At 44.2% G+C, this 144,179-nt stretch overlaps 1 protein-coding gene and 1 pseudogene across 1 annotated transcript; both read left to right on the forward strand.

The window, feature by feature from the left end:
* Positions 1-871: 871 nt before the first annotated feature.
* On the forward strand, positions 872-2,255 carry LOC138663955 (uncharacterized). The gene is made up of 2 exons (XM_069750342.1): positions 872-1,066; positions 1,219-2,255. The coding sequence occupies exons 1-2, from the start codon at positions 951-953 to the stop codon at positions 2,102-2,104; spliced, it is 1,002 nt and encodes a 333-aa protein (XP_069606443.1). The 5' UTR covers positions 872-950; the 3' UTR covers positions 2,105-2,255.
* A 19,800-nt stretch (positions 2,256-22,055) lies between these two features.
* Positions 22,056-97,536, forward strand: LOC138666599 (zinc finger protein 850-like; annotated as a pseudogene).
* Positions 97,537-144,179: the final 46,643 nt, after the last annotated feature.

Raw genomic sequence — 144,179 nt, forward strand, 5'->3', positions numbered from 1 at the left:
TTAGTTCGTTCTCTCACTTTACAGCAATGCTGTGTAGAAATTTTCTCACACAGCGTTGCCGGTGAGAGAATGAACTTAAATGAGCTCTCTCCTGGCAGTGGAGGAGGGATATACATTGCGGAGGATTACCCCCACTGTCAGTTCATTGCGGGGCCCCTGTAGAGTGCTGATATCGCCCGATGTCACTGTTCTACATGGGAGATCATCGCGGGACACTCGTTCCTAACTGGACTACGGCAGAAAGGTAAGTATAGGTTGGTTTATTATGTTGTTTTTATTACAGGAGAATCGAGGGCGTCGGAGACTAGGTGATTGGTAAGTATGTTATGTGTTGTATGTAAGGCTACGTTCACATTAGCGTCATGCGACGCAGCGTCGCCGACGCAACGCACGACGCATCGGAAACGCATGCAAAAACGCACCTTTTTTGACGCAAGCGTCGGACGGATGCGTCGTAAAACGCAGCGTTTTTTGTGCGTTTTTGTTGCGTTTTTACAAAAAACGCAGCATTTTACGACGCATGCGTTGTCAAACACTGATTAGATCTTTACACACAATTTAGTGTCTAGACACTAGATAACACCACCAATGAATAAAAGAGGGTGGGTCTAGTGTCTAGACAATCGATAATGCCACCAATGGGTAGATGGGGGTGGGTATTAATGTAATAGTGGTATATATACCCTGGCATAGATTATTTCCAACCATAGAGCATCAAGATGGATCGTCGCATGGAGAGTATCTACCTAAATTTTCAGCTGGAATTAGCCCTTGCTATTGCTTATGCTATTGCCTGTCATGAACAGAGGAAAAGAGACAAACTACGGAGAAGGAGTTGTCGGCGCTTTTGGCTACACCCTATAGTGGAAGTCCGAGAGAGTCGTGGAGCCTACCATTGTCTGTTTGGCGAATTAAATGAGAACCAGGACAAATACTTTGAATACACCAGGATGTCAAAAGACAGCTTCCGATATCTGCTGCGTCTGGTGGAAGGAACCATTTCCAGGCAGGACACGCAGCTCCGTAAATCGATTTCCCCTGAGGAACGTCTGCTGGTGACTCTACGGTACGTAATGGAATGTGAAGGATTTATATGTTTTTGCCATTTTTTAAAGTAACGTGTTTTTGTTTTGTGGGGTGGGGGGATTGTTATTAAAAATGAAAAATTCTTTCATAACAATTTTATTAATTATATTTATTTATTTTTCTTCTTGTCAGTTTCCTGGCTACCGGAGAGACATTGAGATCACTGCATTTCCAGTTTCGGATTGGAGTCTCAACACTGTCGGGTATTATTGCCGACACATGCCGCGCATTGTGGGACAACCTCCGGGAGGAATTTTTACCCATCCCTACAAGAGAAATATGGCTTGCCAACGCCCAAAAATTTGAACAAGTGTGTTCTTTCCCTAACTGTATTGGAGCCGTGGATGGGAAGCACATTAGGATTACCAAGCCTTCAAGAAGTGGATCTCTTTTTTTTAATTATAAAAAATACTTTTCCACCGTGCTGATGGCAATTGCAGGTGCGGACTGCAGGTTTCTCGCTGTGGACATTGGAGCGTTTGGTCGTGCTAATGATTCACGGACATTTAAGGAGTCTGATATGGGCCGAAGATTGTACAATAACAATTTTAATTTCCCCCATCCACGACCTCTTCCCAACACCGACGGCCCGGCCCTGCCATTTGTTGTGGTTGGGGATGAGGCTTTTCAAATGAGTGGCAACCTACTTAAACCGTACTCAAGTCGTGGGTTGGACCGCACCAAAACTATATTTAATTATAGACTGTCCAGGGCCAGAAGAACTGTGGAGTGCGCCTTTGGCATCCTGGTCTCCAAATGGCGTATCTTAGGATCCGCCATAAATTTGAAAATTGAGACAGTGGATGAGGTGGTGAAGGCGTGTGTGGTTCTCCACAATTTTGTTATTGATAAAGAGAGAGTCAACGTGGAACTCGATGAACCCATACCAAATCCATTGCCTGATTATCAAGCTCATCCTCTGCGGACAACTTTGGAGATTGCTCATATGAGGGACCAATTTGCTGCATACTTTGTTTCTGATGTTGGCCGTGTTTCATGGCAAGATCAAATGGTTTAATTCTTCGTGTTATTATGATGTCATGTAAACACTGTGGAGTCCATGTCATTTAACCATACTATGTATGGTTATTGTTAAAATGTCCCCTGATTGTATAATACGTTGTGTTTTGAAATAAAGTTCTTGTGCCTTTCTGTTTTCACCAAACAAATCTCCCATACGTTTTTCCATAGTAATAGAATTGTAAAATCCAATTTTATTGAAAGTAATGTGTGTCACACAAAATTTGTGTGTTCCATAGTTTTTGACGTATAACATAATCGGCTCCCACCTTGTCAACCATTTTTAATCCTGCAGACTATTTGCATATGGAACCAGGCTTGACAAGGAGGGAGACGATCATGTTTGCAAAACTCTACAGAGTTAACACTATTGTACTCAGGATGCTAGAATTCGTCCAGAGTCAAATAGTGGCGACACTGTGAACATTGCTTCCACCTCACCTGACCAATAATCTTAAGGTACATTAATAAAACTATTATCCAACGATACCGACCAGTGATACGACTGGACCGAGATCGTTGTTTTGTTGTCGCGTGGTTGCTGGAGAGCTGTCACACAGACAGCTCTCCAGCGACCAAAAAATAGCAAGTCCCGTGTAATCTGGGTAATGTTATGAAGCGCTTTGCCACACTCACGATGTTTACCATTGTAAATTTAATTTTAAAAAATACAAAAAACCCTTACACTCCGGTGTGTGAAACGTCCATCGCCGTCAACTTCCCGTACTGTGCCAGCCCTAAAGCACAGCACAGTGTTTATTATTAAGTCAACGGTGTGCTCAGCTTTACGGGCGGGAATCACAGTGTCAGTGCGGAAAGATGACGGCGAGGGACGTGGTAGACACCTTTTTATATTTGTGGGGTATTGTTCACTTTTTATTTGAGTGTTTAAAACAGTGCGCTAGTCACCCAATATTCCCTTGTTTAAAACAAAGACATCGCTGGATCGGTCTAAACTCGCCGATCCAACAATGACAGCGTCTGATCAGTTACCCAAAAAAAATTCCAAATCATTCGCTGACACCAAAAAACTCACAGCAGGGGCTCAATCGTTTTACGATTTCAGAAAAGATAACGTTGGTTACACACAAAAACCAACTTTATCTATACTGAAATTGTTGTGTGATGGTACATTGTAAACTTGACATATTGAGCAATGCTGTTTGTGTTTGTAACATCTGAGTACAATGAGCGACAGCCCTATAAAACAATGAAAAAAACAAATTGATAAATATTGTCAGACATTGCACATCAGGTGTTACAAAGACAAGATTTGTGTATACGGCGCAAGGAGTGATTTGGTGCAAACTTTATTTGAGACAATAAAAACAAATTTTAAAAAAAAAAAACACATTTATTTAGGGTACAAAAAAAAAAATTGGGAAATGTTATTAGGGGGTACCAACATCCGCAATTAAAGGGGATTGATATCCCACACTTTTTGGGGGTGTTGAGGAGACCGAGGAGGAGGACGAGGGGGAGGAAGCAGCATACTCTATGACACTAGACGGGATGCCGACATCAATCCAGCCAGTGGATGGTGGCGTGACTAGCAAAGCAGGAGGTGAGGGAGGAGGAGGGACGACCAGTGTCCTTGGCTGGCTACTCCGGCTCCGGGTAGACCCAGGCTGTGATGGTGTACTCCTTGTAGACCCAGGCTGGGTACTGGGTGTACTCCGTGTAGACCCAGCCTGGGTACTTGGTGTGCTCCGGGTCGACCCGGGGTGTCTTCTGGTGGTACTTTTGGGAGCAGCCATAGCCAAGGTCGTAGTACTTGTCGTCGTCTTCTTCTTCTTTTTCCTCCTCTCTCCCTCTGGGTGTGGGTCGGCTTCCCGTCTGTGTCCCCTTGAAGGCCTGTCAGGCTCTGAACTTTGGGGCTCTGTTCTGTGGTGGCGGTGGCGGTGGCCCTCGGCACGCGGAGCTCTGTGGTGGTACTCTGCAGCAGGAGTCGGAGTCATGGCAGCCAGCGATGGTACTGCGGGCATATTTGTCGCTGACTGCAAGACCCGAGCCTGCTGCAGAGCACTGACATATACATTGTTGCAGCCCTGCATGACCGAAATCTGGAGTTCCGGCATAAGATGTTCAACCATGCCGTTGTGAATGGCAGTAAAAAAATGTTTGGCCGGCCTCGAGAGATCCGTTTCGATGTTTTCAAGACGCCGTTGGATATTGCACATTTTATCGCACAGCGCCTTGAAACCATTCTGAAATACGGTGCTCAGATGTAAAAATTCGGGCATGGGCGCCCTGTCCGAGGCCCGCTGACGCTGTCGGGAAGACCCAAAGGAAGGAGCAACAGAGGCCTCGGCCAGGGGAACATCTGATGGACCGGCTGCCGGTTCGCCAGATTGTGGTGGTGCAGACCTGCTCTCGCTGTTCAGATGGCGCTTCACAAAGGACCGCTCCAGAGGGTCGGACAGTCTCGCGGGTGCTGCTGTGTGTTCTGTGAAAACATAAGGAAACCATTAGTATACTAAATATCACTTTTCACATGCGTCATTAATTAACTTTACCGCCAGGTATCCATTGCCGCCATTAATATTAACCTATTTTTAATATTGACACTGCATATGCACCATCAATATTAAAAAAAAAGGTATTTATTTAATTCACAATAGTCACCCATGGTTGTGGTTTGCAACGCCAGACAATTATGCTTACGTTGGAACTGCCATGACGTCACGGTCATGTGACCGAGACGTCATCACAGGTCCTGCGAGCTGAGCAACCATGGGAACATAACCTGCTTTGCAGTGGAATGTATGCCGTATCTATTATATTTTACTTTTTTGTGTATAAAAAAATCGGGGATACACCTGGATAGCCACTATACTACTCCACTATGAAATATTGGCTGGGCATGGCCAATCTACTATTTTTCTGTGTTCTGTATACTTCAGATTTCAGTGAAATTGCTAGTAAGTCAAGCTCAACATTGTAGTAATCCCAGAAGGCTCGGAGCACGGAGCCGCTGTGTCAAGTGTGAGAAGACCAGAAATGAATAAAAAATTCTAGGTCAACGAGGTGTGAAAAGTAAAAACAAAATACTTTATTCACTTCAATCAGAAGCAGAGGATGAAACATCTGCACAATACAATAAAAACACTATCTACGCGTTTCAGGTCTGATGTTCCCTGTCTCCTGAAACGCGTAGATAGTGTCTATTGTATTGTGCTGATGTTTCATCCTCTGCTTATGATTGAAGAGGATAAAAGTATGTATTTTTTCCTTTTCACACCTCGGTGAACTTGCCTTTTTTTTCTTCCTTTCTATACTTGGTACTTGCCAAAATAAATGGCTGGGCAATAAGCTACATGGCTGGAATGTTGTATGTGAATATGCATGTTGTAAAAACTAGGTGTGTGCATAGGTACTATACTTACTCTCTGCTTTCAAGGACCAGTCGCAAGAACTGCAGTATACGGTTGTACTTGTACACCGAGGTCCTTGAAGCGGCAGCACCACTACGAGTCTGTCCCTCCTTTTTCAGGCCCCTCCTGAAGCGGTCCTTCATGGAGCGCCATCTGGTCTTCAATTGTTTAACTGTGTATAAATTGAAAAAATAAAAAAGGTTTTAGATAATATATTGAAAACGATTACGCAACCGTGTGCAATCCCAATAGAAGACATCACAGACAGTTGTGTAATCCTGGCATGATGGGTCACAGCAGCATTTTGTAAATACTTACGGAAACTAGCTTTGGCCTTGGGTGAAGCGCTGTCGAAGCCATCCCACAGCGATTGTGCCACCTCTTTCCACAGACGCCGCAATATGCCCTGGTCCGCGTGCCGGGGGTCACGGCTGTCCCACAACGGGCCCCGTGCTTCAATGGATGCCACCATCATGTCAATATCGAGTGGTTCATCCAGGGCCCGTTGTGAAACCTAGAAAAAATGGAAAATATTAATGTTTGAAAGATAAAAAAAATTGTCCCTACCTCCTCCACCGCCACCTGCTACACACAACACCACAACCTCCCACCACCCCCCATAACCGCAAAAACAAAAAAATTAAACAAAAAAAATGAATAGGTTTGAAATAAATACTTACTCTCCGTCCTGCAACCACAGCTTGGCCCCGTGGTCCCTGCTGCTGCTCCCTCTGTTCCTCCTGGTTCTCCTCCTCACTTGAAGAATCCTGCAAAATAGTTTACCAAAAAGTTGAGTGAACCAACTACAAATGACAGCGATATAGTAAGCAATAGTAGATCATGTACTCACCGGACTCCTCAGCGGTGGGGTGTGGCTGGAATCGCTGCCTCTGGCCATGACTAATGCAATTCTGAAATAAAGAACAAAATAACATTGATCCTATGCTCCTATGCACAATCCAGCAATATAAAAAAAAAAAACTCATTTAAACCACAAAGAACATTGCACTCCAACTGAACTAACGCTGAGCAAACAACACTGCCACATTGATTAAATTAAAGAAACAATGGCAGAGACAACCCAATGGCAGAGTACAAAAGCCTAAAGATAAGAAAACTAATCTACAACAGACCCTATGTAGTAATCCCAAAAGGTTTTTTTTTTTAAAAAAAAGTACAGTATGCACGGAGCAACACAAAAAACACAAAAAACACAATATTTTTTTGAAAGTAAAAAATTAACAACCCCCAAAAATTAAGGGCAGAAACATTAATAACACACCATACTTTACAATAAAACCGACAGGGACGGAGACAATAAAAGGGCCATACAACGCCATACATCACAACCATAAACATACAACGATGTCTTTACACAACCACAGTGCTGAACATAATACACAACTTGCAATATAAATTATTACATTTAATAAAAGGGCGCAGAATCATTCTATACTACCATACTTAACAATAAAACCGACAGGGCCGGAGACAATAAAAGGGCCATACAACGCCATACATCACAACCAGAAACATACAACAATGTCTTTACACAACCACAGTGCTGAACATAATACACAACTTGCAATATAAATTATTACATTTAATAAAAGGGCGCAGAATCATTCTATACTACCATACTTAACAATAAAACCGACAGGGCCGGAGACTATTAAACGCCATCAGATAACGCAAGAATAAAACATCACAACTGAATACAAAAAACACCACCAAACCAAAAAATGGAAACGAAAAATCTATCCTGGAAAGAACAATAATCAAGGCCGCAGACAATGAAACGCCATCCTATACAACGCCATACATCACTACCAGACTAAAAATACCACAATATCTTTAACCACAGTGCAGAATATAATACACAACTTGCAAAAATAATTTAAAAAAACATGGAGAAAATGCACAGAATCATTCTATACTTACATCTCTGGACAGCGGATGAATAGTAGAAGTCGTCTGGTGTTCTGGTGTGATGCCTCTAGATATTCTGGAGATGTGCCTCTGGTGTCTTGCCTCAAGATGCTGCAGCAGAAGTGACAAACAATGCAACATTTTCTTTATATATGGGGGATGTTTTTCTCACTGTTTGCACTGTCTAGACAATGTCTAGACACTTTTTTGTTTCATTTTATCTAACGACGCATGCGTCGTACAACGCACGCACGACGCACACCCGCGACGCAAGTGCGTTGTCAATACGTTTCAATGGGAAATTGTAACGCATTGACGACTCAAGTGCGACGCAAGTGCGACGCGCGCGTTTTTTGGACGCTACAAAAATGCAACATGGTAGCGTCTCCGACGCCACCCATGTGCGGTGAAACGACGCATGCGTTGTGCGTTTTACCGAAAACGCACGACAACGCAACGCATGCGTCCCCAATGATAAAGATAGGGGCGCATGACGCATGCGTTGTCGTGCGTCGGCGACGCTGCGTCGCATGACGCTAATGTGAACGTAGCCTTATGTGTATGTACTGTATGTTATATGTTGCATGTTCTGTATGGTTTTTTTTTACTACTGAACACAGCCATTATCTGATGGGACTACTTTCCCATCAGCAATGCTGTCACTGTGAGCATTCATTGCCAGATGGGAGCAGCAGTGCTATCAGACAATGGATGCCTACACAGACACGCATGGACACACGCACACACACATACACGCAGACCCCCGCACACACTATACACGCACATAGCTCCACCCACACACTCCCTCCTCCTGATCTGCAGCATTTCATCCGCAGCAAAACCGCAGATATTTTTTACATCTGCGGGTTTGCTGCAGATGTGCCTGACTAAATGGAAGTCAATGGGTGCAGACAGTGGTAGATTATAATGAGGTCAATCTGGGCGGTAGCCCAGGAGCCAGTGGTGTGGGGGGCCTGGTGGGCAGTGGGAGCCCACATTGGGCCTGGTTTCATCTGCTCACCGGGCCCCTACCGGCAGGCTAAACCAGGTCCTTAGTGGAGCTGCAGCAGTTTAACTCCCGCACGACAATAGTTAACAGCCACCAGGAAATTGGAGGCTGGCAGCTGACGTCAGCCGCAGCGCCCACGTCGCCGGCGTCTGACATCATTGTCAGTCGCCGGCAAGTGCATGCTTCAGCTTCGTGGAGGGAGCTTCGCCGCAGGAGCACGGCCAAGTAAGAAGAACTTGTTTTTATTATTGAGAGTGGTGATCCGGGGGGGCCCGGGGCAGACTGTGAGACACGAGGGCAAAATGCTGGACATGGGGACAGAATGGAGATACGGGGTATGATTCGAGACACAGGGGGCCTGACTGGAGACACAGTGGCATGATTGGAGACACAGGGGGCATAATGGAGATACGGGCATGCTTGGAGACATGGGGCAGGATGAAAAACATGGGGGCACGATTGAAGACACTGGGGGCAGGATTGGAAACATATGGGGCAGGGTTGAAGACAGATCGTGCGGGATCATGGGGCAGGATGGATACGATGGAGACAGATGGGGCAGGATGGGGAGATCATATGGGGCAGAATGGATACTCATGAGGGCAGGATGTGAGAACATATGGCTGAAGCCAGGAATGAGGCACACGGGGGCTAGGATGGGGAATATTATTACCATAGGGGCTAATTAAGTATATTATTACTGCAGTGATGTATTTATTTTCTTATTTTGAGTATACTAGTTTAAATGGGGCGGTCCTGTTACTGCATAGAGTGATACTATGTCGCCTTTTTTTCTTCATGTGGTGTAATGTAGAAGTTGGGAAAAATTAAATAATGTGTTTTGCAAGCGGAGCTCGAGATAACTGTGTTATTTCCTGCAGAGATGAGCCCTGGCTGGAAGAAGTGATGGCGATCTGTGCTGGATGAAAGATGGAAAACAAAGATGAAGGACTTCACCTAGAGACATCACTGGTAAGTCAATGTGTTACAAATATACACTGACACCATACACTGCATACTATATACAGAGGTCCTGTGTATAATCTCACCAGTGATCACTGCATTACCTATACATAATATACAGAGCTCCTGTGTATAATATCACCAGTGATCACTGTATTACCTGTACACTGACACTGCATACTAAGTACAGATCTCCTGTGTTTAATGGCACTTATGGTGATAGTATTGTGTTTTTTTAATTTTTTTATTACTGATCAGTATTGTAGTATTGAGTCACTATGTGGTGGTAATATGTGGTCTGGACATGGTCTTGCGGTATTTGTCCCTTTTATGTGCTATTTGGTCACTTTGTGGTGGTAATGTGTGGTCATGTCAAGGTGCGGTGGTATTTGTACCTTGTATGTGATATTATTCGGTCACTGGTGGTAATATATAGTCTGGACATGGTGTAGCGGTATTTGTTCCTTGCATGTGATATTATTGGTCATTTTAAAAATTGAAAAATAAATAAAAATATACCTAAATTGTATTGCATATTTTAACAAATATATAATAGATTACAGTAGAGTAGGGCCCGGCCAAAAGTGTCTACCGTGTTATGGTGGCAGCTTAAAAAATCTTTTGCCCAAAACAAAAGCTGCCGGTTATATGTATGATCTGGTGATGGGAACTGTTAATGTGTGATAGGTGAGAAGTGGAAGTTTTCCAAGAGAGAGCGGTGGGACTGTGGACAGTTCAAGGGGTGGAAGCGGGGCTGGGGTGGAGCCTGGGCAGAGTCTCAAGGGGGCCCAAAAATTTTTGCCTCTGTGGGGAGGTCCACAGAGTCTGAACAGCCCGGGGCCCTGGCTACCCTTAGTCCACCCCTGGGTGCACAAATGCTGCAGATCGGCCAAAAGAATTGACATGCTGCAGAAAAAAAGTTGCGATTCCGCGTGTTTTTTGTCGCAGCATGTGCACAATAAATGTGAATTTCATATTGACTAACATTGACTGTGCACTACACTGCAGATTTGATGAATTTCCTCGAGTCGCCGCAGAAACGCATCAAAATCCACATGTGTGCACATAGCTTAATATTCCGGGTAGATAACCAAACCTTATCCCCTACCTGGAATACAAGCCCGACAGCCCGTCTTTTGTCAGTAAAAAAATTTATATTTGCCCTGAGTCTCTCCAATATTCTTCTGGTCCTCATTACATACCTCTCCCAACCGCCGGATAGCCAAATCTGCCCTGGGAAACCCTGAATCTAATTGAGAAAATTCCCCAAAATGAGGGTGAAAACCATAGTTGCAGAAAAAAGGGGAGGTGCCTGTGGACTGATTAATGCGGTTGTTAAAAGCAAATTCCACCAAAAAGGTAAAGAAGAGAACCAATCATCCCGCCTTGCAGTGGTCAGACATCGCAAAATGTGTTCCAGAGACTGATTGGTCCTATCAGTTTGACCATTAGTTTCCGGATGGTAAGCGGACGAAAAAGTCAAACATATACCCAACCTTTTACAAAACGCCCTCCAAGACTTGGACATAAACTGACCCCCTATCCCAGACCACACTCAAAGGCACACCATGCAACCGCACCACATGTTCCACAAACAGTCGAGATAAAGTTTCACCCATTGGGCAAGGATGTTAAAGGCACAAAATGCGCTGGCTTGCTAAATCTGTCCACAACCACCCAAATGACAGTATTACTATTAGAAGGAGGAAGATCGGTGATAAAATCCATGGACAAATGAGTCCATGGTCTATCTGAAATCAGCAAAGTCACCAATTTCCCGGCCGGCCGGTTATGAGAGTTTTTGGCACAAGCACACACTTCACAGGCAGACACAGACCTCACAACACCTGAAGACAAAGATGACCACCAAAACAACCTAGAGATGGCTTTATGGGTGGCCGAGATCCCACGATGCCCACTCAGGGCCGAGTTGTCGAACTCCCAGAGCACCCTGAGACGAAACTGAACAGGCACAAAAAGCTTATTACCAGGCCTGGAGGGAGGAGCCAGAGACTGAGCTTCACGAATCTCCTGCTCCAACACAGCGGAAATCCCAGCCACAACCACCCCATGTTGAAAAATGGAGGAAGGAGGTTCGGGAGGAGATATTGGGTCCAGACTACGAGATAAGGCAACCGCCTTGACATTTTTAGAACCCAGCCGTAAGGTGATAAGAGAATTGGAATTGTGAAAAAAAAGTGACTACGGTTCGCGTAGGCTTTATCAAAAGGGAATTCACATTCCCTTTTGATAATGCCTACGCGAAATGCGCATCAGGGGGTGGATCCGGTCCTCTGGCATCATACCACATCACCATGGGTAAGCTACTTGGCTACTAGATACACTGCAGATCGCCCTTGTATGGGGGAAACTGGTCACTATGACATTCTGAGGGTGACGTACTGGGGATATCCAATGCTTATATTAACATTGTACATGTAGGATTACTGCATTGGATATCAGGGTGAGTCAGTATAATTTGCGGTGGTTTTCACTAGTACCATTGTGATGTTTCATGTTTACTCCTTTGCCTGGGACTAACTTGTCTCTTACTAGGGTCTCTTGTTTGTTCAATTGTAATTTATTTTGTAATAATATTTGTAATAAATATAATAAATATATTATGTTATTTATGTGTATGGAACTCCACTTTTTATTTTTTGATGTGTATTGGGAGTATACACAGACCATCCGATTACTTGTTTTGGGTCAATATATGAAGCCACTTGGAGGTTATTTATTATTATATGGGACCCATGCTTCTTCTGTGAATTTGAATATATCAATAATCAGGTTGTGTAGTTGCAGCCAGGGAAACCCCAACACTAGCCCTGCAACAAGATTGTCCAAAATAAAACATGAAATGCACTCCTGGAGTACAGCCCCCACCTTGAGAATAAATTCTTCTGAGACAAAACGGATACCGTCCTTAGTGAGGGGTGTAGAATCAGTGGCCACAATGTTCATGGCAGTTTCCAACCTAACTGTCCCTAACTTACAATTGGCCACCAATTTAGAGTCAATCAAGTTCACCGATGACCCACAGTCCACAAAAGCCAATGTGGGAGTAAAACAGTTCCTAAAACCAAGTTCCATTTTAAGCAGTACTTTAAGAAATGAGGAAAAATGTACATGAGAGTCTGGGTAACCTCCTCAACAGTTACCCAGACTTAGGCATTTCCCGACACCTTGGAAGGTCAAAGGACAAAATGGGCAGTCCTTCTTCCAATGTCCTGGAGCAACACAGTAATGCAGAGTTTGCCTGCCTGTCGCAGTCTCCTCTCCTTGAAGGTGGTGGTCCCCAACTCCGTGGGTTCAGCTTGAGGCACCAACTTTGGCTTGACCGGAAGCAACAGGGCTTCCCATTGCATGACTCTTCTCTCCAGTAATCTCCAATCCATACGGACAGCCTGCATCATTGCCTCCTCTAGGGAACTGGGTGGTGGATGAAGGGCCAGAGCATCCTTTAGATGATCAGATAGTCCTCTCTGAAATTGGCACCTGAGTGCTGAGTCATTCCAGGACACCTTCGCCAATCTGACCCCGTCAGGTTCATCATAAATTAGTCCTAGGGCATAAAAAACCTATCCACAGACACTCTCTCCGAAGCAGACGGGGGTAAAGAAAAGGCCCAAGACTGCAGACCTTCCCTGAGTAACATAGTAACATAGTAACATAGTTAGTAAGGCCGAAAAAAGACATTTGTCCATCCAGTTCAGCCTATATTCCATCATAATAAATACCCAGATCTACGTCCTTCTACAGAACCTAATAATTGTATATAGTAACATAGTTAGTAAGGCCGAAAAAAGACATTTGTCCATCCAGTTCAGCCTAAAGAGTAAAGATATGATAATTCCCACCCGCTGACTCTCATCCCCCTGAAGATCGGGGTCTAAAGGTACCGTCACACTAGACGATATCGCTAGCGATCCATGACGTTGCAGCGTCCTGGCTAGCGATATCGTCCAGTGTGACAGGCAGCAGCGATCAGGCCCCTGCTGTGATATCGCTGGTCGTGGAAGAAAGTCCAGAACTTTGTTTCGTCGCTGGATCACCCGCTGACATCGCTGAATCGGCGTGTGTGACGCCGATTCAGCGATGTCTTCGCTGGTAACCAGGGTAAACATCGGGTTACTAAGCGCAGGGCCGCGCTTAGTAACCCGATGTTTACCCTGGTTACCATCGTTAAAGTAAAAAAAACAACCACTACATACTTACCTACCGCTGTCTGTCCCCGGCGCTGGGCTTCTCTGCTCTGGCTGTGAGCACAGCGGCCGGAAAGCAGAGCGGTGACTTTAACGATGGTAACCAGGGTAAACATCGGGTTACTAAGCGCGGCCCTGCGCTTAGTAACCCGATGTTTACCCTGGTTACCGGCATCGTTGGTCGCTGGAGAGCTGTCTGTGTGACAGCTCTCCAGCGACCAAACAGCGACGCTGCAGCGATCCGGATCGTTGTCGGTATCGCTGCAGCGTCGCTTAGTGTGACGGTACCTTAAGGGAAATCAACAACTTTCAATTTTCCCTGAACACACGGAACTTTTCCTTCTCACCAGAAAAGGTGTCAGGGAGTTTAACAGAAGGTTCAGGGGAATGCAAGGCAACGTCAGTAACATCACCATCCATCGAGGCAGCATCTCGGGCAGTCTTAACTGTCTCAGCCAGCTCTCTCTGTACTTGCTGGTGAGGCGTAATCAAGGCCCTATGCTCTACAGACAAATTCTGCATTATTTGTGTAAGACTGGCTACTTGATCCGTCAAAGTGCAGAGCGGATCCATGCCACAGTGGAGGTCTTTTTTCTCTCAATATTGGTCAGTGATAATGTGCAATACAGGGACAACCACCAGAGGGCGAGGAAAGGAGGTAACAGGAGCTCACATCAAGCAAGTACCCGCAGAGCTGAGCAAAAACCACTAGGGGGCAGTAGAGAGAGGTCGTACAAGCCAAGTCAGCAACAGCCAGGTATGCAGTGTCAGAGGGGCAGGCAGAGAAGATTAACCCCTGTCTGACAAGGTTGGAAAGCCGAAAGCAAACCCCAACCTGGATCATGACAGGGCCCTTCTGACTGAATTTGAGAAAGACCATGTGTGTGTTGTGAGTCTTGTCTGCGTCCACAGTTGAATCTACCAGGAAATTTGCTGCCGTCACAATAGTTGGGAAGCTTGCTAGTAATTGGTCAGTCATGGGTGTGTCAGGTGTGACAGTCATCCTGGATCCGGCTGTAGAAGGTCATTGCAATTAGCTCAACAAGCACCTTCTTGATTTTTGCATCTCTGTTATGGAGTGATATTCTTCTCCCTCTAGGACCGAACAGTTACCTCCACCTTCTGCTGCTAATTAACATACCCTTGATGAAGGTTTAAATACCTTCAGTCTCTTCAGCAAGGTGATGGTGTTAGCTCAAATTCCCTCTGTCTGTTTGGGAGTACTAGTAGTCGGCTAGTGTCTTCTTGGAGTACTCTTGGAGGATTGCTGGCGAGATATCTCGGTGGTCTTGTCAAGATAACGGTTTCACCTTGTTTGTCCACCCTCTGTCTTTAGTTGGAGTGGGAGCTGACTAGCGTTTACCCCCATTCCCTCCCTATTCAGGGCCTATCGCTAGGGTCAGGCAGAGATTAGGTTCCTGCTTGGCAATAGGTGCAGAAGCAACGTCTATATTTGGTACCTTGTCTGTTGTGAATTCTGTGGCTGAATTCACTTCTGTGGTCACAAGTGGTATTGCAGTCTCTGGGCTTCCTCCCTCAGGTGTTTTGGTGAGCTCGTTGGCTGCCTTGCTATTTAGCTCCACCTGAGTCTGTCTTCCTTGCTCCTTGTCAATGTTCCAGTGTTGGATCTGAGCTACTGCATCTTTCCTTGGGCCTGCTGCTCTGCTAGATAAGTGCTTCTAGTTTGTTTTCTGTTTTTTCTGTCCAGCTTGCTATTAACTTTTGCTGGAAGCTCTGAGAGGCAAAGGGGTGCACCGCCGTGCTGTTAGTTCGGCACGGTGGGTCTTTTTGCCCCTTTGCGTGGTTTTCGTTTTAGGGTTTTTTGTAGACTGCATAGTTCTCTTTGCTATCCTCGCTCTGTCTAGAATATCGGGCCTCACTTTGCTGAATCTATTTCATTCCTACGTTTGTCTTTTCATCTTGCTAACAGTCATTATATGTGGGGGGCTGCCTATTCCTTTGGGGTATTTCTCTGAGGTAAGTCAGGCTTGTATTTCTATCTTCAGGCTAGTCAGCTCCTCAGGCAGTGCCGAGTTGCATAGGTAGTGATAGGCGCAATCCACTGCTGCTTATAGTTGTGTGAGGATAGATCAGGTACTGCAGTCTACAGAGATTCCACGTCTCAGAGCTTGTTCTATTGTTTTTGGTTATTGCCAGGTCTCTGTATGTGCGCTGATTACTGCACGCTGTGTTGCCTGATTGCCAGCCATAACAGTACAAGGAGCCAACCAATGATTCCCAATAGAGGGAAAAAAGAAATCCTGACATCATTTTTTTTTCTTAGCTCTGTCTTCAGTCTTTTTTTCCCCTAGACATTAGAGTGCTTCAGGACACAGCTGTGGACATGGATATTCAGGCTCTGTGCTCCTCAATGGATAATCTCGTTGTAAATGTACAAAAGATTCAAGATACTATTGATCAGAAATCGATGCTAGAACCAAGAATTCCGATTCCTGATTTGTTTTTTGGTGACAGAACTAAGTTCCTGAGCTTCAGAAATAATTGTAAGCTATTTTTGGCCTTGAAACCTCATTCTTCTGGTAATCCTATTCAACAGGTTTTGATTATTATTTCTTTTTTGCGCGGCGACCCACAGGACTGGGCGTTTTCTCTTGCACCAGGAGATTCTGCATTGAGTAATGTTGATGCATTTTTCCAGGCGCTGGGATTGCTTTACGATGAGCCTAATTCAGTGGATCAGGCTGAGAAAAATCTGCTGGCTTTATGCCAGGGTCAGGATGATGTAGAAGTATATTGTCAGAAATTTAGGAAGTGGTCAGTACTCACTCTGTGGAATGAATCTGCACTAGCGGCTTTGTTCAGAAAGGGTCTCTCTGAAGCTCTTAAGGATGTAATGGTGGGATTTCCTATGCCTGCTGGTTTGAATGAGTCTATGTCCTTGGCCATTCAGATCGGTCGTCGCTTGCGCGAGCGTAAATCTGTGCACCATCTGGCGGTATTGTCTGAGAGTAAACCTGAGCCTATGCAGTGCGACAGGACTATGACTAAAGTAGAACGGCAAGAACACAGACGTCTGAACAGACTGTGTTTCTATTGTGGTGATTCTACTCATGCTATTTCTAATTGTCCTAAACGCACTAGGCGGTTCGATAGCTCTGCCGTTATTGGTACTGTACAGTCCAAATTCCTTTTGTCCATTACCTTAATGTGCTCTTTGTCATCGTATTCTGTCATGGCGTTTGTGGATTCAGGCGCTGCCCTGAATCTGATGGATTTGGATTATGCTAAACGTTGTGGATTTTTCTTGGAGCCTTTGCGGTGTCCTATTCCGTTGAGAGGAATTGATGCTACACCTTTGGCCAAGAATAAGCCTCAGTACTGGGCCCAGCTGACCATGTGCATTGCTCCTGCACATCAGGAAGTTATTCGCTTTCTGGTACTACATAATTTGCATGATGTGGTCGTGTTGGGGTTGCCATGGCTACAAACCCATAATCCAGTATTGGATTGAAACTCTATGTCGGTAACCAGCTGGGGTTGTCAGGGAGTACATGGTGATGTTCCATTTTTGTCTATTTCGTCATCCATTCCTTCTGACATCCCAGAGTTCTTGTCGGACTTTCAGGATGTATTTGAAGAGTCCAAGTCTGATGCCCTACCTCCGCATAGGAATTGTGATTGTGCTATCGATTTGATTCCTGGTAGTAAATTCCCTAAGGGTCGTTTATTTAATTTGTCTGTACCTGAACACACCGCTATGCGCAGTTATGTGAAGGAGTCCCTGGAGAAGGGACATATTCGCCCATCGTCGTCACCATTGGGAGCAGGGTTCTTTTTTGTAGCCAAGAAGGATGGTTCGCTAAGACCGTGTATTGATTACCGCCTTCTTAATAAGATCACTGTTAAGTTTCAGTATCCCTTGCCATTGATTTCTGACTTGTTTGCTCGGATTAAGGGGGCTAGTTGGTTTACTAAGATTGATCTTCGTGGTGCGTATAATCTGGTGAGAATCAGGCAGGGAGATGAATGGAAAACGGCATTTAATACGCCCGAGGGTCATTTTGAGTATCTGGTGATGCCGTTCGGACTTGCCAATGCTCCATCTGTTTTTCAGTCTTTTATGCATGACATTTTCCGTGAGTATCTGGATAAATTCTTGATTGTTTACTTGGATGACATTTTGATCTTCTCAGATGATTGGGAGTCTCATGTGAAGCAAGTCAGAATGGTTTTCCAGATACTGCGTGCTAATTCCTTGTTCGTGAAGGGATCAAAGTGTCTCTTCGGTGTGCAGAAATTTCAGGCTAATAAACCTGATCGTTGTCCGGCCGAGAAACTGTTCGTCCCTGATAGGTGGACTAGTAAAGTTATCTCTGAACTTCATTGTTCGGTGCTGGCCGGTCATCCTGGAATCTTTGGTACCAGGGAGTTGGTTGCTAGATCCTTCTGGTGGCCATCTCTGTCGCGGGATGTGCGTGCTTTTGTGCAGTCCTGTGGAATTTGTGCTAGGGCTAAGCCCTGCTGTTCACGTGCCAGTGGGTTGCTTTTGCCCTTGCCGGTCCCGAAGAGGCCTTGGACACATATTTCGATGGATTTCATTTCTGACCTTCCCGTTTCTCAAAAAATGTCGGTCATTTGGGTGGTCTGTGATCGCTTTTCTAAAATGGTCCATCTGGTGCCCTTGGTTAAATTGCCTTCCTCCTCTGATTTGGTGCCTTTGTTCTTCCAGCATGTGGTTCGTTTACATGGCATTCCTGAGAATATTGTTTCTGACAGAGGTTCCCAGTTTGTCTCGAGGTTCTGGCGAGCCTTTTGTGGTAGGATGGGCATTGACCTATCTTTCTCCTCGGCCTTCCATCCTCAGACTAATGGCCAGACCGAACGAACCAATCAGACCTTGGAAACATATCTGAGATGTTTTGTTTCCGCTGACCAGGATGATTGGGTGTCATTTTTGCCGTTGGCTGAGTTCGCCCTTAATAATCGGGCCAGCTCGGCTACCTTGGTCTCTCCATTTTTCTGCAATTCTGGGTTCCATCCTCGTTTCTCTTCAGGACAGGTTGAGTCTTCGGACTGTCCTGGTGTGGATTCTGTGGTGGACAGGTTGCAGCAGATCTGGACTCCGGTAGTGGACAATTTGACCTTGTCCCAGGAGAAGGCTCAGCTTTTCGCTAATCGCAGACGCCGTGTGGGACCCCGACTTCGTGTTGGGGATCTGGTTTGGTTATCCTCTCGTCATATTCCTATGAAGGTTTCCTCTCCTAAATTTAAACCTCGTTTTATTGGTCCGTATAGGATTTCTGAGATTCTCAATCCGGTGTCTTTTCGTCTGATCCTCCCAGACTCCTTTTCCATACATAATGTATTCCATAGGTCGTTGTTGAGGAGATACGTGGCACCTATGGTTCCATCTGTGGAGCCTCCTGCCCCTGTTTTGGTGGAGGGGGAATTGGAGTATATTGTGGAGAAGATTTTGGATTCTCGTGTCTCTAGACGGAAACTCCAGTATCTGGTCAAATGGAAGGGTTATGCTCAGGAAGATAATTCCTGGGTTTTTGCCTCTGATGTCCATGCCCCAGATCTTGTTCGTGCCTTTCATGTGGCTCATCCTGGTCGGCCTGGGGGTTCTGGTGAGGGTTCGGTGACCCCTCCTCAAGGGGGGGGGTACTGTTGTGAATTCTGTGGCTGAATTCACTTCTGTGGTCACAAGTGGTATTGCAGTCTCTGGGCTTCCTCCCTCAGGTGTTTTGGTGAGCTCGTTGGCTGCCTTGCTATTTAGCTCCACCTGAGTCTGTCTTCCTTGCTCCTTGTCAATGTTCCAGTGTTGGATCTGAGCTACTGCATCTTTCCTTGGGCCTGCTGCTCTGCTAGATAAGTGCTTCTAGTTTGTTTTCTGTTTTTTTCTGTCCAGCTTGCTATTAACTTTTGCTGGAAGCTCTGAGAGGCAAAGGGGTGCACCGCCGTGCTGTTAGTTCGGCACGGTGGGTCTTTTTGCCCCTTTGCGTGGTTTTCGTTTTAGGGTTTTTTGTAGACTGCATAGTTCTCTTTGCTATCCTCGCTCTGTCTAGAATATCGGGCCTCACTTTGCTGAATCTATTTCATTCCTACGTTTGTCTTTTCATCTTGCTAACAGTCATTATATGTGGGGGGCTGCCTATTCCTTTGGGGTATTTCTCTGAGGTAAGTCAGGCTTGTATTTCTATCTTCAGGCTAGTCAGCTCCTCAGGCAGTGCCGAGTTGCATAGGTAGTGATAGGCGCAATCCACTGCTGCTTATAGTTGTGTGAGGATAGATCAGGTACTGCAGTCTACAGAGATTCCACGTCTCAGAGCTTGTTCTATTGTTTTTGGTTATTGCCAGGTCTCTGTATGTGCGCTGATTACTGCACGCTGTGTTGCCTGATTGCCAGCCATAACACTTGTCCCAGATCTCTTAAACCTCAGCCTCAAAAGCATATATTTTTTAAATTTCTCTTGGGATAAAAGCTTTTTTATCTGACTTTTCCATTCTTTCTTAGAGAGAGACTTTGCTCTTGTCGACAGGAAACATTTATGCTTTCAGACTTATCTCTGCTACACTCATTGCTGCTCTGACTACTTTCACCAGTTTTCCTATGTTTTTGATGGGAAAGCATGGCAGACCCACGCAATCATCCGAGGAGGAGTATGATGACTTATCTGAGTAGAACCCCCCACTAGTTATCCTCCTATCTTCTGGGCTAGAATCTAACATGTTTTTTGCCTTCCTGATGATGGTAGGGTTGCCTGAACTTCTTCAATGATTTTTTAATTTCAGCCTTGATCATGGACTACATACTTTACGTAAGAAAATGCGATTCTTTGATTAGGGTTCTAACAATACAGGATGAACATAATTTTTTTCTGTATGCAGACTCTATAATTTATTTTTGCATAATGCACATTGTTTATGTTTTGTTTAGGCCTGTGCTTTCCGAGGCCTGTCCTCCAATAAATACAAGTAAAAATATAGGCATTAAAATAGTTTGTGCAGGGGTTTCCCCAGGACTCACACCACCTGGAGAGGAAACTAAAAAAAGCTGGTGGTGCTGTTACCCCCATAGGCTCTCCTGTTTGGTTACTGTCATACATTTTGGAATGTTCCTTCAGCTAGGATGATCCTGCTATGAGGAGTTGATTTTATACCCTTTCCAGTCTGCCGTAAATTATGTCCCAGAGTCCTGGAAGTGATCCCTCCACTTACGGTTCCGGATTTTCATTGTAACCTGCGGGGAGCACTGCGCCCCAGACTACTTGGGGCCATCATACTGTGTGGGGGAGACTACCCCCGTAAATCGCACAGTGGAGACTACTGGTGGCCAATCTTATAGTGTGGGGAAGACTATTGGGGGCATCAGAGAGTGTAGGGGAGACTACTGGGGGCCATTGTACAGTGTAGTGAAGGCTACTTGGGGCCATCACACAGATTGGGGAAGACTACTGGGGCACATGATACAGTGTTGGAGATACTACTGGGGGCCATCATACAGTGTGAAGTAGACTACTGGGGGCTATCGTACAGTGTGGTTGAGACTACTGGAGGCCATAGTAGTGTGGGGAAGACTCCTGGGGGACATCATACAGTGTGTGAAGCCTACTGGGGGCCATTTTATAGTGTGGGGCAGACTATTGGGGGCTATCATAGAGTGTCGTTGAGACAACTAGTCACCATCATACAGTGTGGGGAATACTACTGGGGCCCATGATAAAGTATTGGGCAGACTAGTGGGGGCCATCATAAAGTGTGAGGGAGATTACTAGGTGCCATGATGCAATATGTGTGTGGGGAAAAACTAAGGACCATTATACAGTGTGTTTGCGTGACTCACACAACTTCACTTTGTGCACCTCATACACACACGGCTCCGCTCCGTACACCTCGTACACACACGGCTCCGCTCCGTACACCTCGTACACACACGGCTCTGCTCCGTACACCTCATACACACACGGCTCCGCTCCGTACACCTCGTACACACACGGCTCTGCTCCGTACACCTCATACACACACGGCTCTGCTCCGTACACCTCGTACACACACGGCTCCGCTCCGTACACCTCGTACACACACGGCTCTGCTCCGTACACCTCGTACACACACGGCTCTGCTCCGTACACCTCATACACACACGGCTCCGCTCCGTACACCTCGTACACACACGGCTCTGCTCCGTACACCTCGTACACACACGGCTCTGCTCCGTACACCTCGTACACCCTTGGCTCCGCTCCGTACACCTCGTACACACACGGCTCCACTCCGTACACCTCGTACACACACGGCTCTGCTCCGTACACCTCGTACACCCTTGGCTCCGCTCCGTACACCTCGTACACACACGGCTCTGCTACATCCACCCTGTAAACCCCTCCTGACCCCACACATAATCTTCCCCCTCATCCAGCACCATGACAACCAGCACAGTCCTGCATACACTGAGGCCCCTGATCATGTGACCCCTGACTCCTCCCCTCCTGTGACCTCATCACAGGTCCTGTGCGCACAGAGCAGCCATATATGTGGTGTGCGGCTCTGCAGGTGGAGGTAGGTGCTGGAGATTCCCCATTACTGAGCGGAGACACTAACCCTTCCATTACTGAGGTGATTTCGGGGGGTTTGTGCTCCAGGAGACATATTTTCCCTCCGTTCCCTTTGCTGTAGACTCAGACCTGGTGGTTTGGATAGTACTGTAACAATTATGTGGGTACTAAGGAATCTGCTAACGTGGGATAAAACCAGTCTGAGAGCAAAGCTGCAGTAAAAGATGTATTTTAACAAAATAGAAATGCTAACAAAACTAACACAGATATTCCTGCAATTGTAACGAAGTGCTCAGCACAATATAGTAAATCACAGCACAGTGAATAGCGGGACGCGACCGCTAATATAAACCAGTCCAGCAAGGATATGATGCCGGAGCAAACAAGACACTTAAATGAGGAAGTCCAGTAGCTTATTAGTGTGAATGCACACAGTACTTAAACGTGGGAATCCAGAAGAAGCGTAGTGGGAATGCACACAGTATTTAAACAAGGAAGTCCAGTAAAGGTACCATCACACTTAACAACGATATCGCTAGCGATCCGTGACGTTGCAGCGTCCTGGCTAGCGATATCGTTGTGTTTGACACGCAGCAGCGATCTGGATCCTGCTGTGACATCGTTGGTCGGAGCAGAAAGGCCAGAACTTTATTTCGTCGCTGGATCTCCCGCAGACATCGCTGAATCGGCATGTGTGACGCCGATTCAGCGATGTCTTCACTGGTAACCAGGGTAAACATCGGGTTACTAAGTGCAGGGCCGCGCTTAGTAACCCGATGTTTACCCTGGTTACCATTGTAAATGTAAAAAAAAAAAAAAGTACATACTTACATTCCGGTGTCTGTCCCCGGCGCTCTGCTTCCTGCACTGACTGTGAGCGCCGGCCAGCCGTAAAGCACAGCGGTGACGTCACCGCTCTGCTTTATGGCTGGCCGGCGCTGACACAGTGCAGGGAAGCTGAGGCCGGGTGACAGACACCGAAATGTAAGTATGTAGTGTTTGTTTTTTTTTACATTTACAATGGTAACCAGGGTAAACATTGGGTTACTAAGACTTAAATAATCAGGACAGACAGGAAGTTCCATGACAGGGCAAGATCAAACACTCCATCTTGGATCAGGGTGAACAGGCACAAAAAAAATCCTGAATCATTACATTACTCCCACCTCAGAAGTGGCCTCAGGACAATCCAAGACCAGGCTTGTCAGGATATTTCTGATGGAACAGAGAAATTATTTGAGGAGCACAGATATTGCCCACGGGCTCCCAAGAGTTCTCAAATGGATATCCTTGCCATTTGATGAGGTACTGCAGTTGATTCCTGCGGATCCTAGAATCCAGAATCTTCTCTACATAAACTGTTCTTTTCTGTCCACTAACACAGGCTGAGGAGGAGGTGTAATACAACCCTGAAAAGTATTTGGAGACACTGGTTTTAACAGGGAGACATGAAACACAGGGTGTACCTTCAAGGTCTTTGGCAACTTCAGATGATAGGAGGGCGGAGCTTACAATCCCAGAGATCTTGAAAAGACCGATGAATTTTTGTCCCAGCTTCTGTGAAGGCACATTCAATTTTAAATTCTTCATGGATAACCACACAGAGTCTCCTACCTTAAAGATAGGTGCAGGTCTCCAGAACTTATCGGCAGATCGATTGTATCTTTCCTGTGCGGTAGATAGCGATTCTTTCAGAGTTTCAAGATCTTGTCTCATCCTTGCTAACCTCTCATGTACTGCGGGCACCAGAGCCTCAACCGGGCATCTGGGGAGAATACTAGGATGAAATCCCAGATTGGCAAAGAAGGGTGTTACCTTTCTGCAAGTTTTTATAAGAGAATTCTGCTAAAGGAAGCAACTCCAGCCAGTCATCCTGTGAGTGGTTGATATAACACCAAAAATATTGCTCCAGCGTCTGATTAGTCCACTCCGCTTGTCCAGTGGTCTGATGATGATATGCTGAGGACAGACAGACATTGATACCAAGTGCAGAACAAAATCTTTTCCAGAATCTGGAGGTAAACTGCACTCCCCGATCAGAAATAATCTCATCCGGAACTACATGCAGCCGGAACGCATTCTAAATGACCAGCTCAATCGTCTCCTTAGCTGAGGGAAGACCAGTGCAAGGGATGAAGTGAGCAACTTTAGTAAGACGATCCATCACCACTAGAATAGCATTCTTTCCACCAGAGGTGGGAAATTCCACTATAAAATCCAAAAAAATAGACCCCCAAGGGCGAGAGGGGACTGGTAGTGGTTGCAGCAATCCCATAGGTGTTACACGAGAGGTCTTAAAACGTGCACATACCTCACAAGAGAGAACGTACCTCTTCATGTCCATCAGACAGGTAGGCCACCAGAAGAAACAACTTAGGAACTCCTATGTCTTCTCTACCTCCCGATGACCAGCCAACTTAGAATCATGGACAAACTTGAGAATCTGCAGCCTTATGACCTCCGGAACGATGACCCTGAACCCACATACCGTTCCTGAGAACTAGATTCACATCATCAGTAGGGTTAGCAAGGAATGGGTCAGAGTCCTAGGCCTCCTTAATAGTCTTCCATATATCCTTATTCTGGATGACTCCGACAAAATTGGCATCAGACAAAATGGTCTTGGACGGGGTCCCAGGTATGGAATCTGTGGCATGGATTCGGGACAAAGTACCCACTTTCCCATTACGTGAACCTGGGCGGTAAGAAATTACAAAATTAAATTGGTTCAAAAACAAACTCCAACAAGCCTGACTAGGAGAAAGACTTCAAAAATTCTAGGTTACCATGATCCGTGAGCACAATAACTTGTTGCGCTGACCCCTGCAGATGGTGCCTCCATTCTTTAAATACAGCGATGATGGCTAGGAGCTCCTTGTCTCCCACATGATAGTTCTTCTCTGCAGCAGAAAGTTTATGGGAGAAAAAAGCATATGGATGTAACAGACCTTTCTCCCCTTTTCTTTGCGAGAGTATGGCCACCAATGCACAATCTGAAGCGTCCACCTCCATGATGAAAGGATGTGCTAGGTTAGGATGAATCAACAGTGGTGCAGACGTAAAAATGGACTTAAGACAGTCAAAGGCCTCCTGAGCCAGTGTAGACCATAAGAAAATCTTTTCCTTTTTGTTTAGTAGCGTAATAGGTCACACAATCTCAGAGAAATTACGGATAAATCATCTATAAAAATTAGCAAACCCGATAAAGCGTTGTACCTCCTTGACATTCTTAGGTGCAGGCGAATCAAGAATAGCCTGAATCTTACTTGCCTCAGTGCGGTGGAACTCATACTTCTCTGGCTTGATGTTGAGATTATTCTTTTTCAGGCGTCTTAAAACAGTCTTAACTAGTGTTGAGCATTCCGATACTGCAAATATTGGGTATCGGCCGATATTCGCTGTATTGGAATTCCGATACCGAGTTCCGATACTTTTGCAATATCGGATACCGGAATCAGAAGTTCCTATAGTGCAATGATGCACTATAATGGAGTGTGGGCGGTGCGTGGGCGGAGACTGCGTGTGTGTGCGGGCGGGGTCTGTGTGGGACCGTGGGGGGGTCTGTGCGGGCTGCCCGGGCTCTGTGCGGCGTGCCGGGGCTCTGTGCGGCATGCCAGGGCTCGGTGTGTGTGTGCAGGTATCGTCCAATGGGCCTGCTACAGTGACAGTGATTGACACATTAGCCAATGATAGGACAGTAGTAGTCCCATCATCTGGCTAATGTGTTGAATGTGAAAAAAAATACTACATACATACTGCATACATACTACATACATACATACTACATACATACATACATACTACATACATACTACATACATGCATAAAACATACATACTACATACAGTACATTCATACATTACATACAATACATACACACAGACATACAGTACATTAAACATAGAGTTCATACTCACCATTACTTGTCACTTTGTTCCCCGAAGCCAGTGTCATCTGTAAAAAAAATATGAAAATAACAAACAACCAATATACTCCCTGTCCGCAGAAATCCACGAGTGTCCCACGACGATCTCCCGTGGAGAATGGCAGCATCAGCTGATGCGACCGCTCTCCAGGGGCTCCAGGAACACAATGACGGGAGGAAGGTATCCTTCCGCACTGTATTCCTCCGCCGCTGTAAAAAAATAGTCCCTAGTCTCACTTTTGGCATTGCTGTGTGAGAAATTTTCCCACGCAGCAATTGCCATAAAGTGAGACTTTGAAATATAGTAACCTCAGTGATGCACTGCAGGAGGCATTGTCTCCTGCCAGTGTGTCACTGGAGGTCTATAGAGCAGTGACATCACCCGATGTCACTGTTCTATAGGGGAGATCGTCGTGGGACACTCGTCATTAATCCGACTACGGCGGTTAGGTAGTATACGGTTTATTATTTTATGGTTAAATGAAGGATATTAAAATACTTTTTTCCTAATATGTGTGTGTTTTATTAACCCTTTATTACTATTGGATTAATAATGGATAGGACCCCTTATTACCCCATATCCCACTGCTACACGGGAGTGGGAAGAGAGAGGCTAAATGCCGGAATTGGCGCATCTTACAGATGCGCCATTTCTGGGGCGGCTGCGGACTGGTATTTGTAGCCGGGGGGGAGCAATATCCATGGCCCCTCTCTAGGCTATGAATATCAGCAGGCTACAAATATTGGCCCCCGGCCGTCGGCTTTCCCCCTCTGGCGCAGAAAATTGCGCGGGAGGCCACGCCGTTTTTTTCCTTTTTTTTTTTTTAAATTCAACGCTCATTAAGGCCTCTCACACTTGCATCGGTACGGGTCCGTCGCTATGCGTCGGGCCGACGTACCGACGCACGTTGTGAAATTTGTGCACGACGTGGGCAGCGGATGCAGTTTTTCAACGCATCTGCTGCCCATTCTGAAGTGGATTTCTTAAGACAGGGAGTATATTGGTTGTTTGTTATTTTCATATTTTTTTACAGAAGACACTGGCTTCGGGGAACAAAGTGACAAGTAATGGTGAGTATGAACTCTATGTTTAACCCCTTTCTGCCATTAGACGTACTATTCCGTCCATGTGGGGTGGGCCCTACGTCCCAAGGACGGAATAGTACGTCATAGGCGATCGGCCGCGCTCACGGGGGGAGCGCGGCCGATCGCGGCCGGGTGTCAGCTGCTTATCGCAGCTGACATCCGGCACTATGTGCCAGGAGCGGTCACGGACCGCCCCCGGCACATTAACCCCCGGCACACCACGATCAAACATGATCGCGATGTGCCGACGGTGCAGGGAAGCATCGCGCAGGGAGGGGGCTCCCTGCGGGCTTCCCTGAGACCCCCGCAGCAACACGATGTGATCGCGTTGCTGCGAGGGTCTCCTACCTTCCTCCCTGCAGCAAGGCCCGGATCCAATATGGCCACGGCATCCGGGTCCTGCAGGGAGGGAGGTGGCTTACCAAGTGCCTGCTCAGAGCAGGCACTTGGTAACGCTGCAGCGCTCTTTGACAATTCGGTGATCTGACAGAGTGCTGTGCAAACTGTCAGATCACCGATCTGTATTGTCCCCCCCTGGGACAAAGTAAAAAAGTTTTTACAAGTGTGTAAAAAAAAAAATTTTTTTAAAAACCCCCTAAATAATGAAAAAAAAATATATATTATTCCCATAAATACATTTCTTTATCTAAATAAAAAAAAAACAATAAAAGTACACATATTTAGTATTGCCGCGTCCGTAACGGCCCGACCTATAAAACTGTCCCACTAGTTAACCCCTTCAGTAAACACCGTAAGAAAAAAAAAAACGAGGCAAAAAACAACTCTTTATTATCATACCGCCGAACAAAAAGTGGAATAACACGCGATCAAAAAGACGGATATAAATAACCATGATACCGCTGAAAACGTCATCTTGTCCCGCAAATAACGAGCCGCCATACAGCAACATCAGCAAAAAAATAAAAAAGTTATAGTCCTCAGAATAAAGCGATGCAAAAATAATTTTTTTCTATAAAATAGTTTTTATCGTATAAAAGCGCCAAAACATAAAAAAAAAGATATATAGATGAGGTGTCGCTGTAATCGTACTGACCTGAAGAATAAAACTGCTTTATCAATTTTACCAAACGCGGAACGGTATAAACGCCTCCCCCAAAAGAAATTCATGAATAGCTGGTTTTTGGTAATTCTGCCTCACAAAAATCGGAATAAAAAGCGATCAAACAATGTCACGTGCCCGAAAATGTTACCAATAAAAACGTCAACTCGTCCCGCAAAAAACAAGACCTCACATGACTCTGTGGACTCAAATATGGAAAAATTATAGCTCTCAAAATGTGGTAACGCAAAAAATATTTTTTGTAATAAAAAGTGTCTTTCAGGGTGTGACGGCTGCCAATCATAAAAATCCACTAAAAAACCCGCTATAAAAGTAAATCAAACCCCCCTTCATCACCCCCTTAGTTAGGGAAAAATAAAAAAATTAAAAAAAATGTATTTATTTCCATTTTCCCAGTAGGGTTTGGGTTAGGGCTAGGGCTAGGGTAAGGGCTAGGGTAAGGGCTAGGGTTAGGGTTAGGGCTAGGGCTAGGGTTAGGGCTAGGGTTTGGTTAGGGCTAGGGTTTGGTTAGGGCTAGGGTTAGGGCTAGGGTTTGGTTAGGGTTAGGGCTAGGGTTAGAGTTGGGGCTAGGGTTATGGTTAGGGCTAGGGTTAGGGTTGGGGCTAGGGTTATGGTTAGGGCTAGGGTTAAGGCTACAGTTAGGGTTAAGGCTACAGTTAGGGTTAGGATTACATTTGCGGTTGGGAATAGGGTTGGGGTTAGGGTTAGGGGTGTGTCTGGGTTAGAGGTGTGGTTAGGGTTACCATTGGAATTAGGGTTAGGGGTGTGTTTGGATTAGGGTTTCAGTTATAATTGGGGGGTTTCCACTGTTTAGACACATCAGGGGCTCTCCAAACGCGACATGGCGTCCGATCTCAATTCCAGCCAATTCTGCATTGAAAAAGTAAAACAGTGCTCCTTCCCTTCCGAGCTCTCCCGTGTGCCCAAACAGGAGTTTACCCCAACATATGGGGTATCAGCGTACTCCGGATAAATTGGACAACAACTTTTGGGGTCCAATTTATCCTGTTACCCTTGGGAAAATACAAAACTGGGGGCTAAAAAATAATTTTTGTGGGAAAAAAAAAGATTTTTTATTTTCACGGCTCTGCGTTATAAACTGTAGTGAGAACACTTGGGGGCTCAAAGTTCTCACAACACATCTAGATAAGTTCGTGGGGGGGTCTAGTTTCCAATATGGGGTCACTTGTGGGGGGTTTCTACTGTTTAGGTACATTAGGGGCTCTGCAAACGCAATGTGACGCCTGCAGACCATTCCATCTAAGTCTGCATTCCAAATTGCGCTCCTTCCCTTCCGAGCCCTCCCATGCACCCAAACGGTGGTTCCCCCCCACATATGGGGTATCAGCGCACTCAGGACAAATTGCACAACAACTTTTGGGGTCCAATTTCTCCTGTTACCCTCGGGAAAATATAAAACTGAGGGCTAAAAAATAATTTTTGTGGGAAAAAAATTTTGTTTTATTTTTACGGCTCTGCATTATAAACTTCTGTGAAGCTCTTGGTGGGTCAAAGTGTTCACCACACATCTAGATAAGTTCCTTAGGGGGTCTACTTTCCAAAATGGTGTCATTTGTTGGGGGTTTCAATGTTTAGGCACATCAGTGGCTCTCCAAACGCAACATGGCGTCCCATCTCAATTCCTGTCAATTTTGCATTGAAAAGTCAAATAGCGCTCCTTCCCTTCCGAGCTCTCCCATGCGCCCAAACAGTGGTTTACCCCACATATAGGGTATCAGCCAGCGTACTCAGGACAAATTGTACAACAACTTTTTGGTTCCAATTTCTTCTCTTACCATTGGGAAAATAAAAAATTGGGGCGAAAAAATAATTTTTGTGAAAAAAAAAATGATTTTTTATTTTTACGGTTCTGCATTATAAACTTTCTGTGAAGCACTTGGTGGGTCAAAGTGCTCACCACACCTCTAGATAAGTTCCTTAGGGGGTCTACTTTCCAGTGGCTCTTCAAACGCAACATGGCATCCCATCTCAATTCCTGTCAATTTTGCATTGAAAAAGGTCAAACGGCGCTCCTTCCCTTCCGAGCTCTCCCATGCGCCCAAACAGTGGTTTACCCCCACATATGGGGTATCAGAGTACTCAGGACAAATTGTACAACAACGTTTGGGGTCCATTTTCTCCTGTAACCCTTGGTAAAATAAAACAAATTGGAGCTGAAGTAAATTTTTTGTGAAAAAAAGTTAAATGTTAATTTTTATTTAAACATTCCAAAAATTCCTGTGAAACACCTGAAGGATTAATAAACTTCTTGAATGTGGTTTTGAGCACCTTGAGGGGTGTAGTTTTTAGAATGGTGTCACACTTGGGTATTTTCTATCATATAGACCCCTCAAAATGACTTCAAATGAGATGTGGTCCCTAAAATAAAATGGTGTTGTAAAAATGAGAAATTGCTGGTCAACTTTTAACCCTTATAACTCCCTAACAAAAAAAATTTTTGGTTCCAAAAGTGTGCTGATGTAAAGTAGACATGTGGGAAATGTTACTTATTAAGTATTTTGTGTGACATATCTCTGTGATTTAATTGCATAAAAATTCAAAGTTGGAAAATTGCGAAATTTCCGCCAAATTTCCGTTTTTTTCACAAATAAACGCAGGTAATATCATAGAAATTTTACCACTATCATGAAGTACAATATGTCACGAGAAAACAATGTCAGAATCACCGGGATCCGTTGAAGCGTTCCAGAGTTATAACCTCATAAAGGGACAGTGGTCAGAATTGTAAAAATTGGCCCGGTCCATAACGTGCAAACCACCCTTGGGGGTAAAGGGGTTAATGTACTGTATGTCTGTATTGTGTGTAATGTATGAATGTACTGTATGTAGGATGTATGTAGTATTTTTTTTTTTCACATTCAACACATTAGCCGGATGATGGGACTACTACTGTCCCATCATTGGCTAATGTGTCAATCACTGTCACTGTAGTAGGCATCGTCCGATGGGACTTGTAGTCCCATCACACGATGTCTGCACACACGCATAGAGCCCCGGCACGCCGCACAGAGCCCCGACACGCCGCACAGAGCCCCGGCAGCCCGCAGAGAGCCCCGGCAGGCACGTACAGACCCCCGGCAGGCACGCACAGACCCCCGAGAGACTCGTACAGACCCCTGGCAGGCCCGTATAAACCCCGCCCACACACAGACACGCACAGTGTCCGCCCACGCACCGCCCACACTCTTCCCCCCTCCGGAACAGGATGTAGAAGGACAGAAAGGGCTTATTTACATTCCGATATTTGTGTCCCATTGACTTGCATTGGTATCGGGTATCGGCGATATCCGATATTTTTGGGGGCGAATGAAACACTTAGCCAGATTTTCATCAATGTAATCTTTCAAATCCTGAAGTTCCGGAGCTGCTAGTGGTTAAACATTTTTAAACGGAATAGCCGTCCCTGGAAGAAGCTCAATAGGACAGCCATAGGGTCTATGTGGAAGAAACTGATCTGCCATCCTTTTATCACAGATATAAAAAAAAAATTCATTGTAAATGGGTGGTAACATAGGTACTCCACTGATACATTCTGCATTCCAAGAATTTACCTGACCCGTTACTGGTGTATCTTTTGGTGGGAAGGTGATCTCCTTGGTTTCCCTGTTGATGATTGGGTTCTGTGCCTGAAGCCAGGGAATTCCTAGAATCAAAGGAAAATGTGGCGAAGAATTTATACATAAAAGAAAGCACTTCCCGATGATTAGGCTCTGTGTAAGTCTCCAGGGGTACGGTCTCCTGATCCATCAGTCCAGAGGCTAAGGGGGAACCATCTACTGTTTCCATGGTTACTGGAGTGGCTTGCTGTTAACATTGTATGCCATGCTCCTTGGCAAAGGTGATGTCCATAAAGTTACCCCCTGCTCCAGAATCCACCATAGCTGCACATGAGATCCATTGGCCCCACAATAAGATCTTAATGGGAAGGGAACAATGTGTATCCTTATCCTTCCGTGTCTTGGGAGCGGCAGTCATTGCTAGGGAATGAAACAGCATTTACAGAAAAGCTGGACTCAGAAATGACAGATTCATCATCCTGATTCTCATGTTCTCCTACAGCGGCTAGTATCTCACAAGGCCACTTAGGACAGTTTATAGGGAAATGGTCAGACTGTCCGCTATAAAAATATAAATTCTCATGAAAGCAATACTCCCTGCGCACGTTACTCTCACACGCTGTAAAGCATCCACTTGCATAGGGACTGGTTCCGCTTCCCAAGACGATTTGCCTGCAAGTTCTTTAGAGGGAAGGGGAGAGTTAGAGACATGGTTAAAGGCTACAAATTTCTCCTGTCTACGTTCAGTGATACGTATGTCAATGCACACAGTGTTGTATGAATGCCTCTAACTCTTGAGGAGAATCTGCATGGGCTAATTCACCCTTAATCGTGCTAGAAAGTCCCCTTTAAAAATGGGTAATTGAGCATAACAGTCCCAAACCGTATCCACCACCAACCATCTAATTTCAGTGGCGTATTCAAGAACGGAACACTTACCCTGACGTAAAGACACCAATACATTTTCAGCTGTAGTGCGACGATTTGGAGCATCAAACATCATAGACATTGCAGCAAGAAAATCATCAAGGTTATTCAAGCGAGGGTCACGAGTCTCAATTAGTAGATTAATCCATGCGAGAGCTCGGGAAGTAAGTAACATAATTATACACAAAACCTTGGATCGATCTGTGTGAAAGTGGGCAGCATGTACATCAAAATACAAAATGCACTGATTTATAAACCCACGAAATTTGTAGCGTTCACCATTAAATCTAAACGACAGTAACTTGGGAGGACTAGTTGGCAGTAGCTGCCACTGAGGTGGTGCTGTTATATGATTACCTATACCTGAGGCGTTTCAGAATCACTCACATGGTGCCAGAAAGTGTACGCGCAGATAAAGGTCAACCAGGTTCAAACATAGACATTTCAGATCTGTCCTCCACACTGACCTTTATCTGCGTGTACCCTTTCCGGCACCATGGGAGTGATTCTGAAACGCTACAGGTACAGTTTGCATTCAATATGATCCTACTTTTAATGCATTTAGTAGGCCATAATGGCACAGCGAATATAAAAAAAATGTAAAGTGGGATTAATGTGGTCTTGCTTCCAACACATTTAGGAGGCTGTAATGGACAGTGAATATAAAAATCGTAGAGTAGGACTGCCCCATTATGACAATGCTTTGGCATGGCGGGGTGGCTCAAAGAATTGATCAATTGTTTGCTAAATGTCTCATTTTGATATACAGTTAGAAAATAATATGTGCATGTGCACTTTTTGTATTGCGTTCTGACCATAAGCAGCGCTGGCTTCTCCCCTTTTATTTTGAACATGGACAGCACACATACACACGGACATGGATATCACCGGTACTGTTTCTTCCAGTAACGGAAATATCAAAATATGTGAAGTAGGCCTTAGTAAGCCATTCATATCATGTTCATGTCTTTAAGAGAAAATATAATTGAAAATCTACATTATACATCTCATTACAAATTTCCCTTAGTATCTCCAATAATTGTGTTCTTACGTGAGTGCTTTATGACATTACATCATTATCTTCTTCCAATTCAGGTCCATACAATATTTGATACTCTCAGTGGAGATCTTCTATATAAGAATATTTTCCTCATTGACCCATCAAGGATGTATAGGAGCAGGGATAAGATGGCGGAGAGGATATTACACCTCACCCTAGAGATCCTCTTTCAGCTTACAGGAGTGGTGAGAAATCTATGGGAACAAATGGACAGAACTGGAGAGGTGAGGACTCTGGAAATGTCTGTAGTGAGATTTATTAATGTGTCTCTCCATAACCAGGATTACACAGTAGTGAAGACCTCTAGTGAGCGCTGTCAGGCCCCAATGTCAGAGGGACAGGGAACACCCCTGAGTGAAATCACTGGGCCTCCACCTCACCTTCTGATACATAAGGATATCAATGACCAGAAGATCCTAGAACTCACCTACAAGATGATTGAGCTGCTGACTGGAGAGGTGACACTGCTGGGAATGTTGGGACATTATACAGTAATGCTATGAAGGGATCGGGGGATGACGGTATCATTGTATGTGTCAGGTTCCTATAAGGTGTCAGGATGTCACCGTCTATTTCTCCATGGAGGAGTGGGAGTATTTAGAAGAACACAAAGATCTGTACAAGGACGTCATGATGGAGGTTCCCCAGCCCCTCACATCACCAGGTAATAGACAGGACTAAATACAGACGGCCTATAATTATCTGTATGTAAAGAATGGATTCAGTCCCTGTATGTGTTTCCTCCAGATCTATCCAGTAAGAGGACAACACCAGAGAGATGTCCCCATCCTCTTCTTCCACAGGACTGTAAACAAGAGAATCCCAATGTTCCTCAGGATCATCAGGTAGATGGAGAGAAGGTGTCATGAGATCTCCCATATGATGTGTAGACGGCTGTGAAGGTCTTGTGTTCAGTCTTGTTTTATCAACCAGTATTATATGTTTTGTACTTGTGTAATGAGGACGGTGGAGATGGCAGGATTAGAGCTGATCATAGATGTGACTTCTCCATCTGTCTGTGACTTTTACAATATTTGTTTCAGGGTAAAGATCTGATCAATATTAATACTTCAGAGATATGTGTGAGGGGTGATGAGCGGTGTAAGGAGGAGATTCCTACAGATAACCGCACAGGTGAGTGGTAACCACTAAATGCAGAGAAGTCACAGATTATCCTTCCTGCAAAATTATATGTTGCAGTGTTTTAGGGTTTGTTACTCAGAGCATTTTGATGTGCATTTTTACTAACTGAAAGATTTAGTGCTTCAACAAAAAAAGACACTTTTAACATTTTTAAAATTGACCAAAATTGAAGTAAATAGTTGCAATTTATATTTAAGTATGAGATAGCCAAGATGATTGTCTATAAAATAATGGTATTCTCTCGTTCGAAGCAGTGGTGGATGATGAGATATGGAGTCTGAAAGTTAAAAGTTGAAAACATTGTTAACCTTTTGCTTTCAGTGTAATACCGGTTTTCCATAAATAAAAATATAAGGCTTTTCTCTGTAAAATCAGCTCTGTATACTTGATCATGTTATTGAACCAGCCCAAATCCATTCATAGCAGGAATGTATTATTCTCTGCTGTGTACAGTGTTTCCTTAATCGGTCACCAGGTCAAGAAACATGGAGATTGGGGGGGCACCTAACCATCAGTGGAAGAGGATTATTAATAACTAGATGGTAGCCCAATTCTATCGCATCGGGTATTCTAGAATATGTATGTAGTTTATTTATGAAGATTTTAAAATAATACACTGAATACACAGGATTCGGCCCGGCCGTGACCAATTAGCGAAGCATGGTTGAACTCCCGCGCCAATTTGTGGCCGGACTGCGCCTGTCGCTGATTGTTCGCGGCCGGCCATGTAGTATATAGCACAGCCACGTAGTATATAACAGCCCACGTAGTATATAGCAGAGCCACGTAGTATATAGCAGAGCCACGTAGTATATAGCAGAGCCACGTAGTATATTGCACAGCCACGTAGTATATAGCACAGCCCCCGCAGTATATCACACAGCCCTCGCAGTATAACACACAGCCCCCGCAGTATATCACACAGCCCCTGCAGTATATCACACAGCCCACGCAGTATATCACACAGCCCCCGCAGTATATCACACAGCCCCCGCAGTATATCACACAGCCCCCGCAGTATATCACACAGCCCCTGCAGTATATCACACAGCCCATGTAGTATATAGCAGGCAGCCACGTGGTATATAACACTGCCCACGCAGTATTTAGCAGTGTGGGCGCCATATCCCTGTTAAAAAAAATAATTAAAATAAAAAATTGTTATATACTCACCCCCTAGGATCCAGCGAAGCTCGGCGATACGTGCGCGGCTGCCGCCATCTTCCGTTCCCAGGATGCATTGCGAAATTACCCCGATGACATCTCTGGGACCGGATGCTGGCGGCAGGCGCGAGCGTATCGCGCATCATCGGACGACAGAGAGTGAGAATAGCAGGTTTTTTGTTTTTTATTATTCTTAACATTAGATCATAGGCAGCATCAATAGTAAAAAGTTGGGGACACACAGGGTTAATAGCAGAGGTAACGGAGTGCGTTACCCACGGCATAACGCGGTCCATTACGGCCGGCATTAACCCTGTGTGAGCGGTGACTGGAGGGGAGTATGCAGGCGCCGGGCACTGACTGCGGGGGTAAGGAGCGGCCATTTTTCCGCCGGACTGTGCCCGTCGCTGATTGGTCGTGGCTGTTTTGCCGCGACCAATCAGCGACTTGGATTTCCATGACAGACAGAGGCCGCAACCAATGAATATCTGTGACAGACAGAAAGACAGACAGACGGAAGTGACCCTTAGACAATTATATAGTAGATAATATCTCATGAGGTATAAATCTTTAAGGGCCAGGGACCTCGCAACAATGTTTATAGGACACGTGCTGTGCACCAGCTCTGCCGTGGACTTGGTGTGGTGACCGCTCAGAAGAGGTAAAAAACACCCTTATATGATTGGCCTCTATGACCTCAAGATATGGATTCAGAGTATATCTAAAATCAGGATTTGTATAGCGATAATCCAGTACCACATAGAAAGGTTGAAACATTACTTTTATTTCCTGGTTAAAAACAGTCCTTATGTGCAGAAGCCACATCCCCACTGATGCGTTTCTTGCTTGTTAACAGCTTTTATTCATAACTTGGGGAACAATACCCATTATCAGAATATTAAACACTGGTGATTACATGGTACAGGAATAATTCCTTAATCCATTAATAGATCTTAAAGGGACTCTGTCACCTGAATTTGGAGGGAACAATCTTCAGCCTTAGGGGCGGGGTTTTCGGGTGTTTGATTCACCCTTTCCTTACCCGCTGGCTGCATGCTGTCTGCAATATTGGATTGAAGTTCATTCTCTGTCCTCCATAGTACACGCCTGTGCAAGGCAAGATTGCCTTGTGCAGGCATGTACTACAGAGGACAGAGAATGAACTTCAATCCAATATTGCAGCCAGCGGGTAAGGAAAGGGTGAATCAAACACCAGAAAACCCCGCCCCTATGGCTGAAGATTGTTCCCTCCAAATTCAGGTGACAGAGTCCCTTTAACAACATAGAAATGAGATACAATAAAAAAAGAGAAGGATATATGTAAGATGCTAACAGAGGTACATGGGATCCATTTTTTAAATTTATTCTTTTTGGTTTTCGAGTATAAAGTTCAAGTACTCATACTGTCTCCTGTGTTAGAAGGATTCTTTTCAACTCTCCTTCTCACGAGGGCTTATTAATACCAATGAAGTTGTCATGGTCCTGAGTTCAAACCCTTGAGACAGTGTTTTGTGGTCGGCTTCTCTGTCCCCCGAACCACAGCAAACACACCTTTTTCTCCGGGTGTTTAGGTTCTGTTATTGTGGCTGCAGTCTGTTTAGATTAACAGAGGTGATTTCATTTTTCTAATAGAAGAAAGAAAAAAGATGCAGCAACCCTTTAAAATCCAGTGGCGAGAAAACCTTAGTCCTTTATTTCAAGCGAATTGCATGGACAAGGTAAAGCAAGCAGGTACAGGGCAGATGGTACAGGCAGAGAAACAGGACGACGGCCGTTTCGCGTTATGCACACTTCCACGGGTCCAGATAGACAAAATAGTATGTCATTTCCTTTAAACCAACGCACATGTCGATATTTGCATATCATTAAACAGCACCTGTGTCGATATTTGCATAAGAGTGAAAAAGTGCTATAAAATAAGAAACAATTCAATAAAAGCTATTCATATGAAATGACAAAACATATTAAGAATAAAAACATATTACATTGACTGCAGAATTTAAACACCACAAGCCAGACTGAACCAAACAGATTCTATAGAAAGCATGAAAAGTCTAACCTTTCATTTAATCCAAGCGGACCTTGTGCATTAGTGCGAAGGATCCATTTTGCCTCCTGTCTTAGAAGGATTCTATTGTGGTCCCCTCCACTAGGTGGCAATTTAACCACCTCCAAGCCGCAAACCGTAGGCAGCGGGGGTCCGAGTCATGTCTTTCTTGGATATGCTTTATTACTCTGGGTGAGCATTTGCCTGTAGAGACCGAATGAAAATGTTCTCTAAATCTTACAAAAACAGAACGTATGGTCTTTCCTATGTAGTAAAATGAGCATGGACAAAAAATAATGTACACCACATATTGGGTTTTACAGGTGATTAAATCTCTTATTTTATGATGTATAGAACCGATCTGCAGAGAGTTCCCCGTTAAATGATACTGACAAAAGTTACAAGCCCCGCATTTATAGTTCCCTTTCGGGGTATTATTAGTTAAGCAATTGGACTTAGGTTGAGAGATACGATGTTGCACTAACATATCAGATAAATTATTAGTTATTTTGTAAGAAAAGTGAGGGGTAATTTCGCCGCGTTTATTCAGAGTGCTATCCATAGCCAAAATGTGCCAATGCTTACGAATTGACGCATGGATAACAGAATCCAAAGGAGAATGTTTAAAACACAAATTTAAAAAAAATTTCTTTGTAGGCAAATCTGAATGAGACGAAGACAAACATGATTTTTTTTCTTCCTCAATAAATCGGACTGGGTTTTCATTTTAACACGCTGTTCAGACTCATGCGATAACTGTGGGGGATAACCTCTTTTCTCAAATCGCGCTTTTAAATCATCCAATTGTTGCTGAAAACAGGTGCCATCATTATTGACTTTTCTTAATCGTAACATCTGACTGTAGGGCAAGCTTTTTTTCGTGAAATAAGGATGAGCAGAATCGAAATGTAATACCGAATTAGAAGCAGTAGATTTTCTATATACTTTTGTTATAATAGTATCATCGCAAATTTGAAGATCAATGTCCAAAAAACTAAGTCTGTCATGCCCATAACATGACGTGAAGCGCATATTTTCCTCATCGGTAAAATTTAAGTATGCTACGAATTGTTCAAAATCCGATTGATCACCGTCCCAAATAATGAAAATATCATCCACATAACGTATGTAATGTTTTATACAGGTCCTTCTCAAAAAAATTAGCATATAGTGTTAAATTTCATTATTTACCATAATGTAATGATTACAATTAAACTTTCATATATTATAGATTCATTATCCACCAACTGAAATTTGTCAGGTCTTTTATTGTTTTAATACTGATGATTTTGGCATACAACTCTTGATAACCCAAAAAACCTGTCTCAATAAATTAGCATATTTCACCCATCCAATCAAATAAAAGTGTTTTTTAATAACAAACAAAAAAAACATCAAATAATAATGTTCAGTTATGCACTCAATACTTGGTCGGGAATCCTTTGGCAGAAATGACTGCTTCAATGCGGCGTGGCATGGAGGCAATCAGCCTGTGACACTGCTGAGATGTTATGGAGGCCCAGGATGCTTCAATAGCGGCCTTAAGCTCATCCAGAGTGTTGGGTCTTGCGTCTCTCAACTTTCTCTTCACAATATCCCACAGATTCTCTATGGGGTTCAGGTCAGGAGAGTTGGCAGGCCAATTGAGCACAGTAATACCATGGTCAGTAAACCATTTACCAGTGGTTTTGGCACTGTGAGCAGGTGCCAGGTCGTGCTGAAAAATGAAATCTTCATCTCCATAAAGCATTTCAGCCGATGGAAGCATGAAGTGCTCCAAAATCTCCTGATAGCTAGCTGAATTGACCCTGCCCTTGATGAAACACAGTGGACCAACACCAGCAGCTGACATGGCACCCCACACCATCACTGACTGTGGGTACTTGACACTGGACTTCAGGCATTTTGGCATTTCCTTCTCCCCAGTCTTCCTCCAGACTCTGGCACCTTGATTTCCGAATGACATGCAGAATTTGCTTTCATCAGAAAAAAGTACTTGGGACCACTTAGCAACAGTCCAGTGCTGCTTCTCTGTAGCCCATTTCGGCACCTGTAGCCCATTTCCTGCACACGCCTGTGCACGGTGGCTCTGGATGTTTCCACACCAGACTCAGTCCACTGCTTCCTCAGGTTCCCCAAGGTCTGGAATCGGTCCTTCTCCACATTCTTCCTCAGGGTCCGGTCTCCTCTTCTCGTTGTACAGCGTTTTCTGCCACATTGTTTCCTTCCAACAGACTTACCATTGAGGTGCCTTGATACAGCACTCTGGGAACAGCCTATTTGTTGAGAAATTTCTTTCTGGGTCTTACCCTCTTGCTTGAGGGTGTCAATGATGGCCTTCTTGACATCTGTCAGGTCGCTAGTCTTACCCATGATGGGGGTTTTGAGTAATGAACCAGGCAGGGAGTTTATAAAAGCCTCAGGTATCTTTTGCATGTGTTTAGAGTTAATTAGTTGATTCAGAAGATTAGGGTAATAGGTCGTTTAGAGAACCTTTTCTTGATATGCTAATTTATTGAGACAGGTTTTTTGGGTTATCAGGAGTTGTATGCCAAAATCATCAGTATTAAAACAATAAAAGACGTGACAAATTTCAGTTGGTGGATAATGAATCTATAATATATGAAAGTTTAATTGTAATCATTACATTATGGTAAATAATGAAATTTAACACTATATGCTAATTTTTTGAGAAGGACCTGTATGTTTCAGGAAGGGATTTTTTACACCTGTGATAAATTTCTCCTCGAACGCTGCCAAAAATAAATTTGCAAAAATGCATGCTACTGGAGTACCCATAGCGGTTCCTACCACTTGTAAGAACCATTGGTCAAGAAACTTAAATGCGTTATGGGTCAAGACAAAATCAAGACCCTCCAGTATGAAGGAAATGAACAAGGGAGATTTATCTGGTATAAAGACTGTCGATGTCAATGGATGTTAAAGCAAAACTAGGTTGCCATTCTACTGATTGCAAAACTCTTAAGAAAATCTCCAGAATCACGCACAAAAGAAGGGATTTGCTGTAGCAAAGGTTTTAAACACCAATTTAAATATTGGGAAAGCGGTTCCATAATACAATTCAACCCAGACACTATGGGACGTCCAGGCGGTTGGGAAAGTGACTTATGTATTTTCGGTATTGTATAACAATGTGGAATACAAGGAAAAGCCAGCAATAATTTCTCTCCCTCCTTCACGGTTAAAACCCCATTCTCAACATTTTCAAAGAATGAACGTGAATACACAACAGTATGTAGTCAGTTGGAAAAAAGCTAAAAGTGAACTTTCTTCACGATATAATGAAAATCAAATGGAGAATTTTGAGAAAAAACTGGACAGAAAATTAATTGTTACACAAATTGATACTAAACAAAAGAAAAAAGAAAATTTTTTGAGGGACAAACAGGATTTTGATGCCGGACGAGTGTTTTCATGGAGGCATTTTTCTAATAACAAAAAACGCAATTTCAATAAAAATCATAACCGCAGAACTTTTAGAAAGAAATCCACTACAGACGGGTGGTTTACTGACTCTGATTCCAGTGCAGCCGAGAATATTGTAGAATCGGCCGGTTCTATTCCCAGTGTTTCAGCAGTCCCTTTAGGTGGAAAAAAACAAGATGAGGAGGGAAGCGTTTTAAATCCACTCAACAAAACGCAAACATGTCTCTTGGAGGAAATAAGTGATATTAACCTATTACTTGCCAAATTAAAATTTTTACAAGTACGGATTTTTCAGAAAAGGGCATCCCAATATTCAATTAAAAATGACAATGGCATGATTTCCTGTTTTCAAAACATTCATTTTACAAACACAACACAAAAAATTTACCTATTAATTATAAAAATTATAAAATCTTAGTTGCTAGAAGCTAAAGATTAGGCGTCCCCAAAAAAGGACATTGGTAGATAATGGGTTAATGAATTGCGTATCATAAACTTGACACGTAAAACCCTATCTGCTGATCATATTTTCTTATTATCCAGGCGCATGAATTTTTGTATTCCTTCTTCATTTTACCTGACTGAGTTTAGAATTGATATGTTTAAGTGTGTAAGGAAATTAAATCTGCATAAAATGTTTATTGACACCGATAAAAAGCCTGTTCTTGAGCCTTAAAGAAATTTGGTTTCAATAGGGACATTGGGTTTCATAGCCTATCCCCCCTGAAAATTCCTCTCATTTTGAGGATGTGCAAACATTATGGATATTTCTTGTCCAAATAGCAACATAACATTGTTGCAGGATATTGCCACTCCAGCTGCCCCCTTTATGGTTGGTGTAAAATCAAATTTTGTCCCTCCTACTACACCAGGCAATGTTATCGATTTGTTTCATGAATTGGTGGTAAAAGATGTAGAAGCTTTAATATATTGCAACCCTACAAAAAATCTTACACATAAACAGCGTAATGCCTTAAGTGAGATGCGTACCTGGGATGATGTGGTGTTCCGCAATGCGGACAAAGGCGGTAATATAGTCATACTTGATAAGGACTATTATATACAAGAAGCCATGTCCCAAATTAATCAGAATAATCCCATTCCAAAATATAAAGAAATCTTAAGGACATTTTTACACAAAATGTTGAAAATGGGGCTTTAACCGTGAAGGAGGGAGATAAATTATTGCCAGCTTTTCCTTGTATTCCACATTGGTATACAATACCGAAAATACATAAGTCACTTTCCCAACCGCCCGTACGTCCCATAGTGTCTGGGTTGAATTCTATTACGGAACCACTTTCCCAATATTTAGATTGGTGTCTAAACCTTTGTTACAGCAAATCCCTTCTTTTGTGCGTGATTCTGGAGATTTTCTTAAAAGTTTTGCAATCAGTAGAATGGCAACCTAGTTTTGCTTTAACATCCATTGACATCGACAGTCTTTATACCAGAATCACACATATTCAGGGTATTGCTGCAGTAGAAAGGATTTTACACAATTCTGATAAATCTCCCTTGTTCATTTCCATCATACTGGAGGGTCTTGATTTTTTCATGACCCATAACGCATTTAAATTTCTTGACCAATGGTTCTTACAAGTGGTCGGAACCGCTATGGGGTACTCCAGTTGCAAACGTTTTTGCAAATTTATTTTTGGCAGCGTTCGAGTAGAAATTTATTACAAGTGTAAAAAATCCCTTCCTGAAACACATGAAACATTACATATGTTATGTGGATGATATTTTCATTATTTGGGACGGTGATCAATCTGATTTTGAACAATTCGTAGGATACTTAAATTTTACCAATGATGAAAATATGCGCTTCACGTCATGTTTTGGGCATGACATACTTAGTTTTTTTGGACATTGATCTTCAAATTTGCGATGAAACTATTATAACAAAAGTATATAGAAAATCTACTGCTTCTAATTCGGTATTACATTTCGATTCTGCTCATCCTTATTTCACGAAAAAAAGCTTGCCCTACAGTCAGATGTTACGATTAAGAAAAGTCAATAATGATGGCACCTGTTTTCAGCAACAATTGAATGATTTAAAAACGCGATTTTAGAAAAGAGGTTATCCCCCAAAGTTATTACATGAGTCTGAACAGCGTGTTAAAATGAAAACCCAGTCCGATTTATTGAGGAAGAAAAAATCATGTTTGTCTTCATCTCATTCAGATTTGCCTACACAGAAAAAAATGTTTAATTTCTGTTTTAAACATTCTCCTTTGGATTCTGTTATCCATGCGTCAATTCGTAAGCATTGGCACATTTTGGCTATGGATAGCACTCTGAATAAACGTGGCGAAATTACCCCTCGCTTTTCTTACAAAAGAACTAATAATTTATCTGATATGTTAGTGCAACATCGTATCTCTCAACCTAAGTCCAATTGCTTAACTAATAATACCCCGAAAGGGAATTCTAAATGCGGGGCTTGTAACTTTGTCAGTATCATTTAACGGGGAACTCTCTGCAGATCGGTTCTATACATCATAAAATAAGAGATTTAATCATCTGTAAAACCAAATACCGTATATACTCGAGTGTAAGCTGAGATTTTCAGCCCATTTTTTGGGGGCTGAAAGTCCCCCTCTCGGCTTATACTCGAGTCATACCCGGGGGTCGGCAGGGGAGGGGGAGCGGCATCTGTGTAATTATACTCACCTACTCCTGGCGCGGTCCCTGCACGTCCCTGCTTCTTCCAGCGCTGCAGCTTCTTCCTGTACTGAGTGGTCACATGGTACCGCTCATTACAGTAATGAATATGCGGCTCCACCTCTTATAGAGGTGGAGCCGCATATTCATTACTGTAATGAGCGGTAACTGTGACCGCTCAATACAGGAAGAAGATGCAGCGCTGGAAGAAGCAGGGACGTGCAGGGACCGTGCCAGGAGTAGGTGAGTATACGGGGAGGGGAGCGCTGCGTGATATTCACCGCTCCTTGTTCCGGTGCGGCTCCATCTTCAGCGTCCTCTGGCTGTGACGCTCAGGTAAGAGGGCACGGTGACGTGGTTAGTGCGCGCCCTCTGCATGAACGTCAATGCTGAAGACGGAGCCGCACCGGAACGAGGAGCGGTGAATATTGAAAGTGCCGGGGGTCCTGAGCGATGAGAGGTACTGCAATAGCAATTAAACACTGCCTATATGCCTGCTCTAATCTAAGCTCTCCCTCCTGAATCAGCTCACCCTTAACTGCTTTCAAGCATCGCGTCATCTGGTCTTATATAAGACCCAATGATGCGATGTGGCTGGAAAATCACAGTAATGCCAGAAGCCAACATGACTTTACGGTGTAAGGCAGGCAATCCCTGCATGTTTATTGGTTGTCTAAAAGCAGGGGCTTCTTTTTTGCATAGGGAAAGCTGTGGAATTCCCTTGTTCTTGCTGGAATCTTGGGATGCAAATGGCTATTGTAGTTTCAACACGACACAATATGGTAATTACCAAGCTCCGCTCAAGGGACTGATCTTTGCAAGATGGATGTCTGCACTAGTACATTATCCCTTGAACACTGACAATTGGGCGAGATGGTTTTAATTTTGTCTATTTCACATTTTAGTCACTGATGGTTGCATAAGTGTCAGCTGACCTTGGATTGGATTAATTTTAGTGTTTTACCCTATCTTAATGGGTTATTTTATTTTGAGTGTGTACTTATATTTTGTTGAATATCTTGATTAAAGGTTATGGTTGATCAGATATTAGTTTCAAAGGGAGTTTCCAGTAGAAGATCTACTGCAAAATTTAGCAATGGACATATTTTATTTAAAACGCAACAACCTTTTCAATTGTATTGGTCAGTTATTTTGTTATGAATATGTTTACGAGCAAGGTGGTGGAAATTGTGGAAAGTCCAATGCTGGCAAAACAGACAGTGGGTGTAAGTATTACCTGGTAGTCACCTTTTAACTGGTTTGGTCTTCACTGCAGGACGTCCCTGATACACAGGAATTAGTCGCTGACTGTCTTTTTACAGTTTAACAAGTCAAAAATTATCCAGGTCATGCACAGAAGTCAGGCATGAAGCAGTCCAGGAACAAGCAAGATTAATTTCTAGTAATGATTAAATGTCTATTGAAAAAAAAAAATACACATTTAATTTTTTTTTCAGATTTTAATGATCTTATCACACTTGATACCTTTGAAGAACATCCCATTATACCAGATATAACTCGAGTTCTTCTTAAGCAAGAGAAAAATAGCAAAAGGGATGGTGAACAACAAGGGGCACACAGAAGAAAGAAGCCATTTTCATGTTGTCAGTGTGGGAAATGCTATCCAAAAATATCTGATCTTTTTGAGCATCAGAGAATTCACAGAGGGGAGAATCTATTTTCTTGCTCCAAATGTGGGAAAGGTTTTGCAGACAAATCATATCTTGCTAGGCATCAGAAAATTAACACAGGGGAGAAGCCATTTTCATGTTCACAATGTGGGAAATGTTGTTCTATGAAATCTTATCTTACTAACCATCAGCGAATTCACACAGGTGAGAAGCCATTTTCATGTTCAGAATGTGGAAAATGTTTTAATTGGAAAATAAATCTTGTTTCACATCTGAAAATTCACACAGGGGAGAAGCCATTTTCATGTTCAATATGTGGGAAATGTTTTAAGAACAAATCAGTTTTAGCCTCGCATGAAAAGATTCACACAGGGGAGAAACCATTTGCCTGTTCGGAATGTGGAAAATGTTTTAATCGGAAAACAAATCTTGTTTCACATCTGAAAATTCACACAGGGGAGAAGCCATTTTCATGTTCAGTATGTGGGAAATGTTTTAAGAAAAAATCAGTTTTAGCCTCGCATGAAAAAATTCACACAGGGGAGAAACCATTTTCCTGTCCGGAATGTGGAAAATGTTTTAATTGGAAAGCAAATCTTGTTTCACATCTGAAAATTCACACAGGGGAGAAGCCATTTTCATGTTCAATATGTGGGAAATGTTTTAAGAACAAATCAGTTTTAGCCTCGCATGAAAAGATTCACACAGGGGAGAAACCATTTTCCTGTTTGGAATGTGGAAAATGTTTTAATCGGAAAACAACTGTTACTAGACATCTGAAAATTCACACAGGGGAGAAACCATTTTCATGTTCACAATGTTGGAAATGTTTTACAGAGAAATCACATCTTATTAGACATCAGAGATTTCACACACAGGAGAAACCATTTTCATGTTTAGAATGTGCAAAATGCTTTTCTTTAAAATCTGATCTTACTAAGCATCAGATAATTCACACAGGGGAGAAGCCATTTTCATGTTCAAAATGTGGGAAATGTTTTAAGAACAAATCAGAATTAACCTCGCATGAAAAAATTCACACAGGGGAGAAACCATTTTCCTGTTCAGAATGTGGAAAATGTTTTAATCGGAAAACAGCTCTTACTAGACATCTAAAAATTCACACAGGGGAGAAGACATTATTCTGATCAGAATGTAATTTTCATTTTCAGAATGTGGGTACATATATATATATGATAGATTCGCTATATGCTTGTTGGGTTGGATCTCTTTGTCACATACGTTTTTATCACGTTTTATTTTATTCATGTTTTGTACATGATTATTTCTAAATAAAGAATGTTATACTTTATGTGGGTGTGACGCTGCATTCAGTGGGATCATCAGGGGCTTCCTGGTTCTTCTGTATCTCTTCCTCTGGTTCAGGCTGGTTTAGGGGAGAATGGATTAGAGTCTGGGTGATCTCTCTGGCTGAATTTCTACCCGTTTCTTCCCCCTTGCTCTAACTAAAACAAATTTTTAAAATCTAACTGCAGCCTCTCAGATGCACACCCACCCGGTTTCTCATTGCTGTTGCACTTGTATTGGTGTCATCTTGTGCCCTATGTTCCTGGCCTTTAGGCATTTTCCCCTCTTCATGCCAGATTCTCTGTCACCGGCAAAACCGCTGATTGTACCAAGAGCTATGGAAAATGTAATTACCTGTGAGTAACTTAGATTTTTCCCATCACCCATGACCGTACCACCTGAGAGATTTTTAGTGAATGACAATCCACCTTAGGGAGGGGCTACCACTTGTAGAACCAAGATGAATAAAAAAGAAGGAAGAAAAAAAAAAGCAGCACTCACCAGTTTGAAAGCAAATATTCACTCCTTTATTACACCCTTCACGGTGTGTATAAGCGACATGTGGACATTCAGGTTCAAAGAGGCATGCAGGGTCCCTGAACCCGTTGAAACGATCAGTTGCGAAATGGCCAGCTGTCCACTTTTCCTCCTGCATGTCTCTTTGAACCTGCACATCCACATGTCACATGAACGCACCATGAAGGGAGTAGTAAAGGACTGAATATTTGCTTTCAAACTGTGAGTGCTGCTTTTTTTTCTTCTTCTTTTTCATCGATCTTGGATGTATATGAATTTTTTTTCAGCTGAAGCACCATCTATTGTTTGAATTTAGGCTGTGATATTTCAGTTACTAAGGGGATCCACATCTCTAACAGTGCTTGAAGCTATTTCTCTTGTGCAGTTCTGCTGTTTTCCTATGTCTACCACTTGTAGAACCGTTCTACCAAAAGTTAGATCATTATATGGGAGCGTGCAATCCGATTTTCGAGTACAATTGCAGCATGCGAATCGCCATTGTTTTGTTACGGTTCAAAGAATTGTGATGAATAAATAAATGCTCACATGAAAATTGAATAAGCTAAAATGAGTTTACTTAATAAAAGATAAATATAAACAGTCACTCAAAATAGCAAATAATCAATAACGTCATACATTACATAGGCGTCAATCAGCCTGGTCTATCAGTGTCCTCTCTCTTTCAATCTGTTCTGTGTCTCCATGTCTCAGGCAATACTTCGATTTATATGTTAAAACTCACCATTGAATCTTATCTGAAGGCTTTTGATCTATATCATGGTATGTGTACTGAAGCCTTCAGGCCAAATAGATAAGAACACCTCCTGGCATCCCTCTGTGCTTAACAAGTTTCTGTCTAATTAACATTTACATGATACCTTTTCTTGGGACAAGTCCATTCCATTGATTCTCATCTTTGAAGATAAGTGTAAAGTGTACACTAAATGTAAATTACTTGGTACTGACCATCTGGACAATTAACATGTGGCTGGACAAGTTTTCAATTAGCTTTCTGTGGACTCCATTGAAAGTACATATATATACTGTATATTATATAATAAAACCAATCAATATCTCTATCATTTGTATTAATTAATTGGAGTGTTGAAATCATTATAAAAATATATAACATACTACACAATCAAGGAGTCTCCATCTGCCACCATTACTCGGTTGTCCGCCAGTATAGGAACATGACAGCCCCAAAGGACAAGGAGAAACCTGTATAATGCTATTCTCATAGCTAACAACTCCCTCATGTTGAGGGACTGGAAAGCAAAAAAGACGCAAAAAGGGCTTTAGCGGGTTAAAAACAGATAAGGAATAGCGGATGCTCGCTCACCTGGAAAAGTTGCAGTTTCAACAATCTTTAGGCATATACCAGCCACTGCAAACCACAGGTCATCAGTTTGGAGAAATTGCTGTGCGGATTCACAGCGATTTTCTTTGCCCTGCTGGCAAACTCACGTGGATGGATGAATTCAGGCATATCTAAAACCCCTTCTACGGACCATGAAATGGAAATGCTACGGTCATCAAAGAAAGGATTTATCAGGAATAAGCTCAGAAAGAAAGACTATACTCAAATTCTTAGATATTGCATATATGAATAATGTATCCGTTATATATATTGTATAACATTAAATTAATATTTAAAAAAAAATTAAACTCGTTCAGAACTGCTCCAGAAAAAATTGGGATTCATTAAATATTTTGATCAAATTGAAAATTTGATTGAAAATTAAATCACTAGGGAAGGAATGGAACAAGAGCACCACTCCATTTATTAAGAAAAAGTTTCCATTTACATATTTGAAACAAGCCACCATACAGCTCCAACAGCCGAAAAATAAAAAACTTACAGCTCTCAGAATAAAGCAATGCGAAAGTTTTTATTGTGTAAATGCGTCAAATCATAAAAAAATATATATAATTGTGGTATCGTTTTAATCGTACTGACCCGAAGACTAAAGCTCCCTCATCAATTTTACCACACTTGGAATGGCATAAAAAATTTTTTTCCTGAATTGTTGTTTTTTGTTTATTCTGCCATCAAAAAAATCGGAACACAAAGCGATTAAAAAATGTCATGAGCCTGAAAATGGTACCAATAAAAGCATCAAGTCGTCCCACCAACAGGGCCGGTTTCAGACAAATTGGGGCCCTGGGCAAAATTCAAAGCGGGGCCACCAATCCTGAAATATTCTACCAACAACACTATTAGGTCCCCTTTACATGTCCATATAAAACACGTACGTGTTACACTGATATCGGTATCACAATTGTTTTCAATCAGTGTGTCGTCCATGTTTTTTTGTTATGGATCCTGGAAATTAAATTATAAAGCTTCTCACATATTCCATGTTAAACACGGACGGCACACGCACAGCTCATGTACAGTACATGTACGACATGCTTACACGGACCCATCTTTTTTATGTTTTGGTGCTTTTATACGATAAAAACTTTTATATAAAAAATAATTATTTTTGCATCGCTTTATTCTGAGGACTATAACTTTTTTATTTTTCGCTGATGATGCTGTATGGCAGCTCGTTTTTTTGCGGGACAAGATGATGTTTTCAGCGGTACCATGGTTATTTATATGTCTTTTTGATTGCATTATTCCACTTTTTGTTCGGCGGTATGATAATAAAGCGTTGTTTTTCACCTCGTTTTTTTTGTGGTGTTCACTGGGGTTAACAAGGGGGTAACTAGTGAGACAGTTTTATAGGTCGGTCATTACGGACGCGGCGATATTGAATATGTGTACTTTTATTGTTTGTTTTTTTTTTATTTAGATAAAGAAATGTATTTATTGGAGCAATATTTTTTTTTTCTTTATTTTTGAATTTTTTTTTTTTTTTTACACATGTAAATATTTTTATTTTTACTTTTTTACATTGCCCCAGGGGGGACATCATACTATAGTGTCAGATCGCTGATCTGACACAAAACACTGCAGGAGGCTTGCTGGCGCCTGCTCTGAGCAGGCGCTTGAAAGCCACCTCCCTGCTGAACCTGGAAGGCCTGCCCGCGGCCATTTTGGATTCGGGGCCTGTAGGGAGGAGGAGGTAGGAGACCCTCGGAGTAACGCGATCACATCGCGTTGCTCTGAGGGTCTCAGGGAAGCACGCAGGGAGCCCCCTCCCTGCACGATGCTTCCCTATGCCGCCGGAATGCTGCGATCATGTTTGATCGCAGTGTTCCGAGGGTTAATGCATTGGGAGCGGTTCGTGACTGCTCCTGGCGCATAGTACCGTATGTCAGCTGTAATAATCAGCTGACACCCAGCGACGATCGGCCGTGCTCCCCCCGAAAGCACGGCCGAACGCCTATGACGTACTATCCGGTCACTGGGAATTAAGTCCCAGATCACCTCGACAGGATAGTACGTCATATGGGATAAAGGGGTTAATCTCTCTTTATTCTGCTGTTTATGAGGTAGGATGTAGAAACAGATGGCAATCCTGCTAATGTTTTCTATTATGTGACTGTGCGGCCCCCTTCACACACCCGTGTATTATGTTTTCACAGATGCCACGTGTGCCCTATTTAACCTACGATGCTGCACTCATGTCCGCCTTTTTCCAGCAGCACAGATGACAAGGGCCAATACAAGTCTATGGGTCCGTGCAAACATGTCGTACGTGTACTGTACATGAGCTGTTCGTGTGCCGTTCGTGTTTAACATGGAAAATATGTGAGAAGCTTTGTAATTTAATTTCCAGGATCCATACCGAAAAACACGGACGGCACATGGACGAGACACTGATTGAAAACACTGGTGACACCGATATCGGTGTAACACGTGCGTGTTTTATATGGACATGTGAAGGGGACCTAACAGTGTTGTTGGTGAAATATTTCAGGATTGGGGAACCCACTTTGAATTTTGCCCAGGGCCCCAATTTCTCTAAAACCGGCCCTGAGTACGGCGGCACGATCACCGCTGCCTCACGCTGAGCGCCGCAGTGATCGGGTGCGGGTGTCAGCTGTATGTGACAGCAGACACCCCGCATTAATGCCCACGATCGGTGCTAGCAACGATCATGGTCATGTAACACCTCAGTAGTAACAGCGGCATAGAGAACAATCGCGCAGGGATAAGGGCTCACTGCGCTCTCTGTCATGATCCCAATGGCAGGGGATCCCAAAAGGACAAGCACAAAAAACAAAACAAGCTCTAGGGTGATGGAAACTGAGCTGACCGCGATCCTGAACCTCAACACACAACTAGCTGTAGCCGGGGAACATGCCTACGATGATTCTAGACGTCTCGCGCCAGCCGAAGAACTAACTTTCCCTATTAGAAGAAACACAGACCTCTCTTGCCTCCAGAGAAACACCCCACAGAAATAGCAGCCCCCCACATGTAATGACGGTGAAATGAGAGGAAAGCACATACGTAGTTATGAAAACAGATTCAGCAAAATGAGGCCCGCTAAAGCTAGATAGCAGAGGATACAAAAGTGAACTGCGCGGTCAGCGAAAAACCCTACAAAAAACCATCCTGAAATTACTTGAACTCATGTTCCAACTCATGGAACATGAGGAGTAATATCAGCCCACTAGAGCAACCAGCAAAAAGGAATCACATATCTGCAAGCTGGACTAAGACAAAAATTAAGCAAAACGTGGAACAGGAAAATAAAAAACTTAGCTTGTCCTGAAGAATACAGAAGCGGGAAGCAGAAGTAACAAGACACACTGATTACATTGATAGCCGGCGAGGAAATGACAAGAAAGCCAGGTTAAATAGGAAACTCCCATATCCTGATAGAACAGGTGGACACCAGAGACCGCAGAGAACACAAGTCACCCAGTACCATCTGTAACCACCAGAGGGAGCCCAAAAACAGAATCCACAACAGTACCCCCCCCCTTGAGGAGGGGTCACCGAACCCTCACGAGAACCACCAGGGCGACCAGGATGAGCCTTATGAAATGCACGGACCAAATCAGCAGCATGAACATCAGAGGCAACCACCCAAGAATTATCCTCCTGACCATAACCCTTCCACTTGACCAAATATTGGAGTTTCCGTCTGGAAACACGAGAATCCAAGATCTTCTCCACAACATACTCCAATTCTCCCTCCACCAGCACCGGAGCAGGAGGCTCATGCGAAGGAACAACAGGTACCTCATACTTCCGCAACAACGACCGATGGAACACATTATGAATAGCAAACGATGCCGGGAGATCCAAACGAAACGACACAGGGTTAAGAATTTCCAAGATCCTATAGGGACCGATGAACCGAGGCTTGAACTTAGGAGAAGAGACCTTCATAGGAACAAAACGAGAAGACAACCACACCAAGTCCCCAACACGAAGTCGAGGACCCACGCGGCGACGGCGATTAGCAAACTGCTGAGCCCTCTCCTGCGACAACTTCAAATTGTCCACCACATGAGTCCAAATCTGATGCAACCTATCCACCACCATGTCCACTCCAGGACAATCAGAAGGCTCCACCTGACCAGAGGAAAAACGAGGATGAAACCCCGAATTACAAAAGAAAGGAGAAACCAAGGTAGCAGAACTAGCCCGATTATTAAGGGCAAATTCGGCAAGCGGCAAAAAGGTAACCCAGTCATCTTGATCAGCAGAAACAAAACACCTTAAATAAGTTTCCAAGGTCTGATTAGTTCGTTCCGTCTGGCCATTCGTCTGAGGATGGAATGCCGACGAAAAGGACAAATCAATGCCCATCTTAGCACAGAACGTCCGCCAAAATCTAGACACAAACTGGGATCCCCTGTCAGAAACGATGTTCTCCGGAATCCCATGCAAACGAACCACGTTCTGAAAAAACAGAGGGACCAACTCAGAGGAGGAAGGCAACTTAGGCAAGGGTACCAGATGAACCATCTTAGAAAAGCGGTCACACACAACCCAGATGACGGACATTTTTTGAGAGACAGGGAGATCCGAAATAAAGTCCATGGAAATGTGCATCCAAGGCCTCTTCGGAATAGGCAAAGGTGACAACAATCCACTGGCCCGAGAACAGCAAGGCTTAGCCCGAGCGCAAACTTCACAAGACTGCACAAAAGAACGCACATCCCTCGACAAGGAAGGCCACCAAAAAGACCTGGCCACCAAGTCTCTAGTACCAAATATTCCAGGATGACCTGCCAACGCAGAAGAATGGACCTCGGAGATGACTCTACTGGTCCAATTATCCGGAACAAACAGTCTTTCAGGCGGACAACGATCAGGTTTATCCACCTGAAACTCCTGCAAAGCACGTCGCAAGTCTGGGGAGACAGCCGACAAAATCACCCCATCCCTAAGGATACCAGTGGGCTCAGAATTTCCAGGGGAGTCAGGCACAAAACTCCTAGAAAGAGCATCCGCCTTCACATTCTTTGAACCTGGCAGGTATGAAACCACAAAATCGAAACGGGAGAAAAACAGTGACCAAAGAGCCTGTCTAGGATTCAGACGCTTGGCAGACTCAAGGTAAATCAGATTTTTGTGATCAGTCAAGACCACCACACGATGTCTAGCACCCTCAAGCCAATGACGCCACTCCTCAAATGCCCATTTCATGGCCAAAAGCTCCCGATTACCAACATCATAATTCCGCTCAGTGGGCGAAAACTTTCTAGAAAAGAACGCACATGGCTTCATCACTGAGCAATCGGAGCTTCTCTGTGACAAAACCGCCCCCGCTCCAATCTCGGAAGCATCAACCTCAACCTGAAAAGGAAGCGAAACATCTGGCTGACGCAACACAGGAGCAGAAGAAAACCGGCGCTTAAGTTCCTGAAAGGCCTCCACAGCCGCAGGAGACCAATCAGCAACATCAGCACCCTTCTTAGTCAAATCCGTCAAAGGCTTAACAACACTAGAAAAATTAGTTATGAAACGACGATAAAAATTAGCAAAGCCCAAGAACTTCTGTAGACTCTTAAGAGATGTAGGCTGCGTCCAGTCACAAATAGCCTGAACCTTGACGGGATCCATCTCAATAGTAGAAGGGGAAAAAATATACCCAAAAAAGAAATCTTCTGGACTCCAAAGAGACACTTTGAACCTTTTACAAACAAAGAATTGGCCCGCAGGACCTGAAACACCTTCCTGACCTGCTGAACATGGGACTCCCAGTCATCCGAAAAAACCAAAACATCATCCAAATACACAATCATAAATTTATCCAGATATTCACGGAAAATATCGTGCATAAAGGACTGGAAGACAGAAGGAGCATTAGAAAGTCCAAAAGGCATCACCAAATACTCAAAATGGCCCTCAGGCGTATTAAATGCGGTTTTCCACTCATCACCCTGCTTTATCCGCACAAGATTATACGCACCCCGAAGATCAATCTTAGTGAACCATTTAGCCCCCTTAATGCGAGCGAACAAATCAGTCAACAATGGCAAAGGATACTGATATTTAACTGTAATCTTATTCAAAAGACGGTAATCTATACAAGGCCTCAAGGAACCATCTTTTTTGGCCACAAAAAAAAAACCTGCTCCCAAAGGGGACGAAGATGGACGGATATGTCCCTCTTCCAAGGACTCCTTAACATAATCCCGCATAGCAGTATGCTCTGGCACTGACAGATTGAACAAACGACCTTTAGGAAATTTACTGCCAGGAATCAAATCTATAGCACAATCGCAATCCCTGTGAGGAGGAAGCGAATTGAGCTTAGGCTCCTCAAAAACATCCCGATAATCAGACAAAAATACCGGAACCTCAGAAGGAGTAGATGAAGCGATAGAAATCGGAGATGCATCATCATGAACCCCCTGACATCCCCAGCTTAACACAGACATCGTTTTCCAGTCCAAGACTGGGTTATGAGTTTGTAACCATGGCAGACCAAGCACTAAGACATCATGTAAATTATACAGTACCAGGAAGCGAATCAACTCCTGATGAACGGGAGTCATACGCATGGTCACTTGTGTCCAGTACTGAGGTTTATTCATAGCCAAAGGTGTAGAGTCAATTCCTTTCAAAGGAATAGGGACTTCCAGAGGCTCCAGACTAAACCCACAGCGGTTGGCAAATGACCAATCCATAAGACTCAGGGCAGCGCCTGAATCCACATAGGCATCGACGGAAATGGCTGATAATGAACAAATCAGAGTCACAGACAGAATGAACTTAGACTGTAAAGTACTAATGGCAACAGACTTATCAACCTTTTTTGTGCGTTTAGAGCATGCTGATATAACATGAGCTGAATCACCACAATAAAAACACAACCCATTTTTCCGCCTATAGTTTTGCCGTTCACTTCTGGACTGAATTCTATCACATTGCATTGTCTCAGGTGCCTGTTCAGAAGACACCGCCAAATGGTGCACAGGTTTGCGCTCCCGTAAACGCCGATCAATCTGAATAGCCATAGTCATAGACTCATTCAGACCTGTAGGCGCAGGGAACCCCACCATGACATCTTTAATGGCCTCAGAAAGGCCATCTCTGAATCTTGCAGCCAGGGCGCACTCATTCCACTGAGTAAGCACCGACCATTTCCGAAATTTCTGACAATATATTTCTGCTTCATCTTGCCCCTGAGAGAGAGCCAATAAAGCTTTTTCAGCCTGAATCTCTAGGTTAGGTTCCTCATAGAGCAAACCCAATGCCAGAAAAAACGCATCCACATTGAGCAACGCAGGATCCCCTGGTGCCAATGCAAATGCCCAATTCTGAGGGTCACCCCGCAGGAAAGATATAACAATCTTGACTCGCTGAGCAGGGTCTCCAGAAGAGCGAGATTTCAAAGAAAGAAACAACTTGCAATTGTTCCTAAAATTCAGAAAACTAGATCTATCTCCAGAAAAAAACTCTGGGATAGGAATTCTAGGTTCAGACATAGGAGCATGTACAACAAAATCTTGTATATTTTGAACCTTAGCAGCAAGATTATTCAGGCTGGAAGCCAAACTCTGGACGTCCATGATAAACAGCTGAGGTCAGAGCCATTCAAGGATTAAGAGGAGGTAAGACGCAGCCAGGCTGCAATTAAGGCTATGCAGCAAACTCTGAGGGGAAAAAAAAAAAAAAACTTCCTCAGACTACTTTTCCTCCTACTTCAGCCAATACGATTACCACTTTTTGGCCGGCTATACTGTCATGATCCCAATGGCAGGGGATCACAAAAGGACAAGCACAAAAAACAAAACAAGCTCTAGGGTGATGGAAACTGAGCTGACCGCGATCCTGAACCTCAACACACAACTAGCTGTAGCCGGGGAACGTGCCAACGATGATTCTAGACGTCTCGCGCCAGCCGAAGAACTAACTTTCCCTATTAGAAGAAACACAGACCTCTCTTGCCTCCAGAGAAACACCCCACAGAAATAGCAGCCCCCCACATGTAATGACGGTGAAATGAGAGGAAAGCACATACGTAGTTATGAAAACAGATTCAGCAAAATGAGGCCCGCTAAAGCTAGATAGCAGAGGATACAAAAGTGAACTGCGCGGTCAGCGAAAAACCCTACAAAAAACCATCCTGAAATTACTTGAACTCATGTTCCAACTCATGGAACATGAGGAGTAATATCAGCCCACTAGAGCAACTAGCAAAAAGGAATCACATATCTGCAAGCTGGACTAAGACAAAAATTAAGCAAAACGTGGAACAGGAAAATCAAAAACTTAGCTTGTCCTGAAGAATACAGAAGCGGGAAGCAGAAGTAACAAGACACACTGATTACATTGATAGCCGGCGAGGAAATGACAAGAAAGCCAGGTTAAATAGGAAACTCCCATATCCTGATAGAACAGGTGGACACCAGAGACCGCAGAGAACACAAGTCACCCAGTACCATCTGTAACCACCAGAGGGAGCCCAAAAACAGAATCCACAACAGCTCTCCCACCGGAACAACATGATGCGATCGCGCTGTTCTGGCAGTCTCCATGGAGACCCCCGGCTCCAAGATGGGTCCTGCAGTGAGGTGGCTTGCAAGCGCCTGCTTAGAGCAGGCAGCGGAAAGCCTCCTGCACTGCCTGTCAGATCGCTGATCTGACACAGTGCTATGCAAAATGTCAGATCAGCGATCTGACATGATACAGTGATGTCCCAACATGGGACAATGTTATAAAGTTTAAAAAAAATAGAATGTGCAAAAATATATATTTTTTTAAAATCCCCAAATAAATGAAAAAATATATACATATATTTTTCCAATATATCCATTTTTATATGTAAATAAAATATAAAAATGTCATGTGACCGAAAATGGTACCAATAAAAATGTCAACTTGTCTCTCAAACAATAAGACCTCACATGACTCTGTGGGCCAAAATATGGATAACTTATAGCTCTTAAAATGTTGTGATTCAAAAACTATTTTTTGCAATAAAAAGCGTCTTTTAGTGTGTGACAGCTGCCAAACATAAAAACCCGCTAGAAATAGTAAATCAACCCCTTAGTTAGGGAAAAATAATAAAGTAAAAAAAGTATTTACCGTATATACTCGAGTATAAGCCGACCCGAGTATAAGCCGACCCCCCTAATTTTGCCACAAAAAACTGGGAAAACTTATTGACTCGAGTATAAGCCTAGGGTGGAAATGCAGCATTTACCGGTGAATTTCAAAAATAAAAATAGATCATTATTGCCCCATAGCTGTGCCATATAGTGCTCTGCACCGTTCATATTTCCCCATAGCTCTGCCATATAGTGCTCTGCACCGTTCATATTGCCCCATATCTGCCCCATATAGTGCTCTGCACCGTTCATATTGCCCCATATCTGCCCCATATAGTGCTCTGCACCGTTCATATTGCTCCATATCTGCCCCATATAGTGCTCTGCACTGTTCATATTGCCCCATATCTGCCCCATATAGTGCTCTGCACCGTTCATATTGCTCCATATCTGCCCCATATAGTGCTCTGCACCGTTCATATTGCTCCATATCTGCCCCATATAGTGCTCTGCACCGTTCATATTGCTCCATATCTGCCCCATATAGTGCTCTGTACCGTTCATATTGCCCCATATCTGCCCCATATAGTGCTCTGCACCGTTCATATTGCTCCATATCTGCCCCATATAGTGCTCTGCACCGTTCATATTGCTCCATATCTGCCCCATATAGTGCTCTGTACCGTTCATATTGCCCCATAGATGCTCGGTATAAATCTGTGCCGCCGCCGCTGCTGCTGCAATAAAAAAAAAAAAAACATACTTGCCTCTCTTGATTGCAGCTCCCGGCGTCCGGTCCCAGCGTCTCTCCGCACTGACTGATCAGGCAGAGGGCGCCGCGCACACTATATGCGTCATCACGCCCTCTGACCTGAACAGTCAGAGCGCAGATAGACGCCGGGAAGATGGGGCGGCTGGAATGCGGACAGGTGAATATTACATACTTACCTGGTCCCGACGTCCGGCTCCCCCTGCCGTCACACGGTTTTCGGTACCGCAGCTTCTTTCTCTATCAGCGGTCACCGGCACCGCTGATTAGAGGAATGAATAGGCGACTCCGCCCCTATGGGAGGTGGAGCCGCCTATTCATTTCTCTAATGAGCGGTCCCACGTGACCGCTGAAGAGGGGAAGAAGCTGCAGCACAGAAGACCGTGGGAGGGCAGGGGGAGCGCCAGGATCGCTGGAAGCAGGTAAGTATGCCTGAGCGCCCTCACCCCCTCACCCGCTGACCCCACCGCTACCGTGACTCGAGTATAAGCCGAGAGGGGCACTTTCAGCCCAAAAATTTGGGCTGAAAATCTCGGCTTATACTTGAGTATATACGGTATTTCCATTTTCCCCTTAGGGTTAGGGTTGGGGCTAAAGTTCGGGTTAGCATTTTGGCTAAAGTTAGAGATAGGCTTGGGGTTAGGTTTTGGATTATGTTTACGGTTGGGGTTAGGGTTGGGATTAGGGTTAGGGGTGTGTCAGGGTTAGGGGTTTGGTTAGGGTTATTGCTAGGGTTGGGATTAGGGTTAGGGGTGTGTTAGGGTTAGGAGTGTGGTTAGGGTTATGGTTAGGGTTGGGATTAGGATTAGGGGTGTGGTAGGGTTAGGGGTGTTGTTAGGGTTGGGATTAGGGTTAGGAGTGTGTTTGGGTTAGGGGTGTGGTTAGGGTTAGGGTTGGTATTAGGGTTAGGGGTGTGTTGGGGTTAGGGTTGGAGTTAGAATTGGGGGGTTTCCACTGCTTAGGCAGATCAGGGGCTCTCTAAACGCGACATGGCATCCGATCTCAATTCCAGCCAATTCTGCATTGAAAAAGTCAAGCGGTACTCCTTCCCTTCCGAGCTCTGGTGTGCGCCCAAACAGTGGTTTACCCCCACATATTGGGTATCAGCGTACTCAGGACAAATTGGACAACAACTTTGTGGGTCGAATTTTTCCTGTTACCCTTGTGAAAATAAAAATTTGGGGGCTAAGAAATCATCTTTGTGGAAAAAAAAAATATTTTTTAATTTTCACGGCTCTACATTGTAAACTTTAGTGAAACAAAACATGTTCACATGTTGCAGTTTTTACCGCAGATCCGCAGCAGTTTTCCATGCAGTCTACAGTACCATGTAAACCTATGGAAAACCAAATCCACTGTGCATACGCTGCGGAAAAAAACGAGCGGAAACGCAGCGTTGCTTTTTCTGCAGCATGTCAATTCTTTGTGCGGAACTACAGCGGTTCTGCACCCATTGACTTGCATTGAGTCGGGCACTTCCGCAGCAAAACCGCAGATGTAAAAAAGATCTGCTGTTTAGCTGAAGAGGAAATGCTGCAGTACGGGAGGGGGGAAGAGTGTGGGCGGAGTGTGAGCGGTGACTGTGCGTGTGGGCGGGGTCTGCGGCCTCTCCGTGCCAGGTCTGCGGGCTGTCCGGGTAGTCTGCGGCCTGTCCGTGTGGTCTGTGGGCTGTCCAGGTGGTCTGCGGGCTGTCCAGGTGGTCTGCGGCCTGTCCGGGAAGTCTGCGGGCTGTCTGGGAGGTCTGCCGGCTGTCCGGGTGGTCTGCGGGCTCTCCGTGCTGGCTCTGTGGGCTGCCGGGTGGTCTGCAGCCTGTCCAGGTGGTCTGCGGCCTGTCCAGGGGGTCTGTGGCCTGTCCGGGTGTGTGTGACACTGTGTGTGTGTGTGTGTGTGTGCATGTGTGTGTGCAGGCATCATCCAATAGGGCTAAAAGTCCCATCCAGCTATGCCTGCTACAGTGACAGTGAGTGACACATTAGCCAATGATGGGACAGTAGTAGTCCCATCATCCGGCTAATGTGTTGAATGTATAAAAAAACACAAACATACATCATACATACAACATATTACATACAACATACATACATACAACATGCATACTACATACATACAGCATACTACATACATACAACATACATACAACATGCTACATACACAACATGCTACATACACAACATGCAACATACTACATGCATGCAACATACATACAACATGCAACATACTTCATACATGCAACACACTACATACATGCAACATACTGTGTACATGCAACATACTGCATACATGCAACATACATGCAACATACTACATACCTGCAACATACTACATACATGCAACATATTACATACAACATACATACAACATACTACATACATACAACATACTACATACATACAACATTCATACAACATACTACATACATACAACATCTAGACATACAGTACATACAACATAGAGTACATACTCACCATCACTTGTCACTTTGATCCCGAAAGCCAGTGTCACCTGTAAAAAATATGAAAATAATAAACACTATACTCCCTGTGTCCACAGATATCCAATTAAGACAAGTGTCCCACGACAATCTCCCGTGGAGAACAGCAGCATCAGCTGATGCGACCGCTCTCCAGGAAAACAGTGCCATAGTTATACTTCCGCACTGTATTCCTCCACCATTGTAAAAAATAGTCCCTAGTCTCACTTGTGGCACTGCTGTGTGAGAAAGTTCCCACGCAGCAATGCCATAAAGTGAGACCTTGAACTAAGGTAACCTCAGTGATGCACTGCAGGAGCCATTGTCTCCTGTCAGTGTGTCACTGAAGGTCTATAGAGCATTGTCTGCACAAAGGAACAGCGCTCCACCGGGTGTATCGATAAAAATAAATCCTTTATTTAGCCATAGAACAAAAGCGACGTTTCGACCATATGCTGGTCTTTTTCAAGCATACAAACATGGCTGACAGGCGGTCTTAAATATCGTGGACACCACACAGGGAGCCAATCGCTACCAAGTACCGCCCATCTCATGAATGTTACTTTATCTATATGTATATTATAATGCCTGATGTCTATTTTATATATGTTTACATAATGTTGATTTATATTGTGAGATGGGCGGTACTTGGTAGCGATTGGCTCCCTGTGTGGTGTCCACGATATTTAAGACCGCCTGTCAGCCATGTTTGTATGCTTGAAAAAGACCAGCATATGGTCGAAACGTCGCTTTTGTTCTATGGCTAAATAAAGGATTTATTTTTATCGATACACCCGGTGGAGCGCTGTTCCTTTGTGCAGACTGTGACGTGTTACCCAGGTGGGTTCCCTGGATATGGAACGAGCGCCCAAGTAAGGGAGTGCTGTCCGTCATCTACACTTGATTGGTCTATAGAGCATTGACATCACCCAATGTCACTGTTCTATAGGGGAGATCCTCATGGGACACTCGTTATTAATTGGACTGCGTCGGACAGGGAGTATACGGTTTATTATTTTTAATTTTTTACAGGCGATCGAGTATGGTAAGTATGGTTAAATTAAGAATGTTAAAATACTTTTTTCTGGCTGTGTCTTTATTTTTTAACTCTTTCACTACTCTAGGATTAATAATGGATAGGCGTCTTATTGACGCCTCTCCATTATTAACCCTGCCTAATGTCACCTTACAATAGCAAGGTGACATTGACGCCTTATTACCCCATATCCCACCGCTACTCAGGAGTGGGAAGAGAGGGGCTAAGTGCCGGAATTGGCGCATCTCCTTTCTTGCTATTAAATATAGGGGGACCCCACGTCATTTTTTGGGGGGTCCCCCTATTTTAATAGCCAGTAAAGGCTATGCAGACCGCTGCAGGCTGATATTCATAGCCTGGGAGGGGGCTATGAGTATTACCCCCTTCCCAGGCTACAAATATTGGCCCCCGGCCGTCGGCTTTCCCCCTCTGGTGCAGAAAATTGCATGGGAGCCCACGCCATTTTTTCAGTTTTTTTTTAAATTAAACGTTCAGTAAGAAACATAGGCCTCGCTATTATATATCTATGGATACATCTATACATGGATAACTATGGATATATGTATAGATATATCTATAGGTATAACTATGGATATATCTATAGATGGATAACTATGGCTATATCGATCTATATATATATATATATTTATACAGTAGATAGATAGTTATATCTGTAGATACATAGATATACCTATCCATATATCTGGCTACTTTCACACATCAGTTTTTTGCCATCAGGCACAATCCGGCGAGTTTTGAAAAAACGGATCCGTGTTTTTTTTTCTGCTGGATCCGTTTTTTTCTCATAGAGTAGTATTAGCGCCGGATTACGCCTGATGGCCACACGTTTCATCCGTTTTTTGCCAGATCTGTCAGAACAGCTGTTTCCAGCGGACGGAGAAACCATACAGAAAAACGTTTTTTTTCTGTCTGGCGAAAAAAACGCCCAGCAACGGATCTGGCGAAACTGAAGTATGAAACTGAGATGTGAAATGATGAATCCGGCCTCAGAATCCGGTTTTTCATGCATTTTTCCATTGAAATCATGCACATTTTCAGTTCTCTCTCTCTCAAAAAAACAGATCAGTTGTATCAGTTTTTCATGATTTGCAACGGATCCGTTTTTTCAAAAATTCGCCAGTTCTGCGTTTTCTACCAAGAGCTTCGGATTTAGTATAGAAAAATCCGCAGGCAAATCTGCTACGTGTGCACATAGCCTTAGAGGTTCAAAGTGCTCACCACACATCTAGATAAATTCTTTGGGTGGCCTAGTTTCCAAAATAGTGTCACTTGTGGGGGGATCCACTGTTTAGGCACATCAGGGGCTCTCCAAACGCGACATGGAATCTGATCTCAATTCCAGCCAATTCTGCGTTGAAAAGTCAAGCGGTGCTCCTTCCCTTCCGAGCTCTAAGATGCGCCCAAACAATGGTTTACCCCCACATATGGGGTATCGGCATACTCAAGACAAATTGCACAACAACATTTCGGGTCCAATTTCTCCTGTCACCCTTGGAAAATAAAAAATTTGGGGTGAAAAGATCATTTAAAAAAAAAAGATTTTTTATTTTTACAGCTATACATTATAAACTTCTGTGAAGCACTTGGGGGTTCAAAGTGCTCACCACACATCTAGATAAGTTCCTTAGGGGGTCTACTTTCCAAAATGGTGTCACTTGTGGGAGGTTTCTACTGTTTAGGCACATCAGGGGCTCTCCAAATGCGACATGGTGTCCGATCTCAATTCCAGCCAATTTTGCATTGAAAAGTCAATCGGCGCTCCTTCCCTTCCGAGCTCTGTCATGCGCCCAAACAGTGGTTTACCCCCACATATGGGGTATCGGAATACTGAAGACAAATTGTACAACTTTGAGGTCCAATTTCTCCTGTTACCCTGTTAAAACAAATTGGATCTCAAGTCAGTTTTTTGTGAAAAAAGTTAAATGTTCATTTTTTGTTAAAAGATTCTAAAAATTCCTGTGAAGCACCTGAAGGGTTAATAAACTTCTTGAATGTGGTTTTGAGTACCTTAAGGGGTGCAGTTTTAAGAATGGTGTCACATTTGGGTATTTTCTGTCATTTAGGCCTTCAAAGTCACTTCAAGTGTGCTGTTGTCCCTAAAAAAATGGTTTTGCAAATATTGTTGTAAAAATGAGAAGTCGCTGGTCAACTTTTAACCCTTATAACTTCCTAACAAAAAAAATTGTTTCCAAAATTGTGTTGATGTAAAGAAGACACGTGGAAAATGTTATTTATTAACTATTTTGTGTGATATGATTCTCTAATTTAAGGGCATAAAAACTAAAAGTTTGAAAATTGCTAAATTTTCGCCAAATTTCCATTTTTTTCCTAAATAAACGCAAGTCATATCGAAGAAATTTTACCACTATCATAAAGTACAATATGTCATGAGAAAACAATTCTCAAAATCACCAGGATCTGTTGAAGCTTTTCAGAGTTATGACCTCATAAAGTGACAGTGGTCAGAATTGAAAAAAAAATGGCCTGGTCAGGAAGTTGAAAACAGGCTTCGGGGTGAAGGGGTTAAGACCGGGGTCACACTTGCAAGAAAGTCGCGCGAGTCTCGCACCTCAATACTGCCGCTTGCACTCGGGACCGGAGTGTGCGGCTGCATGTATTTCTATGCAGCTGAACGCTCCAGTCCAAGTGCTGGCGGCAGTGCCGAGAATTGATGCAAGAGACTCTTGCAAGTGTGACCCCGGCCTAACGCAGGTTTTGTATGTGTGTGTCTTTATTTTACTCTTTATGTACCATTTTATTATGTTCATTACTAAACATCGGGCTTAGTATTATCTATCTATCATCTATCTATCTATATATTATCTGTTTACAGCATCTATCTATCTATTATCTATCTACAGTATCTATCTGTCTATTATCTACAATATCTATCTATCTATCTATTATCTGTTTACAGCATCTATCTATCTATTATCTATCTACAGTATCTATCTGTCTATCTACAATATCTATCATCTATCTATCTATCTATCTATCTATCTATCTATCTATCTATCTATCTATCTATCCTGCCAGCAGGGATCTCACGAGATCACCACAATTCAGATCGACTGGGAACGGAGCCTCAGTGACCGAACATAACCTCGTTGACGTCACCACCGGTCACTGAGGCCGCGCTCACAGCCACTCAGTCACCAGTGGTTCTCAGCCTGGACGGTCGCATCTTGGCACCGTCAAAGTTGAAAACTGTTTATCCCCCAGACATGGATTACGTCGTGGGACAGAATGATGGCCAGGTATGATGTATTGTTGTTTTTTAATTTTCGTTTTAATACAGGAGATCGAGGGCTTCGATGAAATTAGGTAAGGTCGAAAATATGGTTTAATTAAGATTATTAACGGAGTCTGTGTATTTCTTTCAATTAAAGAACTTTATTCTTCGTGTCTGTGTTTTCTTACAATGTGACTATGCAGTTAGTAATGGGGGCATCTTATTGGCGCCTCTCCATTACTAACCTTGGGGCTTGATGTCACCTGACAATACAAAGGTGACATCAACCCCCCCAACTATCACCCCACTTGCGTCGCTACAGGGCAGTTGGGAAGAGCCGGGCAAAGTGGTAGAATTGACGCGTCTAATAGATGTGCCTTTTCTGGGCAGCTGTGGGCTGCTATTTTTAGGCTGGGGAAGCCAATATCCATGGTACTTTACCAGCCTGAAAATAACAGCTCCCAGCTGTCTGCTTTAGCAAAGCTGGTTGTCAAAAATAAGGAGGGACCCTATGCCATTTTTTTATTATTTATTTAAATAATAAAAAAACCAGCATGGGGACCCCTCTATTCTTGATAACTAGCCTTGCTGAAGCTCACAGCTGAGGGTTGCTGCCCCCAGCTGTGAGTTTTGCCTGGCTGGTTAGCAAAAATACAGGGGAACTCAAGCCTTTTTTTTATTATTTACAGTGCAGGAGCAGCTGATGAATACTCCCATCTGCCGCTCCAGCACTCACTGTAATTAGTGGCAGCATGTGTCGGATGATGGGATCAGTAGTCCCATCAGCTGACACCAATGATCAGAGGTAAATTTTATACCTCCGATCACAGCTGAGCGCTCACGCTGTCTTTTGACAGCTTGGTAACCGCGGCTCTCTGACCTGCAGGGATGATTTCACTGCCGATCAGAAGCAGTGTTTGCTGTGCTGCCATGCACATGGCAGAGCAACAAACACGCTGTTCGGGCAGTCGAACCCGAACAGTAACACAGACTTCCTGGTGAAGTCCGTGTTCAGTGTGCGTGCCTGAACAGTAGGTGCTCGGTACGGACGCCGAACTTTACTGTTCGGGTTTTCCCATCTCTATTAGTTAGGTATATTGACTTTACGGACCATTTTCTTTTGCGGTTCAGTGACTTAATATTCTATTCTACTCTTTGGTGCTTACAAAGGACAAATCGACCCCCAGACAAGACTTCTGTTTCCTATTTGTCTACTGGTAGAGGAGTCTCTGTGGAACAATATAAAACGGAGCAGTGGTTCAGCTCCAGCAGACTTTGTCCAAGGCACCTTTGCTGATATGTATGTAAATACCTCCTTCTCTACTCCCCTCTCATCTCTTCTTCCCATAACCGCATCCAAGACTTCTCCTGTGCTTCCCCCATACTCTGGAACTCTCTACCCCAACACATCAGACTTGCGCCTACCATAGAAACCTTCAAAAAGAACCTGAAGACTCATCTCTTCCGACAAGCCTACAGCCTGCAGTGATCCTCAACCTACTGAACAGCCGCACAGCCAGCTCTTCCCTCTCCTAGTGTATCCTCACCCACCCCCTGCAGACTGTGAGCCCTCGCGGGCAGGGTCCTCCCTCCTTATGTACTCGTGTGCCTTGTTATCTGCTCATGTTTAATGTATTTGTCTATATTTGCCCCGTATTCACATGTAAAGCGCCATGGAATAAATGGCGCTATAAAAATGTATAATAATAATAATAATAAATATGGCTAATTTTGGATTATTCTTAATATAGTCAAAGATGGACTTTTCCTCTCATTTTCTTGAGATTACACTGGAGCGGGTGGGGAATATTTGATTGGGAAATAGGTATAGAAGTATATAGTCTTAGCGGGGCCGGATTTAAGAGGTGGGTGGCTCGGGGCCCATTTTGGAGGGAGGCCCATTTTTCAAGGTGTTGCACATTATGTAATGCAAAAACACAAAATGAAACGAACGCAAGTTTATTTACAAAAATCATTTATGCAGAGTAATTCAGGTAAAATCATTCATTGTTTACAATCCGGGCACTTTTCTTGATTTTCGTGCTGCAAAATCACTAATGATGTCACTATAGTTCAATTCATGCAGTATATCTGACTCGATGCTCATGATAGCCAAATTTACAAGTCGTTCCTGTTTCATGGATGTCTTTAATCAGTTTTCAACTAATTTGAGTTTTAAGAAGGAACGCTCCACACTGCAGTTTGTTACCATCCAAATTAGATATATCCTTAGAGCTATCTCAATATTTGCTGTATATATCAGAGGCTGTTTACCTGTATATATCAGAGGCTGTTGCTGTGCTGGCTGTATATAGAATAGAGGCTGAGGGGCTGTATAAAGTGTATACACAGCACTGTACTGTAAACAGGTCCACACTATATACAGGTCCTTCTCAAAAAATTAGCATATAGTGTTAAATTTCATTATTTACCATAATGTAATGATTACAATTAAACTTTCATATATTATAGATTCATTATCCACCAACTGAAATTTGTCAGGTCTTTTATTGTTTTAATACTGATGATTTTGGCATACAACTCCTGATAACCCAAAAAACCTGTCTCAATAAATTAGCATATCAAGAAAAGGTTCTCTAAACGACCTATTACCCTAATCTTCTGAATCAACTAATTAACTCTAAACACATGCAAAAGATACCTGAGGCTTTTATAAACTCCCTGCCTGGTTCATTACTCAAAACCCCTATCATGGGTAAGACTAGCGACCTGACAGATGTCAAGAAGGCCATCATTGACACCCTCAAGCAAGAGGGTAAGACCCAGAAAGAAATTTCTCAACAAATAGGCTGTTCCCAGAGTGCTGTATCAAGGCACCTCAATGGTAAGTCTGTTGGAAGGAAACAATGTGGCAGAAAACGATGTACAACGAGAAGAGGAGACCGGACCCTGAGGAAGATTGTGGAGAAGGACCGATTCCAGACCTTGGGGAACCTGAGGAAGCAGTGGACTGAGTCTGGTGTGGAAACATCCAGAGCCACCGTGCACAGGCGTGTGCAGGAAATGGGCTACAGGTGCCGCATTCCCCAGGTAAAGCTACTTTTGAGCTACAGAGAAGCAGCACTGGACTGTTGCTAAGTGGTCCCAAGTACTTTTTTCTGATGAAAGCAAATTTTGCATGTCATTCGGAAATCAAGGTGCCAGAGTCTGGAGGAAGACTGGGGAGAAGGAAATGCCAAAATGCCTGAAGTCCAGTGTCAAGTACCCACAGTCAGTGATGGTGTGGGGTGCCATGTCAGCTGCTGGTGTTGGTCCACTGTGTTTCATCAAGGGCAGGGTCAATGCAGCTAGCTATCAGGAGATTTTGGAGCACTTCATGCTTCCATCGGCTGAAATGCTTTATGGAGATGAAGATTTCATTTTTCAGCACGACCTGGCACCTGCTCACAGTGCCAAAACCACTGGTAAATGGTTTACTGACCATGGTATTACTGTGCTCAATTGGCCTGCCAACTCTCCTGACCTGAACCCCATAGAGAATCTGTGGGATATTGTGAAGAGAAAGTTGAGAGACGCAAGACCCAACACTCTGGATGAGCTTAAGGCCGCTATTGAAGCATCCTGGGCCTCCATAACATCTCAGCAGTGTCACAGGCTGATTGCCTCCATGCCACGCCGCATTGAAGCAGTCATTTCTGCCAAAGGATTCCCGACCAAGTATTGAGTGCATAACTGAACATTATTATTTGTTGGTTTTTTTGTTTGTTATTAAAAAACACTTTTATTTGATTGGATGGGTGAAATATGCTAATTTATTGAGACAGGTTTTTTGGGTTATCAGGAGTCTATGCCAAAATCATCAGTATTAAAACAATAAAAGACCTGACAAATTTCAGTTGGTGGATAATGAATCTATAATATATGAAAGTTTAATTGTAATCATTACATTATGGTAAATAATGAAATTTAACACTATATGCTAATTTTTTGAGAAGGACCTGTACATACAGTATACACAGACACACTGCAATGCTTGATATAGTGTGGACCTGTATATACAGCATGGTACTGTGTAGGACAGGAGCTGCAAGATACACAGACAGACACACACAGACATCATACTCACCCACCGCGACACTGTGAAGACTGAACCACTTCACCTCTGGATCTTCAGTGACTGAAGATCCAGAGTGAAGTCCTGCCACGCTTCGCGGTGGAGAATCCTCTTCTCGCGCCGATATCGTGGGTCCGCCTCCTTCCTCGAAGGTAGCTGAACAAACTCTCATCTGATCTAATCCGAGGGGGCGATCATATAGCTGAATAGGTAGCGCCTAGAAGCTTCTGTTGGGATCGGAGAAGGCTGCCGCATGACATAAGCTAAGCATTAGGTACAGGGAGGGTACTAAGGAAGGCTGGCTAGGCTAGCCAGGTCAGTGGATGCTGACGCAGGTCAGGTGCCATGACTCTGCCGCTTTGCACCAGCCCCTGAGTTGTAGGACCGTAGCCAGGTCCCTAAACTTTCAATAGTTTCTCATTTGTTAAATGTTTCTTATTAGTGATGAGCGAATATACTCGTTACTCGAGATTTCTCGAGCATGCTCGGGTGTCCTCCGAGTATTTTTTAGTGCTCAGAGATTTAGTTTTTCTTGCCGCAGCTGAATGATTTACATCTGTTAGCCAGCATAAGTACATGTGGGGATTTTCTAGCAACCAGGCAACCCCCACATGTACTTATGCTGGCTAACAGATGTATATAATTCAGCTGCGGCAATAAAAACTAAATCTCCGAGCACTAAACAACACTCCGTGGACGCCCAAGCATGCTCGAGAAATCTCGAGTAACGAGTATATTCGCTCATCACTATTCCTTATCATTAGAAACGGTTCACAGCAAAGAGACGTGTATTCTACATGTTTTGAGATATTTATCCCTGTATTGGTGGGAAGCCACCGATTGGACCCCCCCCTAAATCGGGCCTGAGTCTTAGGATTGTGAATCACTGTGCTGAACCGCAGGCAACACATGCTTTGCACTCATTTAATGAAATCAGCTTCTCTCAGGGTGTAATAAGGTAATGGCGGTCGGTTCAGGTGGGCACGTCAGCAGATACATTTATGTAGAGAATATAACAGAAACAGTTCTGTTTGGTGCCGAGCTGTTCAGCACAGAGGATATAGCCTTCCGGCGAAATATTTGTTCGATGTGTTCTCTTGGTGCGGTTATCAAAACCGAGTAGGAATAATTTCATCTCTAAGTAAAATAGTTACAGAAAGTGGACTGTGTGAACTTGTTCTTTTCCCATTCGTGACTCCGCTGTATCATTCTGGAACAACACCTCAGTGCATGATATTCACATACACTGAGGCCCCTGATCATGTGACCCCTGACTCCTCCCCTCCTGTGACCTCATCACAGGTCCTGTGCGCACAGAACAGCCATATATGTGGTGTGCGGCTCTGCAGGTGGAGGTAGGTGCTGGAGATTCCCCATTACTGGCCGCAGGCGCTAGAACATTTGTATTTGTCATTCTGGGCTTCATATAAGGGAACCTGTCACGTTGAGGGTAGAAAACGTCAGCGATTCTCTCGTTGTCTTCCTGCATTGTCGCCAGTTAGAGCCGCGCTCGTTTCTCCTCCGTCCCATAGACGATGAATAGAGAGAAGCGCACACGTCCCCTGTAGAAGCCTCTCTGCGGTTCTTTATACCGGACTTGTTTCTATCGCGGTTTCTTCAGGCGACATTTCTAATTGCGGCAGTTATAATTTATGACTCCTGTAAATCCCCCTCATGGCCGCTCCCCGGGACCCTCCCAGTGTCATTACACTTTGTATTTCCGGAGTCCCTGTGACCAGAACGTCTCCTGTATTAGTAATCTGCCCCATTATCCGTGTAGATGGCAGATTCTGGGGAAAGGACACAAAACACATTGAGTTCAGGCCGCGCTCCATCTTTATGACATATTTCCACTCCATCACTCAGGCGTCCATTGTTTCCTTCAGTCTGTTTAGATCGCTGCAATTATGATACAGGATGCCGGTATGTCTGAGATGTAACTGTTCTGTTACATGATGGTTTATGGAGATCATCTGCCCGACATACTGCCACCATGAAGATGTGACGTGGAGAAGATTTCTTCATGACATATGGAATAAATTATTTATGATGTTATATCGGCTCATCTTCTCCTTCTTCAGATTCCTACAATATCGGATCCTCTCAGTGGAGATATTTTATATAAGATATATTTACTGATGGACTCATCAAGGATGGATAAGGACAGGAAAGAGATGGTGGAGAAGATATTACACCTCACCCTAGAGATCCTCTTCCGGCTTACTGGAGAGGTGAGAGATTCTGATGACGTCACATTACGTCATTCTTATCTATGGGAATAACAGATAGACAGAAAGGAGAGGTGAGGACTCTGGAAATGTCTGTAGTGGGATTTATTAATGTATCTCTCCATAACCAGGATTACACAGTAGTGAAGAAGACCTCTAGTGAGCGCTGTCAGACCCCTGTGTCTGAGGGATGGGGAAGACCCCTAAGCCCAATCACGAGGCCTTCATCTCACCCCCTGATATATGAGGACATGAATGACCAGAAGATTCTAGAACTCACCTACAAGATGATTGAGCTGCTGACTGGAGAGGTGACATTGCTGGGAATGTTGGGACATTATACAGTAACACTATGGAGGGATCAAGGGGATGATGGTATCATTGTATGTGTCAGGTTTCTATAAAGTGTCAGGATGTCGCCGTCTATTTCTCCATGGAGGAGTGGGAGTATTTAGAAGGACACAAAGATCTGTACAAGGACGTCATGATGGAGGTTCCCCAGCCCCTCACATCACCAGGTAATAGATAGGACTAAATACACACGGCCTATAATTATCTGTATGTAAATAATGAATTCAGTCCCTGTATGTGTTTCCTCCAGTTGTATCCAGTAAAAGGACAACACCAGAGAGATGTCCTCGTCCTCTTCTTCTGCAGGACTGTAAAAAAGAAAATCACAATGGTCCTTTGGATCATCAGGTAGATGCTGCCACCATGAAGATGTGATGTGGAGAAGATTTCTTCTTAAAGGGAACCTGTCACCCCCAAAATGGAGGGTGAGCTAAGCCCACCAGCATCAGGGGCTTATCTACAGCATTCTGTAATGCTGCCTATACATACAAGGCCAAAATCCACATGCAACACAATCAAATGTGGAGGAAGTCAGAAAAGGATTCAGTGCCAAAATAGATAGACTCAAAATAGAAAACATGCACTACCACGAATCAATATATAAAAATATACAACTTTATTGAAATAAATATATTAAGGTACATGGGATATGACAGGGGTTTAACCAGAACAAGGGTGGAAACATAACAAGGGGACCAGGCACCTTTTTCTCATCTTGTAGGATACATCAGGGCTTATCTACAGCATTACAGAATGCTAGACTCAAAATAGAAAACATGCACCACCATGAATCAATATATAAAAATATACAACTTTATTGAAATAAATATATTAAGGTACATGGGATATGACAGGGGTTTAACCAGAACAAGGGTGGAAACATAACAAGGGGACCAGGCACCAGCAGGTGTACAGAAGTATGAAGGGTTAATTAAAGTAACTCCATATTGTGCCAGTAACACACGGGGCTCCAGACACCAGCAGGTAATTATTATGATTTTCTGATTTGGTTCTTTACTCCTCTTACTATCTTCAGATGTGGTATACAGCCTTTCTGCTCCTCGATTGTCCTAAGGTGTGCACTTGTACTCTGGACCATTTTCTTATGCTGGTTACTGGCACAATATGGAGTTACTTTGATTAACCCTTCATACTTCTGTACACCTGCTGGTGCCTGGTCCCCTTGTTATATTTCCACCCTTGTTCTGGTTAAACCCCTGTCATATCCCATGTACCTTAATATATTTATTTCAATAAAGTTGTATATTTTTATATATTGATTCATGGTGTTGCATGTTTTCTATTTTGAGTCTAGCATTCTGGAATGCTGTAGATAAGCCCCTGATGTATCCTACAAGATGAGAAAAAGAGGTTAGATTATACTCACCCAGGGGAGGTCCCGGTCCAGTCCGATAGTTGTTGCGGTCCAGTCTGGCGCCTCCTATCTTCATCAGATGACGTCCTCTTCTTGTCTACACGCTCCGGCGCAGGCGTACTTTGTCTGACCTTTTGAGGGCAGGGCAAAGTACTGCAGTGCGCAGGCGCCGGGCCTCTCTGACCTTTCCCGGTGCCTGCGCACTGCAGTACTTTGCTCTGCCCTCAACAGGGCAGACAAAGTACGCCTGCACTGCAGCCGCAGTGTGAAGACCAGAAGAGGACGTCATCCTATGAAGATGGGAGACGTTGGACCGGACTGTGACGCCCATCGGATCGGACCGCCCGCCCAGGTGAGTATAATATAACCTTTTTTTCTCATCTTTTAGCTTACATCGGGGGCTTATCTACACCATTCCAGAATGCTGTAGATAAGCCCCTGATGCCGGTGGGCTTAGCTCACCATCGATTTTGGGGGTGACAGGTTCCCTTTAACATAATGAATAGATTTTTTTCATGATGTTACATCAGTTGATCATCTTCTCATTCAGGTCCCTAAAATATCTGATCCTCTCAGTGGAGATCTTCTATATAAGAGAATTCTCCTGAGTGACCCTACAAGGATGGATAGGGACAGGGACAAGATGGCGGAAAGCGTATTACACCTCACCCTAGAGATCCTCTTCCGGCTTACTGGAGAGGTGAGAGATTCTGATGACGTCATATTACATAATAATTATCTACAAGAATAACAGATGGACAGAACTGGAGAGGTGAGGTCTCTGGAAATGTCCATAGTAACATTTATTAATGTATCTCTCCATAACCAGGATTACACAGTAGTGAACAAAATCTTTAGCGAGCGCTGTCAAACCCATGTGTCTGAGGGATGGGGAAGACCCCTCAGGCCAATCACGGGGCCTCTATCTCACCCTCTGAAACATGCGGGATTCAATGACCAGAAGATCCTAGAACTCACTTACAAGATGATTGAGCTGCTGACTGGACAGGTGACACTGCTGGGAATGTTGGGACATTATACAGTAACGCTATGAAGGGGTTGGGTGATGATGGTATCATTGTATGTGTCAGGTTCCTATAAGGTGTCAGGATGTCGCCGTCTATTTCTCCATGGAGGAGTGGGAGTATTTAGAAGGACACAAAGATCTGTACAAGGACGTCATGATGGAGGTTCCCCAGCCCCTCACATCACCAGGTAATAGACAGGACTAAATATACACGGCCTATAATTATATGTCTGTAAAGGATGAATTCAGTCCCTGTATGTGTTTCCTCCAGTTCCCCCCAGTAAGAGGACAACACCAGAGAGATGTCCCCGTCCTCTTCTACCACAGGACTGTAAACAAGAAGATTCCAATGTTCCTGAAGATCATCAGGTAGGTGGAAAGGAGGTGTCATGACATCTCCCCTATGATGTGTAGGTGACTGAGAAGGTCTTGAGCTCAATCTTGTTTTATCCACCAGTATTATATGTTTTATACTTGTGGAATGAGAACGGTGGAGATGGCAGGATTAGAGCTGATCATAGATGTGAATTCTCCATCTTGTTTGTGACTTTTACAATATTTGTTTCAGGGTGAAGATCTGACCCATATTAATACTACAGAGACAAATGTGAGGGATGATGAGTGGTGTAAAGAGGAGATTCCATCAGATAATTGCTCAGGTGAGTAGTAACCACTAAGTGCAGAGAAATCACAGATTATCCTTCCTGTAGAATTCTGTTTTTCATTTTTAGGGCTTGTTCTCTCAAAAATTGTTGATGTGAATTTTTCTGACTGTAGGATTTATTGCTTAAACAAAAGAACACCCTGTTTAGTATCTTTTTCTATTAAACCATTTTAGCTACAACATTTCACAGGCCAAAACTAAAGTAATACAGTTTTACCACTAAGAAAAATATAGGGCCGATCTCAGTACAATCTGCTCTGACTGTTTGGTCATGTGATTGCTCCAGCCTAACTCCATCCACAGCAGGAAAGAATTAGTCTCGGCTGCAGATATTGATTGGCTAAATTGGTCACAAGTTCATCGAAAAGAGGAGGCGTGGGGCACCTGGCCATCAGCAGAAGGGGATTATTAATAATGATTACATCTCATGAGATATAAACCCTTGAGGGCCATGTACTTGGCATCAATGTACAAGTAGAAAAATAGTCCAATGAACATTATTGGTGGTGGGTACCTAATATATCACTAAGTAGAGTACAGTGTACATATAACTATATGTCTACCTAAGCACCACCCAAGTATAGAAATATATGAATAACTGCAAGAACAATAGCAGAAAAAACCTCAAAACACCACAAGGCACTCATGAAATCCAACAACATTTTATTAAAGACACAATCAGCAATAAAAGTAAAACAGACTATATCAGACAAACCGATACAATGGGGCTAAAAGAGATGACAAGGACCTCATCAGCATCAAGCCAAGCCCAAGGTAGGGTACATCCCTGAAAGCGGTAATTGTATGCAGAGAATCCGCATAATGCCAAGTGCAGAAAAGTACAATACTGGTAGCGACCACTGACATACACAGCTATGCCAACCATATAATCAATCAATAGGTAGTCCAATGCAAGTCTTCCACAGCTGCAGTGCCAGCAAGTATATAACTAATAACTTTATATGCATAAACATTACCTAGTGCAGATGGCAGAGAGCACACACAGGGACGCCTGTCCACCCCACGGGGTGGAGCCGCATATTCATCACTGTAATGGGCGGCACCACATAACCGCTCATACAGGAGAAGCTGCAACGAGGAGAGGAAGCAGCGAGGGAGCCGGGCAAGTATTTTATTAACAGCGGGGGGGTGGGAGGGGGTTGGGGACAGGGATCTTTTTTTTAAACACCAAAAAAAAAAAAAAAAGATTTTTCATATCTTCTCTCCAGTGAACGCTGCTGGAGAGAAGAAATGAATGGCGGCTTCAGCACCAGATGCAGGGGACATCGCTTAACTGTAGCGCTGTCTCCTGCACGGTGCGTGTGGTACCCAGTCGGCACACAGATGCCGCACGTGTGCCACACTGATGTGCCACGTGAGCACACGGACACGGATAATTCCGGTACCGATTTTTCCGGTACCGGAATTATCTGGACGTGTGGGACAGGCCTTAGAAGGTTTCTTTTCCATTTTCCTCCTCATGGAGTCTTGTTACCCCTTTCAATACTATCAAGAGGAAAAGGTGCACGCCTAAGAGTACAAAGGCAATTACATTTTATTAAACACCATATAGCTCCAAGATTGAAAACAATTAAAACCAAAGCCTCCCAATACATACAAGTGCTTCGTACAAAATTAGAACATCATCAGAAAGCTAATTTCTTTCAGTTCTTCAATATCAAAAGTGAAACTCATATATTATATAGAGTAATTACAAATAGATTGATAAATTTCAAGTGTTTATTTCTGTTAATGTTGATGATCATGACTTACAGCCAATGAAAAGCCAAACGTCACTATCTCAGTAAATTAGAATAATTGACAAAAAACACCTGCAAAGGCTTCCTAAGGCTACTTTCACACATCAGTTTTTTTGCCGTCAGGCACCATCCGGCGAATTTTGAAAAAAACGGAACCATTTTTTTCTACCGAATTCGTTTTTTTTTCATAGAGTTGTATTAGCGCCGGATGGCCACATGTTTCATTGGTTTTTTGCTGGTTCCATCAAAAATTATTTTTCTGGCGGACAGAGAAAATGTACAGAGGAATGTTTTTTCTGTCCGGCTAAAAAACGCACAGCGACGGTTCCAGCGATAAACAGAGGTGAAATGAGTGAATCCGGCTACCGATTCCCCTATTTTTACACCGAGCATGCCCCGTAGGTTCGTTTTCCATTCTGGAGTCACTCTGTCTCTCTCTCTCTCTCTCTGTCCCTCTCCCTCTTTCTCTTCCTCTTCCCCAGAACAGGAAGTCCAAACTCTATGCCCGGCAAAAACGGATCCTGCACATCAATTTTCCACAATTTACTCCGGATCTGTTTTTTAAATTTGCCGTATTATGCCTGAAGGCAAAAAACTGATGTGTGAAAGTAGCCTAAGTGTTTAAAAAGGTCCCTTAGTCTGTTTCAGTAGGCTTCACAATCATGAGGAAGACTGTGGACTTGACAGATGTCCAGAAGGCAGTCATTGACACTCCACAAGGAGGGTAAGCCACAAAAGGTCATTGCTAAAGAAGCTGGCTGTTCGCAGAGTGCTGTATCCAAGCATATTAATGGAAAGTTGAGTGAAGGAAAAAGTGTTTTAGGAAAAGATGCAAAAGCAACCAGGACAACCACAGCCTTGAAAGGATTGCTAAGAAATGCCCATTCAAAAATTTGGCGGGGAATTCACAAGGAGTGGACTGTTGCTGGAGTCATTGCTTCAAGAGCCACCACACACAGACCTATCCTGGACATGGGCTACAAGTGTCGCATTCCTTGTGTCAAGCCCAGGGCCGGAGTTAGCGACAGGCAGACTAGGCATCTGCCTAGGGCTCCCGCTTCCCCAGGGGCCCCCAGCCAGTGGCGTGCTGCTACTTGCCGATATGGGGCCCGTGAGTCAGGAGGGCCCGCCTGTTGCCAGCCGCTGTTTCTTCTCGTGCGCCGCATTCAACTGGATCAGCATCACAGATCCTGATACAGTTGAAAGTAATAATGAAGGAGACAGCATCATGTGAAGCTCCCTCTCCCATCATTCCCCTCTGCCTCTGACACCGTTGGTGCGCGATGACGTCACTTCATAGCATGTTGGGTAGTGCAGCTGCTGAGACCGGAGTAGAGCCTCGAACAGCGCAGTGAACGAGAAGGAGGTGAAGATGGTGTTTGTTGCTTTTTTCTTTAACCCCTTTCTGACATCGGACGTAATGATCCGTCCATGTGACCTTGGCTACTTTGACAGGATCATTACGTCTGAGGTGTCTGACAGCTGACACCTGGCATTAGGTGCCAGGAGGGGTCACAGACCACTCTCGGCACTTTAACCCCCGAGTCACGAGAGCTAGGAAACTTGTTGATCATGCAGAGTGCATGATCAGCAAGTTTCCCTGTCAATGCAGCGCCGACAGTTTTCATAGCATGCAGATGCTGCCTCATCTGCATACTATTGAAGCCATCAGTCTGCAAAAAAATGATTGTCCCATAGTGGGACAAAGTAAAAAAGTAAAAAAAAAATGTAAATAATTGTATAAATATAAAAAAATAATAATAAAAAAAAATCAATATACACTGCTCAAAAAAAATAAAGGAAACGCTAAAATCCCACAATTCCTAGATATCACTGAATGAAATATTCCAGTTGAAAATCTTTAGTCATTACATAGTGGAATGTGTTGAGAAGAATAAAACCTAAAAATGATCAACATAAATCACAACTAATATCCCATGGAGGTCTGGAGTTGGAATGATGCTCAAAATCAAAGTGGAAAAGGAAGTTACAGGCTGATCCAACTACAGTGGAAATGCCTCAAGACAAGAAAATGATGCTCAGTAGTGTGTGGCCTCCACGTGCCTGTATGACCTCCTTACAATGCCTGGCATGCTCCTGATGAGGCGGCAGATGGTGTCCTGAGAGATCTCCTCCCAGACCTGGACTAAAGCATCCGGCAACTCCTGGACAGTCTGTGGTGCAAAGTGACGTTGGTGGATGGTGCGAGACATGATGTCCCAAATGTGTTCAATCGGATTCAGATCTGGGTAACGGGCGGGCCAGTCCATAGCTTTAATGCCTTCATCTTGCAGGAAGCCAGGTCTGGCATTGTCCTGCATTAAGAGGAACCCAGGGCCAACCGCACCAGCATATGGTCTCACAAGGGGTCTGAGGATCTCATCTCGGTACCTAATGGCAGTCAGGCTACCTCTGGCGAGCACATGGAGGGCTGTGCAGCCCTCAAAAGAAATGCCACACCATTACTGACCCACTGCCAAATCGGTCATGGTCATGCTGAAGGATGTTGCAGGCAGCAGATCACTCTGCACGGCATCTCCAGACTCTCACAACTGTCACATATGCTCAGTGTGAACCTGCTTTTATCTGTGAAGACCACAGGGCGCCAGTGGCGAATTTGCCAATCCTGGTGTTCTGTGGCAAATGCCAAGTGTCCTGCACGGTGTTGGGCTGTGAGCGCAACCCCCATCTGTGGACGTCGGGCACTCAGACCATCCTCATGGAGTCGGTTTCTAACCGTTTGTGCAGACAGATGCACATTTGTGGCCTGCTGGAGGTCATTTTGCAGGGCTCTGGCAGTGCTCCTCCTGTTCCTCCTTGCACAAAGGCTGAGGTAGTAGTCCTGCTGCTGGGTTGTTGCCCTCTTACAGCCTCCTCCACGTGTCCTGGTGTACTGGCCTGTCTCCTGGTAGCGCCTTCAGCCTCTGAACACTACGTTGACAGACACAGCAAACCTTTTTGCCACAGCTCGCTTTGATGTACTAACACATGAACTAACACATGTGGAATTATATACTTAACAAAAAAGTGTTAAACAACTGAAATGATGTCTTATATTCTAGGCTCTTCAAAGTAGCCACCTTTTACTTTGATGACTGCTTTGCACACTCTTGACATTCTCTTGATGAGCTTCAAGAGGTAGTCACCGGGAATGGTCTTCCAACAATCTTGAAGGAGTTCCCAGAGATGCTTAGCACTTGTTGGCCTTTTTGCCTTCACTCTGCGGTCCAGCTCACCCCAAACTATCGATTGGGTTCAGGTCTGGTGACTGTGGAGGCCAGGTCATCTGGGGTAACACCCCATCACTCTCCTTCTTGGTCAAATAGCCCTTACACAGCCTGGAGGTGTGTTTGGGGTCATTGTCCTGTTGAAAAATAAATGATGGTCCAAGTAAACGCGAACCGGATGGAATAGCATGCCGCTGCAAGATGCTGTGGTAGCCATGCTGGTTCAGTATGCCTTCAATTTTGAATAAATCCCCAACAGTGTCACCAGCAAAGCACCCCCACACCATCACACATCCTCCTCCATGCTTCACGGTGGGAACCAGGCATGTAAAGTCCATCTGTTCACCTTTTCTGCGTCGCACACGGTGGTTGGAACCAAAGATCTCAAATTTGGACTCATCAGACGAAAGGACAGATTTCCACTGGTCTAATGTCCATTCCTTGTGTTCTTTAGCCCAAACAAGTCTCTTCTTCTTGTTGCCTGTCCATAGCAGTGGTTTACTAGCAGCTATTTTACCATGAAGGCCTGCTGCACAAAGTCTCCTCTTAACAGTTGTTGTAGAGATGTGTCTGCTGCTAGAACTCTGTGTGGCATTGACCTGGTCTCTAATCTGAGCTGCTGTTAACCTGCGATTTCTGAGGCTGGTGAGTTGGATACACTTATCCTCAGAAGCAGAGGTGACCCTTGGTCTTTCTTTCCTGGGGCGGTCCTCATGTGAGCCAGTTTCTTTGTAGCACTTGATGGTTTTTGCCACTGCACTCGGGGACACTTTCAACGTTTTCCCAATTTTTCGGACTGACTGACCTTCATTTCTTAAAGTAATGATGGCCACTCGTTTTTCTTTAATTAGCTGCTTTTTTCTTGCCATAATACAAATTCTAACAGTCTATTCAGTAGGACTATCAGCTGTGTATCCACCAGACTTCTGCACAACACAACTGATGGTCCCAACCCCATTTAAAAGGCAAGAAATCCCACTTATTAAACCTGACAGGGCACACCTGTGAAATGAAAACCATTCCCGGTGACTATCTCTTGAAGTTCATCAAGAGAATGTCAAGAGTGTGCAAAGCAGTCATCAAAGCAAAAGGTGGCTACTTTGAAGAACCTAGAATATAAGACCTAATTTCAGTTGTTTTACACTTTTTTGTTAAGTATATAATTCCGCATGTGTTAATTCATAGTTTTGATGCCATTAGTGTGAATGTACAATTTTCATAGTCATGAAAATACAGAAAAATCTTTAAATGAGGAGGCGTATATACACACACACACACACACATATATATATATATATATTGCAGGGTGCAGCAGATGAGGCAGCAAGCAGAGGTGTAGAGTTGTACTATTAAGGCTACTTTCACACTTGTGTTGGTACGGGTCCATCGCTATGCGTCGGGTCGACGCACGTTGTGAAATTTGTGCGCAACGTGGGCAGCTGATGCAGTTTTTCAACGCATCCGCTGGCCATTCTGAAGTCCGGGGAGGAGGGGGCGGAGTCTCGACCGTGCATGCGCGTTCGAAAATGGTGGACGCGACGGATAAATAAACGTTCACTTGAACGTTTTTTCGTGCCGACGGTCCGCCAAAACATGACGGATCCGTTGTACGACGGATGCAACGTGTGGCCATCCGTCGCTAATACAAGTCTATGGGCAAAAAACTAATCCTGCAAGCACATTTGCAGGATCCGTTTTTTGCCCAAAATGACGGATTGCTAAAAACGCAAGTTTGAAAGTAGCCTAACATATATTACAGAGTGTTCCCTTTATTTTTTTGAGCAGTGTATATACATATATATATGTGTGTGTGTCACTGACCTCTATATATCTATGTATTCTATGTTTATATATCTATTCTACCTATTCTAACCTGTCAGTGTGATTTTACTGTACGCAAACATGAATTGCCAGCTTTTCTTCTATCTATCTATATAGATATGTGTGTGTTTTGATGAATATTTAATTTGAAAACGATCTGTAAATGACAGAGAATTGCTGTATGTAAAAGCTCATGGTAAAATCGCATTGCAATCCGATAGCATTCGCAATGCATTCAGATGTAAATCGGATGCTAGGTGTGAAAAATCGGATTGTTCTCACATGACACTCGCATTACACTCGTGTGACTCTTGGCAGGGACACTTGGACCGATTTTTCATACGTTAAGTGTGACCCCGGCCATAGAATCAAATACATACCAATTTAGCAGTGTAGGCAATAACGAATCACTAGGTGAAATAAATAAGTGCAGTCAGATATACAGTCATGTTTTATGAATACGTAATTCAGAACCACAATGGACCTTGAAGTTCAGAGCACACAAAGTGACCTGACAATAAGCAAAAAACATAGGACGAGCTCTGAGACGTGGGAACTCTGCTGACCGCAATCCCTAATCCTATCACACCACACTAGAGGTAGCCGTGGATTGTGCCTAACGCTCCCTATGCAACTCGGCACAGCCTGAGAAACTAGCTAGGCCTGAAGATAGAAAAATAAGCCTACCTTGCCTCAGAGAAATTCCCCAAAGGAAAAGGCAGCCCCCCACATATAATGACTGTGAGTAAAGATGAAAGTACAAACACAGAGATGAAATAGATTTAGCAAAGCGAGGCCCGACTTACTGAATAGACCGAGGATAGGAAAGATAGCTTTGCGGTCAACACAAAAACCTACAAACAACCACGCAGAGGGGCAAAAAGACCCTCCGCACCGACTAACGGTACGGAGGTGCTCCCTCTGCGTCTCAGAGCTTCCAGCAAGCAAGAAAAACAAATTAAAGCAAGCTGGACAGAAAATATAGCAACAAAAGTAACACAAGCAGAACTTAGCTTATGCTGAGCAGACAGGCCACAGGAGCGATCCAGGAGGAAGCAAGACCAATACTAGAACATTGACTGGAGGCCAGGATCAAAGCACTAGGTGGAGTTAAATAGAGCAGCACCTAACGACTTAACCTCATCACCTGAGGAAGGAAACTCAGAAGCCGCAGTACCACTTGTGACCACAGGAGGGAGCTTGATCACAGAATTCACAACAGTACCCCCCCTTGAGGAGGGGTCACCGAACCCTCACCAGAGCCCCCAGGCCGACCAGGATGAGCCATATGAAAGGCACGAACAAGATCGGCAGCATGGACATCAGAGGCAAAGACCCAGGAATTATCTTCCTGACCATAACCCTTCCACTTAACCAGATACTGGAGTTTCCGTCTCGAAACACGAGAATCCAAAATCTTCTCCACTGTATACTCCAACTCCCCCTCCACCAAAACCGGGGCAGGAGGATCAACAGATGGAACCATAGGTGCCACGTATCTCTGCAACAATGACCTATGGAATACGTTATGGATGGAAAAAGAATCTGGAAGGGTCAAACGAAAAGAAACAGGATTAAGAACCTCAGAAATCCTATACGGACCAATGAAACGAGGCTTAAACTTAGGAGAGGAAACCTTCATAGGAATATAACGAGATGACAACCAAACCAAATCCCCAACACGAAGTCCAGGACCCACACAGCGTCTGCGATTAGCGAAACGTTGAGCCTTCTCCTGGGACAAGGTCAAATTGTCCACTACATGAGTCCAAATCCGCTGCAACCTGGCCACCACAGTATCCACACCAGGACAGTCCGAAGACTCAACCTGCCCTGAAGAGAAACGAGGATAGAACCCAGAATTGCAGAAAAACGGCGAAACCAAGGTAGCCGAGCTGGCCCGATTATTAAGGGCGAACTCAGCCAACGGCAAAAAGGACACCCAATCATCCTGATCAGCAGAAACAAAACATCTCAGATATGTTTCCAAGGTCTGATTGGTTCGTTCAGTTTGGCCATTTGTCTGAGGATGGAAAGCCGAGGAAAAAGACAAATCAATGCCCATCCTAGCACAAAATGCTCGCCAAAACCTCGAAACAAACTGGGAACCTCTGTCAGAAACGATGTTCTCTGGAATGCCATGTAAACGAACCACATGCTGGAAGAACAACGGCACCAAATCAGAGGAGGAAGGCAATTTAGACAAGGGTACCAAATGGACCATCTTAGAGAAGCGATCACAAACTACCCAAATGACCGACATTTTTTGAGAGACGGGGAGATCCGAAATAAAATCCATAGAGATATGTGTCCAAGGCCTCTTCGGGACCGGCAAGGGCAAAAGCAACCCACTGGCACGAGAACAGCAGGGCTTAGCCCGAGCACAAATCCCACAGGACTGCACAAAAGAACGCACATCCTGCGACAGAGACGGCCACCAAAAGGATCTAGCCACTAACTCTCTGGTACCAAAGATTCCAGGATGACCAGCCAACACCGAACAATGAACCTCAGAGATAACTTTATTCGTCCACCTATCAGGGACAAACAGTTTCTCCGCTGGGCAACGATCAGGTTTATTAGCCTGAAATTTTTGCAGCACCCGCCGCAAATCAGGGGAGATGGCAGACACAATTATTCCCTCTTTGAGAATACCCGCCGGCTCAGGCAAACCCGGAGAGTCGGGCACAAAACTCCTAGACAGGGCATCCGCCTTCACATTTTTAGAGCCCGGAAGGTACGAAACCACAAAGTCAAAACGGGAGAAAAACAGCGACCAACGAGCCTGTCTAGGATTCAACCGTTTGGCAGACTCGAGATAAGTCAAGTTCTTGTGATCAGTCAAGACCACCACGCGATGCTTAGCTCCTTCAAGCCAATGACGCCACTCCTCGAATGCCCACTTCATGGCCAGCAACTCTCGATTGCCAACATCATAATTACGCTCAGCAGGCGAAAACTTCCTGGAAAAGAAGGCGCATGGCTTCATCACCGAGCAATCAGCACCTCTTTGCGACAAAACAGCCCCCGCTCCAATTTCAGAAGCATCAACCTCAACCTGGAACGGAAGCGAAACATCTGGTTGACACAACACAGGGGCAGAAGAAAAACGACGCTTTAACTCTTGAAAAGCTTCCACAGCAGCAGAAGACCAATTGACCACATCAGCACCCTTCTTGGTCAAATCGGTCATTGGTTTAGCAATACTAGAGAAATTACAGATGAAGCGACGATAAAAATTAGCAAAGCCAAGGAACTTTTGCAGACTCTTCAGAGATGTCGGCTGAGTCCAATCATAAATGGCCTGGACCTTAACAGGGTCCATCTCGATAGTAGAAGGGGAAAAAATGAACCCCAAAAATGAAACCTTCTGAACACCAAAGAGACACTTTGATCCCTTCACAAACAAAGAATTAGCACGCAGGACCTGGAACACAATTCTGACCTGCTTCACATGAGACTCCCAATCATCCGAGAAGACCAAAATATCATCCAAGTATACAATCAGGAATTTATCCAGGTACTCTCGGAAGAGGTCATGCATAAAGGACTGAAATACTGATGGAGCATTGGCAAGTCCGAATGGCATAACTAGGTACTCAAAATGGCCCTCGGGCGTATTAAATGCAGTTTTCCATTCATCGCCCCGTTTAATACGCACAAGATTATATGCACCACGAAGATCTATCTTGGTGAACCAACTAGCCCCCTTAATCCGAGCAAACAAATCAGATAGCAGCGGCAAGGGGTACAGAAATTTGACCGTGATTTTATTTAGAAGGCGGTAATCAATACAAGGTCTCAGCGAACCATCCTTCTTGGCCACAAAAAAGAACCCTGCTCCCAATGGCGATGACGACGGGCGAATATGACCCTTCTCTAAAGATTCTTTTACATAACTCCGCATAGCGGCGTGCTCAGGTACAGATAAATTAAACAGTCGACCCTTAGGAAACTTACTACCAGGAATCAACTCGATAGCACAATCACAATCCCTATGCGGAGGTAGGGCATTGGACTTGGGCTCATCGAATACATCCCGGTAATCAGACAAGAACTCTGGGACCTCAGAAGGGGTGGATGATGAGATAGACAGAAATGGAACATCACCATGTACCCCCTAACAATCCCAGCTGGACACAGACATTGATTTCCAATCTAATACTGGGTTATGGACTTGTAGCCATGGCAACCCCAACACGACCACATCATGCAGATTTTGCAACACCAGAAAGCGAATATCCTCCTGGTGCGCAGGAGCCATGCACATGGTCAGCTGGGTCCAATACTGAGGCTTATTCTTGGCCAAAGGCGTAGCATCAATTCCTCTCAATGGAATAAGACACTGCAAGGGCTCCAAGACAAACCCACAGCGCCTAGCAAACTCCAAGTCCATCAAATTCAGGGCAGCGCCTGAATCCACAAATGCCATGAGAGAATAGGAAGACAAAGAGCAGATCAAAGTAACGGACAAAAGAAATTTCGACTGTACCGTACCAATGGTGGCAGACTTAGCGAACCGCTTAGTGCGCTTAGGACAATCGGAGATAGCATGAGTGGAATCACCACAGTAGAAACACAGCCCATTCTGACGTCTGTGTTCCTGCCTTTCAGATCTGGTCAAAGTCCTATCGCACTGCATAGGCTCAGGTTTATGCTCAGATAATACCGCCAAATGGTGCACAGATTTACGCTCACGCAAGCGTCGACCGATCTGAATGGCCAAAGACATAGACTCATTCAGACCAGCAGGCATAGGAAATCCCACCATGACATCCTTAAGGGCTTCAGAGAGACCCTTTCTGAAGATTGCTGCCAAAGCACATTCATTCCATTGAGTGAGCACAGACCACTTTCTAAACTTCTGACAATAAATCTCTATCTCATCCTGACCCTGACACAGAGCCAGCAAATTTTTCTCTGCCTGATCCACTGAATTAGGTTCATCGTACAGTAATCCGAGCGCCAGAAAAAACACATCAATATTACATAATGCAGGATCTCCTGGCGCAAGGGAAAATGCCCAGTCTTGAGGGTTGCCACGTAATAAAGAAATAATGATCTTAACTTGTTGAACTGGGTCACCAGAGGAGCGAGGTTTCAACGCCAGAAACAGTTTGCAATTATTTTTGAAACTCAGAAATTTAGCTCTATCTCCAGAAAACAAATCAGGAATAGGAATTCTTGGTTCTAACATAGAATTCTGAGCCACAAAGTCTTGAATATTTTGTACTCTTGCAGTGAGAAGATCCACACATGAAGACAGACCTTTAATGTCCATCACCACACCTGTGTCCATCACCACCCAAATGTCTAGGGGAAAAAAAAGGAAAAACACAGTGCAAAGAAAAAAAAATGGTCTCAGAACTTCTTTTTTCCCTCTATTGAGAAGCATAGTACTTTGGGCCTCCAGTACTGTTATGAATAGGTAATTCAGAACCACAATGGACCTTGAAGTTCAGAGCACACAAAGTGACCTGACAATAAGCAAAAAACATAGGACGAGCTCTGAGACGTGGGAACTCTGCTGACCGCAATCCCTAATCCTATCACACCACACTAGAGGTAGCCATGGATTGCGCCTAACGCTCCCTATGCAACTCGGCAAACTCCCCAAAGGAAAAGGCAGCCCCCCACATATAATGACTGTGAGTAAAGATGAAAGTACAAACACAGAGATGAAATAGATTTAGCAAAGCGAGGCCCGACTTACTGAATAGACCGAGGATAGGAAAGATAGCTTTGCGGTCAACACAAAAACCTACAAACAACCACGCAGAGGGGCAAAAAGACCCTCCGCACCGACTAACGGTACGGAGGTGCTCCCTCTGCGTCTCAGAGCTTCCAGCAAGCAAGAAAAACAAATTAAAGCAAGCTGGACAGAAAATATAGCAACAAAAGTAACACAAGCAGAACTTAGCTTATGCTGAGCAGACAGGCCACAGGAACGCTCCAGGAGGAAGCAAGACCAATACTAGAACATTGACTGGAGGCCAGGATCAAAGCACTAGGTGGAGTTAAATAGAGCAGCACCTAACGACTTAACCTCATCACCTGAGGAAGGAAACTCAGAAGCCGCAGTACCACTTGTGACCACAGGAGGGAGCTTGATCACAGAATTCACAACAGTCATGATCAAAAGTGTTAAATTCAAATAAATAAGGCAGCACAGTGCGGCGCTAAAACATGAAACATGAAAATTGAACTGCATTACTGCACTAGAAATATGAAAAAATGAGAGCGTTTAGCGCATAAATTGGCCAATTCATGTGTACCTGGTAGCCACATTAGGGAATCTCTCGTATACCAGGTCCTACTCTTAGCCACAGGTGTTTTAATCGCAGTATGTCCATTACCCCTCCACAGAGAGAGAGAAATTTATTCTAAGAAGAGGTTTCACAGGTACCCATTCAGATGAAGATGTTTATTCTCAGCGAGGAAAGGAAAGTGTAAGACCTGGTATAAGAGAGGTACACATGAATTGGCCAATTTATGCGCTAAACGCTCTCATTTTTTCATATTTCTAGTGCAGTAATGCAGTTCAATTTTCATGTTTGCATGTTTTAGCGCCGCAGTGCGCTGCCTTATTTATTTGACTGTATACGAGTTGGTGACTCTAGGTTCAGCAGCTGTTCACACTTAGTCTATGTTTGGATGTGACGGTCAGTTTTTTTAAATTTATGATCAAAAGTGTTGGCACACTTGGAGCTGTTGAAGAAAATGATGTATTTCTCCCATAAAATTATCACAATCTAAGGGTATGTTCCACTTTCCACTGTCAGGAACGGCAGTGCTTTGGAAGCAGCACATGTCCGCTCCATCCAAAGCGCTGCCGACTTGTGAACGCAGGTGATTACGCATGTGTTCAATGAACCGTGCTGAATCACTGTGCCCAATACATTGTACGGGGACATTAAAATAGACATGATGCGGTCTGGAAAGACGTGCCGCATGTGTGTCTCCGCAGGGAAGCCGTTTGTGCCGGTGCACGCATAGTGAAGATGGGATTTCTTCAAATCCCATCCACTATGCTGTAACGTCTGGCCACTGTGGGTTGGACGCTGCGGATGCACCCTGTTATGACCTGGTGGTTAGGACAATAATGGACCTGGTGGTTAAGAGCACACGGAAAGACCTGATAGCTACAATAATACAGGACAAGCTCTGGGAAGTGGGAACTCTGCTGACCGCAATCCCTAATCCTATCACACACACTAGAAATAGCCGTGGATTGCTCCTAACGCTCCCTATGCAACTCGTCACAGCCTCAGAACTAGCTAGCCCTAAAGATAGAAAAATAAAGCCTACCTTGCCTCAGAGAAATTCCCCAAAGGAAAAGGCAGCCCCCCCCACATATAATGACTGTGAGTTAAGATGAAAATCACAAACACAGAGATTAAATAGATTTTAGCAAAGAGAGGCCCGACTTACTGAACAGACAGAGGATAGGAAAGGTAACTTTGCGGTCAGCACAAAACTTCAAAAAACCACGCAGAGTGCGCAAAAAGACCCTCCGCACCGACTCACGGTGCGGAGGCGCCACTCTGCATCCCAGAGCTTCCAGCAAGCAAGACAAAAATCAAAATAGCACGCTGGACAGAAAAATAGCAAACAAGTGAAAAATAAGCAGGAACTTAGCTTCTGCTGGAGAAGACAGGTCACCCGAACGATCCAGGAGCGAACTAGACCAATACTAGAACATTGACAGCTGGCATGGAGCAATGATCCAAGTGGAGTTAAACAGAGCAGCCAGCTAACGAATTAACCTCGTCACCTGTGAAAGGAAACTCAGAAGCAGCAGCTCCACTCACAGCCACCAAAGGAAGTCCATGGACAGAACCAGCCGAAGTACCATTCATGACCACAGGAGGGAGCTTGACAACAGAATTCACAACAGTACCCAGCGCCCAACCTGCAGCAGTTACTAACCATGGAAACATGCTTTGCAAAAAGGAAAAAAAAGAGCATGAACCGCACATCCCAAAATCATACGTTGATCTAAAGCCGCTAGGCAAAAATTTATATACTGAACATGAGGTTTTCAGTTTAACATTCTGATCAGACTGTATGAAGCCCACTGCCACTTCACGGCAAACCTCGTAGTGGGTCCTATCGCTCTAGCGGCCACGCACCAGCAGGGCGGACGGCCTGTTGCCCCACAGCACCCATGCTGCGAGACTGAGCCCCCATGACTCCAGACCGCGCCGCCCCACCAGCACAAAGCCACAGCAACAATGGCCGCCACACAGCACCAGCACCAAAATGAAAGGAGCATTGAAACTCACCTTCCTCCAGCTCTTCAGTGAGAGCCAAAATGGGCTAGACCCCATACTTTGCCACCTGTGCCAAATGGGAGGAGTGCTGGTCCAAGAAGAAAACTAGAACATGCTTTGCAAAAAGGAAAAAAAAAGAGCATGAACCGCACATCCCAAAATCATACGTTGATCTAAAGCCGCTAGGCAAAAATTTATATACTGAACATGAGGTTTTCAGTTTAAGGTGAGTTTTAATGCTCCTTTCATTTTGGTGCTAGTGCTGTGTGGCGGCCATTGTTGCTGTGGCTTGGTGCTGGTGGGGTGGCGCGGTCTGGAGTCATGGGGGATCAGTCTCGCAGCATGGGTGCTGTGGGGCAACAGGCCGTCCGCCCTGCTGGTGCATGGCCGCGGTGGCGGTGGTCGCCGCATGGCTCCGCTCCATTAGGGCGATAGGACCCACTACGAGGTTTGCCGTAAAGTGACAGTGGGCTTCATACAGTCTGATCAGAATGTTAAACTGAAAACCTCATGTTCAGTATATAAATTTTTGCTTAGCGGCTTTAGATCAACGTATGATTTTGGGATGTGCGGTTCATGCTCTTTTTTTTTTTTTCTTTTGGTACAAACCATGGGAGCATACCTGAACATATTTTGTTATACACAAGTTTATTTCCTTTGTGTATATTAGAACAACACAAAATTGGACATAATTTTCACACAATCCCCCAAAAATGATTGTGACAAAATTTTGTTTACTGTCTCTGGCACTGGGTGCCTTGACTGTGTGCAAGGCATCATGAAATCTGAAGGTTACCAAAGGATTTTGGGTTGCAGTGTTTTGCCCAGTGTCAGAAAGCTGGATTTGTAGGTCTTGGGTCTTCCAGCAGGACAATGACCCTGAACATATTGCGAGAAGCACCCAGAAATGGATGGAAACAATGCGCTGGAGAGTTCTGAAGTGGCCAACGATGAGTCCGGATCAAAATTACATTGAACACCTGTGGACAAACTATTTTGTCCAGCCCATTTTTAGGGTTGTAAGTGAAATAATAATAATCTTTATTTTTATATAGCTCTAACCTATTCCGCAGCGCTTTACAGTTTGCACACAGTATCATTGCTGTCCCCGATGGGGCTCACAATCTAAATTCCCCATCAGTATGTCTTTGGAATGTCAGAGGAAACCCACGCAAACATGGGGAGAATATACAAACTCTTTGCAGATGTTGTCCTTGGTGGGATTTGAACTCAGGACTCCAGCGCTGCAAGGCTGCAGTGCTAACCACTGAGCCACCGTGCTGCCCTAATAATGACCATTTTGCTATTTTTTTTCTCTTTTTCTTGTGTTGTTCCAAGAAACACAAAAGGAAATAAACATGTCTATGTGAAAACGTGTAATTGCAATAATTTTCTGGGACAAATACTTAATATTGTGGAATGATTTCAAGGGTGCCAACACTTTCAACCAAGACTGTAGATCCATATAACAACAGTGTCACAGTATACCATATCGAAGCCAATTGAATGTCCAAATAAGTACAAAATATCCAGAAAACTCCAAAATAGCAACTCCAACAGCCCTAATCATGTGTAAGTAAAGTAATAGAAAACATAAATGAAAAATAGATGTAATATCACAATTAAATAAGAAAAATATAAATTTAAAGTGTACCAGAAAGCGCTGATATGATCACCTATCGTGTTACTCTAACAACTACAGATGGACTGAGATCCACCTCCAGGCCGGCGTTCATAGGAGACCATGATTTCTCCTATCCATAGCTGTGCTGAATCCCTGCTGTGTGTAGCACAGGCATTCGTATGATCAGAACTTCAAAGCTCCTAAGGGAACTATTGAAGGTTTTAAAAAGATACAAAAAAAAGTTTACAAAAAGTACAAAAGTTCAAATCACGCCCCTGAAAACAAAACAAAAAGATATGCATATCTGATATCGCTGTTTTCAGAAATGTCCAATCTATCAAAATGTAAAGTAAATTAATCCGATCGGTAAATGGCCTAACGAGAATAAAAATCAAAACGCCATTAATTACGTTTTTTTGGCCACTGCAAAATTGCAATAACAGACAATAAAAGCATTGTATCTACTCCAAAATGGTATCAATAAAAACGTCAACTTAGGGAGCAGAAAATACACCCTCACACCAGAGCCAAATCCAAAAAATGGAAACGGCAGGGGTCTCATAAAATGGCGACATAAGCTAATTTTTTTTTTTCACCGCTTAAATAAAAAAGAACCCATACATATTTGGTATTTATGTACTCATAGTGACCTAGGTAATCATATTGCCAGGTCAGTTTTAGCATTTTATGAACATGGTAAATAAAAAGCACAAAACAGAATTGTGGAATTGCACTTTTTTTTGCAATGTCGTCGCATTTGGAATTTGTTTGCCTGTTCTCCAGTACGATATATTGAAAACAATAGGTTAAAGGGAGTCTGTCACCCCAAAATTCGTATCAGAGCAAAGCCCACCGGCATCAGGGGCTTATCTACAGCATTCTGTAATACTGTAGATAAGCCCCCAATGTAACCTGAAAGATAAGAAATGAAGGTTAGATTATACTCACCCAGGGGCTGAGCAAAGAACTGCAGTGCGCAGGCGCCCGGGCTCTCTGACCTTTTCCGGCGCCTGCGCACTGCAGTATGCTCTACCCTCATGCGCCGGAGCCACTGCAAGAAGAAAAGAAAAGGAAGTCATGCTGATGAGGTAGAGATACTGAGTGCGCCGGAGCCGGAAAAGGTCCCAGCGAGCCGGGAGCTGAGCACTGCAGTAGCTCCGCCCCTGGGTGAGTATAATCTAACCTTATTTCTTATCTTTCAGGTTACATCGGGGGCTTATCTTCAGCTATTACAGAATGCTGTAGATAAGACCCTGATGCCGGTGGGCTTAGCTCAGATATGATTTTTGGTGTGACAGATTCCCTTTAATTCAAAGGTACAACTCATCCCACAAAGAAAAAAACGCCCTCAAAAGGCTATATTGACAGAAAAATAAAAATATATGGCTCTAGGAAGAAAGAGAGAAAAAAAATAAATCTCAGAAAAATGAAAGATCATGCACGGGGTTAAAAAAGGTTCTTAAGAGTATAAGAAGCACACTCCAAATCACACGCATATTTTTAAAAATAAAGGAATTTTAAAAGCTAGCATGTTTGTTATCCCCATCATAGCATTGATTAACCCTGTAAGGTAAACAATACAATCACTTTTTTTTTATTTTTTACAAAGTTTTGAATTTTTATATGCCACTAAGCCACCGGGTTAGCAAGATGCAGAACAAGATGGCAATGGAGTCTAGAATGGAGGACTGTCCTCTTCAGCGATGATTCCAGTTTCTGTCTAGAATGCAATGATAGCCATAGAGTGTTCTAGAGACTACGGATACCATGCAGTGAAAAAGCCTTAACGAGGGAATGTCACACTAGTCCTACTCCCATAATTATGGTGTGGGGAGGCATAATGTACGGTACCAGCCCCATCTAAAATTCATGCCAGGTACACTAATAGCTCTGAATTGCAGTGTTATGGCCAGTCCTCCAAAGTATTACAGGTGCTGTTTTTCGACACACGACAACCCCAGGCTGCATATTGCCTGTGGTACTGTGAGCTGCCAGTGTGGTCTAAACATGCCCTCGTGTTCTGCAACATGTCTGGACTTCTCTGCCATTGAGCATATCTGAGACATCATTGGTTGGCAATTGCAAATTGAGCTGCCAGCAGCAGATTTTGAGGATTTTCTTGCCCAAGTGCATTCAGTGCGGCAGAACATTCTTCATGCGGCCATTAATAACCTCATTGAGAGCAACCAAAGCATATAAGTGCATTTTTATACAAGCCACTCTTACTCGATATTGAAAAGATAGAGATGCTTTGAAAATTTTGTTTCCATTTTCCAATTTACTAACATGAATTTGGATCCTGTGATTTCCATAACTTCACAACTTTTCCTTCCCGGGTTTTACAATTTCAATACTGAGGAGTGTGGTAAGTCTGGCATATTGTGGTTTGTCTCCCCCACTGCTTTCAAGGTTTAGCATTGCCTGCCAGGCTGACATCATGTCAACAGCACAGCAACCAATCAGTGAGCTGTCTATTAGCCACACTGACAATGTAATGTCATGCAGGGACTCCCTAGGAAACGAATTAGTCGTTGACTGGCATTTTACAGTTTATGAAGTTAAAAAGTAATCTAGGTCATGCAGAGAAGTGAGGCAGCTGGACGTCTAAGCATTGGAAGAGGCAGGAAGCAGTTCAGGAGCAGCCCAAGATCAATTTTTAGCAATGATTCATTGTCTACTGAAAAATAAATATACATTTTTTTTTTGCAGTCAACTGGACCGTGATCTCAGAGAAATGCCAGATATTTTCAGATTTTAAAGCAAATGATCCTAGTAACACATCTGATACTTTTGAAGAGCATCCCATTACACCAGACATACCTCAACTCCATTTTAAGAAAAATAAATATAATAAAAGGCATGGTGAACATCAAAGAGCACATCCAAAAAGGAAGCCATTTTTATGTTCGGAATGTGGGAAATGTTGTATATCGAAATATGATCTTACTAAACATAAAAGAATTCACACAAGGGAGAAGCCATTTTCATGCTCAGAATGTGGGAAATGTTTTACACAAAAATCACATTTTGATAGACACCAGAGAATTCACACAGGTGAGAAGCCATTTTCATGTCCAGAATGTGGAAAATGTTTTACACAAAAATCACATTTTGATAGACACCAGAGAATTCACACAGGGGAGAAGCCATTTTCATGCTCAGAATGTGGGAAATGTTGTATAACAAAAGCTGATCTTACTAAACATCAGCTAATTCACACAGGTGAGAAGCCATTTTCATGTTCAGAATGTGGAAAATGTTTTACACAAAAATCACATTTTAATAGGCACCAGAGAATTCACAAAGCTCAGAAGCCATATTCAGGTTGCATAAGAAAATCTGATCTTACTAAACATCAGATAATTCACACAGGGGAGAAGCCATTTTCATTCTCAGAACGTGAAAAAAGTTTTTCTGACCAATCATCTCTTGCTGAGCATCAGAAAATTCACACAGATGAGAAGCCATTTTCATGTTCAGAATGTGGTAAAAGTTTTCATCAGAAGAAAAATCTTGCTACACATCTGAAAATTCACACAGGGGAGAAGCCATTTTCATGCTCAGAATGTGAAAAAAGTTTTTCAAAGAAATACTCTCTTGCTCAGCATCAGAAAACTCACACAGGGGAGAAGCCATTTTCATGCTCAGAATGTGGAAAAAGTTTTTCAGAACAATCATCTCTTGCTCAGCATCAGAAAATTCACACAGGAGAAAAGCCATTTTCATGCTCAGAATGTGGGAAATGTTTTCCACAAAAATCACATTTTGATAGGCACCAGAGAATTCACAAAGGTGAGAAGCCATTTTCATGTTCAGAATGTAGGAAATGTTTTACACAAAAATCACATTTTGATAGGCACCAGAGAATTCACAAAGGTGAGAAGCCATATTCATGTTCAGAATGTGGGAAATGTTTTATAGAAAAATCAAATCTTGTTACACATCAAAGAGTTCACACAGGGGAGAAGCCATTTTCATGTTTAGAATGTGGGAAATGTTTTACACAGAAATCAAAACTTCTTAAACATCACAGATGTCACACTGGGGAGAAGCCATTTTCATGCTCAGAATGTGAAAAAAGTTTTTCTGACCAATCATCTCTTGCTGAGCATCAGAAAATTCACACAGATGAGAAGCCATTTTCATGTTCAGAATGTGGTAAAAGTTTTCATCAGAAGAAAAATCTTGCTACACATCTGAAAATTCACACAGGGGAGAAGCCATTTTCATGCTCAGAATGTGAAAAAAATTTTTCAAAGAAATACTCTCTTGCTCAGCATCAGAAAACTCACACAGGGGAGAAGCCATTTTCATGCTCAGAATGTGGAAAAAGTTTTTCTGACAAATCATCTCTTGCTCGACATCAGAAAATTCACACTGCGGAGAAGCCATTTTCGTGTTCAGAATGTGATAAAAGTTTTAATTGGAAGACAAATCTTGCTACACATCTGAAAATTCACACAGGGGAGAAGCCATTTACATGCGCAGAATGTGAAAAAAGTTTTTCAAACAAATACTCTCTTGCTCAGCATCAGAAAATTCACACAGGTGAGAAGCTATTTTCATGTTCAGACTGTGGGAAATGTTTAACACACAAATCACATTTTGATAAACACCAGAAAATTCACAAAGGTGAGAAGCCATTTTCCTGTTCAGAATGTGGGAAATGTTTTATAGAGAAATCAAATCTTGTTACACATCAAAGAGTTCACACAGGAGAGAAGCCATTTTCATGTTTAGAATGTGGAAAATGTTTTACAGGGAAATCACAACTTCTTAAACATCACAGATGTCACACTGGGGAGAAGCCATTTTCATGTTTAGAATGTGGGAAATGTTTTAGAGATAAATCACATCTTGTTAGACATCACAGAAGTCATACAGGGGAGAAACCATTTATATGTTCAGAATGTGGAAAATGTTATAAACGGAAAACAAATCTTTCTACACATTTGAAAATTCACACAGGGGAGAACCCATTTTAATGTTTGGAATGTGGGAAATGCTGGTCTTTAAAATCTGATCTTGCTAATCATAAGACAATTCAGACAGGAGCAACCATTTTCATGTTTAGTCTGTGGAAAATGTTTTCAAGAGAAAAAAAAAACTAGACATCTGATAAATCACACAGGGGAGTAGCCATTTTTCTGATCAGAATAAAGGAACAACCACATCAAATCTAGTTAAACTGGAGAAGTCACGTAGGGGAGAAGTAATTTTCATTTTCAGAATGTGGGGAAAATTTTCTTACATGTTTATTTTTTTACTCAGGAAAATCACATGGGTAGGTAGACACTTTCTTCTAAATAATTTACTTTGCAAATTGTATGAGTGACAGTCAATGTAAATTCACATGTCATCATACAAGAGCTATGGAAAACAATTTAAAGCACTAAATGCTGACTAATGTGAGCAATTGCCAATAAACATCTGTTATCAAAAAACAAACAATGGAAATAAAGCATCTATAAATTGATTGGTGCACCTTATTAGAGCCACCCATCTATTAGTACATTGGACATCCTCTGGTCTTTAGTGCAGCAATTTCTTGTCACAAAAATTTTAAATGAAAGAATGTTGGTGCATGCAGTGTGGATGTCTTCTTGCAAGTGTGGCAAAAAATTGAATCTCTGTTTATTTCTTCCAATTCTAATTCACACATCAGTGATTTTGTTGTTTGCAAAAAAATGCATCACTTGTGAGGGGGTTTCCACTCTTTAGGTACAATCGGGACTCTCCAAACAAGACATTGCGTCCGCTAATGATTCCAGCAAGTTTTGAATTCATAAAGTCAAATAGCTCCTCTTCCCTTCAGTTTTCCTCCACATATTGGGTATCTACGTACTCAGGACAAATTGCACAACAAATTGTATGGTACATTTCTCCTCTTAACTAAATAGCAAAGCCACTAGAGACTCAATGTCTACAAAAATTCAATTTTCAATGGCAGAAAATAAAGGCAGCAACACTTACCTGTCCAGATCTTGGAACAAAATGCACTACAGAGTGCAGCCAGTCCATAAAGCAAGATGTTAGCAACACAGGTGCAAAATACCAGATTAACAGCCACTCCACATACCCACTCCTGGAGGGGGTGACTGCCCAGTATACAATTGCACAATAAAGGCCCACATAGGTCGTTGTTCACACAATGGTACTGCATAGTGTCTGGTTCACAGCCTATTAATCACATCCCTGCTCTTCGATTAGGCAGGCTGGCCAGTACACTCTCAATGCATCCCAGTGCGAACACCCCTCATGAGAGACCGAACGTGTTTGGGCTTGGCTGCACCCCAAAAAATATAGTGCAAAAAATATACAAAAATAGTGAGGTATTGGTTGATATTTTGGCCAAAATACGCAAGCTCGTAACCCACGCCAAGGATCCCCATGCTTACGAGTCCTACACTAAACTAAATAGCAAAGCCACTAGAGACTCAAGGTCTTCAAAAATTCAATTTTCAACAGAAAAAAAGTTTAAAATTTTTTTTTCAATGAAAGAATGTTGGCCCATGCAGTCTGGATGTCTTCTTGCAAGTGTGGCAAAAAATTGAATCTCTGTTTATTTCTTCTAATTCACACATCAGTGATTTTGTTGTTTGCAAAATAAAATGAGTCACTTGTGAGGGAGTTTCCTCTCTTTAGGTACATCAGGGACTCTCCAAACCAGACATTGCGTCCATTAATGATTCCAGCAAGTTTTGAATTCAAAAAGTCAAATAGCTCCTCTTCCCTTATGATAATAATAATAATTTTATTTATATAGCACCAACATATTCCGCAGGGCTTTACAAATCATAGAGGGGACTTGTACAGACAGTAGACATTACAGCATAATAGAAATCACAGTTCAAAATAGATACCAAGAGGAATGAGGGCCCTGCTCGCAAGCTTACAAACTATGAGGAAAAGGGGAGACACGAGAGGTGGATGGTAACAATTGCTTTAGTTAGTCGGACCAGCCATAGTGTAAGGCTCAGGTGTTCATGTAAAGCTGCATGAACCAGTTAACTGCCTAAGTATGTAGCAGTATAGACACAGAGGGCTATTAACTGCATAAAGTGTATGAGAACATGATGCGAGGAACCCAATTATGTTTTGTTTTTTTTTTTGTTTTGTTTTGTTTTTTGAATGGGCCACACAGGGATAGTTCGGTTAATGCGTTGAGGCAGTAGGCCAATCTGAACAAATTAGTTTTTAGGGCATGCTTAAAACTGGGGATTAATCGTATTAACCTAGGTAGTGCATTCCAAAGAATCGGCGCAGCACGTGTAAAGTCTTGGAGACGGGAGTGGGAGGTTCTGATTATTGAGGATGCTAACCTGAGGTCATTAGCGGAGAGGAGGGCACGGGTAGGGTGGTAGACTGAGACCAGAGAGGAGATATAGGGTGGTGCTGAGCCATGGAGTGCTTTGTGGATGAGGGTAGTAGTTTTCTACTGGATTCTTGTGTGGATGGGTAACCAGTGTAAGGACTGGCACAAGGTAGAGGCATCGGTGTAACGGTTGGTGAGGAATATGATCCTGGCTGCAGCATTCAGGACAGATTGGAGCGGGGAGAGTTTGGTAAGAGGGAGGCCGATTAGTAGAGAGTTACAATAGTCCAGACGAGAATGAATAAGTGAAACAGTAAGAGTTTTTGCAGAGTCAAAAGTAAGAAAAGGGCGAATTCTAGAAATGTTTTTGAGATGCAGATAAGAAGAGCGAGCCAGTGATCGGATGTGGGGGTGAATGAAAGTTCGGAATCAAGTATGACCCCAAGGCAGCGGGCATGTTGCTTTGGAGTAATGGTGGAACCGCACACGGAGATGACAATGTCAGGCAAAGGTAGGTTAATAGAGGGAGAAAACATGAGTTCAGTTTTTGACAGGTTCAGTTTCAGATAGAGGGAGGACATGATGTTAGAGACAGCGGTAAGACAATCACGCATTTACTAAAAAGGTCGGTGTGATAACAGGAGAAGAAGTGTATAATTGGGTGTCGTCAGCATAGAGATGGTACTGGAAACCAAATCTACTGATTGTTTGCCCAATAGGGGCAGTATACAAAGAGAAGAGGAGGGGGCCTAAGACTGATCCTTGAGGAACCCCAACAGTAAGGGGAAGGTGAGAGGAGGAGGAACTAGCAAAAGATACAGTGAAGGAGCAGTCAGAGAGATAGGAGGAGAACCAGGAGAGAACGGTGTCCTTGAGGCCGATGGAACGGAGCATAGTGAGGAGGAGCTGATGATCCACAGTGTTGAATGCTGCAGAGAGATCCAAGAGAATTAACATGGAGTAGTGACCATTAGATTTAGCTGTTAGTAGGTCATTAGAGACTTTAGTGAGGGCAGTTTCAGTAGACTGTAAAGAGCGGAAACCAGATTGAAGAGGGTCTAGAAGAGAGTTATCTGAGAGATAGCGGGTAAGATGGGAGTGGACCAGGCGCTCGAGGAGTTTAGAGATGAAGGGAAGATTAGAGACAGGTCTATAATTAGCGGCACAGTTTTGATCGAGGGATGGTTTTTTAAATAATGGATGGATGATGGCATGCTTAAATGAGGATGGAAAAATACCGGAAGTGAGAGAAAGGTTGAATATTTTTGTTAGGTGAGAGGTGACAGCCGGGGAAAGGGACTGGAGGAGATGTGACGGAATGGGGTCACTGGTGCAAGTGGTTGGGCGAGAAGATGCAAGGAGCCTGATTACTTCTTCTGTAACTGGTTCAAAAAAAACACCATAAGAGAAAAAACCTCCACTAATTCTTGACAAAAAAAAACAGTACACAGGCAAAGATGCTTACCCGTCCAAGGCCTCCAAACAATTACACTAACCAAAGTGCAGCGGACCCAAGTTAAGATGGTGGATGACAGATGCACAGGTGCAATAATACCAATAATGCAGCAAGCCTACAATCAGGATTTGGCCGCCTGGCACACCTGTACAAAATAATCTGTATGTGGCATGTTCACACAGAAATGCAGAGCATATGGCTTAAGGCCTATTAATGACGCCATAAAGCGGGCCAGCTATTGCAATAAGGCATCCTGAGTGAACAGAGGCCACAATTTACAGAGCCATCTAGGGCCCAGCTGCACCCTGAAAAAATGACGTGCCCAAAACCATAACAATGTATGTAAGGTATTGGTTGGTATTATGGCCATAGTATTTAAGCTGTCATCCACCATCTTAACTTGGGTCCGCTGCACTTTGGTTAGTGTAATTATTTGGAGGCCTTGGACGGGTAAGCATCTTTACCTGTGTACTGTTTTTTTGTAACTGGTTCAAAGTCAGAGAGTGAACTAGATGCAGTGGGGGAGGGAGGACAGTGCATGGTATGAAGAGATTGGGAGATGATTTCCTGTCCATTGTGGTCAATTTTTTCTTTGAAGTAATTGGCCAGATCGTCAGCACAGAGATCTGTGGTTTGGGCCTGCACTCTTGGGTTGAGTAGGGACTGGAAAGTGTCAAAGAGACGTTTAGGGTTATTGGACAGTGAGGTGATGAGGGTGTTGAAATAGGTTTGTTTGGAGAGGTGAAGGGCAGAGTTGTATGTTTTTAGCATGAACTTATAATGGATGAAATCTTCGGGTAGATTAGATTTTCTCTGTCGTAGCTGTTTTCGTTCTGACCCAATGTCAGATGACAAATCACCAGTGAGGCCAAATAAGGAGGTTACGCCCGTCATTTTACAAGCGCGCTTGGAGACAAAGGACACCTCACACATTTCTGTGAGCAAGTCACTTTTATCTGATGTACTGCAGCAAAAGGCAGTATTTTATACCATTTACAAAAATGTAACTCAATGTAATTCATGTAGCCCCCACCATCACCCAGGGTCATACTGACCTTTATTCGTCACCACGTACCAAGAACATGTTGTGGCTGTCTATTGAGAACATACATGATAAGAAGTGAAGTCTCCTTGAAGCGGAGACCATCAGACTACTGCATCAACAGATTCTAGTAATTCTAGCACTTAAAGGCAAAAGGCACTTAAAGGCAAACTATTAACCCTTCCATATCAATTTCCCCCTTTTGCAAATGGCATAACCTCTGCCACCGGGTCAGCTGATGTCCACAAAGGAGCTACTGTCTCATGGGTCTAGTACCCATAAGGGGGCTTTCTACCTGCTTCGCCCATCCACCCTCACTGTGGACACTGACTTCCTCAGTCAGCAGTGGTTATCCGGGGTCTATGATACACTATGGATGGCACAGCCTTAGATTCCTTCCTTAAACATATACTCTTCTATAACTTAGGTAATACATATATTAGCGCTTTTATGGCTACATAAAACAATAAGCAAAGCAACAAAATTTGCATACAAGTCTGTAAAATACCAAAAATAATCCATCCCGCTAGGCCGCTAACCCAATTGACTGGATTTAAAAAGGAGTCTCAATATTGTATTAGTCTCATTAAGAGCCTTAAAGCGACTCTGTCACCTGAATTTGGAGGGAACAATCTTCAGCCATAGGGGCGGGGTTTTCGGGTGTTTGATTCACCCTTTCCTTACCCGCCGGCTGCATGCTGGCTGCAATATTGGATTGAAGTTCATTCTGTGTCCTCCTTAGTACACGCCTGCGCAAGGCAAGATTGCCTTGTGCAGGCATGTACTACGGAGGACAGAGAATGAACTTCAATCCAATATTGCAGCCAGCATGCAGCCGGCGGGTAAGGAAAGGGTGAATCAAACACCTGAAAACCCCGCCCCTATGGCTGAAGATTGTTCCCTCCAAATTCAGGTGACAGAGTCCCTTTAAGGAACCAAGAAAATCTGAGTCCAAGTCTCACTGTGCATGCAGTGTGGTGTTAATACCTTCCTTGGCTCCTGGGGTAAGTCTAAGTACAGCATAGTCCTTGCGGATACTGGGCTGTGTGCACAGATCCAACAGTCCAGCAGTTTTTGTCCTTCCGCGTCTTTTATAAGAAAAGCATGATGTTGAATAAGTTGTTGTCCTTGTCAACATTTAAAAGTTTATCCAGTGTCTCTGTAAGGTGCAAAAATCCTACCACTGCCAGCAAGGTGATTAGGAGAACAGTCATTCTGCTGGTGAAAAGATCTTTTTGCAGTGACTGGCATGGATCCAGGTGGGCTTTCCCTCATGTTTCACTGAGGTGAATGTGGTCAGCTGGACTTTAAACGGGTCGTCAAACCATGGATCTAGGCTCCTTCTCACGTGTCTGTGTATGACCACCCAATCACCTGGATTCAGCTGATGTACGTCTGCACTGGCATTGGGATCTGGAATGGATGAGAACACATGTTTATGCAACACATTAAGTCTTTTCTGCAAGGCCTAGACATGGGCTGTCATAGCACCGTGTTGCATTTGTAGCACCTGTGGGAAGTACAAACCAGCCTTTGGCAAACTACCAAACAGGACTTCAAAAGGACACAAGCCTGTGTTCCTATTTGGAGTGTGTCTGACTGAAAAGAGTGCAAGAGGCAAGCACTCTACCCAGCTCTTTCCTGTGTCTGCCATGGCCTTTGAGTTTTCGGTTTAAGTGTCACGTTTAGTCTTTCCCACTACTTTGTGGTCTATATGGTGCATGATATGCTTGCTGTACTCCCAGGGCCTGCATGACTTCCCTCGTTATTTCTCCCATGAAGTGTGTACCCCTATTGCACTCTATGGTTTCTGGGCCACCATACCTGCAGATCAGTTCTTTCATCAGTTTGTCTGCAGTCGCTTTAGCATTTGCATATTTTACCAGATAGGCTTCCAGCAAACCAGAGAAGAGATCTACACATACTAGGACATTTTTCCCACACTCCTACCTTGGGTAGCTGTGTGTAGTCAGTCTACAGTCTCTGAAACGGGTAGAGAGGCCTGGGTGTCGCTTTCTTAGGGATTTTTACTGTTTTACCTGGGTTTTTGTTGTGCACAGATGAGGCATGACTGTATGAGCTTTGCGTAACTGAAACCAGGAGCGATCCAGAAGGCATCTACCACGGACACATGTGACTTTTTGAGGCGTGAGTGGGGCCATGTGTTGCTTGCGCCATAATTAGGAACAGGGATCTTGGTAGGCACAATTTATCCTTATTCTCCCATACTCTATCTGAGTTCAGCTCAGCGCCCATTCTTCCAGTGTTCCTTCTCTGTTTGGGCGGCTGGAGGGATTTTAGGACATCTAGGCTCAGTGTGGCTGGAATACGCTGACTCCCCACCACCATCCACTGCTCCCTAGGCCGCCTTGCTGCTACTTTAGCAGCCTCGTCCGCCCTTCTGTTGGCCTCCACCTCCGCAGAGTCACTGTTTGTGTGTGCTTTTACCTTGATGATGCCAACCTGAACTGGTAACATCAATGCCTCCACTACTAATTGTTTCACCAGCTCTGCATTTTTAATGGGCTTACCGGCTGATGTAAGGAACGTTCTGCTTCTCCAGATAGGCAAATAATCATGGGATATTCCCCATGCACAATTCGAATCTGGGTATATCTTAGCGACTTTACCTGCAGCAGCTCTACACGCCTCAGTGAGTGCCTTCAACTCTGCCTCCTGCACTGACATGTGAGGAGTGAGTGGTTCAGCTCGGATTACCTCATGTGAGGATACTACTGCATATCCAGTGTAGAATCGCCCATCCTGGTGGTATCTGGAGCCATCTACAAAAATAAAAACCTCAAAATATGCTTTAGGAACGGGTTTTTTTCCATGAACATATGTAACACCCACTGTCTCCTGACTCATCAGTTCCTATGCAGTCATGTTCGTGCGTCATGTCAACGTACCAGAGTACTCTTTTTTTTTTTTCTCTCCTTCCAACGCTGTCACCAATTCCCCCTTTTCTGAATCCACAGGCAGATGAGTGGCTGGATTCAGAACATTATGTCTTTTGAGGGTGATGTATTCAGGAATTAGTATTAGAGCACATTCAAGTCTGATCAGTCTTTCCATAGACAGTTGTTTTGGTTGAACTTGTACGAGAATGGCATTAATGTCATGTGGGGAACAAATTGTTAAAAAGAAAAAGTCAGTGTCATCTCACCTGCCTTTCAGTAATACAGCAGCTCTTACAGCACGGACACACGTAGGAGACCCTCTAATCACGGGGTCTAATTGTGCTGAGTAGTAAGCTATCGGTCTCTGTTTCCCTCTATGCTGTTCTGTCAGCACTGCCTGTTTTCTTCTTTAATCAGGCGTCTTGTACCTTTAGCAATATTGTGGCCTAAAAATGTCACCTTTTGTTTGCAATACTGTAGTATGTCACGTGAGACTTTGCAACCCTTTTCTGCTAAAAAGCCACAGCAAGGACATCTGTTCCGGGCAGCAGAGCAGGAGGTCATCCACGTACTGTAGTAGTACAATCTGTGGATGAGGTGAAGAATGCATTTGTCAAATCAGTGATTGTGAAACATTTTGTGATCGTACGGTGTGTATTAGGGACAATTGAGGTCACACTCACTGTAACATCATTAATAGCCCGTTAGTCATGAACTATTCTGTAAGTGTCAGGAGAACCCTTGGGTCCTTTTTCTTCTTAATGGGATGCAAAGGGGTGTTGCAGGGGGAAGATCTCTGCACTAGAACCCCTGCCTTAACATACTCTTTAATACCCCTGCTCAGGGCCATTGACTTGACTAGGCTCAAAGGGGTATTGCCTTAACCAAGGAGGAGTGGTTCCTTCTCTTAATTAATCATGACAGGGGGAATGGGCAGCCGACCCACATCAGATTTTCCCCTTGCCCAAACGGTGTCTGGTATTACTTTCACTTCTCTTGCCATATACAGGTCCTTGTCAAAAAATTAGCATATAGTGTTAAATTTCATTATTTACCATAATGTAATGATTACAATTAAACTTTCATATATTATAGATTCATTATCCACCAACTGAAATTTGTCACGTCTTTTATTGTTTTAATACTGATTTTGGCATACAACTCCTGATAACCCAAAAAACCTGTCTCAATAAATTAGCATATTTCACCCATCCAATCAAATAAAAGTGTTTTTTAATAACAAACAAAAAAACCATCAAATAATAATGTTCAGTTATGCACTCAATACTTGGTCGGGAATCCTTTGGCAGAAATGACTGCTTCAATGCGGCGTGGCATGGAGGCAATCAGCCTGTGACACTGCTGAGATGTTATGGAGGCCCAGGATGCTTCAATAGCGGCCTTAAGCTCATCCAGAGTGTTGGGTCTTGCGTCTCTCAACTTTCTCTTCGCAATATCCCACAGATTCTCTATGGGGTTCAGGTCAGGAGAGTTGGCAGGCCAATTGAGCACAGTAATACCATGGTCAGTAAACCATTTACCAGTGGTTTTGGCACTGTGAGCAGGTGCCAGGTCGTGCTGAAAAATGAAATCTTCATCTCCATAAAGCATTTCAGCCGATGGAAGCATGAAGTGCTCCAAAATCTCCTGATAGCTAGCTGCATTGACCCTGCCCTTGATGAAACACAGTGGACCAACACCAGCAGCTGACATGGCACCCCACACCATCACTGACTGTGGGTACTTGACACTGGACTTCAGGCATTTTGGCATTTCCTTCTCCCCAGTCTTCCTCCAGACTCTGGCACCTTGATTTCCGAATGACATGCAAAATTTGCTTTCATCAGAAAAAAGTACTTGGGACCACTTAGCAACAGTCCAGTGCTGCTTCTCTGTAGCCCATTTCGGCACCTGTAGCCCATTTCCTGCACACGCCTGTGCACGGTGGCTCTGGATGTTTCCACACCAGACTCAGTCCACTGCTTCCTCAGGTTCCCCAAGGTCTGGAATCGGTCCTTCTCCACAATCTGCCTCAGGGTCCGGTCTCCTCTTCTCGTTGTACAGCGTTTTCTGCCACATTGTTTCCTTCCAACAGACTTACCATTGAGGTGCCTTGATACAGCACTCTGGGAACAGCCTATTTGTTGAGAAATTTCTTTCTGGGTCTTACCCTCTTGCTTGAGGGTGTCAATGATGGCCTTCTTGACATCTGTCAGGTCGCTAGTCTTACCCATGATGGGGGTTTTGAGTAATGAACCAGGCAGGGAGTTTATAAAAGCCTCAGGTATCTTTTGCATGTGTTTAGAGTTAATTAGTTGATTCAGAAGATTAGGGTAATAGGTCGTTTAGAGAACCTTTTCTTGATATGCTAATTTATTGAGACAGGTTTTTTGGGTTATCAGGAGTTGTATGCCAAAATCATCAGTATTAAAACAATAAAAGACCTGACAAATTTCAGTTGATGGATAATGAATCTATAATATATGAAAGTTTAATTGTAATCATTACATTATGGTAAATAATGAAATTTAACACTATATGCTAATTTTTTGAGAAGGACCTGTACACCATTTCTGCAATATTACACAAGTGTTTATATAAGGCTACGTTCACATTAGCGTTTTGCGTGTTTGCGTCGGGCGCAGCCGCGGCGACGCATGCGTCATGCGCCCCTATATTTAACATGGGGGGCGCATGGACATGCGTTGTGCTGCGTTTTGCGACACATGCGTTTTTTTTGCCGCAAGCGTGGGGCGCAGAGGCCCAGCAAGTTGCATTTTTTTTGCATCCAAATTTCGGCAAAAAAGGACGCATGCGTTGCAAAACACAGCGTTTTAGCATGCGTTTTGTTGCGTTTTTGTTTGCGTTGTGCGTTGCGTCTCCGACGCAACATCGCACAGCGCAAATGTGAACGTAGCCTTTGCCACACATTAATGTCCAAATATTATTTATACTCGTATTTGGGTAGAGTATCCCTTAAAAAAACTAAATTTGATTCACAAAATATGTTACCAAAAGAAAATTATATATATGAAAATATCGATATAATTACTAAAGATGCTGAGTCATAAAATGGGGGAGCACAATGCCATAGGCCACAGCAAAGCACAATTCTAAGAATGCAGCAGCCCTATAAAAATTCATAACTAACAGTTCCAAATACAAAAAGAAGGGATTTGAAAAATCTATAATATAACGCTGGGAGCGTCACTCTGTCCGAAGCCTGTATAGACTGCGCAAGCGCAAGCGCCGGCGCAGTCTGGCCCCCACAGAGTGACGCTCCCAGGAGATCGCGATATGCGTAAACACTGAACGCACACCGCGATCTCCAACAGAGAAGCAGGGACTGCCAGGAGGGTAAGTATCGGCTATATTCACCTGGCCCCGTTCCACCGCTGCGCGCCGCCATCTTCCGGGTCCTCTGCCTGTGACGTTCAGTTCAGAGAGCGCGATGACACGCTTAATGCGCGCCGCCCTCTGACTGACCAGTTACAACCAGAGGACCCGGAAGATGGCGGCGCGCAGCCGTGGACAGGGCCAGGTGAATATAGCAAGTGCTGGGGGGCCTGAACTAGCGGCGATACCGGCACCTGACCCCCACAGCGCGCCGGTGTCCCCGCCTGCTCAGGCCCCCCAGCACTCGGCGCCCAGCGACGATAGGTGAGTATAGTATTTTTTTTTCATATATTGCAGCAGCATACGGGGCATATACCATGGAGCATCTTATGGGGCCATAAACCATAATGGAGCAGTGTACGGGGGCATATACAATGGAGCATCTTATGGGGCCATAAACCATAATGGAGCAGTGTATGGGGGCATACACCATGGAGCATCTTATGGGGCCCATAAACCATAATGGACCAGTGTATGGGGGCATACACTATGGAGCATCTTATGGGGCCATAAACCATAATGGAACAGTGTACGGGGCCATATACAATGGAGCATCTTATGGGGCCAAAAACCATAATGGAGCAGTGTACGGGGGCATACACGCTGGAGCGTCTTATGGGGGCCATCAACCATAATGGAGCAGTGTACGGGGGCATATACTATGGAGAATCTTATGGGGGCCATAAACCATAATGGAGCAGTGTACGGGGGCATACACACTGGAGCATCTTATGGGGCCATAAACCATAGTGGAGCAGTGTACGGGGGCATATACCATGGAGCATCTTATGGGGCCATAAACCATAATGGAGCAGTGTACGGGGGCATATACAATACAGCATCTTATGGGGCCATAAACCATAATGGAGCAGTGTACGGGGGCATATACCATGGAGCATCTTATGGGGGCCATAAACCATAATGGAGCAGTGTACGGGGGCATATACAATGGAGCATCTTATGGGGGCCATAAAACTTTATGGAGCAGTGTACGGGGGCATATAATATGGAGCATCTTATGGGGCCATAAACCATAATGGAGCAGTGTTCGGGGGCATATACAATGGAGCATCTTATGGGGCCATAAACCATAATGGAGCAGTGTACGGGGGCATATACCATGGAGCATCTTATGGGGGCCATAAACCATAATGGAGCAGTGTACGGGGGCATATACAATGGAGCATATTATGGGGGCCATAAACCTTTATGGAGCAGTGTTAACGGGGCATATAATATGGAGCATCTTATGGGGCCATAAACCATAATGTAGCAGTGTACGGGGGCATATACAAAGGAGCATCTTATGGGGCCATAAACCATAATGGAGCAGTGTACGGGGGCATATACAATGGAGCATCTTATGGGGCCATAAACCATAATGGAGCAGTGTACGGGGGCATATACTATGGAGCATCTTATGGGGCCATAAACCATAATGGAGCAGTGTACGGGGGCATATACAATGGAGCATCTTATGGGGGGCCATAAACCATAATGTAGCAGTGTACGGGGGCATATACAATGGAGCATCTTATGGGGCCATAAACCATAATGGAGCAGTGTACGGGGGCATACACAATGAAGCATCTTATGGGGCCATAAACCATAATGGAGCAGTGTACGGGGGCATATACTATGGAGCATCTTATGGGGCCATAAACCATAATGGAGCAGTGTACGGGGGCATATACAATGGAGCATCTTATGGGGGGGCATATACAATGGAGCATCTTATGGGGGGCCATAAACCATAATGGAGCAGTGTACGGGGGCATATACAATGGAGCATCTTATGGGGCCATAAACCATAATGGAGCAGTGTACGGGGGCATATACAATGGAGCATCTTATGGGGCCATAAACCATAATGGAGCAGTGTACGGGGGCATATACAATGGAGCATCTTATGGGGCCATAAACCATAATGGAGCAGTGTACGGGGGCATATAATATGGAGCATCTTATGGGGCCATAAACCATAATGTAGCAGTGTACGGGGGCATATACAATGGAGCATCTTATGGGGCCATAAACCATAATGGAGCAGTGTACGGGGGCATATACAATGGAGCATCTTATGGGGGGCCATAAACCATAATGGAGCAGTGTACGGGGGCATATACTATGGAGCATCTTATGGGGCCATAAACCATAATGGAGCAGTGTACGGGGGCATATACAATGGAGCATCTTATGGGGGGCCATAAACCATAATGGAGCAGTGTATGGGGGCATATACAATGGAGCATCTTATGGGGCCATAAACCATAATGGAGCAGTGTACGGGGGCAAATACAATGGAGCATCTTATGGGGCCATAAACCATAATGGAGCAGTGTATGGGGGCATATACAATGGAGCATCTTATGGGGCCATAAACCATAATGGAGCAGTGTATGGGGGCATATACAATGGAGCATCTTATGGGGCCATAAACCATAATTGAGCAGTGTATTGGGGCATACATTATGGAGCATCTTATGGGGCCATAAACCATAATGGAGCAGTGTACGGGGGCATATACAATGGAGCATCTTATGGGGCCATAAACCATAATGGAGCAGTGTACGGGGACATATACCATGGAGCATCTTATGGGGCCATAAACCATAATGGGGCAGTGTACAGGGGCATATACAATGGAGCATCTTATGGGGGCCATAAACCATAATGGAGCAGTGTACGGGGGCATATACCATGGAGTATCTTATGGGGGCCATAAACCACAATGGAGCAGTGTACGGGGACATATACCGTGGAGCATCTTATGGGGGCCATAAACCATAATGGAGCAGTGTACGGGGGCATATACAATGGAGCATCTTATGGGGCCATAAACCATAATGGAGCAGTGTACGGGGACATATACCATGGAGCATCTTATGGGGCCATAAACCATAATGGGGCAGTGTACAGGGGCATATACAATGGAGCATCTTATGGGGGCCATAAACCATAATGGAGCAGTGTACGGGGGCATATACCATGGAGTATCTTATGGGGGCCATAAACCATAATGGAGCAGTGTACGGGGACATATACCGTGGAGCATCTTATGGGGGCCATCAACCTTTATGGAGCAGTGTACGGGGCATATACTATGGAGCATCTTATGGGGGCCATAAACCTTTATGGAGAAGCGTATGGGGCATATGGATGGGAGCAGCAAATTAAAGAACGGTGGCGCAGGATGGGAGCAGCACATGTCAGAATGGAGGCGCAGGATGGGTGCAGCACATGTCAGAATGGAGGCGCAGGATGGGAGCAGCACATGACAGGATGGGGACGCAGGATGGGTGCAGCACATGACAGGATGGGGGCGCAGGATGGGTGCAGCACATGACAGGATGGGGGCGCAGGATGGGTGCAGCACATGACAGGATGGGGGCGCAGGATGGGTGCAGCACATGACAGGATGGGGGCGCAGGATGGGAGCAGCACATGACAGGATGGGGGCGCAGGATGGGTGCAGCACATGACAGGATGGGGGCGCAGGATGGGTGCAGCACATGACAGAATGGGGGTGCAGGATGGGAGCAACACATGACAGGATGGGGACGCAGGATGAAGCAGCACATGACAGGATGGGGACGCAGGATGGAGCAGCACATGACAGGATGGGGGCGCAGGATGGAGCAGCACATGACAGGATGGGGACGCAGGATGGGTGCAGCACATGACAGGATGGGGGATCAGGATGTGAGCAGCACATGACAGGATGGGGGCGCAGGATGGGTGCAGCACATGACAGGATGGGGGCGCAGGATGGGTGCAGCACATGACAGAATGGGGGCGCAGGATGGGTGAGGCGCATGACAGGATGGGGACGCAGGATGGAGCAGCACATACCAGGATGGAGACCATATACCAATATAAATGATCTCCACCTGGGAATAGAACGGGTTCAATAGCTAGTACCAAATATCAATGCCAGCTGCTTGCGATAAGGTATAGGAAGTGAAGACAACCTAGAAATACACGGTAACTATACCATCTTTGTGTAAAGAAACTACTAAACTGGCAAGTGAATGGAATTAAGTGTAACTATAATAGGGCATGATTTACCTGTGGTATAATGTGCACGTGGAAGACCCTGGCGTCCCTCTGCCCCAAATATTTAAATGAAAGTGGACTTGTGACTGTAATACCCTCAGGAGAGTACTGTATGGTGGCCTAGACAGCACTCAACTCTGCTCCCAGCAAATTCATAGAAGTATTGTCACTAACAATAAGTTTGTAAGCACCTCTTGGCTGTCTCGTGATTTTAGTCTTATTTGTTTAGTCATAGGGGTTTCAGTCGCTTGTCCCTACTCTCTACTACGGGGTAGAGTGCTTGTCTCTCTACCCCCATAGATTCCACAGTCTCGTCAGTAATCATGTCTGGCATTATAAAGTCTTTGTGTACCACAGTTCCGGCTGCCCCAGTGTCAGTCAAGAATTCTGTCTCGTTCCCTCCCGGCATTGGTATGGTGGTCATCAAGGCAGGACCAGGTCCGGAGGGGACAAGAACAGGGCACACATTTGTCACTGGGTTGTCAGTTTCCTAGTCTGAATGTGAAGGAGGTGGAAGATGGTCTGAGTGTTCATTTTCTCCCCAATTCAAGCACTTCACTGTTTCTAAGCCCTTAGGCCCCTTACTATGTCTCTACTGTTTTCCTTGTACTCCAGCATACATGACACGTCGTCTTATTGTCCTAGTTTGTTCAACTCCTTTAGCAACCTTCAGGAGGTCTTTGGATCTACATTTCTCCATTCAGGTCTTGCTGTCTGTACTGCGTCTCGTAAGCCTTTGGTCATACCGTCAATGAATGTATTTACCAATATTTTAACATTGAGTGGGTTTATGGGACTGTACCCCATGTCTGCCCATTTCAGCTGTAACCATCCAAAGTACATCTGTAAAAAGTCTTAATTTGCGTCCTAGTACGTCACCTGCTTTTGTGCTCACCAACTCTCTAGGTCTGCTCAGGTGCACTTATACGTCCATCATATTGTCTTTGTTTGTCTGTAAAATGAGAAGGTTGGTTCTCAGAGTCAGCCAATTGTTTTAACGTAGCTAGCTAGTCAGAGGGCTTCCAGGGATAATACTCCTATATCTGTCTTACCCTACCTGATGTGGTTGGTTCTCTGGTGGTGGGGGTGACTAGATGACCGGTTGGGGGTGACATGACATGCTGGTCTACAGCTCCTTCCCAAAAGAATTACTGTCAGCTTACTCCTAAAAGTTAATGTCCCCACTACCCACTAACCACTATCCTGTGTCAGCTTCTTATGTCACTACATGTGATCTTGTCTGGACAGGATTCAGTGCAATTCTCTTAGGTCGGGTTGCAGCACAGATCATACAAGTATTTCTCCAGTCTGGGTTTGTCTGACCACAGTGTTTACAAGTCCATCTGTCTTGTCTGGGTCTCTGGTTATACAAAGGTATGACGGTAGCAGTAATGTGTCGGTCATAGTCGGACTTTTGAGCATCAAAACATTCATAATACACCTTACTTCCATCCTGCTGCACTCTCTCAGACGTCATTTATTCACTTGCTATTTTCTTCCCTTGTCTGTGCCTTTTTGTACATCCAAACATCCATACACTGGCATTTTTGCCTTTTTCAATATTGGCCCCACATCTTTCACTGCTTCCTTTTTCAATCTGTATAGCGGTTCTGGATCCCATTGGGGTTCCTGACTGCACACAGAACAAGTTGCCCATGGCTTCAACTTATTCCTCAGACAGCTCACCTTTATTCTGCAAATGCCCTTTTTACTGTGCCTTACCATCTATGGGTGGCCACACGTAGCAAGTCAGAGCGAGTGTCAAGATTTAGCGGGAAGGCTTTTCCTGCCTCTCACCCGGTAGACCTAAAGGATGTAACGGGAAGGCTAAAACTGCCTCTCACCCGTTAGATCAGCTGGCTAGAAAAGGAAGGCCCAGGTGTGTTAGGCCTCTAACCCTCCAGCTCAGCTCCATGGAGTGGGAAGGCTTTTCCTGCCTCTCACCCGCAACAAAACCAGCTGACTGTAGCATGAAGGCCCAGATGTGTTAGGCCTCTCACCTACAGTACTACATCAGCAATGCAGTTGGCTACCTCCTCCGTTGATCCTCAATTTGCTATATCAATCACTCAACTTGAAGCCGATGAATCTTTTTTACCAATCTTTCAATCACACTGGTAACCAAACAATCACTTACAAGTTTCCTTCTAAAACTAGGCACAATATTTCACTTTCAACTTCAATACATACAGTACTATTGCTTTAAACTCAAATCTCACAGTGCAAGTAGTAAAAGACAGAATATGCACAGCTCCATGCCCCCCTTCCTCTGGCACACAACACAGAGAGGAGAAATCACAAGCAATTTGCGCAGGGGTTAGACTCACCCCTCCCATCAGGTATTCAGTAGAGATAAGAGCTTAACGTCTTCCACACAGAAACAGAATGCAGCAGTTTTCAGACTTAATCTTTACAAAACATTCATCCTCTCGGAATTAAAAACAGTTTCTCTATACAGGCAGATCACTGCACAACTTGAATAAGCTGATTCTGACCGCGTCCGGCCAAAACACATATAGAAACCTATCCAATGTCAAATGTCAAACCATATATAACACGGGTTTTACTGAATCTCAGATGTAAATTAAATGTACATTAAACATATCCACAACTCATTCATCCTGGACCCTCAGCAACAGTTAGATAAGTACTGATACTTTTGTGATCATTCATTCATACGTGCTCTTTCAGGGATTGTTTTTTCTTTTTCCTTTCACTTTTCAGTTGATTTTTACAAGAAAAAAATCCCTTATCTCAATCACTCCACCTAATTCAGCTCAAATTGAGTTAAATAATGTCTTCTGTCACATACAGAGGACCACACCTAACGGAACCCCTCATCAATCAGGGATTTATCTATTTATTCCTTATTTTCATTTACTCACCTGTCATCTCATTCAGAGTTTCTCATATACATACAAGGTTCACACAGCCTGCCTATTTTGCACTTTGGAATTAACACAACTCTATATAAAAAACTGCAGCAGTGTCTACTGACACTCTGAAAGCACTTTAAGGCCAAACAACAAAAACCACGGCCTTATACAAAATACAGGTTCATATAATGTACTGCCAATTAGGGTTGAGCGACTTTTAGTTTTTTAGGGTCGAGTCGGGTTTCGCAAAACCCAACTATCTCAAAAGTCGAGTCGAGTGAAATCGGCCGATTATCGCGAAAAGTCGGGGATCGACCAAAACACGAAACCCAATGCAAGTCAATGGGGGAGCATAGTCGGCAGTGAGTGGAGGCCAGGAAAACATGTACAGTGCCCATTTTAATGGCATAAACATACATTCTTGTTACTGAAGCTTGTCAATCTTAATTTACCTTATAATAATAGTAAGGCATTGGAAATTGGGGGTCATTTGGCTAAAGTTGTGGGGGGTAGGGCTGGTTCAAGTATTTAGAGGGCCCAGGAAATCTGGACCACGTCACGGCAGTGGAGCAGGGAGAGGTAAGTATTTCAACTTTGCAAGTGCTGTGATCCGGAGCAAGCAGGGGGGGCCCACTCTTTGGCATGGGCACTGGCACAGGGCCCCTCAAAGTACGGCGGTGTGTTTGCACGGCGGGGGCGCCTCCCACCGGCAGCGACACTTTTGCGTACTAAGAGGGGCCCTGTGCCAGTGACGTCGCCAACGAGTTTCCCCCCCACACACACCTGATGAAGGAACATGCACTTTCATCTGCACCTTCCTCTTTGTCCTCGTGTAAGGTGTTATGGTATGTGGGAAGGGTAACCTGACTTTCAGCAGGGTCATAATCTTGCTGTGTAGCATGCACGGGGAATGTTGCGTTATGGGTCAATGTACCAGCAGACTCATCTATCACTGGCTGGGCAATGGGCAGGATGAGGGGGAAACAGATATAGGCCCAAATAATAAAGTGGGCTAAATGCAGTTCAAAATAGGTAACAGGACTAACCAGGGGGCATTGCTTTGTTCAGTGGAGTACAACTGTAATGAGAGGCTGACACAATGAGTAGGCCCAAGTCAGTAAGTAGGCTAAATGCAGTTCAAAATTGGTAACAGAAGTATACAGGCGGAACTGGTTTGTTCAGTGTTCAGTGTAGGAGAACATCAAGGAGCGGCAGACACCGTTAGTAGGGCCAACAAAACAAGTAGGCCAAATGCAGTGTTATATTAAAAACAATTTAACGAGAGCCTGAAGATAGAAACTAGGGAAAGGCAACCTGGAGAACACCTTGGAGCGGAAGACACCGTTTGTAGAACCCAGACCCAACTTGTAGGCCTAATGCAGTGTTGTTTCAACAACTACTTAATGAGAGCTTCAAGATAGAAGCTAGGGAGAGGCAACCTGGAGAACATCTTGGAGCGGCAGACACCTTCTCTACAACCCAGACCCAACTTGTAGGCCTAATGCAGTGTTGTTTCAACAATTACTTAATGAGAGCTTCAAGATAGAAGCTTGGGAGAGGCAGCCTAGAGAACACCTTGGAGCGGCAGACACCGTCTCTACAACCCAGACCCAACTTGTAGGCCTAATGCAGTGTTGTTTCAACAACTACTTAATGAGAGCTTCAAGATAGAAGCTAGGGAGAGGCAACCTGGAGAACATCTTGGAGCGGCAGACACCGTCTCTACAACCCAGACCCAACTTGTAGGCCTAATGCAGTGTTGTTTCAACAACTACTTAATGAGAGCTTCAATATAGAAGCTAGAGAGAGGCAACCTGGAGAACATCTTGGAGCGGCAGACACCGTCTCTACAACCCAGACCCAACTTGTAGGCCTAATGCAGTGTTGTTTCAACAACTACTTAATGAGAGCTTCAATATAGAAGCTAGAGAGAGGCAACCTGGAGAACATCTTGGAGCGGCAGACACCGTCTCTACAACCCAGACCCAACTTGTAGGCCTAATGCAGTGTTGTTTCAACAACTACTTAATGAGAGCTTCAAGATAGAAGCTAGGGAGAGGCAACCTGGAGAACATCTTGGAGCGGCAGACACCGTCTCTACAACCCAGACCCAACTTGTAGGCCTAATGCAGTGTTGTTTCAACAACTACTTAATGAGAGCTTCAAGATAGAAGCTAGGGAGAGGCAACCTGGAGAACATCTTGGAGCGGCAGACACCGTCTCTACAACCCAGACCCAACTTGTAGGCCTAATGCAGTGTTGTTTCAACAACTACTTAATGAGAGCTTCAAGATAGAAGATAGGGAGAGGCAACCTGGAGAACACCTTGGAGAGGCAGACACCGTCTCTACAACCAAGACCCAACTTGTAGGCCTAATGCAGTGTTGTTTCAACAACTACTTAATGAGAGCTTCAAGATAGAAGCTAGGGAGAGGCAACCTGGAGAACATCTTGGAGCGGCAGACACCGTCTCTACAACCCAGACCCAACTTGTAGGCCTAATGCAGTGTTGTTTCAACAACTACTTAATGAGAGCTACAAGATAGAAGCTAGAGAGAGGCAACCTGAAGAACATCTTGGAGCGGCAGACACCGTCTCTACAACCCAGACCCAACTTGTAGGCCTAATGCAGTGTTGTTTCAACAACTACTTAATGAGAGCTTCAAGATAGAAGCTAGGGAGAGGCAACCTGGAGAACATCTTGGAGCGGCAGACACCGTCTCTACAACCCAGACCCAATTTGTAGGCCTAATACAGTGTTGTTTCAACAACTACTTAATGAGAGCTTCAAGATAGAAGCTAGGGAGAGGCAATCTGGAGAACATCTTGGAGCGGCAGACACCGTCTCTACAACCCAGACCCAACTTGTAGGCCTAATGCAGTGTTGTTTCAACAACTACTTAACGAGAGCCTGAAAATGGAACTTCAGAACAAGAAACCATGAGAACAGCACGGAGCGGCATACACCGTTAGCAGGCCCCAACCACACTAGTAGGCCAAATTCAGTGTAATATTAACAACTACTTAAGGAGAGCCTGAAAATGGAATTTCAGGACAGGAAACCAGGAGAACAGCAAGGAGCGGCAGACACCGTTAGTAGGCCCCAACCCAACTAGTAGGCCAAATGCAGTTGTTCCATTTAACAACTATTTAACAAGAGCCTGAAGATAGAAGCTCAGGAAAGACAACCAGGAGAACACCTTGGAGCGGCAGACACCGTTAGTAGGCCCCAACCAAACTTGTAGCCCCACTGCAGTTGTTTGATTAAAAAACTATTTAATGAGAGCCTGAAGATTGAAGCTCAGGAAAGGCAACCAGGAGAACACCTTGGAGCGGCAGACACTGTTAGTAGGCCCCAACCAAACTAGTAGCCCCACTGCAGTTGTTCGATTAAAAAACTAATGAGAGCCTGAAGATAGAAGCTCAGTAAAGGCAATCAGGAGAACATCTTGGAGCAGAAAACTCAGTTTGTAGACCACAACGAAACTTGTGGCCCCAATGCAGTTTTATAATTCTGACGGGCTGAAAACCAGCCTTTTTTTTTTTTTACAGGAGGACAGCTATATTAAGTGGCGCAGACAGACACTGCTAGTAGGCCTTACACCACAAAGTAGGCTCACTGCAGGTTGAAAAAAAGTTACATGGGTACACGGTCGGCATTGGTATGCTCAGCGGAGGACAAATGGAAGGAGGGACCGCAGACACACTTAGTAGGCCTAAAATTAAAAAAAATAGGCTCAAAGCACCTTCGATTATGTGGCAGGGGTACACAGGCAGCATTGGTGTGGTCAGCGGAGGACGATTGGATGAAGTGTCTGACACAGTTAGTACTCCCAAAAAATAAATAGATGTTAATGTCTCGCAAAACAACAAAACCAAAAAACAAAAGGGTGGCATACTTAGGTAGAGGGGTGGGCTCCTCTGCTGAGTTTCAGACATAGTAATTTGGCGCTAAGTATTTACTGGTGTCAATATCGGACACTGACCCTGACTATTTTAACTAGCATCATACATGTTAACAAATTGGTATTGTCAGTGCCAGGCAATGAAGGATGTCAGCGCATAGACTAAACATTGTTGGAGCTGTGAGAGATAATTTTGCAAGTGGTAGAGCACTGTTTGAGCTGGGGGGGGGGGAACTCTATTGCAGCCGGCGGTACAGGCCCAGGGCCCCTCATGTTACAACGGTGTGTCTGACGTTGGTTGCGCGCCACCACCGCCAGAGACACTTTATTGTACTATGAGGGACCCAGTGGCAGTGCCGTCGACCAAAAGCGGGCACACCCACCTCTTCAGACAAACAGCACTCTCACGGGTGCTTGCGCCAAGTGGCGAGACCACGGCCCCGTGGGGGGAGTTAGCCCATTTAGGGAGGTGTAAACATGTTGTATACTGGACAAACAGCTGCTGCAAATTAAGAGATTGGAACAGTCAGTAAGACCAGTCCACAAGCAAGACCTTTTTATAGGAAAGCTAGGTGTCAGCCGGGAAAGGTGGGGCAAAATAATTAGAAATCCATGAGTGGTTCATTTTAATGAAGGTTAGATCATCAACATTTTGGGTAGCCAGACGAGTCCTTTTTTCGGTCAATATTGAACCAGCAGCACTGAATACTCTTTCTGATAGCACACTAGCTGCTGGGCAAGCAAGCTCCTGCAATGCATATTCTGCCAATTCAGGCCAGGTGTCTATTTTGGATGCCCAGTAATCAAATGGGAATGACGGTTGAGGGAGAACATCGATAAGGGATGAAAAATAGTTAGTAACCATACTGGATAAATGTTGCCTCCTGTCACTTTGAATTGATGCTGCAGTACCTGTCCTGTCTGCGGTCATTGCGACACAGGTCTTGTACCTTCGACCACTGCACACCTGACAACTCCATGTCTGCCATCCAACTGCCTGCCCGTGTATGTGTATCCTCCCACAAATACATAACAGCACGCCTCTGTTCGCACAGTCTCTGAAGCATGTGCAGTGTGGAGTTCCACCTTGTTGCAACGTCGATGATTAGGCGATGCTGGGGAAGGTTCAAAGACCGCTGATGGTTCTGCATACGGCTGGAGTGCACGGGCGAACGGCGGATATGCGAGCAAAGTCTGCGCACTTGGAGGAGCAGGTCGGGTAACCCCGGATAACTTTTCAGGAAGCACTGCACCACCAAGTTTAAGGTGTGAGCCAGGCAAGGAATGTGTTTCAGTTGTGAAAGGGCTATGGCAGCCATAAAATTCCTTCCGTTATCACTCACTACCTTGCCTGCCTCAAGATGTACAGTGCCCAGTCATGACTGAGTTTCTTTCTGCAAGAACTCGGACAGAACGTCCGCGGTGTGTCTGTTGTCACCCAAACACTTCATTGCCAATACAGCCTGCTGACGCTTGTCACTAGCTGTTCCATAATGGGACACCTCGTGTACAACAGTGGCAGCTGCGGATGGAGTGCTCGTGCGACTGCGGTCTGTGGACGAGCTCTCGCTTCTGCAGGAGGACGAGGAGGAGGAGGAGGGGGGCGAACGCCTACAGCCAACTGTTTCCTAGACCGTGGGCTAGGCAGAACTGTCCCAATATTGCTGTCCCCTGTGGACCCTGCATCCACCACGTTAACCCAGTGTGCCGTGATGGACACGTAACGTCCCTGGCCATGCCTACTGGTTCATGCATCTGTTGTCAGGTGCACCTTTGTACTCACAGATTGCCTGAGTGCATGGACGATGCAGTCTTTTACATGCTGGTGGAGGGCTGGGATGGCTTTTCTCGAAAAGGAGTGTAGACTGGGTAGCTCGTAGCGTGGTTCAACATAGTCCATCAGGGCTTTGAAAGCTTCGCTTTCAACTAACCGGTAGGGCATCATCTCTAATGAGATTAGTCTAGCAATGTGGGCGTTCAAACCCTGTGTACGCGGATGCGAGGATGAGTACTTCCTTTTCCTAACGAGAGTCTCATGTAGGGTGAGCTGGACTGGAGAGCTGCAGATCGTGGAACTAGCGGGGGGGGCCGGTGGACATGGCAGACTGAGAGGGGGTTGGAGATGGTATTCTTGCTGGTGCCCTACATGCAGTGTTTCCTACTACGAAACTGGTGATTCCCTGACTGCTTTGGCCTGGCGACGAAATCTGCACATTTACTGCAGTTGGTGCGGGAAATGGTGGGCTTACAGTGAGGGAAGGGATGTAGCGTTGCTGACTAGCTTCATTGGCCGAGGGTGCTACAACCTTAAGGGACATTTGGTAGTGAGTCCAGGCTTGCAAATGCATGGTGGTTAAATGTCTATGCATGCAACTTGTATTTAGACTTTTAAGATTCTGACCTCTGCTTAACCCCTTACCGGCATCGGACGTACTATACCGTCCGATGCCGGCTCCCCTGCTTTGATGCAGGGCTCCGCGGTGAGCCCGCACCAAAGCCGGGACATGTCAGCTGTTTTGAACAGCTGACATGTGCCCGTAATAGGCGCGGGCAGAATCGCGATCTGCCCGCACCTATTAACTAGTTAAATGCCGCTGTCAAACGCAGACAGCGGCATTTAACTACCGCTTCCGGCCGGGCGGCCGGAAATGACATCATCGCCGACCCCCGTCACATGTCCGGGGGTCGGCGATGCGTCTCCATTGTAGCCATAGAGGTCCTTGAGACCTCTATGGTTACTGATTGCCCGTCGCTGTGAGCGCCACCCTGTGGTCGGCGCTCACAGCACACGTGCAATTCTGCTACATAGCAGCGATCAGCTGATCGCTGCTATGTAGCAGAGCCGATCGTGCTGTGCCTGCTTCTAGCCTCCCATGGAGGCTATTGAAGCATGGCAAAAGTTAAAAAAAAAAGTTTAAAAAAATGTGAAAAAAATAAAAAAAACATAAAAGTTTAAATCACCCCCCTTTCGCCCCAATCAAAATAAATCAATAAAAAAAATATCAAATCTACGCATATTTGGTATCGCCGCGCTCAGAATTGCCTGATCTATCAAATAAAAAAAAGTATTAACCTGATCGCTAAACAGCGTAGCGGGAAAAAAACTCGAAACACCAGAATTACGTTTTTTTGGTCGCCGCGACATTGCATTAAAATGCAATAACGGGCGATCAAAAGAATGTATCTGCACCGAAATGCTATCATTAAAAACGTCATCTCGGCACGCAAAAAATAAGCCCTCAACCGACCCCAGATCACGAAAAATGGAGACGCTACGAGTATCGGAAAATGGCGCAATTTTTTTTTTTTTTTAGCAAAGTTTGGAATTTTTTTTCACCACTTAGATAAAAAATAACCTAGTCATGTTTGGTGTCTCTGAACTCGTAATGACCTGGAGAATCATAATGGCAGGTCATTTTTAGCATTTAGTGAACCTAGCAAAAAAGCCAAACAAAAAACCAATGTGGGATTGCACTTTTTTTGCAATTTCACCGCACTTGGAATTTTTTTCCCGTTTTCTAGTACACGACATGCTAAAACCAATGATGTCGTTCAAAAGTACAACTCGTCCCGCAAAAAATAAGCCCTCACATGGCTAAATTGACGGAAAAATAAAAAAGTTATGGCTCTGGGAAGGAGGGGAGCGAAAAACGAACACGGAAAAACGAAAAATCCCCCGGTCATGAAGGAGTTAAGGTAGTTGAACATTTTAAACAGATGACTTTGCGCTGATCATTTGGATGTTGTTTAAAAAAATGCCAGACTGCACTCTTTCTACTATCGGATACCTTTTCAGGCATTGCAGACTGAGCTTCTTTAACTGGATGTCCACGCTGTCCTACAACTGGTTTTGGTTTTGCCATGCGTTTTTGGCCAGATACTGGCCTGGCAGATGGAACCTGTTGCGATGTTGATGCCTTCTGCGGCTCCTCCTCCTCCGCTTCAGAGCTACTGCCGCCTGCACCCTGTTCCCCCAATGGCTGCCAATCGGGGTCAACAACTGGGTCATCTATGACCTCCTCTTCTATCTCGTGTGCAACTTTGTCTGTGTCACCGTGTAAGCCGGTGGTATAGCGTTCGTGACGGGGCACCATAGTCTCATCAGGGTCTGATTCTGGATCAGTACACTGCGAGGGCAATGTTCTGGTCTGAGTCAAAGGAACAGCATAGTAATCTGGCTGTGGCTGTGCATCTGTGCACTCCATGTCCGATTCAACTTGTAATGGGCATGGCCTGTTAACTGTTTCACTTTCTAACCCAGAAACGGCATGTGTAAAGAGCTCCATGGAGTAACCCGTTGTGTCGCCTGACGCATCCTTCTCTGTTGTTCTTGGTGAAGAAGACAAGGAAGCGACTTGTCCCTGACCGTGAACATCCACTAACGATGCACTGCTTTTACATTTAGCAGTTTCAGAAGAGGAGGCGAAAGAGCTAGAGGCTGAGTCAGCAAGGAAAGCCAAAACTTGTTCTTGCTGCTCCGGCTTTAAAAGCGGTTTTCCTACTCCCAGAAAAGGGAGCGTTCGAGGCCTTGTGTAGCCAGACGATGAGCTTGGCTCAACAACTTAGGTGCTATATTGCTTTTCCCACGACCACCTGATGCTCCACCACCACTACCATCATTACCAGCTGGCAATGACCGCCCACGGCCACGACCTCTTCCACCAGACTTCCTCATTGTTTGAAAAACGTAACCAAACTAACGGTATTTGTTACTCTAAAACCAGTTACAAGATGAACTCAAACTTCTGTTGGATTTATATATCCCTTTATAGGTGGGTGAGACTGCAGGGAAAATGGCCCAATGTATAACAGTACACAGCTTCAGTGGCAGACAGATATACCACTAACAGGACTGACGCTGATGCAGACACTACCAATAAAAATCTCCCCCTTTTTATTTTTTCTGGGAGAATATTGAAGAAATGTGGCCCACTCTTATACAGTACATATTCTGTGGCACAAAATTAGAGACAGATGCCACACACAGCACTGGCAATGAGGCAGAATTGCCAATCTTAATCTCCCACTATTTTTATTTTTTCAGGGAGAATTTAAAAGAAATCTGGCCCAGTATTACACACTAGGTTTAATGTGGCACAAAATTTGAGACAGGTGGCACACACAGGAGTGGCACTGAAGCAGAAATGCCAATCTCAATCTCCCACTATTTTTTTTTTCAGGGAGAATTTAAAAGAAATCTGGCCCAGTATTACACACTAGGTTTAATGTGGCACACAATTTGAGACAGGTGGCACAAACAGGAGTGGCACTGAAGCAGAAATGCCAATCTTAATCTCCCACTATTTTTTTTTTTCAGGGAGAATTGAAAAGAAATCTGGCCCAGTATTACACACTAGGTTTAATGTGGCACAAAATTTGAGACAGGTGGCACACACAGGAGTGGCACTGAAGCAGAAATGCCAATCTTAATCTCCCACTATTTTTATTTTTTCAGGGAGAATTGAAAATAAATCTGGCCCAGTATTACACACTAGGTTTAATGTGGCACAAAATTTGAGACAGGTGGCACACATAGCACTGGCAATGAGGCAGAAATGCCAATCTTAATATCCCACTATTTTTATTTTTTCAGGGAGAATTGAAAATAAATCTGGCCCAGTATTACACACTAGGTTTAATGTGGCACAAAATTTGAGACAGGTGGCACACAAAGGAGTGGCACTGAAGCAGAAATGCCAATCTTAATCTCCCACTAATTTTTTTTTTTTCAGGGAGAATTGAAAACAAATCTGGCCCAGTATTACACACTAGGTTTAATGTGGCACAAAATTTGAGACAGGTGGCACACACAGGAGTGGCACTGAAGCAGAAATGCCAATCTTAATCTCCAACTTTTTTTTTTTCAGGGAGAATTTAAAAGAAATCTGGCCCAGTATTACACACTAGGTTTAATGTGGCACAAAATTTGAGACAGGTGGCACACACAGGAGTGGCACTGAAGCAGAAATGCCAATCTCAATCTCCCACTATTTTTTTTTTCAGGGAGAATTTAAAAGAAATCTGGCCCAGTATTACACACTAGGTTTAATGTGGCACAAAATTTGAGACAGGTGGCACACACAGGAGTGGCACTGAAGCAGAAATGCCAATCTCAATCTCCCACTATTTTTTTTTTTTTCAGGGAGAATTTAAAAGAAATCTGGCCCAGTATTACACACTAGGTTTAATGTGGCACAAAATTTGAGACAGGTGGCACACACAGTAGTGGCACTGAAGCAGAAATGCCAATCTCAATCTCCCACTATTTTTTTTTTTCAGGGAGAATTTAAAAGAAATCTGGCCCAGTATTACACACTAGGTTTAATGTGGCACAAAATTTGAGACAGGTGGCACACACAGGAGTGGCACTGAAGCAGAAATGCCAATCTTAATCTCCCACTATTTTTATTTTTTCATGGAGAATTGAAAATAAATCTGGCCCAGTATTACACACTAGGTTTAATGTGGCACAAAATTTGAGACAGGTGGCACACATAGCACTGGCAATGAGGCAGAAATGCCAATCTTAATATCCCACTATTTTTATTTTTTCAGGGAGAATTGAAAATAAATCTGGCCCAGTATTACACACTAGGTTTAATGTGGCACAAAATTTGAGACAGGTGGCACACACAGGAGTGGCACTGAAGCAGAAATGCCAATCTTAATCTCCCACTGATTTTTTTTTTTTCAGGGAGAATTGAAAACAAATCTGGCCCAGTATTACACACTAGGTTTAATGTGGCACAAAATTTGAGACAGGTGGCACACACAGGAGTGGCACTGAAGCAGAAATGCCAATCTTAATCTCCAACTTTTTATTTTTTCAGGGAGAATTGAAAAGAAATCTGGCCCAGTATTACACACTAGGTTTAATGTGGCACAAAATTAGAGACAGATGCCACACACAGCACTGGCACTGAGGCAAAATTGCCAATCTTAATCTCCCACTATTTTTTTTTATTTATGGGAGAATTGGCAAGAAATCAGGCCCGCTGTTAGACTGTATGTTTTCTGTGCCAGAAAATGAGACACAGATGCCACACACAGGACTGCCACTGATACAGATTTGCCAATTTTAATCTGCACCCTTTTTTTTTTCTTCAGGAAGACTAGTGAATAAATCTGGGCCACTGTATTAGAGTATATTTTCTGTGGCAGAAAGTGGCTTGAAGAGATATAACAAAACAAAAAAAAAAGGGACTGTCCTACAATTACTATTTCCCTGCAGTAATCTCAGCAATGTATGGCAGGCAGCAATAACAAGGAGTGGACTGCTGCACAAAAAAGTCAAAAGTGTGGACAAACAAACAAGATAGCTGTGCAGAAAGGAAGGAGCAACAGGATTTGTGCTTTGAAAAAAGCAGTTGGTTTGCACAGCGGTGTACAAACAGCAATGCAGCTATCAGGGAGCCTTCTAGGGCAGCCCAATGAGCTACAGCGCTGAGGAAAAAAATGTAGCCTCCACTGTCCCTGCAAACAAAAGGTGGTGTTGGACAGTGGAAATCGCTACAGCACAAGCGGTTTGGGGGTTAATGTACCCTGCCTAACGCTATCCCTGCTTCTGACGAAGCGGCAGCAACCTCTCCCTATGCTCAGATCAGCAGCAGTAAGATGGCGGTCGGCGTGCACGTCCCTTTATAGCCCCTGTGACGCTGCAGAAAGCAAGCCAATCACTGCAATGCCCTTCTCTAAGATGGTGGGGACTGAGACCTATGTCATCACGCTGCCCACAGTCTGCGTCCACCTTCATTGGCTGAGAAATGGCGCTTTTCGCGTAATTGAAACGCGACTTTGGCGCGAAAGTCGCGTACCGCATGGCCGACCCCACACAGGGATCGGGTCGGGTTTCATGAAACCCGACTTTGCCAAAAGTCGGCGACTTCTGAAAATGACCGACCTGTTTCGCTCAACCCCACTACCAATCCAAAATGACCAAAACAACAACACTGCACAGAGTCTATCCCAGCTCTGTATTACACACACACATTAAACAAATACACAACCAATTAGGATATTGACAGAAACTACAGATAACAATTATCATCTTATAACTCTATTATTCAACTCTCATACGGACATAAACAGAAAACAAACACAAAACTCACTGGTGATGTGGATTCTTTGAACCGTGTTCACAACCTTTTACCCAGAGGTATGGAGAGATCCAGAAGAGAGATTGCAAGTGCAAAACAGAGTGTAAGAATAACATTTCTCACCTTGCTGCAGCTGGTGTTTTGCATGTCCAATCTCCCAGGAAACTCCCACATACGGATTCCGATGAGGCTGGTTACCACGGCCCCCGTTCGGGCGCCAAAACTGTCATAGCTGTTTTTGTTCTGACCCAATGTCAGATGACAGATCACCAATGAGGCCAAATCAGGAGGTTACGCCCGTCATTTTACAAGCACGCTTGGAGACAAAGGACACCTCACACATTTCTGTGAGCAAGTCACTTTTATCTGATGTAATGCAGCAAAAGGCAGTATTTTATACCATTTAGAACAAATGTAACGCTCAATGTAATTCATGTAGCCCCCACCATCACCCAGGGTCATACTGACCTTTATTCGTCACCACGTACCAAGAACATATTGTGGCTGACTATTGAGAACATACATGATAAGAAGTGTAGTCTCTTTGAAGCCGAGACCATCAGACTACTGCATCAACAGATTATAGTAATTCTAGCACTTAAAGGCAAAAGGCAATTAAAGGCAAACTATTAACCCTTCTATATCATCTCCACAGACGTTCGGCTCACCTGGAGCACCGTTGCAGGAAACGTGTTTGTAGCGTGTGCCATGGTTGTCGCCATTTGTGCTGAGTTGTTTTATTTATAGGAGGAGCAGCTTCATCCAGGGCACTTTGCAGGGTTTCATTGTAATGCTTCAGAGCAGAATCAGGACATGAGATGGAGGAGATTGGGGCCAATGAGGACTGCAAGTTCTTCATAAGTTTCTGGGTGTTAATGGCCTGTATGTTTCTATAAGTGTGGAAAGGGGGGGAGACCTGAGCGGGATGGCAGTTCTTGATAGAGAATGAAAGAAGGTTGTGGTTAGAGAGCGGGAGGGGGGAGTTTGTGAAATCATCCACTGAGCAAAGCCGGGAAAAGACCAAGTCGAGGGAGTTTCATGTGTTGGAGAGTTAGTATGCTGCAAGAAGCCGAAAGAGGAGGTTAGAGATAAAAGGTGAGAAGCAGATGGGGAGAGGGGAGAAGCAATGGGGATGTTGAAATCACCCATGATGAGGGTGGGGGTGTCACAGGAGAGAAAGTGTGGAAGCCAGGTGGCAAAGTGACCCAGGAACTGATGAGAGGGGCCGGGAGGACGATACACCACCGCCACTCGCATGGAGAAGGGGATGTAGAGTCTGACAGCATGGACCTCAAAGGAAGGGAAGACAAGTGAGGGTACTTGGGGGATAACTTGGAAGGTACATTTGGGTGAAAGGAGTAGACCAACGCCTCCACCTGCTCTGTTGTCCGATCTTGGGGTATGGGAGAAATGTAGTCCACCATATGAAAGAGCAGCAGCAGCAGCAGTGGTGTCTGACTACTGGATCCAGGTTTCAGTAAGGGCCAGGAGATTAGAAAGGAAGAAGTCATGGATGAAGGAGAGTTTATTACACACAGAGAGGGAATTACAAAGGGCACAATTGAAAAAGACAGAAGGCATGCATGGGATATTAATAAGGTTAGAGGGGTTTCTGAGTGTAGCAGTTGGGAGGTTTGACTGGCTATAACACGGGGGGCCGGGGTTGGGAGAGATGTCTGCAGCGACTAGGAGAAGGAGGATAGAAAGAGTGAGCAAATGGTTAAGTGATTTGTGAGAGTGTCTCTTGTGTTGGATGGTGGGACTGACTGAATGGATCTGTGCTGTTGAGCAATGTGAACAGAGCATGAGTGTTATACATAGGAGAGGCAAGGACAGAGGGGCCGATATGGATAAAGTGTAGATAGTTAATGCAAGGGCGGTGAATGTGAGTGAATGCGGCAGCCAGGATATAGAATATACAAATACATATGGTGAATATTTGTTCTGTTCCAAATGAACAGGGAATAGATTTAGATTGTCTTACCTGTCTCCTGCCCAACTGCCATGTTATAACTGCCAGCACTTAGAAAAAGTACTTTGAATAAATGTACACGAATAATAGTGCACGAATGCATCCCCAAAGTATGTCTACATTTATAGAAGGCTAGCTCTTAGATCTCACTTTTTTTATTTATTTATTTATTTATTTATTTTTTAAAGCTCGTTAGCAATCAACCTAAAGGTACCGTCACACTCAGCGACGCTGCAGCGATATAGACAATGAGCCGACCTAAACTAGATCGCTGGAGCGTCGCTGTTTAGGTCGCTGTAGAGACGTCAAACACAGCAACTCCAGAACGATGTAGGAGCGATCCAGTGACGTAACGGCGACTCACTTATCGTTCTCGCTGGTTGTTAGCTCCATGTAAAACGTTGCTGGCCTCGTTGCTTTTGATGTCAAACATGACAATACACGCCGATCTGGCGACGAACTAAAGTTCTGGACTTCTAGCTCCGACCAGCGATGGCACAGCGGGAACCAGATCGCTGCTGCGTGTCAAACACAACGAGATCGCTATCCAGGACACTGCAACGTCATGGATTGTTGTTCTCGTTGCAAAGTTGCTGAGTGTGACGGTACCTTTACTCAGTTGAGACAGCAGGACACAATAAATGTAGTGAACAGATAAACAAATGTCCAGGTCTACATGGATCATAAACCGCTTTGAAACAGTTATGTGATCTCTTTGCATGAGGACAAGCAAAAGTGAGTTAAATATCTATAAACAAAAACAATTGCATACTAAGATGGCTAACAAATATAGATACATGCAGGATTCAATGCCGAAGATAGAATGACTCAGATACCATTCAGGCTGCTTGCTGTCAGGGACTGGAGCAATAGACATGCAGGGTATTTTAGTTCAGAGAATGAATGATAGGTTTACCATTCAGGCTGCTTCCCTTCAGTTTTCCTCCACATATTGGGTATCTGTGTACTCAGGACAAATTGCACAACAAATTGTATGTACATTTCTCCTCTTACCCTTGTGAAAATAAAAAAAATTGGGACTCATTTGGGAACATTTTTATGGGAAAAATTAGATTTTTTCTTATTATGGCTCAACATAATAGACTTCTTTGAAGCACCTGGGGAGTTCAAGATGCTCACCACACATCTAGATAAGTTCCCTGAGTGGTATAGTTTCCAAAATTAGGTCACTTGGGGGGGGTTTCCACTATTTAAACACATCAGAGACTCTACAAATGCGACATGGCAACCGCTAATGATTCCAGCAAATGTTGCATTTAATTTTGCATTTGCGCCCCTTCACTTTTAAGCCCTGCCATGCGCCGAAACAATAGTTTTACCCCACATATGGGGAATTAGAGTACTCGGGAGAAATTGCACAACAAACTGTATGGTGCAATTTCTCCTGTTACCCTTGTGAAAATGCAATAGTTGGGGCTAAAATACACTTGTGTGAAAATTTGATTTTTTTTAAATTTTCACAGCTTAAAGGGACTCTGTCACCTGAATTTGGAGGGAACAATCTTCAGCCATAGGGGCGGGGTTTTCGGGTGTTTGATTCACCCTTTCCTTACCCGCCGGCTGCATGCTGGCTGCAATATTGAATTGAAGTTCATTCTCTGTCCTCCATAGTACATGCCTGCGCAAGGTCGTCGACGCAACCCAAAAAGCATATACACAACACAGTGTTTTTTGACGCATGCGTTGTCCTAAAAAAGGAAAGTACAGGAAATTTGGCGCAGGGAAAACGCTACATGTTGCGTCGGGCGCGCCCTGTCTGGTGCGCCCAAATGACGCATGCGTCGTACAACGGTTGTCAATGCATACCGGCGCATGTCCATGCGCCCCCCATGTTAAAGATAGGGACGCATGCGTCGGTATCCGTCGACGACGCTGCACCCAACAACGCAAATGTGAACGTAGCATTACCCTTACAAACATAAAAAAAATGGGTTTAAAATAAAATTTATGTGAAAAAAAGTTAAATGTTCATTTTTTCCTTCCATATTCCATTAACTCCTATGAAGCACCTGAAGGTGTTAATAAACTTCTTGAATGTGGTTTCGAGCACCTTGAGGGGTGCAGTTTTTAGAATATTGTCACTTTTGGGTGTTTTCTGTCATATAGGACCCTCAAAATCACTTCAACTGTAATGTAGTCCCTAAAAAAATGGTTTTGTAAATTTAGTTGGAAAACTGAGAAATCGCTGGTCAACTTTTAACCTTTATAACTTTCTAACAAAAAAATTTGTTTAAAAAATTGTACTAATGTAAAGTTGACATGTGAGAATTGTTATTTATTAAATATTTTCTGTGATATAACTGATTTAAGGGCATACAAATTAAAAGTTTGAAAATTGCTAATTTTTCCAAATTTTCAATATTTTCACAAATAAATGCAAGTGAAATCTAACAAATTTTACCAGTATCATGAAGAGATATATGTCACCAGAAAACATTCTAATAATTGGTGGCATTCGTTGAAGCATTCCAGAGTTATTACCTCTTAAAACAAGTTATTTTTGTTATAAAATTCAATATAACTTTTTTTGGACTTTTATTTTGAAGGTTTTATGCAGTTAAACATTCCAAAATAGTGTTCTTTTCTAGCTTTGATAACATAGAGTAAAAACTCCTGAAAGAGACATAGTGCTAATCTCATGCACGGTATAGTTATGCAGATGACAGCAGCAAAATGACCGCCGACAGAGATGTGTCTAAGTTTTCTGGCACCCAGAACAAGAATTCAGTTAGGCGCCCCTCTCACCATTCTCAATTTATTTGAGTATTGATTGTGACTAGTGATGAGCGAGTGTGCTCGTTACTCGAATTTTCCGAGCATGCTCGAGTCTGAACTGAGTATTGATGATGCTCGGATGCAATGCTTGGATCCCTGCCCTGCATGTTTTGTGGCTGTAATACAGCCAATAAACATGGCTACAGTTTAACCATGTATGGCAGGCAATCCCTGCATCTTTATTTAAACCACGCAACATGCAGGGCATGGATCTGAGCATCGCATCTGAGCACCGGCAATACTTGGTTGAGACTCGAGCATGCTCGGAAAATTCGAGTAACAAGCACACTCGCTCATCACTAGTTGTGACATCTCTACCAGAACCTGCTCCTGCGACTTCAGCTTCAGTAGCCAGATGCTGCCTTATTCACTCTGCTGGCAGAGCTGGTGATAGAAAGGTCACAACCAGAAGCTCTGGACAGTGAGACGTTTCTAGCCACTAAGGTTAGTGTGATGGATCATACAGGGGAAGGGGTGTGTCAACTTCACTCACCTCTTGGGAGGGGAGAGAATGATCCAGCAGGGATCGGCTCTCTGGCACCAACACTTACCCTAGGTCAGTCAGGGAACTGCACCGAGGGCAAATAATTGCCAAAGAGACTTCCCTTATAGGTATGAGTTATTGAGGAGCTCCCAGTTAGGGGAGATATATCTCACCAGTCCAGGCTGGGGATATATGTAAACCTCCTGACCGTCACTGTCAAGAGTTCCTCACAGTACGGTATGCTGGCACCAGTTCCTCGTTAGATATACGCCCTGTCCAACAACAGGCTTATATTGTGTCAGAAACCAACCTGGGTAGCGTATAATAACCAGCTGAGCATGCGAACGTGGAGATTCTTGAATCTAGATAAAAGCAGCCCAAGATTCATTTTATATGGAACTAGAGAGAGTACAAAGGAGGGCAACAAAATTAATAAAGGGGATGGGAGAACTACAATACCCAGATAGATTAGCAAAATTAGGATTATTTAGTCTAGAAAAAAGACGACTGAGGGGCGATCTAATAACCATGTATAAGTATATAAGGGGACAATACAAATATCTCGCTGAGGATCTGTTTATACCAAGGAAGGTGACGGGCACAAGGGGGCATTCTTTGCGTCTGGAGGAGAGAAGGTTTTTCCACCAACATAGAAGAGGATTCTTTACTGTTAGGGCAGTGAGAATCTGGAATTGCTTGCCTGAGAAGGTGGTGATGGCGAACTCAGTCGAGGGGTTCAAGAGAGGCCTGGATGTCTTCCTGGAGCAGAACAATATTGTATCATACAATTATTAGGTTCTGTAGAAGGACGTAGATCTGGGGATTTATTATGATGGAATATAGGCTGAACTGGATGGACAAATGTCTTTTTTCGGCCTTACTAACTATGTTACTATGTTACTATGTTACTATATTTAATTGCCGAAATGCGCACTAGAAATATACAGGTATATATATACAAGTATACAGTCAGGAGTGCAGTACAAGAGTAGAGTACAGATAGATTACAAGTACTGTGTGATGCAGCATGTGACCACAGGCTCTGATGGATCACAGTTCCTTTCTTTGTTACGTATTTCTCTGGCCACGTCAGCTATCGGGCCTCCTGCCAGTAGAATGACTACGTCCAAAATGAGGAGCTGCCTATTATCCCCTAGGCTGCTGCCTCCCACATGCTGTGCCAACCCGTGGGGTTGTGCAGCCTCTCTCCTCCCATGGATGTCCATAAGTTTCTGCCCGAAGCTCTAAATGGCATGGCAGCGGTGCCTCTAGGTTCTGCTTGATTTTACCTGTGCAGGGAGATCTAATACGGCTACCTTATTTAATTCCTGGTAGCTATGCTTTATAACTCAATAACGCAGAGTTCCAGACGTCGCTGCATGGTTTGGACTTGTGGGTAAAGGAATGCAGATTCCGATTTTGTGCTTGGCTAGGTTGAGAGATATTGCATTCTTTTATTATAGGTCATTTTCTAGATTACATCTCAGAGCCTTGTGCTGGGAACCTGGGATATGTGGTGGTGGTGCCACAATGTATGCATGGCAGCCTGATTCAAACAAAGGAATCCAGTTGGCTGGTAACTGCCCAAGAGTTCACATCCCTGTGATAATTGCTGGGGACACAGGGTCTATGCCTTTTTACCCGCTTCCCCGGGGAGAGTTTTAAAGGGCCTAGTTGCTTGAGCTAATTAAAAAAAACATTGGTGGTCTGGGGGAATGCCAACGGTGGGGGCTGACTTTGGAGCAAGTATTTTGGTCCAATCTGTGTCTAGGGAATTATATCAGATATCAAAATCATATCAATCTAATATATAAAGCTGAATGTCTGTGTGTATGTGTGTGTGTGTGTGTATGTGTGTATGTCCGGGATTGGCATCTGCACCGTCGCAGCTACAGCCACAAAATTTTGCACAGTCACACGTCTGGACCCCGAGAGCATCATAGGCTATGTTCTGAGGTGAAATTTTAACCCCGCGCATTCCAATTCACCAAACAATTTTGCCCCTATCTACATAATGGGGAAAAAAGTGAAAGGAAAAGTGTTGGAGGCGTCGCAGCTACAGCCACAAAATTTTGCACAGTCACACGTCTGGACCCTGAGAGCATCATAGGCTATGTTGTGAGGTGAAATTTTAACCCCGCGCTTTCCAATTCACCAAACAATTTTGCCCCTATCTACATAATGGGGAAAAAGTGAAAGGAAAAGTGTTGGAGGCGTCGCAGCTACAGCCACAAAATTTTGCACAGTCACACGTCTGGACCCCGAGAGCGTCATAGGCTATGTTGTAAGGTGAAATTTTAACCCCGCGCTTTCAAATTCACCAAACAATTTTGCCCCTATCTACATAATGGGGAAAAGTGAAAGGAAAAGTGTTGGAGGCAAATTGACAGCTGCCAGATGTGAACAAGGGGGACTTAAAGAATGAGAGCGATGGCGCCAAAGAGTATATACCGTACAGTTGCTAAGGTGGGCCCCCGACATGGGATACTCACCACACACGGGGATATGAACACACACACAAAATGCGCCACAAACTACCACGTTCTTGAACACGTATACCACCCTCAGGACACATTTCACCACACATACACCAACCTCGCCACATAAAAGTCGAAACACAAAAGTCGCCGCTTAAAACTCGCCACGCGCAAAACTTGCCACGCGCAAAACTCGCCACATGCAAAAAACTAGGCTCACGCAAAACTTGCCACAAGTGCAAAACTCACCTCATGGAAAACTCGCCACGCGCAAAACTTGCACACGCGGAAAAATTGCCACATGCACAAAAGTTGCAACACATGCAAAAGTTGCTTCATACAAAACTTGAACATACTCAAAAGGCACCACACATAAAACTCGCCATGCGCAAAACTCGCCATGCGCAAAACTTGCTGCACACAACTTGCTACACTAACCTGTCACATGCAACTCGACACACAAAAAGTTGCTAAACGCATGTTGCCACACAAAACTCATCTCACAAAAGTCGCTACATGCATGTCGCTACACGCAACTCAACACACACAACTTGACAAATGAAACTCGCCCTAAAACACACACAAGTCTGGTATTATCCTTCAAAAATAAAAATCTGATTAATAAGCAGACAAACTACAAGAGCAACAACTGTACCATATAGGAAATACGGCAGCTGTCAGTCACATGACCTGTCTATTATGTGTAATTGTGAGCTAATATATACTGCCAGGGGGAGGGCTTCCTGTTGGCTGGGGAATTATCAGGCTGCCAATTTAGCTTACAAATACTGAGGTAAAAATACTGAGCAAATAACATGTGAACGAGGTCTAATACAGGAGGAGATGAAACACAGGTATATACTATATACAGGGAAGATGACACACAGATATATACTATATACAGGACAGATGACACACAGGTACAGTTAGGGCCAGAAATATTTGGAAAGTGACACAATTTTCGCGATTTGGGCTCTGCATGCCACCACATTGGATTTGAAATGAAACCTCTACAACAGAATTCAAGTGCAGATTGTAACGTTTAATTTGAAGGGTTGAACAAAAATATCTGATAGAAAATGTAGGAATTGTACACATTTCTTTACAAACACTCCACATTTTAGGAGGTCAAAAGTAATTGGACAAATAAACATAACCCAAACAAAATATTTTTATTTTCAATATTTTGTTGCAAATCCTTTGGAGGCAATCACTGCCTTAAGTCTGGAACCCATGGACATCACCAAACGCTGGGTTTCCTCCTTCTTAATGCTTTGCCAGGCCTTTACAGCCGCAGCCTTCAGGTCTTGCTTGTTTGTGGGTCTTTCCGTCTTAAGTCTGGATTTGAGCAAGTGAAATGCATGCTCAATTGGGTTTAGATCTGGAGATTGACTTGGCCATTGCAGAATGTTCCACTTTTTGGCACTCATGAACTCCTGGGTAGCTTTGGCTGTATGCTTGGGGTCATTGTCCATCTGTACTATGAAGCGCCGTCCAATCAACTTTGCAGCATTTGGCTGAATCTCGGCTGAAAGTATATCCCGGTACACTTCAGAATTCATCCGGCTACTCTTGTCTGCTCTTATGTCATCAATAAACACAAGTGACCCAGTGCCATTGAAAGCCATGCATGCCCATGCCATCACGTTGCCTCCACCATGTTTTACAGAGGATGTGGTGTGCCTTGGATCATGTGCCGTTCCCTTTCTTCTCCAAACTTTTTTCTTCCGATCATTCTGGTACAGGTTGATCTTTGTCTCATCTGTACATAGAATACTTTTCCAGAACTGACCTGGCTTCTTGAGGTGTTTTTCTGCAAATTTAACTCTGGCCTGTCTATTTTTGGTATTGATGAATGGTTTGCATCTAGATGTGAACCCTTTGTATTTACTGTCATGGAGTCTTCTCTTTACTGTTGACTTAGAGACAGATACACCTACTTCACTGAGAGTGTTCTGGACTTCAGTTGATGTTGTGAACGGGTTCTTCTTCACCAAATTAAGTATGCGGCGATCATCCACCACTGTTGTCATCCGTGGACGCCCAGGCCTTTTTGAGTTCCCAAGCTCACCAGTCAATTCCTTTTTTCTCAGAATGTACCCAACTGTTGATTTTGCTACTCCAAGCATGTCTGCTATCTCTCTGATGGATTTTTTCTTTTTTTTCAGCCTCTGGATGTTCTGCTTCACCTCAATTGAGAGTTCCTTTGACCGCATGTTGTCTGCTCACAGCAACAGCTTCCAAATGCAAAACTACACACCTGGAATCAACCCCTGACCTTTTAACTACTTCATTGATTACAGGTTAACGAGGGAGACGCCTTCAGAGTTAATTGCAGCCCTTAGAGTCCATTGTCCAAATACTTTTGGTCCCTTGAAAAAGAGGATGCTATGCATTACAGAGCTATGATTCCTAAACCCTTTCTCCGATTTGGATGTGGAAACTATCATATTGCAGCTGGGAGTGTGCACTTTCAGCCCATATTACATATATAATTGTATTTCTGAACATGTTTTTGTAAACAGCTAAAATAACAAAACTTGTGTCACTGTCCAAATATTTCTGGCCCTAACTGTATATACTATATAGAGGAGGAGATGACATACAGGTACATACTTGTTGTGAATTCTGTGGCTGAATTCACTCCTGTGGTCACAAGTGGTACTGCAGCTTCTGAGCTTCCTCCCTCAGGTGTTCTGGTGAGCTCGTTAACTGCTTCATTACTTAACTCCGCCTGATGCTGCTATCCTTGCTCCTTGTCAATGTTTCAGTGTTGGATCTGAGCTTCTCCTGATTGTTCCTGTGACCTGCTGCTCTGTATAGCTAAGTGCTTTTTGCTTTTTTGTTGCCTTTTTTCTGTCCAGCTTGTCTTTTGTTTTGCTGGAAGCTCTGAGACGCAAAGGGTGTACCGCCGTGCCGTTAGTTCGGCACGGTGGGTTTTTTTTGCCCCCTTTGCGTGGTTTTGCTTTAGGGTTTTTTGTAGACTGCAAAGTTCGCTTTACTGTCCTCGCTCTGTCCTAGAATATCGGGCCCCACTTTGCTGAATCTATTTCATCCCTACGTTTTGTCTTTTCATCTTACTCACAGTCATTATATGTGGGGGGCTGCCTTTTCCTTTGGGGAATTTCTCTGGGGCAAGTCAGGCCTATTTTTCTATCTTCAGGCTAGCTAGTTTCTTAGGCTGTGCCGAGTTGCCTAGGTAGTTGTTAGGCGCAATCCACAGCCGCTTTTAGTTGTGTTTAGGATAGGATCAGGTGTGCAGTCTACAGAGTTTCCACGTCTCAGAGCTCGTTCTTGTATTTTTGGGTATTTGTCAGATCACTGTGTGCGCTCTGATCGCTAAGCACACTGTGTTTCTGGATTGCCTTCATAACACCTGTCATTAGCAAACATAACACATACTATATACAGGAGGAGATGACATACAGGTATATACTATATACAGGAGGAGATGACACACAGGTATATACTATATACAGGAGCAGATGACCTCCAGGTATATACTATATATAGAAGGAGATGACATACAGGTATATACTATAGGAGGAGATGACATACAGGTATATGCTATATATAGAAGATGACATACAGGGGAGATGACACACAGGTATATACTATATACAGGAGGAGATTACATACAGGTATATACTATATATAGAAGGAGATGACATACAGGTATATACTATATATAGGAGGAGATGACATACAGGTATATATTATATACAGGCGAGATGATACACAGCAGGTATATACTATATACAGGGGAGATGACATACAGGTATATACTATATACAGGAGATGACATACAGGTGTATACTATATATAAGGGAGATGACAAACATGTATATACTGAGATGAAAATGAGAGGTGTGAGGTGAAAATGAAAAGGTGTGAGTGCAAAATGAGATGAGTGAGGGAAAATAGTGGAGTGATCAGAAAATGACAGATGTGAGGTCGAAATGACAAGTGTTAGGGGGGAATGAGAGGAGTGAGGGAGAAAATGAGAGATGTGAGGGGGAAAATGAAAGATGTGATTGGGAAAATGAGAGGCGTGATGGGAAAATAAGAGAATTGAGGTGCTATAACTAACCACAGATATTTACTATGCCCAGGCAACGCCGGGCTCTTCAGCTAGTTAGATATAATTTTCCAATATCTCACAGTTCGATTGGCTGAGACCTGTAGTGGCATCAGTGTGCAACATGGGTGTGTGTTCTTCTACCTGAAGTTATCAGCTCTCTGATCCAGCCAATTACATTATGGCCATAATGTAATGCCTGTGGGACACTGGTTTCAATGATAAAGCATATACGAAAGATGCGTATATCGAACAAATCTTTATTAGAATAGAAAAAAAAATGTTCTTTAAAACATTGGAACATACAAAATTTAAAATCTGGTAGCCAACAAAAATGCTCAATATATTGCTAAAACTAGCATAGTTCTAGGTGGGAAGCAGAGAGCAATAGGTATTGCTCTCTGCTTCCCACCTAGAACTATGCTAGTTTTAGCAATATATTGATGTTGGTATTTCCATTTTTTTGTAATGCTGTTTGCTCAGTAGTGGTGCCACGTATATTTGTTTGGCTCATATATCGAGCATTTTTGTTGGCTACCAGATTTTAAATTTTGTATGTTCCAATGTTTTAACCCCTTAGTGACAGAGCCAATTTGGTACTTAACCCCTTCATGACCGGGGGATTTTTCGTTTTTCCGTGTTCGTTTTTCGCTCCCCTCCTTCCCAGAGCCATAACTTTTTTATTTTTCCGTCAATTTGGCCATGTGAGGGCTTATTTTTTTGCGGGACGAGTTGTACTTTTGAACGACATCATTGGTTTTAGCATGTCGTGTACTAGAAAACGGGAAAAAAATTCCAAGTGCGGTGAAATTGCAAAAAAAGTGCAATCCCACATTGGTTTTTTGTTTGGCTTTTTTGCTAGGTTCACTAAATGCTAAAAATGACCTGCCATTATGATTCTCCAGGTCATTACGAGTTCATAGACACCAAACATGACTAGGTTATTTTTTATCTAAGTGGTGAAAAAAAATTCCAAACTTTGCTAAAAAAAAAAAAAAAAAAATTGCGCCATTTTCCGATACTCGTAGCGTCTCCATTTTTCGTGATCTGGGGTCGGTTGAGGGCTTATTTTTTGCGTGCCGTTTTTAATGATAGCATTTCGGTGCAGATACGTTCTTTTGATCGCCCGTTATTGCATTTTAATGCAATGTCGCGGCGACCAAAAAAACGTAATTCTGGCGTTTCGAGTTTTTTTCCCGCTACGCTGTTTAGCGATCAGGTTAATACTTTTTTTTATTTGATAGATCGGGCAATTCTGAGCGCGGCGATACCAAATATGCGTAGATTTGATATTTTTTTTATTGATTTATTTTGATTGGGGCGAAAGGGGGGTGATTTAAACTTTTATGTTTTTTTTATTTTTTTCACATTTTTTTAAACTTTTTTTTTTAACTTTTGCCATGCTTCAATAGCCTCCATGGGAGGCTAGAAGCAGGCACAGCACGATCGGCTCTGCTACATAGCAGCGATCTGCTGATCGCTGCTATGTAGCAGAATTGCACGTGTGCTGTGAGCGCCGACCACAGGGTGGCGCTCACAGCGACGGGCAATCAGTAACCATAGAGGTCTCAAGGACCTCTATGGCTACAATGGAGACGCATCGCCGACCCCCGGACATGTGACGGGGGTCGGCGATGACGTCATTTCCGGCCGCCCGGCCGGAAGCGGTAGTTAAATGCCGCTGTCTGCGTTTGACAGCGGCATTTAACTAGTTAATAGGTGCGGGCAGATCGCGATTCTGCCCGCGCCTATTACGGGCACATGTCAGCTGTTCAAAACAGCTGACATGTCCCGGCTTTGGTGCGGGCTCACCGCGGAGCCCTGCATCAAAGCAGGGGAGCCGGCATCGGACGGTATAGTACGTCCGATGCCGGTAAGGGGTTAATGACCGAGCCAATTTTTGCAATTCTGACCACTGTCACTTTATGAGGTTATAACTCTGGAATAGTGTTGAGCGATACCTTCTGATATCGGAAAGTATCGGTATCGGTTGGGATCGGCCGATATTCAAAAAATATCGGATATCGCCGATACCGATACCCGATCCCAATGCAAGTCAATGGGACCAAAATATCGGAATTAAAATAAACCCTTTCTTTCCTTGTAGGTTCATTCTACATCAAGGAAAACAACTAAGAATAATGCAGGATGTATTGTGGGAGGTGGCGGAGACATTAAAGGCAATGAGGTTTAGCCCAATCAAATAGAATAGCATGAATTTTTTTTTTTTTAAAGACGTTCGGAGTGAAAAAGATATTGACTATGTAAATTTTTTTTTATTTTGTCAGATATTGATGTTTCACTATTCCACGCCCTTCCCCTTCTTTTTTTTCTTTTTTTTTTTTACTTTTCCCACACTTTCATCTTCATCATCATCAGCAACTTTGACATCAACTTCTTCTTCACCTTATTCATCTTCTTCTTCATCTTCTACCTATTTTTTTTTTTTTATTACATTCTTCATATTCATTTTATTCAACTATTATTATTCTTCCTATTCTACATATTCTTTTTATTCCACTGTTATTATTCTTCCTATTCTACTTCTTCATCATATTCTCATTTGTGACAGGCATTCCCGTAATTGTTATCTATAAAAGTTGGAAGATTACACCTTCCGTTCTGCCAGTCACAAAAGTTACATTTGTCCGCGTTCAGTTTGGCCTGCAGCATCAGGCTTTATCCAGGGGCACCACGAGGAGGAACGGACTCACCCCCATACACTGCTTAGTCTTCTTCTGCATATAATTTAGATAATATCTTTTGCTCTGATATTAAGTCTTATGCTTAATGTTCTTCTGCTCTTTGTTCTGCAGCCTCTTGTTCTTCTGCTTCTCGGTCTTCCATGTCGTCGTCTCCAGGGTCGTCGTCTTCAGTGTCGTCATCTCCACCGTCGTCGTCTCCGCCGTCGTCGTCTCCGCCGTCGTCATCTCCGCCGTCGTCGTCTCCGCCGTCGTCGTCGTCGTCATCGGGGTGGTCTTCCGGGTCGTCGTTATCGGGGTGGTCTTCCGGGTCGTCGACTTTAGGGTCTTAAACTTGGAAATGTAGCAGAAGGTACAAGAAGGCTGAGAAAATGCCAAGAACCAGCTGATGGAACTGGAACTCGGATGGCTACCCGAAGGTTCAAGAGCCTATGGAACTACCGAGGACCAGCTGACGTTACTGGAACCCGGTTACTAAGCAGGAGGTACCCGTGCTAAAAAGCACTACCAAGGACCGCCTGGCGTTGGCGGAACTCGGATACCCAGAAGGAGGCACCTAAGCCAAAGGCTCTGCCCGGAACCAGTTGACGTTACTGGAACCAGGATGGGGAGCAGAAGGTACAAGAGCAAAAGACACTGCCGAGAACCAGCTGATGGTACTGGAACCTGGATGGGTAGCCGAAGGTCCAAGAGCCAATGGAACTACCGAGGACCAGCTGACGTTACTGGAACCCGGTTACTAAGCAGGAGGTACCCGTGCCTGAAAGCACTACCAAGGACCACCTGACGTTGGTGGAACTTGGATACCCAGAAGGAGGCACCTAAGCCAAAGGCTCTGCCCGGAACCAGCTGACGGTACTGGAACCAGGATGGGGAGCAGAAGGTACAAGAGCAAAAGACACTGCCGAGAACCAGCTGACGGTGCTGGAACCAGGTGGTGGACCCGAAGGCCCACAGGAGAGGAGAGAACAGCTAGGCCGCGAGGCAGCCGCAGTTACCGAACCCCAACATTCCTACAGGGGGAGCTGGGCCTACTGGCACTACAGAACCAGCCTTGACTACCAGTTCACGCAGCCCACATAGGAAGCTCCTAAACTGGAGGCACCCTGGAGTTGGCTAACCCGACCGCAACACGACGGGGCAAGCATAGGCGTCTCAGTGAGCTTGACACAACCCGGAAACAGCTGACGGTGCTGAAACCAGGCTTGGCACGAGGGAGTACCTGTGACAAGAACACTGCCGAGAACCAGCTGGCGGTGCTGGAACCCAGATGCGTTGCCCCAGTGTGCAAGAGCCAATGGCACCGAGGACCAGCTGGCGGTGCTGGAACCCGGTTACTAAGCTGTAGGTGCCCGCGCTTAAAAGCACTACCAAGGACCGCCTGGCGTTGGCGGAACTCGGATACCCAGGAGGAGGCACCTAAGCCAAAGGCTCGGCCCGGAACCAGCTGACGGTGCTGGAACCAGGTGGTGGACCCCAAGGCCCACAGGAGAGGAGAGAACAGCTAGGCCGCGAGGCAGCCGCAGTTACCGAACCCCAACAGTCCTACAGGGGGAGCTGGACCTACTGGCACTACAGAACCAGCCTTGACTACCAGTTCACGCAGCCCACATAGGAAGCTCCTAAACTGGAGGCACCCTGGAGTTGGCTAACCCGACCGCAACACGACGGGGCAAGCATAGGCGTCTCAGTGAGCTTGACACAACCCGGAAACAGCTGACGGTGCTGAAACCAGGCTTGGCACGAGGGAGTACCTGTGACAAGAACACTGCCGAGAACCAGCTGGCGGTGCTGGAACCCAGATGCGTTGCCCCAGTGTGCAAGAGCCAATGGCACCGAGGACCAGCTGGCGGTGCTGGAACCCGGTTACTAAGCTGTAGGTGCCCGCGCTTAAAAGCACTACCAAGGACCGCCTGGCGTTGGCGGAACTCGGATACCCAGGAGGAGGCACCTAAGCCAAAGGCTCGGCCCGGAACCAGCTGACGGTGCTGGAACCAGGTGGTGGACCCCAAGGCCCACAGGAGAGGAGAGAACAGCTAGGCCGCGAGGCAGCCGCAGTTACCGAACCCCAACAGTCCTACAGGGGGAGCTGGGCCTACTGGCACTACAGAACCAGCCTTGACTACCAGTTCACGCAGCCCACATAGGAAGCTCCTAAACTGGAGGCACCCTGGAGTTGGCTAACCCGACCGCAACACGACGGGGCAAGCATAGGCGTCTCAGTGAGCTTGACACAACCCGGAAACAGCTGACGGTGCTGAAACCAGGCTTGGCACGAGGGAGTACCTGTGACAAGAACACTGCCGAGAACCAGCTGGCGGTGCTGGAACCCAGATGCGTTGCCCCAGTGTGCAAGAGCCAATGGCACCGAGGACCAGCTGGCGGTGCTGGAACCCGGTTACTAAGCTGTAGGTGCCCGCGCTTAAAAGCACTACCAAGGACCGCCTGGCGTTGGCGGAACTCGGATACCCAGGAGGAGGCACCTAAGCCAAAGGCTCGCCCCGGAACCAGCTGACGGTGCTGGAACCAGGTGGTGGACCCCAAGGCCCACAGGAGAGGAGAGAACAG

This window comes from Ranitomeya imitator, chromosome 2 (genome assembly GCF_032444005.1).
Source record: "Ranitomeya imitator isolate aRanImi1 chromosome 2, aRanImi1.pri, whole genome shotgun sequence".
Lineage (NCBI taxonomy): Eukaryota > Metazoa > Chordata > Amphibia > Anura > Dendrobatidae > Ranitomeya > Ranitomeya imitator.

What these genes read in the sequence shown, in the direction of transcription:
- LOC138663955 (XM_069750342.1), top strand. Translation starts at nt 951, where the DNA reads ATGTCAAAAGACAGCTTCCGATATCTGCTGCGTCTGGTGGAAGGAACC. An exon ending in CGTCTGCTGGTGACTCTACG is followed by an intron (nt 1,067 to 1,218) that starts GTACGTAATGGA and finishes TCTTCTTGTCAG; the next exon opens with TTTCCTGGCTACCGGAGAGA.